Source organism: Dasypus novemcinctus, chromosome 11, assembly GCF_030445035.2.
Source record: "Dasypus novemcinctus isolate mDasNov1 chromosome 11, mDasNov1.1.hap2, whole genome shotgun sequence".
Lineage (NCBI taxonomy): Eukaryota > Metazoa > Chordata > Mammalia > Cingulata > Dasypodidae > Dasypus > Dasypus novemcinctus.
Window position 1 is genome coordinate 35,671,340 of NC_080683.1, and position 144,179 is coordinate 35,815,518.

Genomic DNA, 144,179 nt, shown 5'->3' on the forward strand with positions numbered 1-144,179 from the left:
TTGGGGATGAAAGGTGAAAGCATAATGGAGCATGTAACTTTAGGAAAGTTTTTCTTTTAGAAGAAATTTATCATTTTTATTAAATAATAGAGACAAGAATCCTCTTGGGAAGTAAGACTTATCTCTGATTTAAGACAATTAAGATCGTGGCACTGAGCCATACAACCTTAGTCTTGTAAGGTTGTTTAAAATTACTTCTGGTCACATGAAATACTTTTTAATGAGCAGCCTAGAGGGATGGAAGTACTTAAGGACATAAATACTCCACCATAAACATCATTTTGAATCCCTGTTAAAGTTTATATCACATCAAACTAATCTTACTATTCACTACTTTTTGGACCACAATCATGTAAGATGTTATTATGAAGAGAAAATGTGGGAGGGGAAAAGTTTTTTAAAAAATCAGCTTACATGATGTGCTTTGGGTACAGATCTAGGAATATTCACGAAATGGATTACTAATGACTATATATAAACCTTTTCTATACACCAATGTCTTATCATTTTGGAAAATGATGGGTCTAAGTCTATGAATTTGATATATGCTCAGCTTATTTAGCAAAATAAAAATAAAATGAAATCAACTCAATAAATCAATATACCTAAGATATGTTCAATATTTTAAGTTTTTAAAAACATTTAAGAATATGAAGGTATGTTTTCTTAATCTACTTCATGTGTCATTTACAAAGAACTTACTTTCAGACTAAAAAAAATATATATATATATATTAATATTATATTACTATTACAAACATATAAAATTTATAGTTACACCCTGGAGATATTGTGGGCTCGATTGCTGACCACCACAATAAAGCTATTATCGCAATAAGGTGAGTCACAGATTTTTTGGTTCCCTAGTGCATAGAAAGGTTCTGTTTATCCTATGCTGTTGTCTATTAAATATGCAATAGCATTATGTTAAAAAAAAAAGGTTTCCATATCTTAATTAAAATACTTTTTATGCTAAAAAATTTTTAGTTATCATCTGAGCCTTTGTGAATTTTGCTGGTGAGGGACTTGTCTTGATGTTGATGGCTGCTGACTGGTCAGAGTGGTGGGTGCTGAAGTTGGAATGACTGTGGTAATTAAAAAAAAATAGACACAATGACATTTGCTGCATTGACTAACTCTTCCTTTCATGAATGGATTTCTATAGTTAGGGGTGCAGATAGATAAAATTTACCCCCAGGAGTCAATCCCACAAACCCTTCTATGGCTTTATCAAATAAGTTGATGTAATGTTCTAAATTATTAGTCATCATTTCAACAATGTTCATAGCATCTTCATCAGCAGTAGATTCCATCTCAAGGAACCACTTTCTTTGCTCATCCATAAGAATCAAATCCTCATCCAGTCAAGTTTTATCATGAAACTGCAGCAATTTGGTAAATATACAGGCTCCACTTCTAATTCTAGTTCTCTTGTTATTTCTACCACATCTGCAGTTACTTCCTCCACTGAGGAGGTCTTAAACCCCTCTAAGTAATTCTGTGAGGGTTAGAATCAAGTTTTCCTAAACTCCTGTTAATGTTGATATTTTGATCTCATCTCACGAATCATGAATGTACTGAATGGTATCTAGGAATCCTTTCTAGAAGGTTTTCAATTCACTTTGCCCAGATCCATCAGAAGAATCACTGTCCATGGCAGCTCTAGCCTTACAAAATGTATTTTTTAAATAATAAGATTTGAAAGTCAAAATTACTCCTTGATACGGGTTTTGCAGAATGGATATTGTGTTAGGAGGCAGGAAAACCCCATTAATCTCGTTGTACATCTCCTTCAGAGCTCTTGGGTGATAAAGTGTATTGTCAATGAGCAGTAATATTTTGGAAGGAATCTATTTTTCTGAGCAGTAGATCTCATCAGTGAGCTTAAAATATTTAGTAAACCATGTTATAGATGTGTTGTCATCCAGGTTTTCTTGTTCCATTTATAGAGCACAAGAGAGTTGATCTAGCATAATTCTTAAGGGTCCTAGCATTTTCTGCATGTTAAATGAGCATTGGCTTCAATTTAAAGTCAAAAGCTGTATTAGCCTCTAAGAAGAGAATCAGCCTATCCTTGAAAGCTTCGAAGCCAGGCATTGACTTCTCTTCTTCAGCTATGAAAATCCAAGATGACATCTTCTTCCAATATAAGGCTGTTTTGTTTGCATTGCAAATCTATTGTTTAGTGTTACCACCTTAATCAATTATCGTAGCTAGATCTTTTGGATAACTTTCTGAAGTTTCCACCTCAGCACTAGCTCCTTCCACTTCATCTCGAATTTTTTTTTCAAGGGACATCTCTGTGAAATTTATTACCCTGATGATCAAGACTCTACAGGCTTTCAAGTCACATACAAGCAGATCTGAGAAACAAGAAAACAATAGAGCAAAATCTTCAACATTCTCAAGGAAAATGATCTTCAACCTGGACTTTTATACCTTTAAAGTACCAAGAATTTTAATCTCTGGACTGACAATATGATAGCCAGGCCCTGAGCCTCAACAGACTTCAACTCCTACACTCTGATTCATTGGACTTACCCCACTCAGCTAACATGGAGTTGAAGAACATCAATAACCACACCATGGAGCCTAGAGTGCCTACAACTGAAAGCAGGAGGATTGCATCCAGTATCCATGTGGAATCTAAGCCCTGTCTTGACATAGATGTGCAATGGACACAACCAATCCAAGGTCCACAGAGAAAATGTGGCATTGTTGTGGGAAAAGTGGCCATGGTGGCTGCTGGGTGCAGGAATGGGGGGAAGAGATGAGATGTGGAGGTGTTTTCGGAACTTGGAGTTGTCCTGGGTGCTTCACAGACAATTACAGGACACTGTAGCTCCCCCCAGGGCCCACTGGATGGAACGTGGGAGAGTATGGGCTATGATGTGGACCATTGACCATGAGGTGCAGCGATGCCCAGAGATGTACTTACCAAATGCAATGGATGTGTCATGATGATGGGAGAGAGTGTTGCTGTGGGGGGAGTGGGGGCTGGGGGCGGTGGGGTTGAATGGGACCTCATATTTTTTTAATGTAATATTTTTTAAAAATGAATAAAAAAAATAAAGTACCAAGAATGATAGCCATGCAGGTCTCAAAACTTTTACCTCCATGCACACTGTCTCTACAAGCTGCTGAAGGAAGCTTGTGTTCCACTAGACAAGTTAACTAGTAAACAATAAAATGGAAAACATGGATCAACACAGGAGAGATGTGAACAAAAATCCCATGAAAGTAGATCTGAGCAGCGTAATTCAAGAGTCAGGTTGAAGGCTGCCCTCTTCAGGACTATTGCTTGCACTGTACTATCTTTTCAACCTGAGGAAAAGTATGCTCAAGTAGCCTGGTCCAAACTATCTCTAAGCTTGGCTTTCCATTCCATGCCCAGCTGCCAAGAACACTCATATTACCCACTAACAATAGGTATTGTTTTGACCTATTCCTAAGAGCTGGAGTTAAATTCACTATGATCTTAGAGCCAGAAAATACAAAGCAATTTTCTCTCTCTGATCACTACCTGTCAGATGATCTGACTGTGGTGAATCCTCTATTAGCAGAACTCATGACATTGGCTATGAACTTCCCCAAAAGTGGCTTCTGTAAACTCTAAGGGAAGCTAAAGCCAGACTACAGCAAAGACTCTTATGTTTTCCCAGAAATCTTCATGTAATAGCAATATTGCCTGCTCATACTTGCTAACAGGTTTTTCAAAACTAAGTACATTGTCTAAGAATGTATATGTAGGCAATAAAACCAAAAGAAATGCAAGGATAGCCTACAGACTACATGGCCAAGAGAAGCTGCCTGGAAACCTCCTGAGGGATGCCATAAGATACTGGCTTTGAGAATCTCACTTGGAATGAGAATCCCATTAGGGGTCAAGGGAAAGCCCCAGTTACCCTCAAAAGGTCTCATCATGGCCCCCTGAGAAATGACAGGTGAGACAAACAAAACAGAACAGCAAACAGCAGGAGGCCCTCCCCCAACATTACCAAGGGGGAAGAAAGACTCTAAAAAGCCCTGACCTGGGCCCCTCACACACGTCATACTATAGCATGCCTACGTCTCATCCTACAGCATGCCTGCAGTCATGCTTCGGACCATGTACTTCTCTCTTTTTCTTGTTTCTTAATAAACTCTTTACTCCATAATCTACCCTACAAAATAAATAAATAAGCAAATAAAAGAAATGCAAGGACGTGATTGTCAGGATGCTGCCTACATTCGGGGAACAGGGAAGAACGCAATTGGGGACACACAGAAAGCTTAGATCCTTGTAAATGTTCTATTTCTTAACCTTCTTAGATATTACTAAATGTTCTATGTCTTAACCTGATGGTGGATGCATGAATGTCCATTTTATTATTCTTTAAATCGTATGCTGTTCTGTATATAGGATTTATTTCACCATTTTTAAAACTCTTCCTACCCACTGCCCTAGCTCAGACTGCATGCCCATTGAAGAGCATTCTGGTGATGGTTTGACCTCTGTTGTAGCTTTGCTTTCAGTAAGAGAATGGACATCCGGAAAACTTGGCAACATATTTCTCTTTTTAAAGTTACAAACTGGAAAACTAATTTTATTTTAAAAATTGAATGAAATTAAATTGGTCTCAATATAAATACTCTGAGAAGGAGAATATCCTCTGTGAGTCACCAAATTTATTCTCAGGATCAGGACTTTTCTGTTGCTTTAATTTCATTCCATATTGCAGCTTCAATTTTTGAAGTATCATATTCCCTCATCATATCAAACTCAAGCCATGGCTGAGCCCACTTCTGAGCTTCTTTCATTTGTTCTTCAGATAAATAAAGATCAAACTGGATTCCTTTAACATTAAATTTTGGATGTTCCAAGCATTTGGACCAAGGCTTAGACTTCATTTTTACTTTCAGTTTATTAACAGGAACTTCCTGGGTAAGATCTTGTGCTACTGGCTTCATATTCATATTAAAAGTGCTGTATTCAGGAAAGGCATCTCTTAAGTAGGACAAGCTATCATCCACCCATTTCCCTAATTTAACCACTTGGATCTCCTGAATTGGAGGATTATAAAGTTGAAAGCAAATCTTAACACCTTGTCCTTCAATAGTATTCCTAAGGATAAAAGTAGCTCCAAGTCATTTTCCCGATCTCTGGATGCAAATCCCCAGAAACCGCCTTGTTTTCCCATTGGCATACAGATGGCTGTAGTAACATGGAGTATGCTTCCAGCAGAGAACTCTGGAATGTGAAGTGCTTTTCTCCTTCTAATATATCTTTTCTTTCTATATGAAATTTCAGAGGATCTATTCCTCCCTTTGGAGGAATGAATTCAGGACTGAAGAACCTTCTCTCCTGGCCTGGGGGGCGGTGCTTATCCACAATGATGGGTTTGGGCGGCAGCTAGATCTCACCTGGCCGAGAAGGCCCTGTGCTCTGCAGAAACCCACGCAGGGAGGAGCGCCCTGGAGGCTCGTAAACCAGGGACAGGCCCAAGGCAGCCCCACAGCGCGATGCAGTCTAGGCTGCATGTCGGCTTGTGTGGGTGAGAACTACAACTCCCATCTTGAATTTTTATGTTACAGAAATGGCTGCTTTCCGTAAACCTCATGAACCAATCTTTGCTAGCTTAAAACTTTTATTCTGCAGCTGCCTCACCTCTCTCAGAATACATGGAATTGAATAGAGTTAGGGTCTTAATCTGGATTAGGTTTTGATTTAAAAGAATGTTGTGCATGATTGGATCTTCTACACAGACCCCCAAAATTTTCTCCATATCAGCAATGTCTGTTTCATGTTGTTACCATTCATGTATTCAATGTAATAGCACTTTTTATTTCCTTTAAGAACGTTTCCTCTGCAATCATAACTTGGCTATTTGGTACAAGAGGCTTTGTTTTCAGCCTATCTCAGATTTGGACATGCCTTCCTCACTAAACTTAATATTTTCTAGCTTTTCCTTTAAAATGTGAGATGTATGACTTTTGCTTTTACTTGAACATTAGAGGCCATTGTAGGGTTATTAACTGGCCTAAATTTAATATTGTTGTGTGTCAGGGAATAGAGCAGCCTTAGGAGAGTGAAAAAGACAGTCAATGGAGCAGTCAGATCACACAGAACATTTATTGATTAAATTTGCCATCTTGCATGAACATGATTTGTAGTGCTCCAAAACAATTACAATATTAACATCAAAGATCACTGATTGCATATCACCATAACAGACACAATAAATACAAAATTTGAACTATTGCAAGAAAAAAAATGGCACTGGTAAATTTGCTCGACATAAGACTTCAACAAGCCTTCAATTTGCAAAAAATGCAATATCTGAGAAGGGCAATAAAGTGAAGTGCAATAAAATAAGATATGCCTGTATATTATAACATATATGCCATAAGTTATAGTCAGTAAAATATGCCTTATTAATAAAGTGTCAGATTCTATTATCATTCTATGTAAATTATAATTTGATATAATGAATATCTATTTAATTCTACCAGCAAATACTACATTTTAGTTAAAACCAAAAATGGAGACTCAATAGTTTTTAGATATTCTATCAAATCAATAATTATAAAAAAAGAATTTTTAAAAGCATTTGTAGGTCAAGTACCAGAAAGAAAGAACATTTTATTGTGAATATGATTGTATTGCTAAAATACCAGCATTGGGAGGATGCAGGGATATATTTTATTTTGTATGCATCAATTGCAATCTTCATTCCAGATGAATTTTTAAAATTGTAAACCTCAAATAAATGAAAAACTAAACTTACAAAATTGTGGACAGGTGTACATTATTCATTCACTGGAATGTGTTAATTCAACAATTACAAATGACATAAAATTGTATCAGTTAATGTCCCTTCAAAAAGTTATGTGAACCCACATTAATGGTGGCAATTCTAAAGTTGCATTATGGTTGATGTTGTTTTCTTTCATTGTTTTTTTTCAGTTTTAAAATAATTTTTTTACAATTACCATATACTACCTAACAGAAATAATGTATTACTGAACATGCAGCACAACACAATTGAGTTGTTTTGGGGATCAATAGTACCAATCACTAAATATTTCTTTCTATGTTCTAAACAAAGAAAAAATTGCACTTTGTGGTTCACTTGTGGGTGAGTAGGGCTAATTTGACATGATTTAGGCAATGATTGGTGATTGGAAGTGGTATCTGTAACTTAGAAACCAGAGAATTTGGTTAAGAGAATTTCTCTCTTTGTTTCTCCACATAATGTATCAAATTTCAGATGGTGGCTGCTCAGTCACCTTGGTTCAGGGATAAAGGTAAATATTAATTTCCATAAAGAAAATATGCTATCAAAGGAATCAGTTAGTTCAAACTTAATTGGGTGGTGATTATGTAGGTAAGCACAAATACCAAAACTCCTAAAATTGTGCAAGTAATATCTTTGTGCTTTATTATGTGTTAACAATACAAAAATTTTTTAAAACATAAAACTGAGTGACTTATGAAGGGGCTTTTGTTCTTAAAATATGGAAGGCTCCTCCCCAGGAAAAAAAGAAAAAAGAAAGAATGAGAGCAAAGAAACAAAGACTACTAAGGAAAATGAGAAAAATGCAAATGATTAATATACTTGATTAACATTCATTACTTTTAAGAACCCATTATTACATTCTGATTAATGACATTTTCAGGAGGAAAATATGGATTTTGCAGAAAGGGAGATTTTCATTTACATTCCTTTCTTTGGTATGCAACTGCTTATTACCTTTTTTTTCACAGTTCAATAAAAAATAATTTTAGTAGCAAATCCCATAATCCTAAAATTTACATTTTGCTCTTGTCATAGTCAAGGCCTCCACATGCAACATCGAATGTGAAGCAAACTATGCCTGATAGTTTTCTATGTATTTTTAACGAACAATTTCTCAGTGTGTGTGTGTCTGTATTTTTTTTTCACTTTTAAAAAGTGTTACAATTTCTGGGTTTTTGGATAACAAAGTCACCATATTTTTACACAAATGTCACAGACAACCAAATAAAATACATTCTATTATAAAACAATAGCACATTTAATATAGATTTTGTATTAGAATTCTTTATGAAATAATGACTTGACCTAATACTAATTGATTTTTTTCCTAAATACTTTTTTAAAGAATAAGTTAGTCATTGAATATGTTTCTGCACAGCTCTATGAATAAACCAAGAAATTTTATGCATGGGTTCATAACTCTCTTGACTGCCATGACCCTTAAGAATGTTTTAATATCCGTTCTTAGACTATATCACAGGCTGCATGGGAAGTTTTTTGGGGGTGGAAATTAATCAGGAAATTGATCTTTTCTGACAAAATGTGTGGTGCCTTATAAACTGCTTCATTTCTTCCCCCTTCCCTCCTCCCAACCTAGCTTCAATAAAGTAAGAGAGTTTATTTATTCATTCTTAAAAAAGGTTTTGAATATTTGAATACCACCTATAAGAGAAGCAGAAATTGGGGTCCTGTAACAAATCAGTGAACAAGATAGGTATAAATTACTATCATGGTAAAGCAGATGGAGACATAAACGTTGATAAATGTAAAATATGTAAATTATAAAATATATACATAAACAGATTATATGTTATGAAAAGAAAAGGTAATGAGGGATTAGTGAGGTTTGGAGTGCCAGGGGTAAGAGTAGTTTCCAATTTTGAAATAGGGTGGTTGGTATAGACTCATTGAGAAGATGGGATTTGAGACAAGATTTAGTTGAGGTGAGGAGTAATCGAAGAGGTGAAATGAGGAAAGAGCACTCCAGGCATTGGGTCAGCCAGGCAAAAGCCTTAGGTCTGAAAATTTTGACCTAAAGAGAAGCACCAGGCTGGCTACATGAATGAGTAAGGAGGAATGTAGCAGGAGATGAAGTTGGACAGGAAAGGGGAAAGAGCAGAACATGTAGGCTTTCTAAAAAGGTAAGGTTTTTACTCTGATTTAAATGGGGGTCAATGGACAAGTTTTGATCAAAAGAGATTTAAAGGCACATTCCAGGTGCTATTCCTGATTCTGTTTCATTTCTGGGAAAGGGAACCTAGATAAACTGTCATTGCTCTTTATTAAATGTTTTAATTTCTTTGGTCTGACATAACAAACAACTTAAAATGAATGATTTAAAACAATGTAAACTTTTTGTTGCTCACAGTTCTGGAGCCTAGAGTACCAAAATCATGGCATTGTCAGGGTCATGCTTCCTCTAGAATCTATAGGGAAGAATCTGTTTCATGACTATCTCCCAGCTTCTGGAGTTGATTTGACCACTATCATGATGTTCTCTGCCTCAGTTGTCCAATGGTGTTCTTTCCTCTGTCTGCATCCATATTTCTTCATCTTATAAATACACTAGTCATGTTGGATTAAGGGTACACTATACTCCAGTATGACCTCATTTTAACTTCCCTAATTCCATCTGTGACAACACTATTTTCTAATATGAACATATTTTGAAGTAATGGTAATTATGACTTCACCATATCTTTTTGGGGAACACAATTCAATCCATAACAGTAAAGTGAAATGACATATGGGACAAAGCAATACATTTGGAGTCTGGAAAAGTTGTGTTGCTCTATTACCATGATGAATTTACTTAGCTTTTTTGTTTTGAAGTGCTATTTAAAACTAATGTTATTAAAAAAAAAGTGGATTGACTTTTTTATTACTTAGTTGCAAGAATTCTTTATATAATCTGGATATATAAAGAAGTCTTTATGCATATATGTTTTAAAATATATTGACATAATAATTGTCCACAGTATTTCATACTATGCTTTTAATTTCCTTTTAATAGACTGTGGTTCTGGGTTTGTGGAAAGAAGGCCACAGAGGTAAAGAGCCATTCTCATTACATTGTATTATGTGTATGATAATGACCAACATGCCTTATTACTGTTGATATTGATTTTGATCATCTGGCCTTAGTGTAAAGTTATGTTTTACTCTCCCTCCTTATTGTATTCTTTGAAAAGAAGTCATTATGTACAGTCTACACTTTCCTTGAGGGAAAATGATTTATCTGGAATTCTTTTCCATGGGAGATTTGTCTTTTCTTCCCCATTTACCTCTTTATTCAATAATTTGTATCACTATGGACTCATTGATATTTATTTAATACTGTGTTACAATCTAATACTACTTTATTTTATTGCTTATATTGTTCCATCTTTGACCACTGGATGTTATAGCATTTGGCTCCTCTGTTCCTTTGACACACATTACTCAGAAGTTTTTGTTGTTGTTGTTGTTTATTAGTTTAGCACATCCTTTCTTTCTGGCAGCACAAGTGGCCACAGGTTCCTTGAGGACTTGACCCCTGTTGAGAATTTTTTCCCCTTCAGTAATACAGGAAGGCTAGAAGTGAGTAGCAGTGAAAAATGCCCTTTCCAGAGCTAGATTAAAGCTCTGGCAAAGTCTTTTCCCCTGGAAAATAAATAATTTGGAAGGAGTAGTTGTTGGGTCTGTTTAATAGGGATTACTCTTCCCCTCGATAAAAGCTACAGGAGAAATATTTCTGGACCTTTCCTGTGAGAAGCTGATGGGTTTAATGGAAGTAAAGCTCATGAAAATGCAGGACTTTGTTAATACTCTCACTCTCATACTAGTACACACTTAGCCTTCAGCAATGTGTCAAAAGTACCATTTAAGTGTTACATCAGCTTTAGAGTTTCAGGGGCTTCTGCTTCAGGTAAGCAGATCTCAGCTAGAAGTGCCTGCCTTTCTGGAATTCAAGGGTAGGCTTTCCCTGCAACTTCAGTTCTTTGACAGGTTGAGGAAAGTCATTTCTTTCATAATATCCAGGTTTTTGTTCTTGTAAGGATGGGAATGAGGGCTTCTGCAGCAGTTTGATATTATTGATGAATTCCAAAAAGAAATATCGGATTATGTTTGTAAACTGATCTTTTCCTCTGGGCATATTAGATTATATTGGATTCATAGGTTTACTTGATTAAGTAATTATGTAAACCTGTGTGCCAGTAGGGCATTGAGTCCCCACCCTTTGGTAGGGGCATGGCAAAGGACGGAGTTAAGGATATTTGATGTTGGAGTTTTGATATTGGAGTTTGATGCTGAAACCTTAAGCTGGAGCCCCAGGAAGTAAGCTCACAGAGGAAACAGAAGCAAGCCCCAGGAAGAGAGAAACCCTGAGCCCAGGAATAAGAAGCCTGAGGAAGGGAGGAACCAGGAAGCCTGAGCCCTCACAGACGTTGGCAGTCATCTTGCTCCAACATATGGAAATAGACCTTGATAAGGAAAGTAAAATTATGCTTTATGACCTGGTATCTGTAAGCTCCTACCCCAAATAAATACCTTTTATAGAAACCAACGAATTTCTGGTATTTTGCATGAGCACCTTGTTGGCTGACTAATATAGCTTCCAAAATCTTTATATGCCAGAAAAGAAACTCAAAGTTCTATCCCACTTATTGCTAATGACATTAATACTAATTTTACTCTCTCTTTGGGGTTTTTTTCCCTATGTTTGCATGTCTTTGGACTAATTGAATATTATTTTGTATTTCATTTTATCTTCACAATTGACTTAATAGATATTTTGCTTCACTCTTTTCACAGTTATTCCAAGGTTTATGTTATATATTCTTATCACTGTTGAACATTAATTAATATTAAAAAAAAACTTAACATGTAAGAGTTTTACTATAAGATATATTGAATCCCCCTTCCTGTCCTTTTAGTACTTCTATCAACAACAATTTTAATGAATAAGTGAATTTTAAAAACCTACATGTAACATTATAAATGGTTATAGGATGTGTTCATCTGCCAAAGAAAATATACTTACTCCTTGAGTTATTCTTTTGTGATGAAAATGGATCTAAACTAATTTCCAAATTTTCCACTGAGAAAAATAAAACCATTTAATCTTTCATAAATTAATTAGAACTATAGTTGTGGCTGCTTTCCCTTGGGAACTAAGTGGTAGTCTGTGATAATGTATATACATATTATACATATATTATGTATATATGATTTTATTGTATAACCAAGATCAGAAGAAAGAGATCTAAAACCATAGAACTATAGTCACAGAGACCTCAGTCTGATATTCAGATCCACCACTTTCTAACACAGATTTTGCATAAGTTACTGAATATTTCTCAGAGTTGATTCTCTTATATATAAAATGGGCATAAGCAAAACTTAAAGAAAAGATTTTTTCTAGCATAAAATGAGAGAAACATTAAGTGTATACTACCAATAGTTTTGTTCATTGTTTCCCTGGCTACCATATTAAAACTTTATAAGATAATTTGATAATATCTGTCTAAATTTTTAATTGAGACAACTTTTATACACCAATTTCAATTCCAGTAATTCAGTCTACTATTATAATCACATGTGTATGTAAAACATACATATAATTAACCTCTACAAATGATAGTTTATAGTTGAAAAACATAAAAAATTGTCTAAGGGCTGTCTCAGTTTCCCAGCTACAGGAAAAATAAAATACAAAGGGGTGGGTTAAATAACAGGAATTTATTGACTTGTGGTTTCAGAGACTAAAAGACTTGCTTCCTCCTGAGATTGGTAGTGTTTTCTTTGTCCAGGCATCTTTGAGATCCCTGTCTTTCCCATCATAAGGCAATGTTCTCTCATCTCTCTTCTGGGTCCCATTGACTTTTGATTTCTGACTCTTACCTGTGGCTTTCTTTCCATGTGTGTGAATTTCATTCTGCTTATATAAACATCAGTAATCCATAGTAAAGCTCAATTGCATTCATTTGGACCTGCCTTAAGTAAAATAATATCTTCAAGAGATCCTGTTTACAATAGGTTCACATCCAATGGAATGTGGATCAGTTCCAAAATCATGTCTAAATCAGGATACACAATTCAATCCAATGGAGAAGCCAGTATGTTATATATATAAGTTAAAATATGGTGTAGCTATGCTAAAAGGAACATAAAGATCTACATATACATATATTTTGTCCACAGCTCTGGTTTTTGCAAAAGAAAAATCATCTACCTGTTAAAGGTGGATACTGTGCCATAGATTACTCTTGTCTGAATTAAATTTTTATATGGTTTTACTGTTTCATACTACTTTTATATATAAGCTAAGTTAAACTAAGCTAAATAAATAAATAAAATACCAACAATACACCAAACTTCATAGTTCAATATATTTCACATACATCAATACTGATGTTTTAGTTATTAAATTTAAGACATTTTATTTTCAGTTATTATATCCTTTAGAGCATTTTTAACATATTCTTAAAAGAAGCATATAATGTTCTAATGCATAGTACTTCATATTTTAAGGTATCTAGGACAAATTTACATAAAACCCAATGAGAAAAAAATTCATACAGTCAACAGGTTGCAATACCTTTATGTTTCTGAAAGCCTGATGTGTAGTGTCCCTAAGAAAATCAGATCAAAGCATCTGCACAAATGCCAATTATACAGGCAGCAAAGGAGCCAGATGCTGTTGGCAAAACATGTTGCAGAGTGCAGCATCTGGGTCCTGTAACTGCCATACAGAGCCCCATCTGTAGCTAAAGCTGTTGACTCTGCTTTGGGGGAGAAAAATCAGAAATAAAGAAGGTAGTTAAATTCTAAACCGTGCCAGGAATAGCAGAAGGCAGGTTGCAGAAAGCATTCAAATTACATCTCTAGCCCAATTTGTTTTTTAATGTCTTGAAACTGTGTAAACACTAAACTATGTGAACTCCAGTTGTTTAGAGAGGAGCACTTATAGGTAGATCAGTAGCTTAGGACATGCAGATCACCTAAAGAGATTCAATATTCTAGCAACTGTTAATTACACTAATAATTTTCTTTTCAAGAAATTTAAACATATGGTTAATGAATGGAATTCTCATTTACTCCATTAAAATATATGCTATTTTAAGTATTCATTACAGTACATAAAATGATTTCTTTCAAATAGTACAAAATTTAAGCTGAAAAATACTTATATGTCAGCCTCCTTGAATTTTTTAAATAAGTTCACTTCAGGCTGACTCTTCACAAAATTAAATAAAATAGGCATTGTATTTTTATTAAGACTCTTGAAATTTTGCATAGTGAAATTTTGTAGGAAAGCTTTAGGACACTTTGAACCTTAACTAAACAATTTACTCCTTTATTACAAAGGAATAGTTTAAGTCATATTTTTTTGGAGTACATAAAAATACACAAAAGAGGATGAGTTGAAATGTCTATGATTCCAATAATGCATTATTTACAAGATGACACTACAGCCATATCTACATATATATTTGTGAAGACAAGATAAATGTTGAGAGTAAATTTATCTAGTAATATTTAGAGTTTAATATATATAAATAATGAAGTAAATACTTTGTGGATAACATTTCATGCAATTATTAATATAATTCTATGAGATAGTATTATTTTCACTCTTACAATAAGGTAACTGAATAATAGAAATACAAAGTAAAGTTCCTTAATACAATTTACACTAATTTTTAGTAATATAACCAAACTTTATACTCAGACATTGTGGCTCTAAACCATTATTTCTTCATAATATAAGTAATGTCAAATATAATTTGGTAGAAGCACTTCTGTAATAGTGGAGGAAGAGCCTCTGAAAATCTGCCCCTCCAAAAAGCAACAAGAACATTAAGAAATATAGTCAAAATCAATTTTTTCAGACATCTAGGAATTCACTAAAGGTTTGAAACAATCCCAGGAGTGTTTTTTTTTTTTTCATGAAAAAATACTTGCATCTATTAAGAACATAAGAACTTTGTGATGATTTAACCTGCCCTTTTACCATCCACCTCTTCACAGGCCCACAGTACCCTTGGAGAATAACAGCTTTATAACTACAATAGCTGTGAAAGTCAGCAGCCTAGGAGACCCTGGGGGATCAGAATAGATTTTTGTCGTCACCCAAAAGCCCCACTCCAGGAAATTTTCACTATTTGACCTGTCTGACAACTAACCAAAAAACTTAATTCTCTACCATTTTTTGACCTGACTTGAAACTTACTAACGTTGTCAATTTTTTTTGTAAACAACCAATGGCAAATGTTTAGCATCATGATATTGCTGAAGTTATTATTCCAATTGTTGTAACAAGAAGTGGACCAACATATTTAAAATTAAAAGTAAAAGCAGGAGAATGAGATGCCTCTAAGGGGATTTTAAAAGTTCAGATATATTCCTGGGAAACTAGAAGCCCACACATGTTTAGGGCTATGCACCTGCTCAGGAAAGTCATGAGAAGTCCCTACTCTCTAATCTCTGACTGACCTTGAGCTACTGCACAAGTGGGAAACGACAGCTGAAGCATAATCGTAAACTGACTAGCTCCATGTTGAGGTATGCATGAACACAACCAAGAGTCCCTCATTAAAGTCTGGGAAATTTTATTAGTCCAAGGAATATAAGAAAATCTCTTATCAATCATTACCTGACCACTAAGTAACCAAGGAGAAACTTTGATAACCACACATGACAGAGGATAAAGAATGAGGAATACTACCCCAGTAAAATCACTAAACAAACAAAAAGCAACAACAATAAAGTAAGTACTGGGGAAGAAGCAGGATATAATTTCCAGAGTTGCCACATTATATTATATAAAATAAAAAATTTTCATAAAACATTATGAGACACACAAAGATGGAAAAGTATGGAACATAAATAGTAATAAAATAAATCAATAATATAGTCCTTCAAAAAAACAGATATTTAACTAATAGACAAATACATTAAGTCATTTGTAATAAATATGTTCAAAGGACAATAGGAATCCATTTTTCAATAACACAGGAGCTATAATAGCAATGTATTACCAAATAGAAATATTAAATAAGAAACAGAAATTTTTAAAAATTACCTAACTAAAATTCTGAGTTAAAAAGTACAAATGCAATAATGAAAAATTCAATAGAGGGTCTCAACATAGATTTAAGTTGACAGAAGAAATAATCAGTTAAATTGAAGGTAGCACAGTTGAGAATATACATTTGAGGAGTGGAAAGGAAGAAAACAAAGAAAAATAATAGAGCCTCGAAGACGTGTGGGCCACCATCAATTGTACTAACATTCACACAATAAGAGTTTGTAAAGGCGAAGAGAGAGAGTGAAAAGAATGGAAATGACATTTGAATAGGTAATAACAAAACATTTTCCAAATTTGATGGGAAAAAAACATGGATTTAAACATCCAAGAATCTCAAAGAACTTCAAAAATGATAAACTCAAAGAGTTCTAAACGTAGACATATGATAATCAAACTGATGAAAACAAAAACAGATAGACACTTGAAAATAACAAAAGAAATACTGCCATCACAAAGGAACTTTAAAAACGAATGAAAGCTGATTTCTCATCAGAAACCATGCAGTTGTGCAATATTAGAGCAAAGTTTTCTTATGTGTTCAAATTAAGTTGGTATGGCTATTATCTAGAATGTTTTAAGATGTTCATTGCAATCTAAATGTCAGCCCCTAAGAAATTTTCTTATTACTAAGAAAATAAGTTAAAAAAAAAGTATATGTAAAAAAGGAATTAAAGTGATAGAGAAGAAAATATCTACTCAACTCAAAAGAAGGCAGCACATAAGATATATACAAAATAAACACTGAAATTTCATATGCAAATCCTATCTTATCTGTAATTAAATTAAGCGCAAGTTAATTAAATACCCCCAACTAAAGGCAGAAATTGGCAGAATGGATTAAAAAAATATAGTCCAACTCTATGCTATCTACAAGAAAAATACTTTATAAACAAAGACACAAAAAGGGTAAAAATAAAAGGAAAGGAAAGGATATACCATGCTCTAAACATATGCGGGAGTAGTTACAATAATGTTACAAAAAATCAACTTTAAGGCAAAATATGTTAGGGAGAAAGAAAATAACATAACTATAAGCAGAGTATAAACAGGTCAATCCATCAGGAAGGCATAGTGGCTTAAAATGCACACACACACACACACACACACACACACACGCTCATAACAAGAACCCAAAACACATGAAGCAAAAAGTAACAGAATTGAAGGGAAAAACAGACAATTAAACAATAATAATAGAAATACAGATATGCTAGTTTCAATAATAGCTATAAACTAGACAGTATATTAACCAGGAAATAGAAGACTTGAAAAACATTACAAATCCACTAGATTTAACAGACATCTATAAATCCCTCCACCCCACAGCAGAATATACATTCTTCTCAAGCACACATGGAAAATTTTCCATGAGAAAATATACTCTATGTCCTAAAACAAGTCTCAATAAATTTGAAAGGGTTTAACTTATACAAAATATGTTATCTGACCACGATCGTATGAAACTAAAAATAAATATCAAAGGAAATTTAGGAAATTCACAAATATGTTGAAATCAAATGATACAACTCTAAATAGTCAATTAGTCAAAAAAAGAAATCACAAAGAAAATTAGAAAATAACGTAAGGTGATTGAAATGGAAACACAACATAGGAAAAATGGTAGGATCCTGGTAAAGAAGTGCTTAGACTGAAATTTATACTGAAAATGATGGTATTCAAAAAAAAAAAAAAGATACTACATCAATAGCCTAACTGTCCAGCTTAAAAAACTAGATAAAACTAAACACTAGCTATCTGCAAAGAAGAATATAAAATTAAGATTACTGTGGAAATGAATGAAAGGGGGAATAGAAAAATAATAGAGAGCAACAATGAAAACAAAATTTGTTCTTTGACATGATTAACACGTTGCCAAACTAACCTGACCAAGAAAAATGAGAAGATTCAAATTATGACTATCAGAAATGAAAAAGAACACAGTACTACAACTGTACAAAATGAAGAAGTTCTAAGGGAATACATTGAATGATTATATACCAACAAATTAAATAGCCTAGTTGAAATGGACAAATTCCTAGGGTGACATGAACTACCAAAACTGAGGAAAGAAGAAAAAGAAAATATGAATGACTTAAAACAAGGTTTCTCTATTGGAAATTCAGAAGTAAAACTCTCTTTTCAGTTAATGTGATATCATATATAGAAAATCTTAAGGAATTCAAAAATAATTTATTAATTCTAATAAATAAGTTCATCAGGTTTGTAAGATACATGGTCAATATAAAAAAATCAATTGTTTACCTTTAAAATAGTAATGAAAAACCCAAAAATGACATTAAGGAAAAAAATTCCACATGCAAGAACATAGAGAATGAATCAAATTCTTAGGAAAACATTTAATAAAAGAACTATAAGTTATGTACACTGAATACTACAAAATATGGTTGAAACAAATTAAAAACATAAATAAAGGCAAAAATAGCCTATGAACATGGATTATAAGACCTAGTATTAGTATGGCTATATTTCCCAGAAAGTCTAGAGATTCAGGGCAATCCTTATCAAAATATTAGATGTTTTTGTTTTTGTTTTTGTTTTTGCAGGAATTAACAAATTATCCAAAAATGCATATAGATATACAAGGGATCCAAAATAGTCAAAAATATTTTGAGAAATAAATAGTTGGAAGGCTCACATGTTTCGACTTCAGAATTGGTACAAAGCTATAATAACCAATAATGCTTGGCACTTGAATAAAAGTAGCCATATATGACAGAGACTAGAAACAAACTCTTGTATTTGTAGTCAGTGGATTTTCTAAATGTTGCAAAACAGTTCCTTGTCGTAAGAATAGTCTTTTTCAACAAATGATACCGAAAACCTGGGTATGCACAGGTAAAATTATGAATGTTAACCCTTTAATTCATAGCATGTGTAAAAATTTACTAGAAATGGATCACAGACCTAACTACATGAGATAAAACTACGAAACTCTGAAAGGAAAATTAAGGGATAGATCCTTGTGACCCTGGGTTAGGCAATGATATCTAAAATATGACAGTAAAAGACTTAGTGGCAAAAGAGGTAAGGAGGGTACATTTAAAAAAAATTTTAAAAACCAGAATGGAAGAAAATATTTGCAATTATATCTGATAAGGGACTACTTACATCCCTACTATATTAAAAAAAAATTAAACTAAATAATAAAATGACAAATAACTCAATTAAAATGAGTAAAGGATCTAAAGAGACATTTTTCCAACGATACACATATGGTCAAAAAGCACATGAAAAGATGGCCAACAGCATTCATCCTTAGGGAAATGCAAATCAAAACAACAGTATGGTACAAATTCAAAATCATGAAGATGGCCAAAATATAATGAATGGATGTCAACAAGCAATGGCAAGGATGCAAAGAAATTGGAACCTTCTTGCATTACTAGAGGGATTGTAAAATAGTGCAGCCACTTTGGAAAATAGTTTGGAAGTTCATAAGAGTCAAAAGTAGAAAGAAACGAAAAATCCATCAATTGACCAATAGAGACAAATTGACATATCCATATAGTGCAAAATTATTTGAGCATATAAAGGAATTTGTACTCTCTACAGCATGTGTGAACCTTGAAAATATACTGACTGAAAGAAGAAGTCAACCACAAAACAGCACTTATTGTATGATTCCCTTTTTACGGAATGTCCAGAACAGGTAAAGTCATAGAGACAGAAAGTAGATTAGTGGCTGCTAGGGCCTGGGGTGATGGTGTGATGGGATTGACTACTAACAGACATGATGAAAATGCTCTATAATGTGATAGTGATGATGGTGACACATCTCTGTGAATATATTAAAAACCACTGAACTCTGCATTTTAAAAAGGGTAAATTGTATGATATGTGATTATATATCAGTAAAGCTATTATATATATATATATATATATAAAGGCATATATATATATAGATAGATAGATATTTTTATAAAGACTATTTGGTAAGGAACTTCCAAATAGTAAGTCATCATATTTATTTATAACAGATGAAATATGCAAATTAGGCTCACCGTACAGGTAGAATGCATCTTTAGGTATTTAAGAAATGTTCTCAATGCTTTACCATCTACTAAAGCCAATGTAAATACAACATCCATATTAATATAATATCTTTAATATCACAAAGAAAAGCAAAATCAGAAATCTTACTTTAGTTAGACTTCTATTTTCATATGTAGGAAAAAATTTACTCTTAATATCTTGGGAAAAACTCAGTAATCAATCAAAAATCTCAAGAACGATAAAATGACTAATAGTGTGTTAATTAAAGTAGCAAACCTGACACATTTTTTAATTTATGTCATTGGATTTCACAATTAGTGGTGTCAAGACTAGCAAGAAAGACTGATTATGACTCATGAATATCAAAATAAAATATATTCTAAACGATCCTTATAGAATTTTAAATTTGTTTTGCTTTAGAACTTTAAGTACTCTGTACAAAATAGCAGTATTTTTAATTTAAATATAAGTAGTAACATTTTGGACAATAAATTAATATCTGAGTCCTTTCTTTTTAATATATGCTATGAGAATATCATATTTTAGACAAATAGGTGAACAAACCTAAGAGATGTATTTCGTACACCCACAGGCACAAATTCATTCATATGCTGTATACATGAAACTATAAGTTGCAAAAGAGACAAACAACTCCTAGTACTCAGTTGCTAGCAGGACTATCAGCTAAGTTTTTGTGTTGTTGGTGCTAGCACTTGCAGATAGAATTTGATGCTCTTCAATTGAACTTTGATACTGACATTTCTACCGCTTTCATGGAACATCAACACAAAACAAGTTCTCCTGTAACTATGATGGATCATAACAAGAACTGAACTATGCCATAATCATATCCGAACACAGACAAAAGCACGGATATCACTCAAACCACAGTTATGACCAAGCATTCCATCCTAGCCAGTGTGAGTGACTGTTCCTTTAAAATTATTGACTTTTACCTCTCTCTAGTGTTCTACCCTTCTAGGTAAGATTTATTAAGATTCCCAATCATAGAGTTCATCTCCCTTCCTACAATACCCAATCCAGAGCAAAGAATTACATAAGGAAAATAAATGTTTGTCATTAAAAAGTTTTTTTTTTCCCCTAACCCAACGAAGGTTATCTCATACTATATATAGAGAGAGGTTGTTAATGCTAATTTGCCTTGATATATCAACTTTAATAATCGATAATGCCACAGAATTCACTCTGGGTTTTCATTTTTTTAATATAATTAAACTAATATTGACCATTGGTATTATGAGCTTCTACGTTACCAAATTCTCATGTTTTTCATTCCTGTCATCAAGATATCAATCCAACTATTGCCAGATATTTCAGAGATTTCATGTAATGAAATAAATGCCTACTGCTTGCCAGCCTTGATTGGCCCTTCTGATGCCCAAAAGAAGAAACATTTACAAATGTCTCCACATGAATGAGATGAGTCAGATTTCTCAACTATAAATATAAAGCAAAGGAAAGTGTATGAGTTATTTTTGAGGACACCCTAAATATGATCAAAATCATTTTGATTTATCCTTGGAAAATAATCTTCTAAGTATATTTACATTCAATAAATGTACATTTGTGGAAAACATTACATAGTTACAAAGCATTGGATTTTTCATCTATTTGAGAAATTTAATACGCACTAAACAAAAGTTAAGGAATAAAAACAATTTACCAATATATATTTTAATTTTTTAATTTAAAGATTTATTTTATTTATTTCTTTCTCCTTCCCGCCCCCCAGTTGTCTGCGCTCTGTGTCCATTTGCTGTGTGTTCTTCTGTGACCGCTTCCATCCTCATCAGTGGCGCCGGGTTTTGTGTTTCTTTTTATTACGTCATCTTGTTGTGTCAGCTCTCCGTGTGTGTGGTGCCATTCTTGGACAGGCTGCACTTTCTTTTGTACTGGGCAGCTCTCCTTATGGGGCAAACTCCTTGTGTGTGGGGCTCCCCTACGCAGGGGACACCCCTGCATGGCAGGGCACTCCTTGCGCGCATCAGCACTGCACATGGGCCAGCTACACACTGGTCAAGGAGGCCCGGGGTTTGAACCATGACCTCCTATTTAGTAAGCGGATGCCCTATCCTTTGGGCCAAGTCCACTTCCCTCAATATATATTTTATTATTAAATATTTGAAATAGTAATAACTACAGTCAGCAATAAAATGGAATTATGGAAAATGGGAATAATTTATGTTGTTAAATTTATTAATCGGTAATGTTAAAAAAATATACAAACTCATAATAACTTCTATGTAAAAAAACAAGAGTTTTAGCTCGATAAGAGACACTTCTTTCCTGTCATATTGTGGCACCTCTCATTTTGCACAGTATGGTCCAAAACAATGCTAGAATGAAGAAACCATACTTTGAATAAGTAAATGTATTTCTAATATGTGCCTCATACAGAAATTCCTTTTCAGGTTAAAATTTCTTTCTTTCCTCACTTGACATCTGTACTTCAATCTCACACATTTCAAATGAATATGACACTATCTTGTCAGTAAATGGCTCTTTATCTGTGGGTGTGTTGTTTTAATTTAAGTGATGTAAAGTGAAAATAATGCCTGGATGGCATCCAAGGACATTGGACTGTCCAAGTCATTTCATGAAGAAAAGTAGAAATATATTACTTACTGGTAGTTATTATAAAGGTCAGTACAGGTGGAATTGTTCTTGCAAGGATTTGTTGTACACTCATTGGATTCTTGTTCACAAAAATTCCTTCCCACCCAGAAAGGCAGACACATTGGTAGCTCTAAGGGAATAAGAAAGTTATACAATTTACTATTAAGCCCATAATCCAGATATTGCTCCTACATATTTTGATCTGTGTCAATTTATGCCTTTTTTTTTTAACAGAATGTCAGATATCCCCTAAATGGCTTTTAAAATAGACTAAAAATGGTGCGGAGTGTTCTTTAATATCTAATTCAATAAAATTTTGTAGTATGCCTATAAAATCTACATAGGATATAAAAATATATTTATGTATTATGCTCATAATATAGAACTATTGGCCTTGTTAAATATCTTAAAAGCAATATAGTTTATTTATAATACAATGGCTAGAGGTGTGAGTACATATAAATATTCAACCCAGAAACTAGCTAACAAATTAAAAAATATGACAACAAAATAAATCCTCTGAGAGCTTTCTGATTTTACTAAAATTATTTTTATGTAAATTCAGAGCTGTGGGTTGATTGAAATTGTAAAACTTTTCATAAGATTTTTTTGAAGGATACAGTCAATCTACAAGAATATTATTCATAATAATAGAAGTAAAATTTTGCTTTCCCAAGATTGGACAATTGGACAAACAAAACACCTCAGTGCTATGGAGCTATAATATGCATATGTGCATTTATGTGTGTGTGAGAGAGAGAGAGAGAGATAGAGAGAGGGCAAATAATAGCGCTCTTGACAAAAAGTTAGACTTTGGGTTTTTTTACTGAGAAATTCTAGATTTAAAGTATGGAAAATGCAAAAGCTAACCGCAAGTGTTATCTAGATCTGCACTGTCCAACACAGCAACCATTAGCCACATGTAGCTACAGAGCACTTTGAATGTAACTACTTCAAATTGACATGTGCAGTATATATAAAATCCACACTCTATTGTGAAGAATTAGTATTAAAAAAATGTAAAATATCTCACAAATATTTTAAAATTATTTACATATTTAAATGGTGATAGTTTGGGTATATATATATATATATATATAGAGAGAGAGAGAGTTAAATAAAACATATTAAAAGTATTTCATCTGTGTCCTTTCAGTTTTTTGTTTTTTTTTAATGTGGCTGCTAGCAAATTAAATCTCTAATACACGCACATACATACACACCTCATTGCTATTCTGCTGGACCAGTTTCCCCATTGGTGAAGAGAGTTAAGAAGTCTATATAGTTCTGAGTGCATACATTAGGAGTAGAAGATAGCAGAGCATGTGTCCCAGTTTAATATATCGCAGCACATGGAGCAGATCTGGCATCCAGTATAAGCTTAATAGAGTTGGTCAGAGGAATGAAGAAATAAATATGATAGAAAACTAATGTAATGGTTGAGGTTAATACCCAAATCAGATTTCAAAAGAATTCAGTGCTTTTGCTAGAGGTGGCCAGCAAATTTGTCTCAATCATGACAATCAAGGAAAATTTTAACCGGAGAAGTGAATAAATGTATGTTTCACATATGTGCATTTAAGTAAGAAGAATTCAAATATATGAGGAATCCACTCAGTATCCTGCTTTAAACTGCTTTAATCAGTAGGGCTGATTGATTTTCTATATGTTCTAAGCATCTGAAAGGCAAAGAAATGAGCGCCACCATATTGTTAACAATGGGCTTATATTTCTTTCAAATGTTTGGTTCTCCATTCACTGTATTCTTTAATTGCACTGCTGGTTTACTGGATTTTAACAGTGATTCCCTCAGTCATTGTACCCGCTATAAAGTCTTCAATAAATGTGATAGCATTCACAAGAATTTTCATTGTTTGTTATTATTATGAGAGGACTTACATAAACACTGAGCACTGGTTATTTTTTGTTTTATGGATGTGTTTTAAAATGGAAGTATTTCTATAGTCAAGAACAGTGTCTGCTGTGGTGACTGGAGGAAAATGACTCAATTCAGTGATGGAAATCAGAGAAGATTGTGATGGATTATATATGCATGAAATCTGTGGGACTAGTTGATGACCCTTTAATTATGTTCTGACAATTCACTTTCTAAGTGGTTTGAATTGTTTCTCAAAAGACAAAAGTATGAGTAAACTGCTGGGTTTAGATTTAATGAGTGTGAGTCAAAAAGCTGATCAGATTTATTTCACATTAAATCCATATAGTCTTTAAAAGCTAATAATTACTGGTACTCTTTATGATTTGATAATTAGTAGGAAATTATCATCAATTTAATGGTCTAATTATCCTTAAAGTGTCAGGTACCACATCAGTGTTCTTCTGATTCAATGGGCTTTATATAAAAAAGGAAATAAATGGATGATAATATTAAAATAAAGTTTCCATCACCCATATATTTCCCTTTTATATAAAGTCCTTTACATCAGGAGACCACTGCAATATGCGGTGTTGGTAAAGGGGTGAAAGGAGTGATGTATGGAAATTCTTTACAATATGCATGATTCTTTTAGATTTCAACTTCTCTAAGGCAGAAGTGAAGGTTAACTAGAAATAGTCCAGCATTAAATTATTACTATTACTAGTTGATTCAGAAACAGTTGTCTTATTGTATAAAGCCATTTCCCAGTCAACACTGAAAAGTTATTTCATTCCAGTAATTTTAATTACTAAAGGTAAAATATTTATTTTTATAATCCACACTACCTGGGCATGAAATATTTAAATGATAAAAATTTGAACTAGTTTTAGTGGAGGAGGGATTTGTATTTGAAATTATCAGAATGAGTTAAGGTTTCCATGATATATAAAATTGGACTCACATGATTTTTACCACTCAATACAGACTAGACATTATTCATCCTGTGAAACTGCGATAAAACACTTTTCCTAGTTGACAATATGTAGAAAGAGAAAACATGGAGTACAGAAGATGATAAAATTTGATACTGATCTAGCATGGTGGACACCACAGCCAGTGAGAATGATGTGGGCTTTGGGTGGGAGGCTCTTTGTCTCTTCAGAGATAACCTAGGCTATCTGACTTACGGGTGTGAGACAGGTAAGAGGCTGTAGTCCTGCCCTTGGTGACCATGACAACGACTCCAGTCCCAGGAAACAGTTTAACAATGCAAGGTCTATAAACTTTAAGTATTCAGGGGAAATGCAAACCAAGTATGCTAAAAGCTTATCTAGAATGTATGAAGTCCATGCTAAAAGCTTACCTAAGATGTGGAAGATATATATGCTAATTCAAGCCTATTGAGAACTGAAACAAAGGGACCATTTAACCTTTCCTTTCGGTATAAAAGAAACTCGAAAGTCTTTTTCGGGGCCCGGGATTGAAACAGAAAGCTCTGGAGTCCAGCCGGCCATCAATAAACCATTTTTCCTTCTCAAAATCATTCCTGAGTCCTGGCCTCTCATATGCAAATAATTGAACCTCTCTCAAATTCTACAACAAGAAGACAAAAGACAAAGCAATGAGTTTGATAGCTAAATTTGTATGAACTATACTGTAGCTTTTCAGGTCAACAGCCACATATGGGTTTTCTTGTTGTTGTTTTTTCTAATTTTTTATTTTTATATGAAGTTAAAAGACCAAGTTCATTTATCTAAGATCTTGAAAAAATTTGTATAGTGGTTGACCATCTTTATCAAATTTACCTTTTTATTTAGTAGCTATGGGTATATTACAGGGTATCTGGTTTTAATTTTTCCTTATTTTAAAAATTCATTTATAACCAATTTTATTCATTCTAATAGAGCTCTTGACAAAGGATATTTTTTTACATATGGCCATGGGTTGAATTTTAGGTAAGCTATTTTTATTGATTCTAGACCTCAAATTAAATAAGTATTGTTCCCTAAGGCCCAAGGCAATGTCATAGATTTGTTGCAACTTGGGGTGCTTCTCCTGATGTTGTTGAGACTACCACTGTCTGCCATACCCCTAATTTTTCAGAGGGCATATAGTAACCAAATCAGATGCCTTTTCCCCCCCAGGAGATCCACAGATATTGCATTCAGACTACAAGATAACAGGCACATATTTTATTATAAATCTCTGTGATCACTAACAAATTTACTAAGGTAAGAAAGACAGCATAATACTTGGGCATATGAATTTTGAAGTCAGAAAAGCTAAGTTTGAACACCCAACTTTGCTACTTATTAAATTTCTAGCCAAGTGTAATGTATTAGTGTTCTATTTTTGCATAACAAAATTGCCACACATTTAGCCACTTACCACACCACAGATTTGTTGTCCCACAGTGGCTATGTGTCAAAGTTTAGGTGTGGGTTAACTAGGTTCTCTGCTTAGGATCTCATAAGGATGAAATCCAGAGATTGCCTGGGACAGAGGTTTCATCTGATGCTCAGGGTCCTCTTCCAAGTTCATTGGTTGTCAACAACATTCAAGTCACTGTGGCTGTAGACTGAGGTCTGTTTCCTACCAGCTTGAGCATGGACTACTCTCAACTCACTGAGGCTGTTCTCTGGTCCTTGATGCATGACCTCCTTTGATAGCATGGCGGTTTGCCTCAAGGCCAACAAGAGAGTGTCTCTGCAGCTGCTTCTGGTCACTTTTAAAGGATTACCTAATTAGATCTAGCCCATCCAGGATAATATCCCTTTGAGTAAATCAATACTTGCTGATTAGGGACTTTGATTGCATCGATAAAACCCTTTCCTACATAATGTAACAATTAAAAAGTGAGATCTCATCATATTCATGGTCTCATATCCTCTGGAAGTTTGGAGTTTTTATGGGGCATGCATACCAGCAGGCAAGAATCTTTGGGATCATCATAGAACTATCCACATATAATAAGTGCCCTACTTAATTTTTCTAAGCTTCAGTTTCCTTTTTATGTAAAATGTGAATACAAATAGTGTCTACTTTATAAGTTTATATTGTGCATTGAATGCTGTGATGACTATAACATACTTACTCCAATGACAAACAATTAGCACTAGCCATTACCTCTAGGCATACCAGCATAGATCTGACAAGATCAAGTTGAAACATGCAGAAAAGCACTACATCTGGATCAAAACTATCAATCTGTAAATTATTGGTTTGTATAAACAAATTTATCCACCTACTAAAATTTAAAGATTATCAGCCTAGAAAAAACAAAGAAGGTGAGGAGGAGGAAGAGAATGCAACATTGTGCTACTTATAAGATACAAACAAAGTAAGTAGACAAGTCTTAGAAAATGTAAACAAAATTTATTTATTATAAATAGAAAATCATAATAAGTCAGTATACATTTTAAAAATGAACCAAAGAAAAAGATTAAGAGAAGGCTTAGATAGACTTAAAATTTTTATGTAATTTAATAGTTCATAATTTCTAGATATTTAATAACCTCATTTCCTAACAAGGAATAAGATATATTTTAGAATTCCTTTAAATAATTTTTCTGTTAAAATCAATCAAAATCATTTCTAAAAGTTAATATTGAAAATGTGAATAAAAGAAAAGTTTGGTTGTATTATGAAAAGTGATTGCGTATTGGCATCACTATATTGGACTCACAACCACAATTTTTAAAAAATTCAAATTGCAGTCTTTTCCTGATTCAATATTCACATAATTTTAGATGGAAGAATAGACTTAAAGCTTATTTTTAAAATAAAATGTAAAACATTTGAAGTAAAATGCAAAATGAATTCAATCCATGGAAAAATAAAGGATCTTTCCTTTATTCAAAGCTAATTCATTACCTATTTTCTTTAAATGTTATTTTAAGTACTGATTTTAATATATGGAAAGGTACAGATGACCATAGACACAAAGCTGACCTAATACTGGATATGGTGATATTCAGGTTTAGACATAAATATAATAATCTTTATTCTTTTTTTAAAATATTACTTTAACATGATTTCTTTTAGTGGGAGAACATGATTTATCTTGGTGCTTTAAATCTAAAGTGAAATAATATGTATTATTCTGACAGAAAGTTAATGGAATATTTAAAAACAATTTCTGTATAAAGTTGTAAATGCTGAATTTGATTGAACATATTTTGAAATAAGGCAGTAAAAATACATGTTAAAATGAGTGATGTTTCAAGGTGAAGCTATTCTAGAAAAACCCCTTTTTTTAAAACTTGGGAAAATTTAATATAAATATATGAAGCCTACAAAAAACCATATAGTAGATGTGGATATTTTTAGAATAGAAATCAATCTATACTGGCCTTTTAAAAGTTTTTCTAAGGGAAATATTAACCTATAAGAAACTTGGTATTTTTCCCATGTTAATTAATTTTTAGTTAGTGATAGGAAGAGGAAATTGGTATTTTTTTTACCTAATTACCAAAATGAGGAAGGTAATACTAAGTGCAAATTTACACTAGCTTTATTTTAGGTATTCTAATCAATCTACCAATAAATTTTCAAATAATATTAGTTAAAATAACCTCAGCTATTTGCCACTCACTATGCTATTTTGACCTAGAGATGCTCTACAAGCAAGCCATGCCTTATATACTGTCATTTCATAGTTTGTCCTATTTTCATATACCATTTGTGATTCTTTATGTGTTCCCTCAATTTTACCAGTAGTAAAAAAGAAAAAAAGAAGAAAAAAAAAAAAGCAAATAGAAGAAAACTAGACACTAAAACAAAACAAAATAAAGGCTTTGACTACAAGTGCCAGAACTTTATTCCTAATAAATAATACAGCTGCCACGGGAAAAATAACTCATCCACCATCAATCATTCTATATCTTTTTTTTTTTAAGATTTATTTTATTTATTTCTCTCCCCTTCCCCCCCAACCCAGTTGTCTGTTCTCTGTGTCCATTTGCTGCATGTTCTTTTTGACTGCTTCTGCTGTTGTCAGCGGCACAGGAATCTGTGTCTCTTTTTTGTTGCATCATCTTGCTGTGTCAGGCTGAAATTTCTTTCGAGTTGGGTGGCTCTCCTTAAGGAGCGCACTCTGCGTGTGGGGCTTCCCTACATGGGGGGCACCTCTGAGTGGCACGGCACTCCTTGCGCGCATCAGCATTGGGCATGGGCCAGCTCCACACGGGTCAAGGAGTCCCGGGGTTTGAACTGCCGACCTCCCATGTAGTAGACAGACACCCTATCCACTGGGCCAAGTCCACTTTCCTCATTCTATATCTTGAATAGTATTTTCCACATTGACTTAATTTGGCAATTGTAGATATAGTCTATTACCCAAAGCTTTATCCCCAGGACAGATACTTAAGAATAATTATTTATAATATAGAAATATATTTTCCTGAGAAACTATCACAAACAAAAAGATGCCAGAATATGAATGCAATTCTGATATAGACAGTTTAGATATTTGGGACAGTTAATTTTTGGTTTGAAAGTCAAATGACAATGATAAAAGAAGCACACTGTAGACTAAGAAATCACTTTTTCTTTTCCTCATTGGACATTTTTTTCAAAATTATTCTCAGAAGTATAATATATATATATATATATATATATTTTTTTTTTTTTTTTCCCTCTCAAACTCGGTTTTCTAGAACATTAGAAAGCCCATAGAATGTATCTTTTATTTCTGGAAGCTTTCTTAAATATTAAATCATTTGGCTCAAAGGTGTTAAAGACATTTTTTCTGTTAATTTTAAGTAGTAAAGTTATACAAAGACATTTCCCTAGGATGTGTAACTAAATAAAGCAACATAAAGCATAGCTCTGTAATTGAAGGAAATGGAAGAAAGCTCATTGTCCTGCCCATTTATCTCTCTGGACCTCTCTCCCTCCCAAGTAGCCCCTCCCCCATGCATCTCAAAGCACAGATTGAAAACCACTGATCCATTTAACCCATTTCATTTTATAATGAAGAAGCTAAGCACAAGAAGGTTAATTTAAAATTGCTAAAACTACTCTAACTAGTTGATGGCAAAATTCGAATTAGAACTCAAGTCTTCTGATTCCTCATTCAATCTGGAACAAGGTAGCAATACAAAGTCATTTTTAAAAGGCTTGTAAATTAAATACACTCAGAAATTTATTATCTGAAATGTATCATCTTTAAATCATATGTATTAAATAATCTTCTTAATATATGATGTTTTAGTTTCCTAGCTGCTAAAATAATATCATATAATGGGTTGGTTTAAACAGGACTTTATTGGTTCATGGTTTTATGCTGGGAGAACTCCAAAATCAATGCATCAGCAAGGCTTTGCTTTCTCCCCAAACACCAGGGTGTTCTGGGGCTGATTGTCAGTTATCCTGCACCCCTGAGTTTTCTGTCACATGGCAATGCACATGGTGATATCTTCTTTCTCTTCAGAGTTCCACTGACTTGCAGCTTTTGGTTACTCCCCACTGCTTCTCTTTGTGTCCATGTTCTTTCTCTTCAGGCTTCCATTGGCTTCCATCTTTTGGTTTCTCCCTGACTTCTCTCTGTGTTCAATTTCCTTTACATTTAAGGATTTCAGCCATATTAGAATAGGCCCACCTTCATTCACATCTTAACTAATGACATCTTCAAATGTCTTATTTACAAATGGGTTCATACCCACAGGATCAGGGGTTGGGACCTGAGATATGCCCTTTTGTGCAGGCCATGATTTAATCACCAACACACGAATTATGTATTCATTTTTTCTGCGTATCAGAAATTGCTAAATGGTTTACTTGATGCCAACTTGAGACCCGGCTAATGACAGTAACCAGTAGTCATGACCCTTACCCTCACAATTAAGAGGAAAAAGGAAAAGGAAGCAGACCCTCTTGATTAACTTATGTTTATATAAACATGCAATTTGACTTGTACAAGCATAAAGAGAACTACCCTGATTTTACAGATTATTTTCACATTAAATATGTGCAATGCTTATCCTGAGCTTGATAATGAAAGAGATTGGAGAGAGTTAAATCATTGTATTGATTGAAGGAAGCATCCCTGGAATATTCACAGCCTTAGGATATATGTAAATTGATGTTTGAAAGTTTTCAGACCACAAATAAAGAATGCATTCCTAGCAGGGACACCAAGGAAAATAAGCACATCTAAAAATGGAAAAGTAAGCTAGGTGTTTCAGAGCAATAATAGAGCAGGTACCAGACAAAAATGTGATATTTGCTTATTGTTTTAGTACTTCTCAACACCTCCTTAAAATACCTTATTGTATCACTTGGTAAGGTAAAATAAAGCTAGTGAATATGAGCTAATGTACGGATACCTCGTACATTTTTTCAAACTTATTTAGACTATTTTACATTCTGTTACATGTATGGCTCTTGCTAAAATTGAATATATATTATAATTTTTATTTTAAGTTCTATAAATTATAAATTTTCTTTATGTTTAAACAGAAACTATTTGCATGAAATATCTATATGGCATAGTGTAGTATAATTATTACATTTATATCATATATAATTCTAGAGATACATAGCATACAAAATATATGCATATATAATATATAGATATATAATGTATACTTTATACATATATAATAAAATTTAATGTCATCTGAATCTAAAGCTTATTTTCATTGTTTCAGTGTAAGCAAACTTCAGCAAGTATTGCGTATTTCAATCACATTGAGGACTGTCTTTGTTTTCTTTATGAACCATAATTATTTGCTAAGTATTGTCAAGTAGAATTCCTGGTACATCACAGTTAGAAGAGCACTGAATAAAGGGGGAAACAAACTGTCTTCATCCCCCATGATCACAATAGTTATTGAATGCTTTGCAGGTTCCAGTTCCTTGATTTGAGGAATGTTTGGCTTGTGTCTAGCCACCAAGGTTTTCTTGCAGGTTAATAAGCTAGTTTTGCAGCAGAAATCAGTGGTAAGGAAGAAGGGTGATGGAGGACCTCAGTCAGATATTGTAATCAAGAAGGCGTCGGGCAGGGTGGGAGTAGGACTGTGGAATGATGTTGAAAAAGAGTGAACTACAATTTCTATATTCCTCTCATTTTCAGGGTGTTGGGATTCCAGGACTTGCTAATAATAATTCAGAGAAGTAAATTCGTTTATCTCAAAATGCGCAACGTATGAAAACAAACCCTCCAAGATGGATTTGTCACTTTAGAATTTAATGTTATTTACTTCACTTTATGCTCAGAATAATCAGAAATATAATACTTCTTGCTTTTTTTTTTCTTCTTCCTCTTTTTTTTTTGTGGGGTGTATTAGATAAACAAGGCTTCTATTGTTATCAGTTTATTCACAAGTAAATATTTCTATGTGCATTAAAGCACTTTCATGTTATTGACTAATATGGACAGAGACATGGATCAGGGTATTTGATGCTGATCCAGAGTGCCATTACATATAGGCTATTAAGCAACTCACCTAACTGATCACAACTTGTCTTAATTTTGAAATCAATGAACTTAGACTAGGCCATTTTACTAACTCAGTTCTAAAATTATCTAATTGTTTCTAATTATTTATACATCCTAGAAAAAACAGGTGTTAACAAACACTATCTCTCTATTGTGCCAGGTATTCCTACCACCTGTCAAAAGTATTCCTAATGATTTGTTAATTCGTAATGAACAAAATTACCTTTCAAATTTACATCTGGGAGCACAGTAAGTGGTTTACAAATCATGTGTTTTCTTAAAAGAGCCACAATTTCTCTTTGTTTCCAATCATTTGCACTAGTTTATGAGGCAAAAACTTAAAAAGAAAAACCCAGAGAAATTAGTCTTATCATATGACATGTAAGTAATATTTTTTCACCAAGCACATAAAATACATTAGTCTTAAAGTATCCTGATTCATCTAAAGCAATAGCCATTATTATGTATAGAAAGCAAGTTGAGCCTCTAATTGCTGGCTTTGACTTTTGCTTTGACGATTACAAATAGTTTCCCAGAGATTTTTGTTTTATTCTGTCAGGACAAACATTTATAAGGGAAGATAATTTCTAATTATGAATATATGAAAACATGTTACATTACAATCATATATAAATAGTCATATGTTGGCAAAATAACAATAATTTAAGTATTATCCTAGCATGAAATTTTAAAACAACCATGATTTCAGAAGGAACTTTCATGTACTTTCTTAAATTGCTGTCAGTGCTTTTTTTACTCAATTGGATCTCAGGCACTCTAATTTACAGATTTTCATAAACCGTTCTCTTGTCTCATTAAACTCCCAAAAAATTTGTCTTTTCATCTTTCTCTATTTTCAGGAAAACTAATTTGCAACTAAACTTATTTATAAAAATCTTAGCCTGCTCAAAAAATCTTTTTATATCACAAAATGAATCCATTCCTTCTTACTTTTTTCATTTCTCAATGATTTATTTGGGATGTAAGTCTTTCAAAACACAATGATTACCAAATGAATAATGGGCTGTTGATCAATGGTGTAGAATGTACTTGTTGTTGTAAATTATTAATTATCCACATAAATTTTGCTATAAAAGAGAAATCCTATTGTGGTCATGGGCCATGAGTCAAAGGGATAATACTTGAGGATCAATTACCTGTCCCACATTATATCCTTACAGCTAGCTGTATATAATTTCTGGCTAAAATACTCAATATGTATAAAAGGGATATTGTTCAGCCCTGAGCTATATGCAAGCTAACAATGGTGTAAAAAGAAAAATACATGCCTGCCAAGGGATCCTAAATGGCTGTATTGCATGGGTATTTGGATTTTCAGAGATTATAAAGAGACCCTTCCATTTTTTTCAACAGATATTTAATGAGTCCCTAATATCTGCTAGGCTTTGAAGGAAAATAAAGATCTGTGCTCTACCTTTCATAAGTTTACAATCTAATAAATTATAGAGATGCTCAAACAATTACTATATAAGAGAGTGTACATACTATATAAGATAATTGCCAGTGTATAACATAGCCAGTTGCTGTGGAATCTGGCAAATTTAGGAAATCTTAAAACAAAAAAGTATGCCCAAAGTCTAAAAGGTAGTTTACAACATATCTTCTCATATTCTATTTTTTAATTAATATTTTTTTAATATTACATTATTACCCTCTCCCTTCTTTTAACCTACCAATCCTCCTTTAAATGCTCAGTGGACTTGAATTCCAACCCACCTTTTGTTTTCTGCCCATATGCCTCAGGCATTAATCACCCATATCAATTATAAAACTTGCATAAGAATAGAATTATTTGGAAGTTATATATTCTGAAGGGCTTTTTCATGCATTCATATATTAGGAATTACTTACAATTTAACTATCATAATTATTTCATTGTCATATCATTCACTGAGCACTATAAAACCTAAAATTCAGAGATCCTTATCTTTACTTCCATTAATGCAAAGTTGCAGTTTAGGTTTCATTTCCCCTAGGACATTTTCAACCTCTAAAACAAGTCATGAAGTCCCAATACTTTGGCACCATATCTTCTATTCTCATCTAACCTAAACCTTCTCTTCTATTCATCCTGTTATTTAATATTACCAAAATTTCTCATTTAGTACCCCACTCCCCAATTATATCTGACCTAACAGTTCTTTGATTTCACTTCACATTCTAAACACCATTATATAGTTTCTTTCCCCAGATGTTGTACACATAACACTAGGGGCAAATGAGAATACCTGAGAATTACTGGTTTATTTTCTTGTTTATTTCTTTATTCTCTCTAATATGTACCAGAAAATAGGACAATTGCATTTACAGTATTTAAGATAAGAATAAATGTATTTTAATAAACAATCTGGTTTTGACAAGTGGTGTATAGTAATGGCAAAAACATAGAGTTCTCTAATCTTAATAAGCTGAGTGAGGCTGGAAAACTTTGTTAGCTTTGGTCCTCCTTTTATGCATGTCTCATTTGATTCTCTATTAATGAATTCAAAGTTGTTTGGATGTTAAGTGTAATGTAGTTTAAATTACTGAGAATTGGGTGGTAAAAGCTGTGTGTATGAATGTGTGTGTGTTTGTGTTAATCTGAGTGCCACTATAAAAGCAATAGTTTATCTTTGGCAGAAATTCATTTTCTAGTTGTGGTCGGCTAGTATTTTGATTAGAAAGCCCACATTTCCAAGACACTTAATGAACATTTTTGAGTTCTCTTTATCTCCAAACAACAGTAGATGTTTTTCTAATTAGCACAATATAGGTTAGAAAGAGGAATTTATTAGTGAAATTAGTATTCCAAGATATATGAAATGACTGAAATATTTAAGAGACATCCCTTCATAACCGTGGTGTGATGACTCCTGTAGCCTGTTTCCACAGGAATGGTGATTTGATACTTAAATAGTCCCCTTGTTGAGAGGATTCCAGTTCACTGGACTCTGAAAGATGTTCAGAAGAATCCAAATGATTAGAATATTGTCACTGTTGTGTAGGATGAAATTACCATAGAAGTATTTTCTCAGAACACTAAAAGGTAAAGAACTGGGGCATTACTGATATAAAAATGTCTGCACAATAGCATAATTTGATCTATGGCTTATTTTTATCACATTCTGTAGTTAAGTTGTGTGGAAAGAGATAACTCACAACTGTTTCTAACTATTGGAGATTCTGGAAGACTACTAAATGGAACATAATAACTGGGAGTGTTCAAACATATTTCAGGTTCACTCTCCAAATATTCAAGTACTATTTGTATTCACTGTCACCAGATGATCACAACTGCATTTCTCCTTTTTATAAAAAATATCTTTTAGTAATTAATACTTTGCAAATGAAAATACATGTAACACCATTGACTAACAGAAAAATATATCTTTAAAAAATAAAACATTCCTTTAAATTTAATATAAGACACCTTTACACTATATTATATAATTGTTATATTATGTTCTAATATGTGACATTTTAATCCCCTTTTTATTAATTAAAACATGCATTAATACACTATCTACTTTTGGGAAAAAATGGAGTTAATATTTTCTGTTAGGAGGTTTAGGTAGTTATTGTTATTGATGTGGGCTATGGGTGGAAGGCTCTTTGTCTCTTCAGAGATAACCTAAGCTGAAGGCTGTGGGTGTGGAACTGTAAGAGGCTGCAGTCCTGCCCTTAGGGACAATGGCAACTGGCTCCAGTCCCAAGAAACAGCTTAACAATGCAAGGGCTATAAACTTTAAGTATTTACAGGAAATGCAAAAAGTAAATATGCTAAAAGCTTATCTAGAATATCTGGAGTCCATGCTAAAAGCTTACCTAAGATGTGGAAGATATATATGCTAATTAAAGCCTATTCAGAACTGAAACAAAGGGACCTTTTGGCCTTTCCTCTCTGTATAAAAGACGTTTGAAAATCTTGTTCGGGGCTCGGGATTCAAACAGAAGTTCCCGAGTCCGGCTGGCTGTCAATAAACCATTTTTCCTTCTCAAAATCATTCCTGAGTCCTGGCCTCTCTATACTCAAATAATTGAACTTCTCTCAAATTCTACAACATTTCTGGCAACCCTGGTGGGACAACAAAGGAAGGCCAGAGATGGTAGCATTTTGCTGCCCCTTCCAAATCCCCGAGGAAGCCGGGAGGACTCGGGTGAACCCCAAATCTGGGTGCCCCTGGATTAAATTTAATCCAGAAAAGATGTGGGCTCCACCAGAATCTTCCCGACAAAAATCGAGGGCAATGGAAGGTCTAAAGAGAAAGATTCTGGGAATGAAAAAGAACTCCGAACTTGGAAGAAGGTAAGACTCCCCGGGTGAGCACAGTCTGGAAGGCCCTAGCTTTAATTGCTAGGAAGGGGAGGCTGATCACCTCCCGAGAGAACCCTAGTAGCCCCAGAAGGCTGGGGGGAAGCCGTTCTCTCTAGGCTTGGGAAAAGGAGAAAAACCGGGGAAAAGCCCTGGTGTATTGGGTTTGTCTAACTGCATGTTAGAATCTGGTACTGGTCTTATATCCACTAAAGGAGTGGAGTCTCGATTTTAATAGGAAGGGCTATTTATAGGTTCAAGTCCTAATGTCCTGGAAATTGGTCTAGATTAAGGAAAACAAAACTTGTTTACAGGAAAATGGATCAGCTTTTCTGGTGGAGCTTGGTCTGGGTGTAAAGTTTAAACAGTGGAAAAGTCTAGCTGAAATCTTTTGTTATGGTGCTAAATTGTGAATGAATTCGCTTTATACCAAATGTTAAGTGTTCTGAAGTTTGTGATGGCTGTGGGGGCAGCCATGGTGAAAATAAATATATAAACTTGTGGGTCAGATTAGTGACCTTTGTGCTCTGTCTGTGTCAGCTCAATGCTAGTGTTGTAGTTGTGTCCTTATGTAAAGTGGAATTACAGCTGAGCTGGAGCCCTCCCTTGCCATTGGCAAGGGGGTGAAATGATTCTGGGGCAAAAGCTGAGGAGTCTGGATGTTTGCGGAGTCTAGATGTTTGTGCATGCTCTGCTGTCTTGTCTCTGGTCTGGCCCTTTGCTGGGGCTTGGAGGCCATCTGTGTCCGCGCCAAGCACCCAAGTTTGTTGGGGATGTCCCAGTCTGGATGGCTGGGTCCCCAGGAGAGTTGCCAAATTTGAGTAGGTTCTGTCTACCCATTTTGGCTGAAAGCTGGAGAAGGGGGAGTGGCTTGCCCCTTTCCAGTGAGTCCAACCTTCTATTCATAAGCTGTATTCCTGTTTGTTGTGCACCCGACTGCCTGGAAGCGGGGGAAGTGAAGGGGGTGAAAAGCAGAATCAGAATATATGCAGTAAAGTTCCCTCCTTAGGGTATCAAAGCCAAAATACCTTTGCTTTCTGCCCAGGTTCTTAGAAGGAATTGTAGTAACTTTAAGTAAGAGAATGTAAAATTTGTCTTAAAGGTATAAATAATTATAAAAGTTTTACAAAGCATTGTTTAAAGTATTTAAATGGCTAATTGCAGAAAATCATTATTTAACAAAACTGAATTGATAATAATAATAATAACAGGCAATTTTATAACAAACTTATTCGGCAGCCAATCTCCCCTGCCAACTTGCTTCCAAAAAAACTGTTTCTGGTATTACATGCTACTAAGTATTTAAAGTGAAGAAAAGTTCATTATTTTAACAAGCTTGTTTAGTATTAATGGCAATTATATGTTGTAAAAAGTTTGCCTGGTAACTTAGTATGTGGGATATATAGAGTGTGTTTTTATTGTTAAGGAAACAAAAGATGATTTTGTCCTAAGATAAAATGATTGATTATTGGAAAGAGTAGAGTGTGGGACAGAACCTGAATGAATATTGAAAGTGTAGAAGATTTGTGGAAGGAAAATTTTTATGATTAAATTTGAGTAAGATCAATATACAAAGAAAATCTTTTATCAATAGCTTCTTGTGCTTTAACCTTATCATTTCCTCAGTGTTTAAAGAAGAGTCTTACTTCTTTTAAAAAAACATTTATGTTCTAGAAATCAAATCCTGAAAAGTAGCTTTTTATTTCAAACTAACTGCAAGAGATTTATTCTTTTACTTTAAAGGAAAAATTAAAGTAATGGTTAAGTTCATTTAATATGTTATAAGTCAAATGAAAAGTATTTAAAAGTGTTAAAAAATTAATAGGTTTTTTAAAAAAATTAATAAAAACTGTAACTAAGAGTTAAAATCATTTATAAATGCATTTATATTATAAAACAGTGGAAAGACAATAACTGAAATTATAGCTAGGTGAATTTAGCCTGAAACTATTATTTAAGTGTAAATTCTAAACTAACCTTTCCTTTATTTATGGTTACTTCAAGCCTAACCTCATCCTTTGCCTTTGCCTTTGCCTATGGTTATTTCATAATTGAAAAGAGCTGGGACATCACTGTCTCCTCTCCTGGTATTAGTAACCCTTTCTCTCATGAATTCAAGTGTAACCTAAATAAATAGCTGCCTGATAGAATAAGGTTAAGTGACCACTGGAGTTTTATTATCTCCAAAATCAAAAGGGGAGTTGAGGGGGAGAAGTCTCCTGCCTTGACGGTCAGTGTTCCTAAGAGTGGCAATTCATGAGAGAAAGCAGTCTGTCTCCCTGAGGCTTCAAATAGCCTCAGTAAATATATATAAAATTAATCTTGTTGCTTTTCCAAAATTCTGCTAATTTCAAAATAAAATATAAAGTTCTAAAACAAAATGGTGCTAAGGCATTAAGAACATTTTAGTTATTACAGTCCATTAAGTAAGAAAGAAAATTCTTGTGGTAAACTGCATGGTCATAGTGCAAATTAAGAAGAGTTTCAAAAATCTTTGAAATGTTTGCAGTCACACTTGTTTTGTAAAGATTAGACGTTTAAAGTAATTAAAGTTATGTTTTTGTCTCAAACTATTCATGTCTACCTATTTGCTCAAATTGTTGAGGTTAAATATGCAGTTATATAAGTAATATGTATTTCTGGACCCCTAATTAATTAAGCTAAACAGTATATAAAATAATGCAAATTATAAGTAATATCAATGAGTTGTGTTTGTGTCTAACTCTTTGTGTCTGCCCATTTTAAAAAAATGCTCAATGTATGTCTTCATACATCAGGATAATATCAAATTAACAAATAAAAATTCTTAAAAGAGGTCTATTCAAATTGTTAAAAATTAAATATGCAGTTATATTTATAAATATTCTTAAAGCCCAAATTAAACTAAGCAAAATGAAAAAAGTCATAGAAATCTGATTATAAAAACAATTAGGAAAGGGCCTCCTCTTTGCAAGAGCTTTTAAGGCAAGACTAGGTGTGGCAGATTAAACCTATCTACTAGGCTAGGGAATTAAGAATCAGTTTGCCTGGTAATTTCCCAGTTTAAACCTTTGTCAGCCATAAAATGCAAAAAAAAAAAAAAAAAAAGATTAGGTTAATTTTCACATAAGAAAAATGTTGATGTAACCTGGTGGCCTGCTGCCTCAGTCTCCCACTCCTGGGTTGGACAGCAGTGGAGGAGACCAGTTTAAGCCAGTCCTATGGGCAGTAGAAGGATGCCCAAGAAAGAGCTAACTAAGTTGGTGCCATTTCAGCACTAAATTCTAGTCCTTATTTGACAAAGGGGAGCAGGTAAAAACTAAAATGGTTGGAATGTGAAAGAAGAAGCAGTTAAATCAAACTTTTGCGTGGGAAAGTTAAATCTCAGATAAGCTGTAACTTCTAAAGAATCCAATCTATAGAAAAACAGAGGAAAAGCTTGCATGCTAAGCTTAGGGGTATAAATTGTGTCATTTTTCTTTGTTCGTGGCACCAGCCATACCTGGCTCTGCACCCCTTCTTGCAAGATTGAGAATAAATTATTTTCTTCTCCACAATCTGGTGAGACTTATTTTCTTCCAGAAGATTTCTTTCCAACAAAATTAAGGCAATTAGTAAGTAGCTCTATTAACAAATTTCAGTAAGTAAAGGAAAGTCCATAAAAACTATGGAGAGATCTTTCCTGGGTTATGATTTTTAAAAAATTAAGTAATTGTGTAATGTGTTTTAAAACCTAGTACTCAGTATGCTTTTAAATTAATAATTTTCATAACTTAAAAAAAAGAAGTTTCTAGCTTCCTGTAAAAGAAAAAGAGAACATTCCTTGCATAAACTATTATGTTTCAATTTTATTTAACTTGAGTGTAATCTCCCATAGTTAATTTATAAACTAAATTAACATTACGTATGAAATCTTTAATAAGTGAAATTAAGCTGAAAAAAATTATAGATATGCTCTCTTAAATAAAGAGTAAATTTCTTTCATTGGTAATTATAATTTAGTAAGTTTATTTAAACATAAGGTGGCTAGTCAATGTGGTTATAGTCAATTATAAAAAGTTTGTAAAACATTTTCCAAACTGAAAATGTTTAAATAGTTCTAGTTGTAGAAGTCATTGTTAACTAAAAAAACTTAGATTGGTATTAGTAGCAGAAATAACTTCATGATAATAAACCTGTCTGAAGGCCACTGCAAAGTACACATTTAAGTAAATGGTAATAAAGAGTTGTCTTGATTCTATTGAAAATATTCTGTTTTCATTCTAACAATGAAAAATAATATTTTTCCTCTATTACTAAAGTAAAGTACCTACTGTTATCTTCATAGTAAAATTGCATAAGTAAACAGTCATTTAATATATGTGTTGCATTAAGTTGTTTAAAATATATATAAAAACAAAGAATAAACTTTAACATTGTCAAACTCTTGTGCATTCAAACCAGGCCTTAAATACATTACAGGTAGCCTCTCCATGTGAGTTATTGGCTAGGCTGGTCACTGACCCCTCAATTAAAATATGTGCTATATCAGTCTCTAGTTCTGCTCCTGAAGTCGATGGAAACTATATTGCAGTTTCAAGCTCCTGCAGCAGCCAATAATGACTCGGTACAGCCAAGTGTACAATGGATATCGCCTCCAGACTGGCACTGTTCCATAGTGCCAGAGAGCACTATGCACCAGGCTAGTAGAATACTGGAAAATCTCTCTAAGATGAAAGATGCTGCAACTTGCTCATTGCGTTGAAGAACATGCTAAGTGGAGCCATGATACCAGGATACTGTAAGCAAAACTTAAACACAATTAGCATTATGGCCTGCTATCATGGAGAGATAACATGTAAAGTATTACAAACCTGAAACTCAAAACTAATAATTGCAACTCTGAATCCTTATGCATTAAGTAATACATTAGTTAATATTAAGTGCTGTACTTTTATCCTGTACTAAATATATGCCTAATAATTGTAATGTTATCTTTTCTATTTTAAATCAAGTGCAGAAGTATATTAGACATGTTAAATTCCTGGTAAAATCATTTTCTAAACAGTTAATAGCATGTCTATAAAATAAGGTGGCAGTCTCAGCCAGTCTCAGTCAACTTCTATATTCTGCTGTACTCTGCTGTGTAGCAAAAGTGAAGCTTGATTGCTTGCTGATAGTGAGTCACCTATTAAATAAGTCAAAATTGCTAGAAATTGTACAATGAAAACCAAGGTGTAAAATCTTTATTCTGTAGTTCTGATCACTCCCACAGGTGAAAACTAAGAGTATTTCCAAATTAGTGTTCTAATCCTAAGTGAAGCCAATTGCCCAAAGAGTGCCAGTTCACCAGGAGCATCTGACAGAGCGAATAAGTGTCAATCATTGAACAGCTTGGAATGTGTCTTCAGACAAAGCTAAGTGTCTGTTGCAATTTATCTCTAAAGATAGATAACTTAAAAAAGAATATATATGCTGTTCCCACCAGCTTTTAAGGAATGCCATCTTTATAAGCATCTAACCTTGTCTACCTCTGTAATCCAATGTGTCCTCTTTTAAAAACAGGTATTCCAAATTTTTAATTAAGTTTGTTTCTTTCAGAGTGAACATCTTATTAACCATATGAAAACTTCATCCAACTTCGTACAGAATGCCAGATCCATCTTCCTCCAGTTAGAATAAATTAAGAGCTTTACACCTTATTAGGCAATGACTACAGCCCATGGCCAGCAAGAAGCAGTTACAGAAAAAAAATCGTCTCCCTTCAGCACCCCTTTTAAATTAAAGGTGTAAACTCTTTAAGAGCAAAATAAAAGTAATAGATGGATCTGAAACCTGACTGGAAATCCACGTGAGTGCCAGTGGCAGCAAAATAACTGCAGAAGGCCCCTGCCCAAGATTCTGCTGTCCAGAATAAAAAGTTCTAAACTTCTAAAAACAGTCCTGGATGCTGTACTAAAGACTGATAAATAATCAATCAAAACAACAAACAGCCATCCACCTCATAGCTCCAACAATAATTATGCCGAAGCTTAACAAGTTAAACTTTGGCAAAAAGGGGGGAATGATGTGGGCTATGAGTGGAAGGCTCTTTGTCTCTTCAAAGATAACCTAAGCTGAAGGCTGTGGGTGTGGAACGGTAAGAGGCTGCAGTCCTGCCCTTAAGGACAATGGCAACCGGCTCCAGTCCCAAGAAACAGCTTAACAATGCAAGAGCTATAAACTTTAAGTATTTACGGGAAATGCAAAAAGTAAATATGCTAAAAGCTTATCTAGAATATCTGGAGTCCATGCTAAAAGCTTACCTAAGATGTGGAAGATATATATGCTAATTAAAGCCTATTAAGAACTGAAACAAAGGGACCATTTAGCCTTTCCTCTCTGTATAAAAGACGTTTGAAAATCTTGTTCGGGGTTCGGGATTCAAACAAAAGTTCCTGAGTCCAGCCAGCCGTCAATAAACCATTTTTCCTTCTCAAAATCATTCCTGAGTCCTGGCCTCTCTATACTCAAATAATTGAACTTCTCTCAAATTCTACAACATTATAAATGGGCTTTCATAAAGCCTGACATTTAATAAGTGCTCAACAAAATGCAGCTTTTATTATTGTAAGAACTGTTACATGATTTTCAAAACATAGATACCTTTCAAGCAATTAGAAAACCAGATAAATACGTGCTTTGGTTTTTAAAATTTAAAAGTCCAATTTTCTTTTTCTTAGACTTTTGGTAATAACCTCTAGAAATAAAATGTACTCATATAACTTGAGGATGAATTTTTATTTCTACCATTTCAATTTGGAAATAATTACTATATATAACATTCTTTGACATCCTTTCCCCAAAATACCTTAAAATTATTTTTTAAAATAATTAAATATCTAAGCAGTGAAATCTATTATCTTTGTCAGTTTTATTTTATTGTTAGATATTTTAGAGGTTTGTGCTGTTGTTAACACAATATGCCAAGTTAAAATGAGCTAAGGTCAACCATGATATAGTGACAATTTTCTTTCCCTTCCATCGAAATTATTCACACATGCTGATTTTTATTCAACATTTGTTGACAATTTTTTTTGTTTGATAATGTGTCAAGTGAACATATGGGAAACTTCCTACCACAAGGGCTGGCATTAGCAAACAATTCACCAAAAGATGAGTAGATGCAAAGAAATATAAAATTATTTCTTTTACCCATGAAGCAAATGCAAGAAAAGTTTATATTGATAATATTAATAACAGTTGACCTTAAAGCAGTATAATCTACATAAAACAATTGATTCTCATGCTCCGGTGTAACAAATAAATGTGATTAAACTGTATCATCATAAAATTAACTAACAAAATCACCAGAGAGCCAAAGAAAATGCATAGTCTTGTGTTATTCAACAAATGTTTGCTGACTATGTACTTTGTGGCCAGTCTTCTAGGTGTCTGAGATACTTTCATGAACAAAGCACAAAATATCCCTGCCTGAGAATGAGTCTGTTTATATACGAAGATCATGCATTGGCCAAATGTTAGAACACAATACACTTAATCTCTGGTCAATATATTATTTATGTTACATCCATGTAAGGAAATATATTGATGCATTTGTAAATGAGCTGATTAGGGCAGCAGAAGTTGAACACAATAGTTAAATAAAAGTCATTCAGATTTTGATTCTTGATTTTTAAAAAGCAAATCAAAACAATCCAAAAAAGCATCCCATAAATGGTGAATTATCAAAGTATAAATATTTCATGATGAGTTTCATATTTTCTTTAACTGAAGTTATATTACTAACAGAAGTCCCTTCACATTTATATCATTACCAAATCTCTTAAATAGTGTATTGGTAATTCAATCGGTTTTATATACAATTTAGTTTGTTTTTTAATAATTTTTAACAAGAATATTTTAAGATATAGTTAACAAGAATATTTTAAAGATATATGTAGCTCTTCACATAAAGGGACATTTCTGAAAATAGAACATAATGCATGTTAACTATCAGAAATGTATAGATGGTGAAGCAATTTGTGCCTTGTGATTTGTTGCTTAAAGTTATGACCTCTTTAAAAATCCTGGGACTTCAAGAAACAAAATATATATTTATTTTGGAAAGAATCCATTCAAAATGCTTATCCATGTTGCTAGGTTGAGAAATGGGTTATAAAATGTAAAGAAATTTAATACAAGAGAAAATCACTTTATGTCTTTCACTTGATGAAAATACCATGGATGATTTCTTATTAAGCAGAATTGTTTGTGAGTTGCTGCTTCATTATTTACCTAGATAAACATCCAAGAGATAAGAGAGATGATTCATCTTTCTAATATGCTAATATGATTAATTTTAACTTATGAAACTGGAACCCAAAGTAGTTTGTTAGTTCTGGAAAAATCCAGCAGACAAAAGAACTATGGGGTTTTTTAAGGTTTAGTTAAAGGTTTGACATTCCTGATTGTTTTTGTTTTTGTTTTTGTTTTCAGTAGTGAAATACAGATTATTCTATTATAATTGCTCTGGCTTAAAATCAATACTACTGCTGAGATAAACTGTGGGTTGTGAAGTCAAATGTCCATGCCTCTTCATGTGAGGATGCAAAAGTCATGGGGTCACTGCTAATAAAGGTGGGTGTCTGTAACATCGTGGCTTCCAATGTGTTGTCACCTCTTCAATAGGTAGGCATTTTTTGACTGTATTAGTACTTATGACTGCTCAAACAAATTCACCCAAACTTTCTGACTTCAAAGAGAAAGAATTTTTTCTCTTTCAGTTCTGGAGGGTAGAAGTCCAAAACCAGTCCTGGACTGAAATCAAGGTGCTGAGTAGGGTTGTACCTCTCCCTTCCCTTATCTTTTCCAGCTTTGGAGCTGCATTCCTGGCATTCCTTGCCTCAAGCCTTTTTCCTCCATCTGCAAAGCCAGCAGTAATTTATTTTTTGTTTTTTTTAACCTCTTCTCTTTTTTTTAAAAAAGATACAGAGATCACACAAAATGTTATATTAAAAAATATAAGATGAGGGCTGACTTGGCCCAGTGGTTAGGGCGTCCATCTACCACATGGGAGGTCCACAGTTCAAACCCTGGGCCTCCTTGACCCGTGTGGAGCTGGCCCATGAGCAGTGCTGATGCGCACAAGGAGTGCCATACAGGGGTGTCCCCGCATAGAGGAGCCCCACGTGCAAGGAGTGCGCCCCATAAGGAGAGCCACCCAGCATGAAAGAAAGTGCAGCCTGCCCAGGAATGGGGCCGCACACATGGAGAGCTGACACAACAAGATGACGCAACAAAAAGAAGCACAGATTCCCATGCCGCTGACAACAACAGAAGTGGACAAAGAAGATGCAGTAAATAGACACAGAGAACAGACAACCGGGGTGGGGGTGGGGGGGAGAGAAATAAATAAATCTTTAAAAAAATATGTATATATATAAGAGGTTCCCATACACACCACTCCCTGTACCCCTCACTTCTCCCACATCTTAAGTCTACCTTCATATTGCCTTTTTCTCTCAAGTATCCTTCTACTTTCCTCTTATTAGGACATTTGTGATTACATTTAAGGGCCACCTGGATAATCCAAAGTAGTCTCATCTCAGAACCACACCTGCAAACACCCTGATACCATGTAAGATAACGTCTGTAGCTTTCAGGATTTAGGACCTAGATATCTGTCTTGGCCATTATTCCACCTACCACACTGGCTAACTGACCTTCCTCAAAGGCAGATCTCCAGTCCACATTTCAAAAGAGCTATGTTTTTCCAATTAAATTCCGATAAATTCTTAAATTTAATTCTATTAATCCTATTCAGTTCTTTTAATTTCTACTTAAAAATTTATTTCTAATCAACTGCCATGACCTTACTATGAGGCTACGAGATGTAGCTTCAATTATGGCATCTATTTTCTATATGATCTTCATGTCACTGACCATACTCATTCCTACATCTTAGCTGCCAGTTACCTTTCTAAAACTCAAACACAACCATGTTACTCAGCACCCTTAAAAGGCCCTACTGTGTCCCATCATCAGTGGAACAAAAGCTAAATTCTATACTTTGGAATAAACTGTTCTTCCCCGTCTGAGAACAAACTCCAGTATTTTCCTTACTATTTCACACCAGTTTATCCAGTATATTACACACTTCAATTATACTAATAATTATCAAAATTTTATAATTACTTACCACAGAATTAACTCAAGTGCTCTGTCTGGCAAGGTCCTATTTATCCCTCAATTTTATCAGTTATGGAGCCTCAAAAATGTGATAGAATTTACTTCGGTAACACTTGTGATCCTTGATGCTACTTATCACCTCCAAACTTATTGCAGAAAACATACCTATGAAAAGTTATCTATGTTCATTCATTTAGCAGATATTTATTAAGTATATTCTGAAAAGGGTGGAATTCTCTTTTGTTTTATCTAAACATACATATGCAAAATTAAAATATGTCACAGTAAAATATATATGAAAATAATTCCTCTTTTCGAATCTATAACAAGTTGTAAATAAGTTTTAAAATGTAGAGGAAAAGCATACATTGAGGACAATATAGTAGCAGTAGCATTTAATCTATCATCAAATTACCTATAGGTGCTTTTTAATAATTCAGATTACATAGGCATTAGCAAAATATTTAAGTTCTAAAATATATTTATTTAGATTTTAAAAAATATTCTTATGGAGTAGTCAAAATATCTTGAGAGAGTATATTTACAGCATAAAGCATGAGCTGTAGAAATAAATTTTGATTAAGCTGACAAAAAAAAATTACAGCAGGGGATAGAATTTATTTGAGGACTATTGGGTTAATTTATGTAAAATAAGGGAAAATAAATTTCACAGAACGTAAAATCCAAGGTAACTCTTGGAATTTCAAAAGGCTGTCTTTGGCTGTTTGATTTGAATCACCTGATGTGCTTGACAAAATGCTGTCTTCCTGGGTCCTAGCCCAGAATTATTGAATCAGAATATCTAGAGGTAACCTCCAGAAATCTGCACTTTACTCATGAAAAATATTTATTCCATTTAATAGTTCTTTTTAGAAGCAAATATTCCTAAACTCATGCTATGTATTTCTCCACATAAAAAAAATATCGGAAAGAGAATTGTGGATTTCTTCATCCAACCAGCATAGTCCCTGCACATTTTGTTCTCCCTTGCAACTTTACATTTTTTTTTATTATTTGTGGGGACATGTCTGTTATTTTTCATATAATTTGTAAGCTTATTGAGATTCACATTTTCTTATTAGTCTGTGTGTATCCATAGTACCTGGTAGAAGGACTTTTTATTCATAAGTCCTTAAATAGTTATGAAAATTAATGATTTTTTAAAAATTAACTTACAATACAAGGGTAATATTTTTATGTGTAAGAATATTGTGCCAAATAGACTTTTTGGTATGTTGTGTGTGTGGCTTTGAAGTGGTTAAAATTAATTCTAAAAGTGTTAATCAGTCCATTTCATGTAAGAGGAAATACAGAGCAATTAACTATTAAACTTACTAGAAAACAGAATTTCCCAGAAAATAAAAGCAGAATCATTAATTTTCTCATATATTTTAATATAATATACTAAGTTGCAAAAATGTTTCTTTTCCACTGAAATTTGAAATTGATTAGGTCAGGAGCTACACACAATTTATATATATAGTTGCCCATCTTGATACCTAGCTGAGAATCTCCAAGGCTGATAAAAAAACATACCAATTATTAGATAAGATATAATAATGATAATTTTGTTTCCACCAACACCTACCAGTATCAGTTTGAGATTCAAAAATCAATTTCCTTACAAAATAATACATGGTTATATATAACATATAGTTAAGGTCTCAATGAAAAAAAAATTCTGCCCAAACTATGGAATAGCTTCGGCAGCATCACCCAACATAAAGGCCTATGGCTATTTGCAAACTCTATGTGGTCATTTACTGCAAAAGTGATTTAGCTAAAGTGAATATTACACATAAGTGCATAAAGTCACAGAGACCTCTAGTAAATTTCTCTAAGTATCTTCTTATTGGATGAGCCGAACCTTCCCCAAGTTCCTCCTCTGGATTTTCCTATTTCACAGTTTGTCTTATAATTTGCTACACCAAGCATGATTATTTAGTAATAAATACAATATTTAAAACAGATTATATATGTTAAACAAATTTGACATTTAATTGGAATGAAATGTACTGTAATTTGCTTGTGTGATTATAATTACTTATAAAAATTGATTTTATAAAATGTATTAAACTATACTCTAAGTAATATCTATAGATTAACTGCATTTAAGTTTAAGTAGCATTTTAAAATAAACTATGTAAAATATAATAGTTAATTCTTTTTTATATATTAAATGAATTTATCATAATGATACACAAGCATTTTAATGTAAAAGAAATAAACTAAGAATTCAACCAATTATTACTGAAAAGTAGGTGATGATGAAAGTGTCAAATTTGACATGTTCATGTATGTTGAACTGCCACTTTTTTAGGACATTATTGGCAAGGATTCAATAATCACTGTATGATAAATTTAACTCAAAGCCTTCTCAAAACACATGGCATATACTTTTACAGCGTTGGACTATTTTATAAGGCACAGCCTTATTTTTAGCATTATCTTCTTCATCAGCGAGTTCTTATTTATGTTATGAGATCCATCTCTATTCAAGTAGAGACAAAGGAGAGTTCTGTTTCTGTCACAAATGTATTTCAATAATTATGTGAAATAGACAATGTGTACTTAAAATGGTATGTAAATAAATTTCCCCACACATTTAATGATGCAAATCATATTGATAGGAACATCATGAGACAGGAATATCATTCTAAAGTCTTACCCAGGGTTTCTCAACTTTAGCACTGTTGACATTTGGGGCCAGGTAATTTGTTGTGAAAGAATTTCCTGTTTAGCAGTATCCCAGGCCTCTACTTACTAGCTACAGTTAATACCATCATCCACTCACCCTTTTCCAAAATTGTTTCTCCTTAGAAATATGTTCAGATAGTGCCAAATGCTTACTCAGGGGGTCATCATTGGATAAGAACCATTGCTCTAAACTTTGACCTCAAGAAAAACAACCTCTGGGAATTAAAGTTTTCAGATCAATTGATGTGCCTCTAAAATGGGAAATGAATAAGCAGACTTTAGCCATTATTTCTCTTTCCTACAGGTAGATTATAGTTTTTGCAGAAAGAAGGTATGAAATGCAGAAAGATAGCCACAGAAATAGTAAATAAAACTTGAGATAGTATCAAGAAAGATACCTGTTGTAATTATTTGGTAATGTTATGTTCTTTTGGGGGATAGAGTCATGTTCCCCCACAAAAGGCATGCTCATTTCCCAATTTCTAGTCCTGTAGGTGCGAACACATTTGTATACAGGACCTTTGAAGATATTATGAAAGTGTGCCCAAACTGAATGTGGGTGGGCCTTAAACCATTATGGCTGAAAGTCTAAGAAGGAAAGTAAATTGGACCCATAGAGAAGCCATGGGAAACAACCAGAAGCTGTAAGTCAATGGAACCCTGAAGATAAAGGAGAAGACTCTGCCATGTGCATTGCTATATGCCTGAAAAGCAAGAGACCAAGAACCACCCATTCCAGAATGTCATATGTTTGAGGAGAAAACATGGTCTTGCTGATGGCTCAATTTTAGACTTCCCCTAGCATCCAACCATGCAACCATTATATGGTAATTGTTTTAGCAGCCAGGAAACAAAAATGTTCTATGCTAAATAAGAAAATTTGTCAATGAAAACTCTTAAAAAAAATAAAATAAAATTATGTTAGTTAAAAATCATATAAATCTCAAGATTATGGTAAATTTGACAGAATTAAAGTAGAGTTAGATGTCTATCTTCTATGGAAAAAAGTAACTAAAGTGATTTTCCTAATTACTTTCAATAGAGTATTTCTGATTGGAAGATAAAATTCACTTTGCTTTAATTTTCTTTTTCTTTTTCTTTTTAGGCTATGAGTTTAAAAGGAGATAAGAAGTGGCTCTCTGGGTTTTGACTGGGAAGATTACAATGAAGTCATCTCATTCAGCAGTGTCAATCTAAGGTGCTAAGAAAGCATCTACCTTAAAAGTCATCCCAAAGGGCAGCATTGAATAGTAAAGAGAGTGCAACATGTGGCAGATGGGAATATAGACTTGTCATCCACTGCCTCGTTTAGGATGAGAACATGAATCAGAAGAAGGAAAGCAAAATTTGAATCTCAGCATATGCAAAATGGCACATTAAGGCTAGTGTAGTAGAAGAAAAAAATTAAAAATCCTAGGTGATGCAAACCTTTTTGGCAGTGGTTCTCACACTTTACCATGCATTGGAAACATGTAGAGGTCTTGCTAAAACACAGACTTTGGGGACCCATTGCAGTTTCTGATTCAATAGATCTGAGGTGAGGTCTGAAAATTTGTGTTTCTAACAAATTTCCAAGTGATGTTTATGCTACCGTTTCAGGGGCCACACTTTGCCTTACGAAATCCTATGATCTTATTATTAAAGTGGAAACAAAAAAACTTGGAAAATCAGTGCAACTTTCATAGTTCAGTTAGACATGCTACAAATTAAATATCATCAACTATTGGAGCAGTAGAGCAAAGAAAAGAGATAAAAGTAAGAAACCAGAAATTGGAAGGAGCTTAAGAGCAGTTACTGGCTCCAGCTAGAGCTTTACAAGGTATCCAAAGGCAGGCAGATGAGGGCCTGATGATCTGCTTACCGGGAACCTATGGCTACAGTGATGAAGAAGAAAAAGTTCAGTTGCTGACAGACAGATCCCAGGAACTCAATTCACACCTGTGATGGAGTAGAATGTGTTAAGGAGAGTGAGGAAAAATAAGCCATATTCTGGCAGGACTCATGGAAGAGCTGCCCACAGCTCTGAGACTGATCAGACTGCATTCAGTGCTTATCTGGTTATGAGTAAAAACCCAGAAGAAGACAGTTGTCAGGTCTGTTGACAATGCAACCAATGGAGTTAGTGAGTTTGAAAGATGTAATTATAGACTTCCCCCAGGAAGAGTGAGCCCTCTGGACACATCCCAGAGAAAACTGTTCAGAGATGTGATACTGGAGAAATCAGCCATAGGGTCTCAGTGGGACATCAGGCCTACAAATCAGATGTGTGTTCCTGGTTGGAACAAGGAAAGGAACTGTGGAGAGAAGGAATTAGATTTTTCCAAAACCAGAATTCAGGTTGAGAAAATGTTCTTAGAAAACAAGAGATGCTATCCATGAAGCATATCTTCAGAAAAGACACATCTACCATTATGTCACTGAAGCAGAAATCTCATACTCAAAGAATTGCATTACATGTAATGAATTTCTAGAAGACTTTACTCACTGGTACAGAGTGAATTAACATGTGCTAACTCCCAAGGAAAGGAAACCCTATTTCAGCCATCTATTTAGAAAGTCCTCAAGAGACCAATTTACATTTATTTATTTATTTATTTATTTATTTATTTATTTATTTATTTATTTAAAGTTTTTCTCCCCTTCTCCACTCCCGCCCCCAGTTGTCTGCTCTTTGTGTCCATTTGCTGTTTGTTCTTCTGTGTCCACTTATATTCTTGTCAGTGGCACTGGGAGTCTGTGTCTCATTTTGTTGTGTCATCTTGCTGTGTCAGCACTCCATATATGTGGCGCCATCCCTGGGCAGGCTGCACTTTTTTTGCACTGCACAGCTCTCCTTACAGGGTGCACTCCTTGCGCGTGGGGCTCCCCTATGCGGGGGACACCCTTGCATGGCACGGCACTCCTTACGTGCATCAGCACTGTGCATGGGCCAGCCCATCACATGGGTCAGGAGGTCCTGGGTTTGAACCTTGGACCTCCCATGTGGTAGGTGGATGCCCTATCCATTGGGCAAAATCCGCTTCCTGACCAATTACTTTTAAATCAACAAAGGTAAATCTGCAATAGAAGTAAATCATATGAATGTCACCTAATTAGTAAATTGATTATTCAAAGCTCTGGCTTTACATATTACAGTGGAACTCACAATGGAGAGAAACCATATGGAAAAGCCTTCAGTGGAATTTCTAACCTTGCTCTACAAGACAGATTTCACATTGGAGAGAAACTTTATAAATGTCATCCAGGTGGGAAGCCTTCACCTAATATTCTAGCCTTAGACAACATGAGAGAAATCACTGGAGAGAAACTCTATGGATGTCAACTATGTGGAAAAGTCTTTACTCAATATTCTATCCTGAGACAAAAGGATGAGGATTGTGGTTAATAGTACAAATACAATAATGTTGCTCTATAAACTAGAGGAAATTTACATCACTTTTATAAAGTGGTAAGAATATGGTGATATACATGGGGAAAATATAATTCATGTAATTTATGGACTATAGTTAATAGCAATGTAATATTCCTGCACTGATTTCATTGAAGGTGGTATATCAATGTGAAGGGTCAGTAATAGGGTATTATGGGATTTTTTTCTTTTTAACTAAGGAAAATGAGCAAAAATTTACTGAAGCAATGACGCCACAACTCTGTGATGAAAATGAGAACCACTGAGTATATACTTTGGATGGATTGTATAAGGCATAGGATTGTATAGCACTGTAAACCACGTGTTGGATGACAGACTGTGGGTAACAATACAAATAGTAGAGTGTTCTCTCACAAACTATAACAAATGTACAATACTAACACATGGTGTTAATAATAGGGTATCATGGAAAAAATACACTAAATGTAAGCTATGGACCATAGTAGCAAATATGTTGTTTCTGAGGATTTTTTCTCATAATCTGTAACAAATATTTCACAACAATGCAAGATGTTGTTGGAAGGGTGATGTATGGGAATTCTGCATGTTATGCATAATTGTTTTGTAAGCTCACTACTTCTCTAATAATAATAATAATAAAAAAACTCATAAAACAATGTGATGGTTAGGCTATTGTGTCCACTCAGCCAGGTAATTGTGCTCAGTTGTTTGGTCACACAAGGACATTTATGGACTTTACTGAAATGGTAATCCACTCCAAGCAGGACTAACAATGGCCCAGAATCTTCAGGAATGCAAGTTTGGGTCACCCCACCAGGCAAAGAAGCATGGCCAGCTGAAGTGTTTGCTGAGGGTAATGGAAACATGGAATGAGTACTGGAAGAAGGTAGTGATAAATAAGAACTTTGACCATGTGACTAGTTATAGAAACAAGGGCTATAATGGTCATGAATTGTTTTTCCTTGTTTCATCATGGTAATGATTGTATATGTGCACAAAATGAATTTCTTTGTCTTCCACAAACTTTCCCCTTATTATATAACAAGTTGTATCTGTTTCATGTCATAATATTAGAGGGTGTCAAGCTTGAGAGTGAATATTACCCAAAAACTTGTACCCTATTCTGTATGGAATTAATGCATTTCTGGTTGTAGGCTGGAGAGTTGAACATCGTTAGGTGGAAAAAAAAAAAAAAAAATATATATATATATATATATAAGCATGTCTGTTATTGTCTTTACTTAGAGACTAAATATGGTTTAAAATAATGAGTCTGGCTGCCACATAAACAAGGGGTGGAAGGTGATGGCTAAGCTATTGTGTCAACTCGGCCAAGCAATTGTGCCCAGTTGTTTAGTCAAGCAAGCACTGGGCTAAACTGTCATACAAGGGCATTTATGGACTTAGTCACCATTGACTTTACTGCAGTGGTAAATCATAGATAGCTGGTTATAATTATATCAGTCAGGGAGATTGTCATCACCAATGAGTGACACTTAACCCAATCAGCTGAATCCTTTAAAAGGGGAAGTGATTCCAGCATTGAGAGAGAAATTCCCAGATTGTCCTTGGACAGCTAAGATCTTCCAGAACTCATCAAGAACCTTCACTGCACTTTCATTGCAGCCTCTGGTTGCAGCCTGCCTGTGGAATCTGGACTTGTGCATCCCCACGGCTGCATGAAAGACTCTTATAGAATCACATACTATTTACAGATATATCTTGTTGATTCTGTTTCTCTAGAGAACCCTGACTAATACAAACAGTAACGTGCAAAAAGATCGATTTTACTGTATGTAAATTAAAAAACACTTGGTAACCAAATCAGTTTTTCTAACTATATTGGCCAATGATTTAGCTGATCTAGGAGACAGAATAGTTGAGTGGAATTTCCTTAAGTGTAAAATATGAAAGACAGAGTGTATTGTGGTTGATTTTAGGTCGTACCCACATAAGGCATACAATAACCCTGAATCACATAGAAAAGAAGTTTCTTTTTCCATTTCAGTTCTTTTAAAAATCCGAATTGGATCTCAGAATGCATAAGAATCTTATCTCCCTTTTTATAAAAGAGAGAGCAGGGTTTGGTCTTAGAGCCTTGAATGGGACAGCCTTCAGCTAAAAATTGAGTTAAAAATATTTAATGTGCTTACTTTCAATTTATTAAATATGCAGGAGGGGACTTCAGGCAGGCTTAAAGCTTTGTCTTGCCAAGGGATGATACCTGGGAACTGACCATAGATTCACCCCTTTCCACAGTATACCCCTGGGAATTTACTGGGCTATTTTTGCACCAGTTAATTGTACCAGATGTTCAGGGAGGCTTGTAGTTAGGGTCTCCAGAACAGTCAGTGGATTTGGTCTAACCAGGGCAATAATTTAAAAAATCACAAATATTTAGAGTAGAAAAACTAAGCTTCTCATACTTGGCAGAATGCTTATAAGCAGCTGTCTGCCCCATGGGAAATGTTGGGAGATCAGCAAGTCCATGTATCTCCACTGGCAAATATGTTTGAGTTATCTTCTGTTTTTGATAACACTCTATATAAATTTCCAAATCCTTTTCCAATAAATACAACTTTAGTCTTTAAAAAAATAAATAAATAACCCTTGCAGACCAGGGTCAAAAATTGAGCAAAATAATTGTTTTTGATAAATATAACAAAAAAATATTTCTCTTTTTTGTTGGGGAATATAAATAAGTTTAAGCAATATAGTCATTAAATAATAAAGATGTTTTAAGAATACTGTTACATAGATTATTTTACAAGCATGGATTAACATTTTGAAAATATGAACACATTTGAAAATCACTGAGTTTTCATGCATGAAGCCATAGCAAATTATTGTGAATATATGTTGAAGTCAACAACATTGTTTATATTACTCTAAGATGTTACCATGGCAAGAGCCACGAAGTCCTCAGAGTCACCACATAATCTGTTGTGTTGGATGATTATGTATAATAGAAAATCCTTCAAGCAAAATAAATCACATCTTTTGTTTAGTTTTCCATTGCTGAAAATAAAAAAAGACTTTCATCCTGACATGGACAATAGCAGAAAATATGCTTCAAGCTTTTTCTTCCCTTCTGTATTAAAGACATCAATGATAAATTTTATTGTTATTTCAACATGCCACAATAATGTACATTGATTGTGGAGGAAGGATCTTAGTTTAAATCTTATTCCCACTCCCCTAAGGCAATAAAATATTGTAGGAAAATATCAGAAGAGTCAAGTTAAAGTTAGGTCATGAAAAGAATATATGGCTGTTTTCAAGAAATAGCCCAGAATATGTAATAAGAGCAATCATATTTTAAATTAGTCTGTTTGTTGCCTCAAGATAATTCTCCAGAATGCCACAAATATATCATATATTCTTTTACATGATATTTTTATTCTACATAATTAATGAAACATGAATTATTACATGAATTAGGGGCTGAAGTCATACTATACCATGTCTGATGATAAATAGTATAGTTGCTTTCATGCAGATACTTTAATATACATTTATTTTAATGTGTCTCTGTATTCTTGATATTGAAAAGTGGTGTAGTTCATATGTATTATTACTTTATTAAGTTTTATGGATTAGGCAATATAAGAATATGAAGGGGGAAAATAGATTCAAGGTCTTTAGCAACGTCAACCCAAATGGGAGGAAGCACTTTAAGCTTTATAAAACTAACGATTTCACAACAGGCCTAAGGCTTTAATAGTTTGGAGCTGGTTTTCAGTCTTCAATTTCATTTTAAAAATACCTGTGAAATGGTTCATTCGAGTGAGTTAAAACACAAATTCCTCGGGGCTCACAGTTCCTTTAACTTAGAACTCGAATTTTTTAAAGAGAATGAATTTTACAGGCAGATACAGCTCTCAATAGAAAAATAAGAAAACTGTAGACACAGAGTTTAAAAGATGCCACACTTAGATCATAGAACTCACTCAAAATATGTTAGATGAATGAATCAATAACTATGAAATTGGTATAAGGTACCAAAGCCAATGTGTCTGAGCAAGAAATGCATGCAAATCAACTGAATATCAGAATAGAGCTTTTTCTAATGTATTCAGTTGACTCCTGCAGGTATGAATTTTTCTCCTTTTTCCAATTCATTATTTCAGGAGCATCTATTTTAATCCAGGCAGTATGTGAGGCTCTTAGATTCAAACATGAATAAATAAATTGTCTTGACCTTCGGGAATCTTGTATGGGCAAGAGAGAAAGATAAAACACTGAATTAGAATAAGTGTGGCAGATGGAACAAAGGAGATCTTACTGCTTCTCAGCCCAAAGTCCTTCATTGATACCCAATCTCTTTCAGAGTCAAAAACCAAAGTCCCTTTAATGGTCTATTGGTTTGCCAGCAAATATCTCTCTCCCCACGTTCTCTTGGAACACATTCATTCATGACAAAATTTCTAGGCATTCTGTCCTCCTTTTCTGTTTCTCATTCAGGCCAGATATCATCTTACCTCTAGAATGTGACACATGCTTTTCCCTTTGCCTTGATGACTTTCCCATAGCAACATAGCATATTCCTTCACCCATTTCTTAAAGACCTTTACTTAAAATATCAACTTTTAACAGGCTTTACCTAAGAGCCTCACAACATTAACAGTTCCAACTACTATTATGCCCATGTACAGCTTGAATTGACTAGGAAAGTGAAAGACAGAATTATTAAGTAAGTTGCCCAAGGTTATAGAGCCTATAAGTGTTTTATCTAGGATTTGAATACAGTACTCTGGCTTCAGCTCCAAAATCTTAACTACTCATTGTACTGCCTTACTAATAATTGAATCCAAAGAAATAAAAGAAATACAGGGACCCTCTCAAGGAGATTTCCTCTTTGCTTTGGGCTAGAGGAGAATGACTGAACCCAGGATGGAGGAAGAAGAGGTTGCAAGTAATGGAGGAGAGAGTTTGGCCATGCCAAAACTACTATCAGATATTACTAGTCAAAATGTCACCTAAATAAAAACAAATATTTTAAAAGTATCTTATTATAAAAGGTCCTTTTTAAAGTAGACAAACATAGATTTTGGTAACACCAGACCACAGTTGTATCTGTAGTAGAAGAAAGAAACTGAGAAAAGGACCAAGTCAGCAGCACCTCTCCATTTTCTCTACAGGCTTTGTGCAATTAATGGATATGATTGAAACATAAAAATGATTCAGTAAGCACAATCAATGCTATTCTTCTATTTTTAACTTTCACATACCTTTGTGAACTATTTTTTCCCCTTGGAAAGACTTAAAAACAAATATTTATATAAATTTAAATTAGGATCAAATTCATTGAATACTGAAACTTTATTTTCCAGTTCTTAATAAAAAGTTTATGAATGTATGCTCTTAGTAGTCTCTCACCCTTTCAACAAAAGAACCAACTAATAAAGCTAAATTTTTTTTTATTAGAATCAAACTTACAACTCATTACAGCAAAAAGTCAATTCAAGGATAAAAGAAAATAATAAAATAAGTAAATAAAAAAAATAAAGGCTGAGTAAGGAGCTCCAAGAGTCATCTCCACCATACAGGGCAGTTAGTAATCACCCAGAGCTATCTAAATCACTTGTTTGGGTGAGGCCCAGGAAACCAGAAGAACATGCTGCAACATCTTTGGAAGAATAGAAGGAGGAGACTGCATGTCTGCAATGAAGATTTGTGAGTAGAGCACTACACACTGCAGAGGCTGATGCCCGTCTTCCCTTGGCAGCACAAGCAACCACAGGAGCTATTCCCTGACTAGGGTTGAAAAAAGATCTGTTTCCCAAAAACAAGAAAAGAAGAGATAGTCAGGAATCAATTTCAGCTAGTGATTAGTAAATTTAGTTGGCTGAAGTTTGAACCTGTCCAAGTCAGAAAGAGGCTGGTAACCACCATTTTAACTCCACTCCCAGAATGAGGGGAAGCAGGGCTGATTGAAAATAACAGTGATGGAAGGGATGACTTCTTTCTGTGCAAGATAGGCTGTAGCCCTAGCCTAGGCTCCAGCAACACCTGTGACAGGGAGGAAGCTGGGGTACCTGCAACACCCTCTCTTGACAATTGTAGGCACTTTTGCAATGCATGGACTAGACTGGTGAGCAAATCTGTAGATACATCTCAGCTGACAATAGGATAGAAGGGGGGCAGTGGTTCCATGGCCTCTCAGGGCAATTACAGGCACTTTCAATCTTCATGGACTAGAGTGTTGGACACTCCTATGGATCTATCCCCACTCCTGACAGGGCAGAAGAGACAGTGCCCCCTGAGCTTCTCTGGGCAACTGCGTTCTCTTTTGAGTAATATGAACTAGGTTATTTGGCACATCTGTGACTCCATCCCCACCCCGGACAAAGCAGGAGAGGGACAATACTAACTCACCTCTCCAGACAAATAGAGTAGTTTCACTTACAGTTTGAATGGATTAGATTGTTGGGTATACTGGAGGTTCTTTTTCCAAGCCTGGGAGGGCAGGAGGGTTCCCAGTGCTTCATCAGTCTACCTGAGCAACTGTGGTTAGTTTTGACTCTCACAGCTGTTTGCCACCCACATGTGCAGCTCTATTACCACCCCAGGTGGGGAAGGAAGTGGTGTGGAGTTCATCAATCTCTCCAGGCAACTACAGACCTTCTTGACCTGCATGGCTGTGACTCTGTCCCTACCCTGGGAGGGAAGTAATGTGGGAGAAGCTTCATAAGTTCTTAGAACAACATTTACCATTGCCTATTCCTCAAACAGCAAGGGAGAAAGGGAAAGAGAAAGATGAAAAAGAGCTGAAAAATTTCAGATTGGCTAAACCCAAGCCACTATGAAGCTCCAAATTAAGTTGACTGAATTATTAAAGAAAGGCTGTAGTACAAAGTTAATTAAATAGAAAGCCCTAGACTAAAGAAAGAAAAGGAGCCAAGAATAAATACATCTAGTAAATCACATGCTGAGACTACAGCAAAAACAAAACAAAAAAACACAATCCATACCAAGAAACAGGAATATATGGCCCAGTCAAAGGAACAAACTAAGCAAGCCTCTAGATGACATAAAGGAGTTGAGACAACTAATCACATTTGTTCAAACAAATCTCCTTAATAAATTGAGATGACTAAAGAGATTACAGACTTCAAGAAGACACTGGGAGCACACAGAGGAATTTGAAGGCATACATAGAAAATGAGCAGATCTTATAGGAATGAAATCGCAATAATGAAACTAAAATACACTGGACACATATAACAACAAATTTGAAGAGGCAGAAGAAAGGTTCAGTGAGCTTGAAAATAGGTCTTTTGAAAGCAAACATACAAAATAACAATTAAATGAATGGAAAAATTGAACAGTATCTAAGGGAACTAAATGACAACAGGAGATGTGCAAACATATGTGTCATGGGTGTTCCAGAAGGAGAAGAGAAGGGAAAAGGGACAGAAGGTATATTTGAGAAAAAATGATAGAAAATTTCCCAATCTTATTGAAAAATATATCTATTCATGTCAAAGAAGCCCAACATACTCCCATCTGAATAAATCCAAATAGACCTACTCCAAGATACACATTAATCAGAATGTCAAATGCTAAAGATAAAGAGAGAATACTGAGAGCAGCAAGAGAAAAGAGAGTCATTATATACAAGAGATGTCCAGTAAGAGTAAGAGCTGATTTATTAAAGAAACCATGGAGGCAAGAAGGCAGTGGTATGATATATTTAAGATACTGAAAGAGAAAAGCTGCCAACTAAGAATCTTATATCTGGCAAGATTAGCTTTCAAAAATTAGGGCAAGTTTAGAATATTCACAAATAAACAGAAACTGAGAGATTTTATAACAGAGACCAGCACTGCAGGAAATACTAAAAGGAGTACTATAGCCTGAAAAGAAAAAACAAACAAACAAACAAACAAACAAAAGAGAGAGACTTGGAAGAGTGTCTAGAAATGAAGATTATATCAGTAAAAGTAGCTAAAAGTGTAAAAAAGAGTGGTGAAAACAAGATATGACAGATAAAACCCAAAGATCAATTTGGGTGAAATATGGACTGCTTTATAATAATAACATTGAATGTTAATTGATTAAACTCCCTAGTCAAGAGACATAGACTGGAGGAATATATAATAAAGCATAAGACATCTATATATTGTCTACAAGTGACTAGCTTTAGACTTAAGGATACAAATAGACTGAAAGTGAAAGGCTAGAGAAAGATTTTTCATGTATGCAGTAACCAGAAAAGCTGGAGTAGCTATACTTATATAGGAGTAAATAGACTTTAAATGCAAAGCCATTTATAGAGACAAGGAAGGTCATTATATATTATTAAAAGGTGCAATTCGCCAGGAGGAAAAAGCAATCATAAATGTATATGCACCTAACCAGAATGCCTCCAATTGCATAAAGCAGATATTGGGAAAACTGAGGAGAGGAACAGATGTGTCTACAATAATATGTGAAGGCATGAATACAACAGTCTCATCATTGGATAGGTCATCTTAGCAGAAGATCAATAAAGTAACTGAATAATATGATAAATGACTAAACCTCACAGTCATTTTCAAACAATAAATTCCAAAACAGCAGCATATATATTCTTCTCAAGTGCTCTCTTGAATATTTCTTGAGGATAGACCATATATTGGGTCACAAAGCAGATCTCAATAAAAGCAAATAGATCAAAATTATACAATGCACATTCTCTGATCATAATGGAATAAAGCTGGAAAACAACATCAGGTAGAAAAAGGGAAAATACACAAATATATGGAGATTAAACAACACATTCTTAAACAATCAATGGGTCAAGAAGAAACTGCAAGAGAAATCAATAAATAATTTGAGGCAAAAAAAAAAATTGAGAATGCAACATATCAGAACTTATGGGATGCAGTAAAAAGAAGTACTAAGAGGGAAATTTATAGCCCTCAATGCTTACATTAAAAAAATATGAGAAGCTAAAATTACCAACCTAACTACACAGTTGGAGGAGCTAGAAATGGAAAGGCAAATAATGCCCAAAGCAAGCAGAAGGAATGAAATAACAAAGGTCAGATCAGAAATAAATGAAATGGAGAACAATAGCAACAACAAAATGTAAAGAATTAAAAAAAACAAAAGTTGCTTCTTTGAAAAAATCAGCAAAATTGACAAACTCTTAGCTAGACTAACCAGGAAAAAAAGAGAGAAGATGCGAATAAAGAAAATCAGAAATGAAAATGGGGACATTACTACTGATCCCACAGAAATAAAAGAGATCCTAAAACAATATTAAGAACTGTATGCCAACAAATATGACAATACAGATGAAATGGAAAAATTCCTAGGAACATACAAAGAACCTACAATGACCCTAAAAGTTATAGAAGACCTCAACAAACCAGTCACAAGTAGCAAGATTGAAACAGTCATCAGAAACTCCCCAAAATGAAAAACCCAGGACCAGATGGTTTCACAGGTGAGCTCTACCAAGCATTCAAAGATTTAATACCAATCTTATTTAAAGTCTTCTAAAAAACTGACCAGGAAGGAAAACAACAAACTCATTCCATAATACCATTATCACCCTAATATCAAAGCCAGATAAAGATATTATGAAAAAAAGGAAAATACAGACCCATTTCCCGAATGAATATGGATACAAAAATTCCTCAACAAAATACCTGCTAATCAAATCCCACAAAACATTAGAAGAATTAATAGTCATGATCAAGGGGCTTTATCTGAGATGTGCAAAGGTGGTTCAATACAAGAAAATCAATCAGCATAATACACAATGTAGCAGTTTGATATTGTTTACAAATTTCAAAAATAGATACTAGATTTTATTTTTTAACTGGTCTGGGCTTATTAGATTTTTTGGATTCAGAGATTTCAGTTTTACTTGATTAAATAAGGATTGGGACTTTGATTGGGCCACATCAATAGGGCATTGAGTGTCTGCCCCAGGGTCTGCCCCAGATATTAGACATGGCAGAGGTCCTGGGAAGAGAGAGGAGCCATTCATCTAATAGTCTACAGCTGACCTTGTGAAGAGAACAGAGCAGCTGACCCCAGAAAGAAATGAGCCCCAGGAAGAGAGACAAGACTTATCTCAGCCTACAGCTGATATTGGAATAAACTGGGATCACAGAGTCAAGAGAGGAAGAAGGAGCCTGAACCCCTCAGACACCAGCAGCCACCTTGCTCCAATACATGGCAACAGACTTTGGTGAGGAAAGTAACTTATGCTTTATGGCCTGGTAACTGTAAGATTCTACCCCAAATAAATACCCCTTATATAAGTCAACAGATTTCTGGTACTTTGCATCAGCACTCCTTTGGCTGACTAATATATACCACATTAGTAAATCAAAGAAGAAAAGTCACATAATCATCTCAATTGAAGCAGAAAAGACATTTGACAATATCCAGGATCCTTCCTTAATAAAAATGGTTCAAAAGATAAGAATGAAAGGAAACGTCCTCAACATGATAAAGTGCACATATAAAAAGCCCACAGCTAACTTTAAATTCAATGGGGAAAGACTGAACACTTTCCCATTAAGATCAGAAACAAGACAAGGATGCCCACTGTCACCATTGTTGTTCAATACAGTGCTAGAGGTAGTTGCTAGAGCAATCGGCCAAGAAAAAGAAAAAGGTGTCCAAATTGGAAAGGAAGAAGAAAAACTTTTGCTATTTGCATATGATATGATCCTAACCTAGATCATGAAAAGTCTACAACAAAGCAACTAGAGTTAATAAACAAATTTAGTAGAATGGTAGGGTTAAGATTAGTACACAGAATCAGTAATGTTTCTGTATACTAGCAATGAGCAATATGAAGTTGATGTCAGGAAAAAATTCCGTTTATAATAGTGACAAAAGGAATAAAAAATTTAGGAATAAACTTAACCAAGCACTTACATTCAGAAAAATACAATGCATTCCTAAAAGAAATCAAAGGAGACCTAAATAAATGGAAGAACATTTCATGTTCATGGATGGGAAAACTAAATATTGTTAAGATGTCAATTCTACCCAAATTACTATACAAAGTCAAAGCGATATTGATAAAAATTCCAACAGACTGTTTACAACAAATGGAAAATCCAATTATCAAATTTATTGGAACGGTAAAGGGCCTGAATAGCCAGAAACATTGTAAAATGGAGGAATGAAGTTGGAGGACTTGCACTTCCAGACTTTAAATCATATAACCTAGCTACCATGGTAAAAACAGCATGATATTAGCATAAAAATAGACATATAGACCAATGGAACTGACTTGATGATTCAGAAACACACACTCACATATTTGGTCATGTGATTTTTTACAAGATTGTCAAACACACCCAGCTGGGCCAGAGCAGTCTATTTAACAAATGGTGCTGGGAGAACAGGATAGCCATATCCAAGAGAAAGAAAGAGGACCCCTACCTCAGACCTTATACAAAAATTAAAACAAATGGATCAAAAACCTAAATATAAAAGCAAAACCATAAAACTCCTAGAAGAAAACGTATGGAAATATTTTCAAGACCTTGTGATTTTTTTGGGTTTCTTAAACTTAACACCAAAAGTAAGAGCAATGAAAGAAAAAATGGATAAATGAGACTTCCTCAAACTCAAACACTTTTGTGGTTCCAAGGATTTTGTCAGAAAGGTGGAAAGGCAGCCCGCCGAATGGGAGAAAATATTTGGAAACCACATATCTGATAAGGATTTGATTTCTATGCTATATAAAGAGATAAGACAAGTCAAAAATAAAAGAGTGAGCAGTCCAATTAAAAAATGGATTAAGACTTAAATAAACATTTCTCCAAAGAGAAAATCATATGGCAGAAAAGCACATGAAAAACTATTCACTATCACCACCTCTTAGGGAAATGCAAGCCAAAACTACAATGAGATATCCCTCACACCTCTTAGACTGGCCATTATCAAGAAAAATAGAAAACAATAATTACTGGAGAGAATGTGGAGAAATCGGAACAATCCTCTACTGTTGGTGGGAATGTAGAGTGGTGTAATCTCTATGGAAGACAATTTGGTGGTTCCTCAGAGAGCTTTAGCCATTTAATCTGGCAATTCCTCTATTAGGAATATATTCAGAGAACCTGCAAACAGTGACATGAAAAGACATTTGCACACTGATGTTCATAGCGGCATTATTCACAATTACCAAAAGATGGAAATAACTCAAGTGTCCATCCACCAAAATAAATGGATAAACAAAATGTGATATATACATACAATGAAATACTATGCTACTGTAAGAGGAAATGAAATTGGAACACATATGAGACCATGGATGAAACTTGAGGGCAGTATGCTCAGTGAAATAAGAGAAACAGAAAAAAACAAATATTTCATGGTCCAACTGATATGAACTATATATGAAGAATAAATACGTAGAGTTAAAACATAGACTGTAGGTTACTAGGACATAGGATAGGACTGGGAAGGGGTATCGATGCTGAATGGATGCAGAATTTTCAATTAGCTTGACTGTGGAAATGGACAGAAATGATTGTAAGACTTAGAGTAAGCATAACTAACACAGCTGCTTTATGAATGGGATTGTGGTTAAAAGGGATATTCCAGGGATGTAAATGTCAATTGAAAGAATAATCAATTGAAAGATTATTCTAGAGAATAATCTAGGCCCTGAATAAAATAGTGAACCCAGAGATGGACGAGCATTGTGGTCAATAAAACAAATACAAGAATGTTCTTCTATGAACTAGAACAAATGTACATTAATATTAGAAGGTGATAAGAATATAGTGATGCATGGGAAAATACAATTAATGTAATTTATGAACTATAGTTAATAGCAATATTATAATATTCTTGTATCAATATAAAAGAAGGTACTATATCAACACTAAGGGTCAATAATAGGGGGTTAGGGAACTTTTTCTTTTAGACTAAAGAAAACTTTCAAAGGTTTACTGGGTCAATGACTGCATAACTGTGATAAAAGTGAGAGCCATGAAGTATACACTTTGAATGTGCATGGCATGGGGCTATATAACACACTGAACTATGTGGTAGAAGATGGACTGTGATTAACAGTACAAATATGACCATGTTCTCTCATGAACTATAATATATGTACAATACTAATACATAGTAGTAATAGTGGGGATGGGAAAAAATACCATATATATTTTATGAAACATATAATCTGTAACCAATGTTCCACAGCAAAGTAAGGTTTTGGTGGAGGGTGATGTATGGGAATTCTGCACATTATGCATGCTTGTTTTATAAACTTACTTCTCTAAATAAAATGAGAGAAAACAAAAGGAATAAGAGGGGAAGACAAAGAGCATTTAATTACATTTCACTCAGTAATCATTTAATAACTTTTAAATAAGCAAATATTTTAGACTGCTAATAAACAATAGAACATTTTGAAAATTATTTATTTTGTTTATTATATTTCCTTTTATTTATATTTTTGTATATTTTTAATAATTTCTACTGGTAGAGAAACTCATGCATGATTTATAAATATTACATAATTTAGAGATATATGAACAATTATTTTACTGATAGGGGAATAAAATCAAAGAAATTTTGAAACTGCTAGCAAAAATTAAACTTAATGAAGACATGGATATCCAATGCAATTGATTCTTAATGTTGATTTGTATTATCAGAATTTTTAATATTTATGGGTGTATATTGCTTTTTAAATGAATTTGAATGTTGTTATCTGCTTAATTTTATTAAACGTAAAAAATTTAAAGCTTATCATTTTTTAGAGTTGATGGTAGATATGCCAGAAAATACTGAAAACTTGCTTTATAATTTATTTTTAAAATTATAATCATTTTTGGGTTAATATTACCAATATTTGAGTAAAACCAAAAGATTCAGTTTTGAAAGATTTATAACCATTCGGTAGGTAGATTATACAGAATCTTTATTCTTCAGCTCTGCAGTATTATATCAAGGTCAAGTCTGCATGGCAAATCTTTCCTTAAAAATCCTTAAGATGTTTTCCAGCATTAGAAAAGTGGATATCAAGGATAAATCTATTAAATAAATATATATCAAGAATTAAATGGTTCTTATATTATAATATTATGAATTTTGTGTCAGTTTCTATTATGATCTTACAAAGATCAATTGTTCGCATTACACTTCATCTTTTTATTTACTTAGAGAATACAGCTGACTAGAAATTAGCCTTGAATGAGTTCTTCCATGGGCAAAATGTCAAAAGGATTTTTATGTTGTCTAAATAGAATAATGTACAATATGAAGTAACAGTGACTTAATTAACTGAAACAGTCTCAATAGGGTGCAATTTTCTCTAATGAAAACATTAAAAAATGACAGATAAATGCATTATATCTATTAATCTACTTTTATTACAGTGTGAGCTTAAGAATTTAGGAAGTAGATGAGCTATTTGTTTCAGGATAAATAGGTAAATAATAAGTATATTCACACTCACATGTTTGATTCTATACCAACGCCAATACTCACACACAAAAATTGTACTCAATATCTCTACAATAAAAGGACCACCCCAATGTCCAAAGGAAAAGATGAAAAAAAATGCTGTCCTCAAATTTTAATCCACTATTTAAATATATTCTGATACAATTGTGAAACCTACTTACAGTATATCCCTTTTCTTTTTCCCTAGTAATATCACGTGTTTGAAAGTTCAACATAAAATGGACAAGCTCATTTCCTATAAGGTATAAAACATTTTCTTGATTATGTTTGAGTATGTTTTCTCTACTAAGCTTTGGGCTTGATTTTGGGTAAATTCCCACTGTTTGAGCCTAGTCTTTAAGTGGACAGTTCCTGAAACCCTGAGACTGTGGAAAATCAGTCTGTGGAATCAGTCCTCAGCACTTTGTAGCATTTAAACACAAAAATATTTGACACTTGGCCTTAATATTTCAAAAACTGAGGCAGTGCTATAGACTGTAGGAAAATAAAGTGCTAAAACAGGTAGAAGTACCCAGCTCTAGCTAATTCTGTTTATATTAGAATCTGGACTGGAGTTACCTGATCTCCTAATTATGTAAATGAAGTTGAAAATTTTGATTCTTATACAAAATTTACCTGTTATTTAATAGTGGAAGATAATTCAAACTGAAACCATTATGTACCACCTAATGGAAGCCAAATTTAACACTTTTCAACTAGATTCAACCTTTGGACCTCCAGAGTAACCATCCTTGGTTCTGTTGTCCCAGTCCAGTGACACTAAAATGATTCCATTTAGAATAGATTATTCCACTTAATGACATAATTTCAAAAGGAACAGATAGGGGATCAAATTATCAATTCAAAACTACATTTTGTGAAGCAAGACATACTGGCTATGAAAACCTTGCTGGTGGAATTTGATATGACTTTTTAAAAAAAATTGCTGTTCCTTATTTTTCTAAACTGTCTACATATGAACATGCATCAATTTTTCAATTAGATTTAAAGATGTTATTAAACAGTTATTTACAGAAATTTTTAAAAGGCAACTGAATACTCTGCAGTGTAATCAATTTTGGTATACAAGAAAAACAAGATAATGGAGTGGTTTGAAAATATTAAAAAAATAAGTAACTAGAGATTATTGACAGGAGCATTATTTTGGATTGGAAATAAATATGCTTTCTTATAAACTTATTTACAATGGATTTGTAAGATATTCTATGTATTAAAGAAATCAAAGCAATCTCAAAGTTTTAATTGTGCAGCCCAGGGCCTACTTCACTATTGGGCTTCTCCCTCTGATGCAATGCAGATTTTATCATCATCCAGTCCTCTACCAATTCCTATTACAAGCAAAATTTTCTTATATCTTGTAGAAGAAAGAAATGTTTCTTGCTTGTCTTCTGCATATTTTATACTTGCAATAATTGTGCAGATCTCACCTCACTTTAACAAACAACCTATAAACCCTCTTTTCAAAACTTAGGAATCTAAGAGCTCTAGGTAACAAAATGATTACATATTGGGTTTTTCACTTGACTTCACATATATTAATTTTCTGGCATAAATTTTTGGATATATATAACATAAATCATATCTTGTCTCATGAATATGCAGATGCAGGACTGGCTCTTAGGTAGGTCCAGTAGGTGGCATTTGAACTGATGCAATCACAGGTCATCACTGAGAATAAAAGCAGATGGTCACTGAAGACACCCTTTGTCAAAATATTGCCAGGAGCCTGTGTAAAGTCTTAACCCATACAAATGTTATGACTTTGCTTAGGACTAGAAATTCTCTTCTTCGATCTGTCTGTTAATTGCATGAACATGAACAAGAAATAACAAATTATTTTGGGAATCTCATTAATTAAATCTGTCATTGAGCACCTCAACCATTGACATTTATTAAGAGGCCAGTCTAGACAATGGGGAGAAATGCCCTCTTCATTTCACTGTTCTCATATCATGCTTTTCTGTCTTCCTCCACTATCTAAGCAGTCCTAGAAGAGTTCACCTTGAACAATTTTATCTCCTTTTATTTAAATTAAGTCAAATGTTGTCTCTAAATCAGGAATAAGAAATAAATAACTTTTTTTAGAAGATAGGAATTTCACAGTAGATTGTTGATATATACAGATATTGATTATAATTGATGCACAAATTTCAATTTATGTATTGATATGCAAATTTCTCTAAAATAAGACCTGATGAAATAGTTACCAGATTAGCTATTGGGCACCGAGTTGAATTTGAATTTCAGACAATGAATGTATTTTTAGTCTATGTATATCCTATGAAATAGTTGGGTGTCCTGTACTTTTATTTGCTGTCTGGCAAGCCTAGATTGAATTTACATTCCAAATCAAATGTACAGCAATTTTTTGTAAAAGTGGACTTAGAGACATTATGTAAACAATAAGTGTTGAAGTTTATCCTAACTTACTGAACATATTACTGCTCTGCCCTAATTGTACAATAGCCCATTCTCACTTCTCTTTTCCAGCTTATTACATTTTCTAGAAGTCAGGTATGTTTGATGTCACAGCTCTCCGTATCTATAGCCTTTCCATTTGTACAAAGATGAAGTTTTAATTTATCATTACTGGATGGGAAACCCTATATCAAATAGAATTTTCTAACATGTTTTTTTGTATTTTCCCAAGAATCTGGCAAAAAATGTTTACTGACCCAGACTATCACCCACAATGGAATTAAGGCATATCTTAATTTCCATTATAAGAAAAGCATAACTAGATTAAAACAGAATATAGGGAAACCAGAAAATATCTAGAATCAATAAAGATTCTTCCCAGTCAATCTTTTTCTACAGTACCTTATTACCGTTTTTGTTCACTGTTTCAAACATCCTGGATTCCTGTCATTTCTTTATGCTGTTTTCGCCCTCAAAGTTTTATATATCCTGTTCCTATTCTCTGTAATGCCTCTTCACCTAGACAACACCTGTTCATCTTGCAAGCCTCAAATTAATTTCACATACACTGGGTCCATGAAATAATAATCTCAAACTTTCCATGACTTTTTCCCTGGAAGTAAATATGTTACCTTAAATGTAAAAAGGGGACTTTACATTTGTGATTGATTTAAAGATCTCAAGAAGGGGAGATTAGCCTGGATTATCTGGGTGGGCCCAATGGAACCATAAGGATCCTTATCAGAGGAAGACAGGAGTGTTGGAGTCAGAAAAAGTGATATGATGATGGAAGCACAGAGAGAGAAAAAAAGACTGAAGATGCTCCCAATGGCTTGAAAATGATGGGTGGGGCCATGAGTCAAAGAATTTGGGTGGCCTCTAGAAGATGGAAAAGAAAAGGCAATAGGAAAATGGACTTTGGCCCAGTGGTTAGGGCGTCCGTCTACCACATGGGAGGCCTGCGGTTCAAACCCTGGGCCTCCTTGACCCGTGTGGAGCTGGCCCATGCGCAGTGCTGATGCGCGCAAGGAGTGCTGTGCTACACAGGGGTGTCCCCCGCATAGGGGAGCCCCACGCGCAAGGAGTGCGCCCGTGAGGAAAGCCGCCCAGCGTGAAAGAAAGTGCAACCTGCCCAGGAATGGCGCCGCCCACACTTCCCGTGCCGCTGACGACAACAGAAGCGGACAAAGAAGACGCAGCAAATAGACACCAAGAACAGACAACCAGGGGAGGGGGGGAAATTAAATAAATAAATAAATCTTAAAAAAAAAAAAAAAAGAAAAGGCAATAAATTCACTTCTAGAGTCTCCAGAAGGAATGCAGCTCTGCTGACCCAGTTTAGACTTCTGATCTCCAAAACTGTTAGAGAATAAATCAGTGTTGTTTTAAACCATTAATTGTCTGGTAATTTATTAGAGGAGCAATAGGAAACAAATACTGGGGAAACTTCCTAACTTTCCAATGAGGTTAGATCTCCCTTTCTCTCTTCCTACACTTCTTTTTAAGATATTTATCACACTTGTTATCTGAAGTACTTTTTCCCAACTGAACAGAAGCTCCACAAGAGCCAGAGAGTCAAGTTGATCACATCTCTGTAGCTGAGCAAGAGGGTTTCGTCCTTGCTCAGGCCCAAGAGTCGGGGGGGCTTGCTCCTGCCGAACCACCGGCGGGGGGTGCCCCAAGAGGGAGCACCGGTTCTCCAGGCATGGGGGACGCGCGGTTGGGGAAAAACCACGGAGACCGCTTGAGCGCAAGAACAGGTCTGCTTTATTACGGAAGTACACTTAGCTATATAGGGTTGGGTAGAGGGAGGGGCGTGATGAAGGGAGGGTTGGCTAAGGGGCAGCTGTGGATAGGCTGAAGCTGATGGATAGACCTGAGGTAAGCAGTTACTGGGGAAGAGGGCAGATTGTAGGTTGGCAATATGGGCGGGACTGGCGGGAAGGGCGGCGGGGGCTGAAAGGGAAGGAGGGGTGGAGAGAGGCGGTAACACATCTCCATTGTGCAATTTGCCTAACACATTACACCATCCATAATAATAAGCACTGAATGGTTTTTAATGGGTTTAACCATTGAATGAACTAGAATGAACTAGAACTTACCATCTACTCAAGGCCAAATAAAACTATGTTCTTGAAAGTTCCTAAGCCTTCGACCCGATATTAGGTTGCACAGAGACAGTCTTGGCAAATGTGCTTGTTGGAGCCAAAGATTATTAAATATATTTTAGATGTTTTACAGTGGGTTGACCTGTTCATCTCCTCTCATTTAAATTATTTTCCTGGACTCAATAGGAATTTGAGTTTTTCCCACCAGATCTAGATTCTAAGTTCAATGTTATCAATAAGATGCTAGCTATTATTTTTGTAGCAGTTAATAGAAACTCTAAAAAAATATATTTTATGAATGAATGGAAGACATGCATGTATCTATATTCTACTTGAAAGTCTCATAATTATGTAAGAGGAAGAAGTAGGACAGAAATTAAATCAAAATATTTCAGTCCCATTTTCAGTGCCTGCCAGGACATCAAGGCTTAACCAGCTTCTGCTTCCTTTTAGACAAATGAAAGGAAAAATACTCTCCAAGTCTGGGAACTGCCTTTTCACAGTGCCTGAGCAAACTGAAAAGAGTGATATTGAAATGCCCAGGCAGATTCCTTTCATGAATGGATGTTTGATCACCACAGCTGTACTCTCTTTACTTATACTAAAGTCTACCTCCAGTTCTGGGAAGGTTAAGAATCCAGAAAACCATAAGTTAGCTTGCATTAGTAAGACTGCTTTTGGTTGTATGTCATAGAATCCCAAATGGAAATAGCTCCAGTAAGGGGCTTAAGTTGGTTAGAATAATCAAAGGCAATATTAAAAGCAGAGGCAGAGGAGGAGTGAAAGGAATATCATGAACAGCTGGAATTAAAACATTATGGTGACAGAGCATCTTTTTCCCCATTTTCTCCCACTCATCTTCTCACATTCTTTCCTTTTGGATACTGACTTCCTCCCCAGGAGAGGAAACTTCAGGACCAATGCTAGGGGGACTTTGCACAGGCACAGCCCTTAAATTATACATCTCAGCACCTCACTTGCTTCACATTAATCTGAGCCTGTAAACCATGACTGAGATCTCCCAAGCCTCATCTTCTAAGCTTTTTTTTTTTCACAAGAAGAGATTTCCATTTTCCACACTTCATTCAAGTTTTAAAAGCCCTGAAGAAAAACTTATAATGAATACTCACCCTAGGATAAATCAACCTAACTCTTCCTAGGTGGCATAAATGAAAATATTGCCCAATTAAGTTTGGATTGAGTATGGATTATGCAAAAAAAAAAGACTTCTTCCTTCTATAGTTACATATATGGGGGTGTAAAAGGATATATAGAAAAGGAGGAAAGAGTGCATGACATAAAATAATACTGTTTTTAATCAGGTTGATGTCTTATATTTTGAGTCCATCATTTAGGTCCTTCTAGGGTTCCTATGAACCTGGATTCTGAAATTTAATTTAGAGAAACCTAGTTCTTCTAAGGGATCTTCAGCCCCAGTTTTTCTGTGGATGAAAATGCTATACTTAAATTTCAGACTTTGTGGCTGGGTCCTGTCATCTTGTGGCAGTTTGAGATTATTTTATGAATCCCCAAAACAGAAAGATTATGTTTGTAAACTAATCTATTCCTCTAGGTATGATATCCTTTGATAGCATTAAATTCAACTGAGAGTGCTTTGATTAGATTACTTGATAAGATCACTTTAGGGTTTCTGATAGAACTACATCAGTCAGGCATGACTCAGGTTGAATTCCTGCCATCTTGCTGGGTCTGATAATAAATGGAGACATAAAGAGACAGACAGACATGGGATAAGGGAGATGCTATGTATGATGCTGGCATGTGAGAAAGGTTTCATATACAGCTGAGCTATGGAGGGAAACTCTTAAGAGACTCAGGGAGCTGAGGCCACAAAAGAAAGAAAGAGAGAGAAAGGGCCGGGTAAGAGACAAGGCCTATGCAGGTTTGCTTAAAGCTACAGAAAGGCAGAGACCTTAGCAGAGATCAGCAATCATCTTGCTTTGTCACATGCCCAGAAAATAAGAGCAACTGTTGCTGACCTTGGTGAGAAAGTGTTTCTGATGGTGCTTTAGTTTGGACTTTGCAGGGCCTTGGAACTGTAAGATTTACCCCAAATAAATCCCCTTTGCAAAAGCCAATACGTTTCTGGTATTTTTCATGAGTAGCCCTTTGGCAAACTAAAACACATCTATTGATAGACCTTGCTCTAAACATTTCTGTCTTCCCTGAATCTCTCAGTACAGGTTCTAGTACATATTAGTGTTTTCTGGGTGATTTGTACTTAGCATACCAAATGCTTTTCAACTAACTCCATTTGTATGTCTTCTCCACAAATTACTTAGTTTAGATAACAGAAATCTATTCTCATAAGATTCTGGAAGCTAAAAGTCTGAAATCAAGGTGTTTGCAGGGTCATACTTCCTCTTAAAGAGGATAAACCATTCTAAGCCTCTCCTCTGGCTTCTGGTGAGTTGCTAGAAGTTCATGGCCCCCTTGGTGTAGCAGTTTGGTATTTATTTATGAATTTCAAAAATAGATATTGGATTATGTTTGTAAACTGGTCTGTTCCTCTGGGTGTATTAGATTGTATTAACTTCAATGGTTTTATTTACTTGATTAAATTATGATACTGAATGTGATGGGGCCACATTCAGTAGGACATTGAGTACTTCTCCCCTGATAGGTGAGGACTCAGAGAAAACTACATTGCAGAGGAGTTAGTAGGAGTTTTGGATGCTGGAGTCACAGAATGTAAATACACAAAGAACACAGAGGCATAGAGATACCCCAACAGACATGATAGAGGCCCTGGGAAGAGAGAGAGCCTGATAGTCTATAGCAGACATTGTGAGAGAACAGAGCAGCTGAAGCCAGAGAGCAAAAGCCTCCGGAAGAGAGACCAGACTTATCCCAGCCTACAACTGATACTGGAAGAAGCTGGGATCTCAGAGCCTTAAGAGAAAGAGGAAGCCTGAATGGCTCAGACATAGGCAGCCATCTTGCTTAAACACATGGCAACAGACTTTGGTGAGGAAAGTAACTTAGCTTTATGGCCTGGTAACTGTAAGCTTCTACCCTAAATAAATATCCCTTATAAAAGCCAGAAGATTTCTTGTACTTCACATCAGTACCCCTTTGGCTAATACATTTGGCTTGTGGCCGCCTCATTCAATCTCTGCCTCTGTCACATGGCCTTCTCTCTCTGTCTCTCTCTCTCTGTCCAAATTTTCTCTCCTTATGAGGACATTAGTCTTACTGGAAGAGGGTTCACCCTAATCAGTTTGGCCACATCTTAATTAATAACACATTCAAAGATCCTTTTCACAAATACATTCACAGTTACAAGAGCAAACCTTAGGAATTGAACATGTTTTTGGGGGAGATACAATTCAATCTTTAACACCCAGTGAATGTGAATGGCTCAGAATTTCTGAATTATGACTGTGCATCTCAAATTTCTGTGAAGAGTTTTGTAAACACAGATATTCAGGCCTCACTTCCTATTCACTAAATCAGAATCTCCTGGGGTAAGCCCAAATTATACATACATTTTTAGAAGGAGTGATTTGATGTATTGTGGAGCCTCTGAAACACTGATTGCCCTCAGGATCCTTGTTTCCCTAGTTTTGTGAGTCCTGGTAGCAACTGAACTCAAGTTCTCATTATACTCAAAAGTGTGGCATCTTTTAGGGTAGAAAAAGCTTCTCAATAGAGGCAAGTGACTTGAAGACTAGTCCTAACTCTGCTATATATTACTATGTAACCATGAGCAATCCTCTTCACCTCTGTAAACCTTAATCTTTTCTTCATAAAATAAGTTTCTATGATATAACAGCATGGTGGATTGAATTATGAACCCAATTTAGACATGTGCATAATATCAATCTTCCTTCCTGTGGATATGAATGCATGGTAAATAGAACATCTTGAAGATATTATTTTTAGTTGAGGTATGGCCTAACTGAATGAGAGTCGTTCTTAATTCACATTATTAGCAGCCTTATAAAGAGAAGACAATGGAGCCAGGAATCCATGAAGACCACATAGTGACTAGAAACCAGGAAAGCAGACACAGGAGAGAGACATCACCATGTGACAGGAGGCAAGAAATATAAGAAACCCCAAGGACTGCAGCAAGTAGCCAAAATACTGGTCTTCTAGGTGAAAGCATTGTCTTGCCAGCACCTTGATGTTTGACTTCTTCTAGCCTTAAAATTGTGAACCAATAAATTCCTGTAAATTCCTGATGTTAAGACAAATTATCACCTGGTATTTGTCACAACAGAATAGCAAACTGAGAGAACCAGTGAACAACAGGAGGAGTCCTAGAAAAGGCACTCCATAGACTCAAATAATATCTGTATTTTCTGACAAGCAACAAGCTTTAGATATGTGTGTGTATAGAATACATATATATATATATGTATAATCACAGGATCAATAATAATACTCTTTATATCTGTATATATTTAATTATGCATTTATACTTACACACACTTATAACCACACCTATCATATTGGTCCTTTCTGAATTTTTGTTTCGCACTTTTAAAGTATGGAGGACACATTTTAGCTTTTGTCTTTTACGCACAACTGTTGCTCTGAGAAGGCAGAAAAAGCCAGCAACATAGTGAGGAGAAGTGACCTGGAAAGCTGTGGCGCTCCTAAGCTTTAGGAGGAGTTAGATGGATTAAAAGCTTGATAGTTGAAGGGACAGGTATCAGACAGTGGTTTTGCTTTTGTCTATCAGATGCAGAACATTTGACCAGAAATGTAACAATCTAAACAGCAAGTCTTAAAGGATAGCCCAAGAGCCCCAACAGCCTGAGAGCATGTGAAACAAAAGCTACCAGCAGCTACTAAATCCCTGGAATCCTTGGCAAGAATAAAGCACTCTGTGTTCTTCTCACACGATATAACTCTAAAATCGAGGTATAGGTGAAGACCTGCCAATTCAATTCTTTTTCTTCCTCTCTTTCTCTTTCTTTCTTTCCTTTCCTTTCTTCTCTTTTCTCCCTCCCTCCCTTCTTTCCTCTGCCTCTCTGTCTCTCTCCACTCCCATTACCCTCTCTCTTTCTGACAATCTATTAGGTGTCAAGCACTGTCCTAACTCAGCCTTGAAGTTGCAAAGTTAAAAAGATATAAAGACAAAAAAAGATGGTGAATAAGATACAATCACCTCCTTCAGAGAATTCAAGTTTAGTGGGTATGGTAGATTGAATTATGTATCCCCTAAAAAGAGAGACTTTTATTCTGGGTTCCTGTGGGTGTGAACTTATTTGTTAATATGTTATTTTGAAGATGTTGCTTTTAGTTAAGATGTGGCCAAGTGAATCAGGATGGGCCTTAATGCATTACTGGATGACCTGGCCCGCAGGTCAAACGAACCGGCACCTGAAAGAGGGAGTGGGATTGGGGGACAAGAGGCGAGAGAAATGGAGACTAGACAGGATTCTGATCAAGTCTCCGTTTATTGAGGACAGAGCATCAGAATATATACTAATGGGAGGGTATTAGCAGGGGGTGATAGGCTGATGAAGCAGCTCTTCCATATAAGGCAATAAAATGCTGTTACACCCTTTAATGCTGGTCATGGGTTCAACATCTTGTTGCACAGGCACGACACTTTTTGCCAGGGAAACTGGGGAAAGGGGAAGAAGAAGGCGTAAGCACAGGGGTGGAGTAGGCGTAGTTATGAAAAACGCCATGTTGCTGGAGACCGCAAATGCACGTAGCTCCGGGCGGCTCCCCACAACTGGAGACCTCAGAAACAGAATAATTAAGAAACCCCATCATTCTGTGAGAACACCGCACAGCAATCAGCCAGAAGTCATTGGAAATCGGAAGAGCAGACATAAGCAGAACATCAAGAATGTCGCCATATGCCAGAAGCCCAAGATGCAAGCCTAGGAACCCCAAGAGTTACAGCAAGTCAACACCAGAATCCCAAGGAATTCAGGGAGAAATTAATGCCTTGGCATGGGTCTAGTCTCTAAAACCATGAGAAAATAAATTCCTGTTAAGACATCTGGTGTGAGGACTTTGTCATACCAGTTGGCAGACTAAGACAGTAGGGAAGATGAAAAGTAATTAAACCATCACAAAACATTGTGGCAAGAGTTATTAGTCTTCATAATGGGTATCTTTTATTTTCTTCAAATTTTTATGTGGAACTGATATATTATTTGGTTAAAATATAAATTTATTAATATTGAAATATATGTGTTGGTTAAATAAATTATTTTTAGCAGAAATGTGACAGAATCATAGTTTGTCTATAGCTTGATTATACACACCTGAGGGAAAATTCTGGCTTAGCAATTTAACATAAGAGCTGTAGCTCAACTCAGAAAAATTCTAACTGCAACCATAATTAAATCATCATCACCATCATCTCCAAACATGGTCTATGTTTGTTAATTTTTTATGTGGTAGGCAATATGGTAAGCATTTTTCATAGAGTATCTCATTCAATCTTCATAAGAACTTTACAAAGTAGGTACCATTAATATGCCCATCATTAAAAGGAACTGACAGAAGCTTAGAAAGTTTAAGCGATCTGTCCAAAGTAACACAAATAGTAAGAAACAAAAGTCTACCTCAAAAACCCATCCTCCCTTCTATATACAGCCTTCTTGTGTAAAGGGCATGCTTCAATAATCAAGTTGATGCTGCCAACCATTCTATTATTCCAAATCAGGGTACTTCATTGCTTTATTTTTATCAGAAAGAGGCTATTTATTGTTTAATCTTATAAATATGGATACACTATAACCAAGACAAGTTTATAATGTGAGATACTTGAGAGTTGATTTTCAGAAACTGATTTTAAAAACCTCTCAATTTCTATTTAACTCAGGATAGTTGGCAAAAGGACTAAAGAACAAAGAAACACGTATTCTCTTTTTGTGTGTGTGCACACATGCATGCACACACACTTGTACATTTGTTTGATTTAAGACAAACCTGTATTCTTTGTAATTCAAAATTTCCTAGCCTTTTCACTTTTGCTAAACTCTCCAGAGATGAAATAGGAAGTTAGAATGAAATGGGATGATAAAACACAAGGTAGTTCATTAATGACAAAGATGAAAGTGTTACTATTCTTTGAAAGCTCTTCTTGTGAATTAATAATAGTTGAAAATAACATGTTCTTTTGAAAGAAGATGCTTTTTCCCTTTTATGATCCTCTTAAACACAACATATGAACACAACATAATTTTTAAAATATTGTTTCACATAGACTTGTCCAGTTAAAAGTGACACCTACTAAATGACAAAAGGAATTAATGAGGGCTGTAATGATTAATTGAACTCTCAGAAATAAATTTTGAGGCTCATAAATGAATCCCAGCTCTAGTTTTGTAACTTTAACAAATAATAATATAAAATTACAATGTTTGTATTGAAATAAACTTAAACATTATTTGTGTAATTCTTTGAAAATAAAAAAAAATCCATTTCTTCATGGCTTTGGCTAATATTAACAATAATTTAGTTCAAAATCATTTTTTAAGCTTGGTTTTTTGGGGGAGCTGTACATTCTTATTAGAGAGACTGAAAATGGAAAATTCCTCTCTCCAATCTGTTATGTTCTCACAGCAGTATTTATGAAATTCAGTACTGCTCCATAGATTTCTTAAACTTCAAAATTCAACCATCTGTAAACCTCATCTCTCTGTAATGAATCTTAGAATAAGAAGGGAAAATAAGTCTGGACTTCCAAAATAGATCTCACAAGTGCAAAGCATTAAAGTTCATTTATATCTTTACTCAGATGGTTCAATAAGTCTTCTTTCAGATTCCTTTTATTTTCATATTGCAGTTGTTTCTTAAAAAAAAATGATTATCTGTTTCAGGGCCATATCAGGTTCAAAACAACAGATTAAAAGGGAAAAGATAGGCCTGCTTCATATAGTCATACTAACTATGATCAAAATTGGCAACAGATGGGAATATTTGAAAGAAATATAAAGGTCAGCATATGGATGAACTAAATTCTATATTATTTTTTGATTATACAGGAAAAACAAATCCATACTCTGCTATATTGGAGAAAGAAAATAAACCTGAAACTGATCATAATGAACTATGGTCATAAATATAAGGTTACATTATTCTCAATGTTTTATTTTTAAAATAGGGCTGTGCACGATAAAAAGTAGAGATTTACGTAATAAATATATTTTAGGCAGATGTTATTTTATATTTACAAAAATAGGCTATCTAGAATGGCCATGACCCAATCATCACATTTTGAGTTGCCTAATCACTGCAAAATCTCTTTTAATCAATTATTAGCTAATACAAAGGTTTAGATTAAAATTTGGGTTACCTATTGAAGATTTTGTAACTAACTGATTTAGTCAAGATAGAAAACGGACCCTTAGGATATCATTACTATCAATCAGTCATTGATTGATTTTTAATACTCTTGAAATAAATTGAAAAATTATATCCAGCCTATAAGAAAAGCTAAAATTTCATATATAGATTTTGTTATCACCAAACTCAGGGTGAATGACACCTCACAAAGGTATTACAACAGTGAAGAGAAAACATCTCTCACAAAATAATTGAAATGAATAAGCCAGACTTTTTTCCCTTTGACAAAAGCACAGATGGTAGAATTCAAAAAGAATAGCACTTAGAAAATGAAAACACAATGAAATATGCAGCTTAAACACAAGGGATGTTATTTTAAATGTCTCTATTTTTAAGACCACCCTCTATTTCTCTTTTGAGGTGCCAAATTGTAAGTTACTGGTGTAAATGAAACAGAATTCTCCAAGTTCATCCCTTAATGTAATAGAACTTAAGAGCTAGAAAATGCCATCTAAATATCTAGTCCAGTACTTGCAGTACACATACAAATTACAAGGAATCATAAACAGTTCAGAAGCCTGATCCAACCACTAAATCAGAATTCCAAATATGTATATTTTCAATGGCAACCCTGTGGATAAAAACAATTGAGTCCACCTCTTCCATTTTATTAGTGAGAAAATTCACAACCCAACTAAAAATGTATAACAATAGGTATTTGCTTAAGTATATTTTGCTAATTAAAATGGAATGATATCTGCTCCTTAAAATAATAAAATAGAACCATACATAGTGAAGGTGACTGAATATTCTAACAATCATTTTAGGGTTCAAATAACTCCTGTCTTATAGTAAATCATGGAACAAATCCATGTCTTAGTCAATCTCCAAATGCTTTCTCTACTTTTTTAATTTGCTCAAAGCTTACAAGATGTTTAACCTAGTTGAGTAAAACAAAGTGAGTAATGAAAAATTCACTTTTTAAAGGTCTAACATTTCAGATTTTATTCTATAGAGGCCAGGATTTAAAAGCAGTATGGTGACACAACACAGCAGCAGTAAAGGTAACATTTAAAGCATTTGAGGCTTGACGAATTTTGTCTCAATGCTCAGTAAAAGAAATTATTGAGAAAATAATGGTATCTTGCAGATGTTGCTACAATAGTGGAATTTTTCTTTCCCCAACAAGAATTATATAGAAAGATCTTTGTGTTCAGAAAATTATGGAGACCCAAAGCCCCTAACAGGAAATCTATGTTAACTTTCATAAAATTAGATTAAGTAAATCTTCACAGAGATGGAGGCCATGAAAGAAAGGATGGCTTTCATATTTGGACAGAGAACAATTGAATTGACTTCACAATCATAAAGTTTGTAGAGCTAGAGACAGAGCAGAACCCAGAGTTTCTAGTGGTTATATCTGAGGCTGACAGTTCAAACTTGGCCGGTGCATAATAAGTCCTGGGATCCATATTTGGTATGGAAGGACTGGAAGCATTTGATGGATTGAGCTATCTTTGATGGAAGCATGGAGATGCCACAAATGGCATTTTATTCACAGCCAAGTTGGACTGCAGAGCAGAGCAGAGCATATACTCTTTCATCATCATTCTGAATGGGGCCACTCGCAAAAGTTTACCATCCAAAAAGAGAGGAAAGAGGCAATTCTCAAGTGACTGACATGGATTTTTCAGCCATGTGGTGGGTGAAGGAAAAGCATTTTATTTTTTATTAGAAAAATGCATAAATCAGCATGTTTTTTCACCTTTTTTGGGAGAAAATTTATGTTGGTAGTATACCATTTTGGTGGTTTGAAGCTGTATGTACCACCAGAAAAACATGTTCTTAAACCTAATCCATTCTTGTGGATGGAAGGCTGAACCATTGTATGTAAAACATTTTGATAACATTACTTCAGTTAAGGTATAGCTCTCTTCAATCAGGAAAGGTCTTTATCTTATTATTGGAGTCCTTTATAAGCTGAATGAAAATTCAGACATGCAGAGAAAGAAAGCCACAGGAAGCAAGAAACTGAATTTCATTGGAACCCAAAAGAGAACTGAGAGGCCAAGAGGGGTTGCCATGTGCATTGCCATGTGACAGAGGAGCCATAGACTAAGGATCGCTGGCAGCCAGTTTCAGAGCATCAGTCTTCAAAAAGAAAGCATCACCCAATAATGCCTTGATTAGGCTTTTCTCTTAGCCTCAAAACCATGAACTAATACATTCCCATTGTTTAAGTCATCCCATTGCATGGTGTTTGCATGAGCCTAGCCTAGGAAACTAAAACAACCAGTATATATAGCATGCATAGATTTTTATATAGTTTTATATGAACTAAAATATTATTGTTACCATCTGTTAGTTCTGCAGCACTACCTATTTTTAAATGTAGATTTTAGTTTTCCTGCTGTTATCAAAATTAAGCATTCATTATTCATGTAAGGTACAGAAGAAAATGAAAGTAAAGCAGGAGGAATAATACTATAATAACTTGATCATACATATTTAAATAACCAAAAGAAATAGTTATTCTTAGATATACCTAAGAAAGTTACACGACAGAAGAAATCTTACTTTACCCATTCTTAATGTTTGTGTCTTATTATGTGCTAAGCATACAAAAGTTTCTTTTTTTCTACCATTGTTTTCTTAGTTTTCCTGGACCATAAATAAAGCAAAGGAAGAAACTGGATCATTGTTACAAAATACTTCTCATCCTGGTTTCAAAATCTCTTTATTTCATGTTTCTTATCGTAAATTCAACATCATGATGCTGCAACATAATCACAAGGAAGTGCTGTGAAAGTGAAAATATTGATTTAAAGCTACACCAATGTCAAGTTCAGTGAAAAAGCTCAGCACGTGAAAGTTGCACTGCCTATGTCAGTTTGGAGATTACAGATCTTAGTAGGCTGCTGACTCTTTCTTTTAACCAAATGTAAATGCCTTACAGATTGAATAAAGTCATCTTTCTGTTTTTCAGGCTTATAACATTTTGCAGATTAAATCCCATTCCATGCATTTCTATTTTTCTTTTTCAGTTCAAAGCATTGATCATTTCATGGCTTGTCTTTTATCAATATGTTAGTAAAAAGAAACAACAAAAAGCAAATATGAACCTCAAATTGGGCCATGCTTTATTTAAATTGTTTATGTTGTCTATTTTAAGCAAATTTATTTCAAAATTATAAATGTTTAGTTCTTTCCACTTGACTTAGTATATTTACAATAAATTTCTTGTTTCAATTTTTATTATAGAATGTATTATTTGCCCAATTATGTATTATTTATTACTATACACAAAATGCAATATTTAATATAGAAACACTATATAATGCTTAGAATATTCTTTAGATTTTCTTAGCAATCTGTTTTCTCTATAATGTCTTTTCCTACAAGAGTATCACCAGTCAAGTGAAATTTCTGTTCTTGTAATTGATACATGAATTATGATCAAGAGTTAGAAAACATTAATGACCCACTTATATTTTAAACTAATTATAAAGTATGTATATTAGGTGGTACACTTCTTAGAAGTTTATTTATTCTTCAACTCTGGAGGTTTCTTTTTCTTTATCCTTATCACAATAATCTCTGGAAGTAGAAGTCAAAATTTTAAACTGATACTGGCCTAAAGTTAGTCTTAATAGCCACTTACTGGCAATTTCCAAAACAAACAAATGAGATAATATTGGATTTTGAAGTTCTAATATTTGGAATGATATAACCCTGAAAGTTGAAGTTTCTGAGTTGTCAAATGAGTGGCTCAATGTCACGTAGTTAGTTGTGGCAAAGCAAATTTTGGAAGTAGAATCTTAAGATTAAAAGTTTGAAATTCTTCCTACTATAAAATGCACTCTTGTTATGGCTGAAGTTACAGCTGATACTGCAGTCTAAAACAAAGCTCAATTACATAGGTAATTGGATGATTTATTTGCAAGTAAAAGGAACACGGTCTCAAGTCATATTTAACATTAGGCCATAAGTGATGTCAAATAATGAGGTTGAGTTTGGGCAGGTCTCAGGGAGGTATAGTCAGAGGTTCAACAATTCATCAAGGGCCAGGTTTCTTCTATATCTCAACCCTGCTGCTTTCAAGGTCACCTCTCATCATTAGATTGCATGCTCCTCCCCTAACCTTGGGATCTGAAAATGGCAACTACAATTACCTGCCTAAAATTCAACAATTACTTGCCTAAAAGAGGTAAGGAAATGCCTACCTCTTCTTTTCATGTTTTATGGAGGTGAGGAAACCTTTCCCCAGGAGGAATTCCACTCTGTCCTACATACCAGCATAGGGTCACATACCCATTCCCACAAGAATCTCTGAGAGTGCAATGGGATTATGATAACTGACTGAGACAAACCATCTGTGTGGCATGGGTATTGGAGTCAAACAACAGGATCACTATACATACTTAAATGGTGGCTAGATCACCTTTGTATGGTCCCTGTTTGTGGTATGGATATTCAAGTGCTACTTGTAATTATGCAATGTCTGCTTTCCTTTCCTACATAGTGGGAAAGAATTAATTTGCCACAAATTATCCTTTCATTGAAAAAAAGAACAGTGTTAGTACAAAGAGAGTCAAAATATTGATGAAAACAGGTTTATTTTTCAAAGTTTTTGTTTTCTAATTTCAAAGTTTTTGTTTTCCAATTTCAAAGAGTCCTTTTGTGAAAAATCAGTTCTGTTGCCAAAGAATAAGCAATAAGCCTATACAAGTATTGTAGCATTAACCTGTGTTCTATGTCATTCATTTTCTGAACCATTCAGTGAATCCACGTTGAGTAGATATTTTTGTGTCAGGCTTTCTAAGAAATGAAGAGCCTGAGGGAATCCCGTTGATTTGCCAACTGTGTCACAGTCCGTTTAAGGCAGAATGGCACATGCTTGTTACAAAGAGAATGACAAATGATATGTACTGAAGGGATAGCACCAACACAGATGAATGAAGGAAATGGTGGAAATTTACAACATGAGATGGAAACCAAAATAAAATTGAAGGTTATTAATGACAATGAACTATATTATATGTGTATATAGTACTTTGAGTTAGGTAAAAGTGGATGTCTGTAAGACTAACATTACTTTTTAGAATAATTTCTGAAATTTTACACCTGTTCCATATTTCCAAGAGTTGTAAATAGAAAAAGTAAACATTTATTTTATAATATTTGTAATATAATAATTACAGTATTAATATTATATATATATAACAGACTTCCAGGAAGATGGTAGATTAGAGAGACACAGGAATCTCTCTTCTCCCAGAAAAACAACTAAAGGACAGGCAGAAATGACCTGGGAAAAAATGTTCTAGGGTTTAGGACACCAAGGAAAGGCTGGACACTATCCAGAAGAGAGAGGGGCACAGGAAAATAATCTCAGTGGTAAGACTCTGAGTAGAAGCTAGAGCTGCAGCTGCTAGCACCCTTCCCCCACTCTAGGAGCAGACAATTTTGAATTCTCCAGCCTTGGGCTGGTGATTATGGATAGAGGGGTTCACAGGGATCCACTTAACCTGGGGAATGGGAGAAAGGGGGACTGATTCAGGTTTTGGCCTGCAAATTTGGTCTGCTGTGTCCCATGAACCCTTCCAGACTGGGAGGGGCTGTGCTATTGTTTGTCCTAGGAGACTAGTCCTACAAGGGACTAGAGAGATCCAACCCTCTCAGTCACTTTCCCTAATGACCAGGACTGGTAGTTGAGGATGTAGAAGGGGGTGAAATTATTTCTTACCTGCAAAGAAGCCTCTGAGAAAGTCTGAATTGCAAGGCTCTGAATAGTCTCAAGGCAGGGTCTTTTGTCACATTGATCCAGGCAGTGTTGCAGTAAAGACACTCTGGCCAGTCTTTGAACTGAGAAGGTGACCAAAGAGTGCCATCTGTTAGCAGACCCAGAAAGTGTGTGAAAGGAACCTAAAAGTAAATGAGAGACTTTTTCCAACCTTTACAGGCTCCCTTCCCAAGGCCCTTAGAAGTGGGTCTGCAACTCATTACTGGGTCCATGACCCAGATTTGAGCAACTAATAAGGACAATCCTAAGGATCTTGAACAGGTTGAACCAAGAATCAAAGAATGACAGTAACACACAGCCTCCCATCACTAAATCCCTATAAAAGAGAGATAAATTGAGTATTAGAGTAAACTCACCATCATAATCAGAAAAACTTGCAAGCCATACTAAGAAAATAGAAGAAATGTCCCAAGCAAAAGATTACAGCAAAACCCCAGAGGAGACACAAGATTTAAGACACCTAATCAATGAGATCCATACAAATTTCCAAAATCAAATTAATGAGTTGAGAGACAATATGGCTAAAGAGTAGTGCAACAACATATGTGTTATGGAAGTTCCAGAAGGAGAAGAAAAGAGAAAGGGAGCCAGAATATTTGAGGAAATAATTGCTAAAATTTCCCAACTCTCATGAAAGAAATGAATTTACATGTCCAAGAAGCACAGTATACTGCAATTAGTATAAATATGAATAGACATACTCAAAGACACACACTACTCATAATGTCAAACATCAAAGGTAAAAAGAAAATTCTGAAAGGAGCAGAGGAAAAGCACACCATCACATAACAGGGGATACTCAGTAAGACTAAGTGTGAATTTCTCATCAGAAACAATGGCGATGAGAAGACAGTGAAAGGATATAATTAGGATAATGAAAGAGTAAAACTGACAGCTGAAAAGTCTTTATCTGACAAAATTCCCCTTCAAATATGAAGGAGAGTTTAAAATATTCACAAACAGAAGCTAAGAAAGTTCATAAAAAAGAATCCACCTTTGTAGGAAATATTAAAGAGATACTTAAAGATCCAAAGAAAAAGAAGGAGAGAGAAACTTGGAGGAGAGTTTAGAAGGCAAGAATAGGAGAAAGAATAACCAAAAGAGTAAAAAGACAAATGAAAATATGGTATCACATATTAAATCCAAAGAATAAAATGGTGGAGGTAAATAATTCATTTACAATAATGTCATTGAATATGAATGGATTAAAGCCCCCAGTCCAAAGATACAGGCTGACAGAATAGCTAAAAAAAACCATGAGCCATCCATAAGCTTCCTACAGAAGACTCACCTTAGACCCAGGAACAAAAGCTGGATGAAAGTGAAAATTTGGAAAAAGAACTCCATGCTAACAGTGACCAAAATACATCAGGGGTAGCTATACTAATATCAGAAAAAAACAGACTTTAAATGCAAAAAAGTTATGAGAGATACAGAAGGCAATTATATATTCATAAAAGGGACAATCCACCATGAAAAAATAACAGTCATAAATTTCTATGAACCTAACCAGGGTGCCCCAAAATATATGAGGCAAACTCTGGACAAATGAAGGGAGAAATAAACATCTCTACAACAATAGATGGAGACTTCAACACACTACCCACATAACTATAACAACTAGACAGAAGATCTACAAGGAAACAGAGAAACTGAACAATATCATAAACAAACTAGACCCAACAGACATATTCAGAACATTGCATCCCAAATCAGTGGATTATGCATTCTTCTCAAGGGCCCATCGATCTTTCTCCAGGATAGACCACATGTTGGGTTACAAGGCAGATTTCAATAAATACAAAAATATTGAAATTATACAAAGCACCTTCTCAGATCATAATGGAATGAAACTGGAAATAAGTAATAGCAAATATGTGGAGGCTAAACAACATACTACTAAACAATCAATGGGTCAAAGAAGAAATTATAAGTAAAATGAGTAAAAAGATAGAGATGAGTGAAAATGAGAAGATCACATATCAAAAATTCTGTGACAGAGCAAAGGTAGTGCTAAGTGGGAAATTTATAGCCATAAACACCTATATTTAAAAAGAAAAAGAAGCTAAAATCAAAGATCTAACTGAACACCTGGAGAAACTAGAAAAAGTAGAGCAAAACAATCCCAGAGCAAGCAGAAGGAAAGAAATAATAAAGATTAGAGAAGAAATAAATGAAATTCAGAAAAAAAATAGAGAAAATCAACAAAACCAAAAGCTGGTTCTTTGAGAAAATCAATAAAATTGACAAACCCTTAGCTCAACTAACAAAGAAAAAGAGAAGATGTAAGTAAATAAAACCAAAAATAAAAGGGGAAAAGTTATGACTGACCCCACAGAAATAAAAATGATCATAAGAGGATATTATGAGAAGCTATATGACAACAAACTAAACATCCTAGATGAAAAGGACATATTCCTAACACACAAACTACAATGACTCTATAAGATATACAAAACTCAACAAACCAATCACATTTAAAGAGATTAAAACAGCCATCAAAATTCTCCCAACAAAGAAAAGTCCAGGACCAGATCGCTTCACAGGTGAATTCTACCAAGCATTTTGAGAATAGTTTACAACAATCCTGTTCAAACTCTTCCAAAAAATTGAAGAGGAGGGGGCGTTTCCAAACACATTTTATGAAGTCAACATCATCCTAATAGCAAAGCCAGGTGAAGATACTGCAAGAAAAGAAAATCACAAACCAGTATCTCTAATGAACATGATGCAAAAATTCTCAACAAAATACTTCCAAATAGAATCCAACAGCATATCAAAAGAATTATATTCCATAATCAAGTGGAATATTTATTCCTGGTATACAAGGGTGGTTCAAAATAAGAAAATCAATTAAAGTAATATACTGTGCGGCAGTTTGGTATTATTTATGAATTTCATAAATAGATATAAGATTGTGTTTGTAAACTGGTCTGTTCCTCTGAGCATATTATATTGTATTAAGTTCAGAGGTTTCACTTTTACTTGATTAAATTATGGTTATGGCTTTGATTCGGTCATGTCAGTAGGGCACGGCAGAGGAAGAAAGATAGCTATAGAGACTGCAGAGGCCCTGGGAAGAGAGAAGAGCCTGATTGCCTACAGATGCAGCTGAGCCTGGGAAGAAATGAGCTCTGCGGAGAAAGACCAGCCCTCCAGCCTACAGTTGAGATTGGAAAAAGCTGGAACCATGAAGTCATAGGAGGGAGAGGAAGGCTGACTACTACGAGATTGGCAGCCTTCATGCTCCAACAATAGCCAATGACTTTGGGTGAGAAAGTACTTCTTGTGGTACCTTAGGTTGGACTCTTTAGGACCCTGTGACTATAAGTTTCTACCCAAATAAATATCCTTTATAAAAGCCAACAGAGTTCTTATACCCCTTTGACTGACTAATACACACCACATTAACAAACTGAAGGGAAAAAAGAAAGTATTTGACAAAATTCAGCATCCTTTCTTGATAAAAACACCTCAATAGATAGGAACAGAAGGAAAATCCTTCAGTATGATGAAAAGCATATATGAAAAACCCATAGCCAACATCTCTCAATGGGGAAAGACTGAAAGTTTTCACTCTAAAATTGGGAGCAAGACATGTATGCCCATTGTCACCATTGTTACTCAACATTGTGCTAGAAGTTCTAACTAGAAGAATCAGACAAGAAAAAGAAATAAAAGGCATCCAGTTAGGAAATGAGGAAGTAAAACTCTGTTCATGGATGACATGATCATATGTTTAGAAAAGTCTGAAATGTCTATGGCAAAGCTACTTGAGCTAATAAATGAGTTCAGCAAAGTGGCAGGAAACAAGATCTACACTAAAAAATCTGTAATGTTCTGTACACTAGTACTGAACAATCTGAGGAGGAAATCAGAAAAAAAAATCCATTTATAATAGCAACAAGAAGACTCAAATACCTAGGAATCAATTTAATCAAGGATGTACAGGACTTATATTCAGAAAACCACAAAACAATGCTAAAAGAAATCAAAGAAGACCTTAATAAATTGAAAGATATTCTGTGTTCATATATTGGAAGATTAATATCATGAAAATATCGATTCTACACACACTGATTTATAAATTCAATGCAATACCAATCAAAATTCCAACAGTTACTTTTAAGAAATAAAAAAGCAAATACCAAATTTATTTGGAAGGGAAAGTGCACCAGAATAGCCAAAAGCATTCTAAAAAAGAAGAGTAATGTGGGAGGACTTTCCCTGCATGACCTTGAAACATATGCAAAGCTACAGTAGTCAAAACATCATGGTATTGGCATAAAGATAGACATACTGATCAGTGGAATAGAATTGAGAGTCCAGGAATAAACACTCGCCACTATGACCAACTGTTTTGCTGTTGTTGTTGTTTTGAAGTACTGGGGCCAGAGATTGAATCCAGGATCTTGTATGTGGGAAGCCAGCACTCAACCACTGAGCCCCATTTGCTCCCCTGAGTTGTTTTTTCATTTGTTTGCTTGTTGTTTACTTGTTTGTTTATTTTGTTTTTCGGAGGCACTGGGGATTAAACCTGGGACCTCCCATTTAGAAAGAAGGCAAACAACCACTTGAGCCACATCCACTCCCCTGTTTTTTTCACAAACCTACTAAGTCCACATTACAGGGACAAAACAGTCTCTTCAACAAACACATTTCTAGAAGAACTAGATATCTATACCAAAAGAATGAAAGAGGACCCCTATCTCACTTCCTATATAAGAATCAACACAAAACAGATTAAAGACTTAAATATAAAATCCAGGACCATAAAATCACTAGAAGAAAATGTAGGGAAACATCTTAAGGACTTGTGGTCGGTGGTGGCTTTTTGGACTTTACACCCAAAGCACAAGCAACAAAAGAAAAAAGTAGATAAATGGGACCTCCTTAAAACTGAACACTTTTACACTTCAAAGGACTTTGTCAAATGGGTGAAAAGGCAATCAACTCAATGGGAGAAAATATTTGGAAATCACATATCTGATAAAGATTTAATATCCATGGTATGTAAAGAGATGCTACAGCTCAACAATAAAAAGACAAATGACCCAATTAACAAATGGGCAAAAGACTTAAATAGATATTTGTCCAGAGAAGAAATACAAATGGCAAAAAAAATGACAAAATATTCAGCATCACTAGTGAATATGGAAATGCAAATTGAAGCTACCATTTCATGTCACATTTATTAGAATGATCACTATGAAAAAAGGTAGAAAACTACAAGTGTTGGAGAAGATATGGAGAGATATGAACACTTATTCACTGTTGCAGGAAATGTAGAAACATATCACCACTATTTGGCAGTTCCTAAAGAAGTTGAATATAGATTTGCCACGTGATCCAGCAATATCACTACTAGGTATATACTCAGAAGAACTGAGATTAGTGAAATGAACAGTCATCTGCACACCAGTGTTCATAGCAGCATTATTCACAATTGCCAAAAGACGAAAACCATCCATATGTCCATCAACCAATAAATGGATAAACTGTGGTATACACACATGATGGAATATTATGCAGTGGTAAAAAGAAATGAAGCCATGAAGCATGTGACAACATGGATGGACCTGGAAGACATTATATTGAGTAAAGCAAGCCAGATAGAAAAGGACAAATATGTATGATTACACTATTATGAACTACATGTATTTTTTAATCTCATGGAGTTAAAACTTGGATATGGGTCACCAGAAATTAAAGTAAGGTTAGATAATGGAAAGCTGAGGATTATAATAACTTGTACAGAATTCATAAAATATATGTGTGTTAACCTTTGGAAATAATTAAGAAAGGTGAAAGCCCAACATATTTGTAACTAGCAGTGCTATGTCAGTGGTTGAAAGGGAAAGTTTAAGGTCACGTATATTACCTGGAGGAAAGCTAAAAAATGTAACACAGGACAGTATAGTATAGTAAACCCTCATGGCAAATATGAATATGGTGATATTGCATATATAAGACTGTTTTTCTTTGAATGTGAACAAATGTATGTTAATGTTATGATGTTAATATCAGGCAAAAAAACACACATTATGCTAAGTGAAAGAAACCAGACACAAGTGCTATATATTGTATGATTCAATTTATAAAAAATGTAAATATAAATCAATTTATAAAGATGGGATTAGATTAGTTGTTATGTAGGGCTGGAGAAAGATAGAGGAATTGAGAGATGACTTCTAAGGGGTGTGGAGATTTTCATTTTGGAGTAATGAAATTGTTCTAAAATTTTTTGTGGTGATGAATTCATAACACTGTGATTATACTAAACTCATTGATTGTATCCTCTGGATGGATTGCATCATATGTGAATGTATTGCAATAAAACTGCTTTAAAAAGTAAGAAATCTAGAGAATAATCTAGGGACTGAATGACATAGTGAACCCAGAAGTGGATGATCTTTGCTGTTAATACTACAAATACAAGAATGTTCTTCTATGAACTAGAATAAATGTACATCACTATTACAAGGTGGTAAGAATATGGTGACGCATGGGAAAAATATAATTAATGTAATTTACAGACTATAGTTAACTACAATATTGTAATATTCTTGCATCAATGTCAACGACGGAAAAAATATACAAATGCATACTATAGTTCATAGTTAGTAATAGTCTGATGATGTTCTTTCATAACCCATTATAAATATTCCAGAACAATGTATGGAGTTAGTGGAGGGGTATTGCATGCAAATTCTGCACATTATGCATGATTGCTTTGTTTTTCGTTTTCTGTTTTTTTTTTTTTTCAATTTTATTTATTTCTCTCCCCTTCTTCCCCCCTCCCCCCTCCCCAGTTGTCTGTTCTCTGTGTCCATTTGCTGCGTATTCTTTTTTGGCCACTTCTGTTGTTGTCAGCGGCACGGGAGTCTGTGTCTCTTTTAGTTGCGTCATCTTGCTGCGTCAGTTCTCCGTGTGTGCGGCACCATTCCTGGGCAGGCTGCACTGTCTTTCCCGCTGGGCGGCTCTCATTATGGGGTGCACTCCCTGCGCGGCAGGGCACTCCTTGCGTACATCAGCACTGCGCATGGGCCAGCTCCACACGGGTCAAGGAGGCCCGGGGTTTGAGCCACGGACCTCCCATGTGGTAGAAAGATGCCCTAACCACTGAGACAAGTTCGCTGCCTGCATGATTGCTTTATAAGTTCACAACTTCTCTAATAAAAATATATTTTTTAAACATTATATAACAAATGAGGTGAATAAAGAGAGTGGTGAGTAGGACAATTTTTCTATTATTACATTTTTTTAAAATGTTGCCAGAGTTTCTGTTTTCTAGCCATAAGAAGTGGACATATTACCTGGTATATAAACACATACCAACATATCACAAAGGCAAAAGTTGATGAAGTTGTTACAGGTTAATTTATGCTAGTGTGATTAAGGTTTAATTAGAATATTAATGAACACTGATGAGGTACAGATCTTTCCAGGTGGAATTGTGCTCACAGGCATTCAGGATGTAGCCATCAATGTTCTGTTCACATCTCAGTCCAGCATAGCCCAGGCTGCATAAACAATAGAAGCCATCAACCACAAAAAACGACAGGAAAGAGAAAACCCTTAACTTGTCTTTTAACTATAGTACACGTAATGCTAATTACTCTAAAGGCTATTACATTCATCTAAGTGCATCTCACTTTTTAACCAAAGCAAGTGTGAATTCTTATATTTAATACTCTATTACACAGTTCTCTACAATATTTTCTGAATAACTATTTTGTTCAGGTCTATTTAACTTACAACCTTCAATTATTTGAAATGAGAGCAATCCTGATGTACATTTAGTTACAGTTTGCAAAGCAGCAATGAAAATATCCAATCTTCTTTCCATTTTTGTCAGTAAACAATACCTGCAATAAATCAGTCACTTTTGCCTTCAGTTAAATTTTCAGACCTTTTTAGGCTTAATAAAAAAAAGTTAACTGGTCATTAAAGTTCTGTGTGTGATAAGTTACATTAGAGAGTAAAATGATCTGAAAATTGATAGTGAACTACTTAAGCCTTAGTTTAAAAAGAGCTTTCATAGTTTATTATAATCTTTTAAAAATAATATCCTCTATTTTATCATTAATGATGAAAAAGAAGTGTCTTTGAAGCATCTCAATAAATGGAGACAACAAGAATTGCAGTTGGAGCAGGAACAGATTTATGGCTGCTCCTTATCTGTCCCTGAGTTCTTTGTTATGTCCAAGATTTACCATCTCATCTACACTGCTGCTCTGCCTCTGTGCATGTACCTGCTATCATTCTCATTAAATTTTCAGGTCCTGTGTGGCAATAGCATTTTCAACGCACTGTCAGATATTTAGCTAGCTTCCAGATTTCTGGCCTGATTCAGTGCAATGCTAAAACTGAGACCTCTGAGGAAAACAAAGCAAACCACAGCCATCCAGTAGAGACATGGAGGCACACAAAGATCAGCAGGCTTTAGACAGGATCTTATTTCAGTTTTACCTTACTTTTTTCATCTAGAGTCCTAGTTTTTAAACCTCTATTCTTGAATGCAAATGATTAATAAATATACAGGTATAGTTTTTTCTTAAATAAAATAATGAGATAAAAATGTGTCAATTAGTAGCATGTATGCTAACAAAGTAAAACCAAGTGTCAAAAAATATGTCATTAAGGCACTTTGGAGGTTATGGTCAATCACATTTATATTTTAAAAAACATATTATGATTATAATTCCAGTTGGATACTGATGTAAATGTCAAGTAACAAATATCTAGAGTGAAATTAACTCTCATTATAGATGTAGACATTCTCTATATAAATAAATGATAAATTATTTTTAAAGACACACCACAAATGATAACTTTAAATTAACAAAGGTTGTAAAAGACATGGACTGGTGCTAAAAAAATAAAATAAAACATGTTTTTATTCTCAAGAAATGTACTTTCAGAATGTTAACTATTCTAGGTTAAGGGGCTAAAAAATGAACTATGAGTCAGAGGAAAACTTGAGAAATTATGTTGTATATCACAGGGAAAAGGCTACAAACTTTGGCTCAAATACTTAAAAGAAATAGAGAAATAAAATGGTGTTTCCCCATCTTTAACTTGTTAACAATAGGGCTATATAGTAACTAATCACCATTTTATCGGGAAATTTATTTTAAGCATATTGTCTTATTGTTTTACCAAAAAAAAAATTATCATTGTAGTTTTTCTGTTCATAAATATCCTCTATTGCTTGCCATTTTGAAGTGAAATTTCATGTATATCTTCTATGACTGGAAGTAGTATTCATTTTATACTTAGACATGCACCAAACAACATACTTTAGTTGCACTTAATCAGAGTTTGGTGTGTAATAAAATCTTTGTGGTGATATATAGGGCTGAGTATATAGTAATGTATCATCAAAGTGGTGAACAGTTACACAATGTTCTTTGAGATTTTACAGAGTCACATACATATTTTAAAGATTGCTTATTGTATATATTTCTGTAATAAATACTCTTAAGTTGTATTCAGGAAGTTAAGCTTCCCAAATTATTTTTTAGAGAAAGTATTAAAATACCAAATCCTTAGATTTATGTCATCCATTTACATGTATGGCCTAATTTTTACTAGATACTTTGGTTCTCTAGTAACTGTATTTCCTTGAAGGGTATAAAACATATTATGGGTAATTCTGCTTCTACATATGTTAATATGTCAGATGTTCAAAATTTACATTTGCTATAATATATCTCAGTCTCCAAAAATTTAACAGGCAGCAAGTATATTGCATTATAAATAGAATATTTGTAAATTTTATTTTTTTAATCTTCTAAGGATTTTACACTAAAATATTTATAGAGACTTTATAAAATATGTATCATAACATACATGCCAGAATAGATCAGAAGTATTAAAATTTCCTGTATATAAACGTAATTGTAGGTACTGCCCAAACACTGAAAAAACAAAATCTCTAGCCTCTCTCTCAGGCATGTGTTCTGCCCTCCTTATTTTACAGTGAGCACAGGGAACTAAAGAGTGATGCCCAGTGTTACCAAGCAGCTTTGGATTTGAACATAGCTATAGCATGTTACTTATTTCAAGGCAATATGAGAATTTCATAAATTAAAAAAAAATTCTTTAAAATGCCAAAATCCAGGAAAAAAATCAAAATAATAATATGATGGTTAATTTTATATGTCCATTTGGCTAGATTATAGGACACATTTATTTAAACACTAATCTGTTTTTGTTAAAGTATTTTGTAGATGTGGTTCAAATCTATAATCAGTTGACTTTAAATAAAAGAAATTACCCTCAATAGTGAGGGTGGGCTTAATCCAATCAGTTAAACACCTTGAGAGTAAATCCTGCCTCAAGATTTTAGCATAAAATTCATGCCTGAATTTCCAGCTTCCAGCCTGCCTTATGTATTTTGGACTTGGCAGCACCCACAATCATGTGAGCCAATACCTTAAAATAAATCTCTTTATATGTGTGTGTGTACATGTATATAAAAAATCAGATATACATGCACATATACATATGTCATATATATATAGGAATCATATAAATATTTTACATAATATTTATGCATATTGGTTCTGTTTCTCCAGAGAACCTTGATTGATAGGGATGGTAATAGTGGTTTAAAACAGGAATAGCAAAGAGGTGGCCTACATCCCAAATATTTGTTTTATTTAGCCTGCACAGTGTTAGAAAAATTCATTTGAATATTTTCAATTAGTTCACATATCCTCTTCTGTTTGCTAGAGACCCCATTATTCTCTGTTGTTTTACACATAAGTTGCTTCACTCACTTAAAAAATCTGTTCGGATCCTAAAGGACATGCATTTGCAAACATTAGTTTTAAGTAAAAACTTCTTAATTTTAATTAAATGACATCGTTTTTAAATGAAATTATTAAAATGGCATTCTATTGAAATGTTTTTCCAGGCAGAGTATTATTTTAACTATTTACTCAATTACAGGAGTATCATGCGAAACTATATATTGAAAGAGGCAAGATACGGCAAAATTTTAACACCCTTTCAGCATTTTCCCCCCTCTTCATGCCTCTTAGTTACTTCCAGTTACTAGGGTCCAATATTCCATGTTCTAATATTTAATTTCTCTTCTTTTCCCTCTTTTCCTCTTCCCTTCTTTCTTTCCTCTTTTATTCCAGCCTCTTTCTAATCTTTTACCTCTATAAATTCGCTTTCCTTTAGGGCCACACAATTCTGTAGGAAGAAACGTGTGTGTGTGTGTGTGTGTGTGTGTAATCTTATAGGTGTATACACTAATAATTGGGGGTGAATCTCTTTTAATACCTATTAAATTATTCCAAATACACTGCCTAGGAAACAACACATTTTTCCCAAATGTATATTTTTTGTGAAACATAACAACAATTAACCATCAAAACAAAAGCAATTAAATTAGTAGCCTTTCTAAGAATGAGCTCAGGGCACTTATATTACCAACTGGAGTGTGATCTAATTCAAGTATATTAATCAACCTGTTACGAGCACCAATCCAAATAGCAAATATTTTAGTCATTTAAAAAGAAAAATAGAACAAAACAGTGCTTAAAATATTACTGCATATATACTGCATAACTGTTAAAATGTAATTTTTGTACATTTGACATTTCAAACAACTTCACTTTTTATTTTTAAAAAAGCTTGAGATTACAAAAATGATACACCAAAAATATAGGGGGATTCCTATATGCTCCCTCTTTTCCCTCCCTCAATTTTCCCCATCAACTTCTTTCTTAGTGTGGTACATTTATTACAATTGATGAACATATAATGAAGCATTGCTACTAACTGTGGTCAATAGCTTATATTATACTTTACACTTTGCACTGTTATTTTTATAGATTTCGACAAAATATATAATGGCCTGTATCCATCTTTGCAATGTCATTCAGAACAATTCCAATGTCCCTAAAATGTCCCATCAAACACTTTTTAATAGATAGGCTAAAATAATGAGTTATTTTAAATATTCCTGTAAGCAGTGCTTTTCCATAACTATAAATGGGTATTTAAAAATTACACCATATTAAAAAAAATAGAAAAGATGACATCAGAACAGATGTCACATTCCATTGAATTCTTTCATGTTTTACACATGCCTTCAAAAATATAGATGAACATTTCAGAAGTAGAAGTGTTTTTGTGAAAACATTATTGGCACTGCCTGTTTTATTCAAGGCCAGGTAAATGTCAGTAATAATGGTTACATTCTCAGTTGTTCTGTTAGTACATCAGATGCTACAGCTGGTCTGCCCTACCCTAATTTAGTGGCTGAATGAACTCACTGTCATAGCAATATCCATGCAGGCAAAGGCTAGAGCTGCACTCACTGACATTGATCTTACAGCACAGACCTGCAAAGCCTTTCTCATACTGGCACCAGAACTCAAGGGGAAAGATTTCCAGATCCCTTTCCTCTCTACATGCAGCTTCATTCTCACAAGGATTGCTAGCCTCACAGGGCCCAAATTCACAGGTAGAATCTGGAAAGGAAAGAATTAGAGTGTTAGTGCTTATGTAATAAGCCAATCCTTGCAACTGCTGCCATTTACCTGGCAGACTTTTGCATAAGTGCATTCAATTTACTCTCCAAGCACAGCATAATTCTCTTCCATATTATAATTGCAACACTCTGTTACCATTTAAGAAAAAAAGGAGTTATTTATGATATCTATGCTTCATCTAGCATAGTACCAGCAGGCAGCAATGTTGTGACAACATTTTTTAAAATACCACTTTGTCTCTTCCCACTTCCCACCTCTTGTTCAACAACATTCTCTGAAGACATTGCAATTAAGAAGCGACATTATTAATGATTTGATATTCCCTGTGTTTTCTTCCTGGTACCCTGGAGGATGCTATCACTAAAAGCCTTGCGTGATGAATTTATCTCTATTCTTAAAAATTTAAACAATGAAAAAGAATATTTTAATAACCCCAAATCTTAATATTAAAACCTAAGTCCTGAAATTAAGTTTTATGTTTTACTCAGAAAATGTAACTAGATAAAGTGGTTGCCATGTGATGGAATCTGTACACAGATAAGAAATCTGATGGCTTGACCTAAGGGTATAGAGCCCTCAAAAGAAGAGAAGCCAAACAGCACCTAGTTGTTCATCAAAGCAAAATCATTATTTAGATGTCAGCTTTCCAGGCACAGTAAAAGAAAACTTAATATTACTCAGGAAGTATTTAAATAAAGGCATTAATTCTCTAAAGTGTGTAGCCTATGTGTACAGGCAGGCATTGGTTCCTAAACTGTCTGGCTGTATATCTTACAGAAGAACAAGTCCAGTAACCATTAAGTATTTCAACTGCAGTAATTTGCCAACTAAAACAAGGGTTGAAAAGAAGAATCAAGATAAGGGACGTAGTTTTCAAAATTGAGAAGTACAGTGGCAGTTTGAGAAATTTTAAAACCTCAGGATCTCTACTCTTCTCCATACTCAGATCATAAGAAAAGTAGTTAGGGGATCCACAGCGAAGTTGCTGAAGTTGGCTACAATGTATATAGTGAAGAACCAAAAAATTATGTATTAATAGTGTCCATAAAATAATAGCAATTAAAACTACTGAAGGGGAAAAAACTGTACCAAGTTGAATAGATATGGAGAACTTCAGTTTCTGAGCAGAATTTTAAAAATACTAAAAACCGTTTCCCAAAGACATAGAAATAAAATTTTTCTTCAATTAAAAATATCTACTGCCTGCGGCGGGTGGGGCCGTGGTGGCGCTGGAGTCGGCGGCTGCCTCAGGCCACCGATGAGCTGCCAGCAGCTGCCCAGCGGGCATCAGACCTGTGACCCGCAGTCCTAGCTTCATCTCCCACGCTGAGGCGGCCGGTGCTAGGCGACCGGCAACCTGGTTGTGGCCGAGGAAGTAGCTCAACCTCCGCAGGATTTTCAGTTTTTAAGAACAAATGCACCTAATAGTTCATGGAAGAAAAACACAAATCAAGACATTTTTGGCTTCGAAGCCACCAAAACATGGAACAAAATTCACAAGAAGTACACTGCAGCCAACATCAAGTATACTGCAGCCCAATAACAAACCTGTTTGTTTAGAATTTCCAAGAATAGCAATGTCCAAAGTGACAGCGGAAGAAAAAAAGGAATATAAGAGAAAAAAGAAATAAAACAAACCAAAGTGACATAAAAAATAATGGCTCGGATTGCCCATCATCCTGTTAATTTAATTAGAAAAAGGCAAATAAATATCACCTTGGTTAACAGAGTACTGGAGAGCATAACAATACTCCAAGTACACATATTAAATTAATTGATACCAAAAAATATGCTCCTACTCAAGGAATGTTTGATAAAAATGAGATACAAGGAGGTCTGAAAAATGTTTATTCCCACAAAAGTTATCAAAGCCACCCACCATGTTTGTGCCGTCTACAGAGGAATTAGATCAAAAGTCTTTATCAGCACCATCTCATTTGGATAAATTCACTAAAGATGCATTATTAGGAAGGTTTTCATATTTTTCAGTCAGTGCTCCAAAATCGCAGTTAAATGGAATTTATGGAAACTGATAGGCTGGTAGCATGCAAAGGCCTGGAGCAAATTCCTATATTTTTTTAGAAGCAATTCTGGAGAAAGTTTAGCACAATCCCAAGACAATACTAAATCTATTACTTGTGAAAAAAACGGTAAGGTCACAAAGTTTTTCATATTCCATTCAGAATTCATTCCTTTCACTTTCATCTATAATGGATTATATTCCATCAATAGAGCCATATATCTTACAAAACCTTACCAGAACCAACAGCCACCTGCTAGAGTGCCTCTAAAGTCAGGGGTGTTAACAAGAAATTCCCGACACTCAGAAGTACTCAGTGGAAATGAACGTTTTAGTTATGCCTTATGCTACTGGTGGAAAGAATCTGGCTTTACCAAAAGGCCTAAGTGTAACTTCCATTGGGTTATAGGATGATTCATCTCTCTTTGTTGATATCCAGTAGATCCTCATTTGCTGGGAATATCACAGCTGATGGTAATAATTCACCTGCTGACTAGTCTAGAAGATGGTACAATTTTGGCTAGCAATAGAGCTACTGATAAGGATCAAGAACTAATTGAAACTAATTGAAATAGTTAAAGGACAGAAAACAACCAGTACTTGAAGTTTAATCTAAAATCAGATACCTGAGTGATGATGTAGATGACATTTCCTTGTCTTCTTTGTCATCTTCTGATGAGAATGATTTAAGTGAAGACTTTAGTGATGTTATAGAAGACTCAAAAGAACTTGTCTAACTCCAGAGGAAATTTCTTTTAAAGAAGAAACACAAGAAAATATACCACTAAAGGATATGTTTGATTTTCCGAAGGAAAATGAAAAATCCTTCAGTAAAGCTGATTAATGGATAGATATAAATGTGTCTGACAAGTGTGAATGTACAAAGCTTACTACTGAGAATAAAACTGATTTATTCAGATACAGAACTGTTTCTTAATTTGAACTTTCTCCATCTGATAGCTCTGATAGAGCATACATGTGGAATGAAGAGGGCTTGGAACCCATTGGAAATGTCCATCTGGTTGGGAGCTATGAGTCCTCTGAAATGAACGGCGTAGTAGGTGTAGCAATTTGGCATTGTTTATGAATTCCAAAAATAAATATTGAGTTTTGTTTCTAAACTGGGTGTATTAGATCATATTAACTTCAATGGTTTCATTTTCACTTGATTAAATTATGATTAGGGATTTGATTAGGCCTCATCAGTAAGATGTTGAGTTCTCACCCCCTTGGTGCGTGAGAGAAAACAACAGGGCAGAGGAGAGAGTTGGATTTTTAATACTAGAGCAATGGGAAGTAAATACATAGAGAAACAGATACATTAGGAAAGAGAGAAGGCTCTATTAGACATGGCAGAGGCCCTAGGAAGAGAATGAACCTGATAGTCAACAGCTGACTTTGCAAAGAGAGCAGAGCAGCTAAGCCCAGAAAGAAACAAGCCCCAGAGAGAGAAACAAGCCTTATGCTAACCTACAGCTCAGAAAGGAAGGAGCTGGGACTACGAAGTGTTAGGAGGGAAAAGAAGGCTGAATCCTCATAGAGACAGACAACCATCTTCCTCTAACACATAGAAACAGACATTGGTGAGGGAAATAACTTACACTTTATGGCCTTGTGACCTATATAAACATCTACCCTATATAAACATCTTTTATAAAACTCAACAGATTTCTGATATTTTGCATAATCACCCCTTTGACTGACTAATACAGAATTTGGTACCAAGGAGGTGTAAGTGCTTTTGAAAATACCAAAATGCTGGAATGGTTTTATAAACAGTTACAGAGTATTTTTTGGAGGAATTATGAGATGCTTTGAAGAGACTGTTGGTAGCAATATGGAGCCTAAAGTTTTTTTTATAAGGTCTTAAAAGGAAATAATTGTGAGATGTTTGATAGGAAAGGTCTAGAGTACTTTGAAGAGATTGTTGGTAGGAATATGGACACTAAAGAGAACTTTTATGATGCCTTAGAATTAAATGAACCAACTATTACTGGAAGCTGGAGGAAAGGTGATTCATATCTTAAAGTTGCAGAGAACTTAGCAAGGTTAACTCCTGATGTTTTATATAAGGCATAATTTGAAAATCACAAGCCTGGGCGTTTAGATGAAGAACTTTCCAAACTAATCTCAGAGAATGTGTCTTGGCTTCTTCTTGAAGCTAACAGTAAAATGCTAGATGAGAAAGATAAGCTGAGAACTGAATTATTGGCCAAAAAGAAAACAGAAACTGATTCAAGAAATTCTAAGCATCTAGAAATCAAGCCCCCAGATGATAGCGCCCCATTTGAGGAATTGACTAAACATGGAACATGTAAATGAGAATTGGGAATGCAGCTATCCAGGAAAGATTTGTGGAATGTCTTACTGTCTGATGGCTTGGATCCCTGCTTCTTGCATGCTAAACCAAGAAGTTTTTTTAGAGAACTGTATGACCAAAACCACTATCATCTTGGACTAAAAGGGACGTAAAGGGGAAAGATAGGAGGTAAAAAAAGCTTTAAGAGAAAACCATGGAAGCTGAGATCTGGAATTAAGACATGTCCTTGGGCCACGAGAGGAACCTCATTCATGTGTACAGACAGGGTGAGTTTGCCCCAGTAGTTGAAGAGGGTGGATGTTCCTATCCACTGTTCAAGGAGAGTTTTGCTGCCCCAGGGTACAGTAAAGGTAGAGCACATTCCTCAAGGACCTGGGAGGGTGAGGTTGATATTCCATAAATCTGAGAGGGGCAGGCCTGTCCCCCATGGATTAGGGAAGGCCAGGTCACCAACTCATTACTCTGAGAGGGTTGGGTCTATATGCCAAAGGTTAGGGAGGATTCACTTCACCATACTAGGAGGTTAAGACTCAACACCAGAGTTCAGAGAAATTGTGGCCATTACCCCATTGTACGTGAAGGGTGAGGTGTGGAGCTCAGTCACCACGCAGAAGTTTAATGCAGGTGGAACCAAGAAAAAGGCTTTTGGGCAAGCCTGTGGAAAGGGTGGATCCTCATGAGGCCTAGTGAGAAGAAACCATCGTCTCGAGAATGACTCTCAGACTTGAAAATCTAATGAAGTATGCCTTGCAGTTTTTCAGAATGGTTCTAGAACCGTGACTCATATTTCCCTCCCAATTTCTTCTTATGGTAATGCAAGTGTTTGTCCTTTGTTGGTCCATTCCAATTTATTGAAAGCAGATAAATTGCTTTGTAAATTTCAGAGGTCTACATCCAGATGGGGCTTTGCCACAAGACAAACTTACTTCTTTAAACTGGTTATGATATGATTTAGTACCCAGCATGGCTACTGAAATAAGAATTTTGAAGTTTGCAATACCTTTTTGGAATTCAGAGGGTGCAATAAATGAAACTGAAATATTTCCAAATGATACAATTCATAGTATGATTGTATGCTAATGAAAGTGATTTTCTTTGTAAAATAAGGGAAATGGCATTGAACAAATATCTGCTCAAAAATATAAAAATAAATTCTCCTTAACAGAAAGTCTCATACACATGTTTATTTCTAATTACTGATAGTAAATACTTAGTTGTGAGAATGGGTGTTTCAATTACCCGATGGGAACTTAATTTATCTGACTCTTTGGTAAATAATTTCATGCATTTATCTATTATGTAGCTGAACAATAATTTAAAATATATTTTTTAGTTAGTTCTTACTCATATTTGAAAAAAACACTCATTATGGTTTTTTCTTTTACAAAATATATATAAATCCATAGAATTCTTAATATAATGCAAATTTCTTTATTCATTCTATAAATAGTTACTGAGCTGCTACTATGTGGCAAGCACTGTGCTAGATGCTGGGTTATAGACAACGAAGGACTCAAATAAGCAAGGAAATGTATTGTAATAAGTAGCAAATGTAGTAAATGTCTCATGAAGAGAGTCACTGTGGTAAGTAAAAGTCTAAGATGGGTCCCAAGATACCTGCTCTTTGTATACATCTTGCATAATCCTTTCACCTGGGGTGTGTGTAGAACTTGTGAAATTATAAAACATCACACCTATTGCTAAATTTTATTATATTGAATGACTTTGAGTCTATCAAAAGGGAGATTACCTGGGTGGGCCTGACAAAATCAGATGAGACTTTAAAAGAAGTCAGAGAGATACTCCTTCTGAGGGAGCATTATAGAGGTCTTCTCGTGGAGAGGGCCATATGCAGTGAATGACAGACAACTTCTAGTAACTGAAAACAATCCAGATAGACATCCAGTAAGGAAGCCAGGACCTAAAATTTATAACCATAATGAGCAAATTTCTGCCAACAACCAGTGAACTTGGAAGAGAAAACTGGACCTTAGATGATATCACAACTCTTGGTTTTAGCCTTGTGAAACCCTGAGCAGAGAACCCAGTTATGCGGTGTTTAGAATTCTGACCCACAGAAACTGGGTGATAATAAATGTGAGTCATTTTGTCATTAAAATTCAATTTGCAGCATAGAAAACAGAGTTGGACTCAGTGGTGATTTCCCTAAATATGGCTCTTCTGCCCCTTCTATTTGAACCTACAGTAAGTACTAGAGTTGATAGGTGTATGTCCAAAAATCTTTTGGCTGTTCACATACCAGTTGGACCCCAAATTTCAACAGATTTGCAACACTTACTCTCCAGTTCATTGGACTCACCTAGGACAACTAACAAGGAGAAGATGATTGACAACGGCCTTCTCAAGGGGCCGAGAGAGTCTGGTACCTGCAAGCAAGATAGTCCCATCCAGATGCCCCAAGGAATTAAACCCCTCTCAATTAGAAGCAGAGTGGGCATCACCATCCCAAAATCCTTGGGATGGGAGAATGAATGATTGACTAGAGTGGACTTACTGGTATTCTACTATAAGCTCACTATGATCCTAGCAATGGTAGAACTCTTATCATTGATGTGGAGGCAGTGGCCACTGGAAGTTCTGAGGGGAGGGAGAAAAACAGGTATAATTTCAGGACATTTTCAGGAATTCGGAATTGTCCTAAATGACATTGCAATGGCAGATACAGGCCATTATATATCTTGCCATAACCTACAAAATTGTGCAGGAGAGAGTGTAAACTGCAATGTAAACTATATATAATCTATGCTTAGTGGCAATGCTCCAAGATGTGTTCACCCATTGTGGCAAATGTACCACACTAATAAAGGATGATGTTGATGGAGGAAACCGTGGGAGGGGTAGGAAGCAGGGCATATGGGAATCCCCTATATATTTTATATAACATTTATGTAATCTAAGTTTCTTTTAAAAAAGTATATTTAAAAAATAGCATATAAGGGGTGAAAAAGACATCTTTAAATGTTATTGAGAAACTTTCTGAAAGGGGTGATATTTAAGGTCAATCCTAAAGAATTTTCATGCATTATCCAGCCTAGGCAACTGGAGTATAGAAAGAATGTGAAGGGTAATCGAGACAGAGATGAAGGCCAGAGGAAAGAGAATTCTGGGAACTGAAAGCAAAGCTGTAAAAATGGAAAACAGAATTCAGGAAGGAAGGAGGTACATTACCACAGTTCATTAGTTAAAAGATGCCACTGTTTTTAAAGGACCTTTATATTATGTACCAGTAAGAGGGTATGGTCGGCTGAAAAATGTTACCCCATCCCTACCCACAAAGGATATCCATGTCTTAACTTCTGGAACTTGTGAGTGTTACTTCTTATGGCAAAGTAGGTATTACAGACATGGTTAAGGATTTTGAGATGGGATATTATCCTGTATTATCTAGTTATCCAGATAATCTGGATTATTTGGGCCCTATATGTCATCATAAGAGTGTTCATGGAGGTCAGGAAGGCAAGAAGATCAAAGGAGGCAGTAAGGGATGTAACCACAGAAGGAAGAGGTTAGAGTAATGCAAGGAAGGGGTCATAAACCAAAGCATGCAGGTAGCTTCTAAAAGGTAGAAAAGGAAAGGAAACAGAAGCCATCAGAAGGAATACAGCCTTGCCAACAACTTTAGTTTTTAGACTTCTGACATCCAGAACAGTAATGTAATCAATGTGCATTGCAAGCCAGTACATTTTTGGTACTTTTAATATAGCAGCCATAAGAAACAACTACAGATTTCCAAAAGTTGACAATTAAATTCTGACAAAGTAAGCATCATTATAAAGTGTATCTCAATGTCAAAAATATGAATATGCAATTTTTTTTAAAAAGAAAAGAATGTCTTAAATTTAATGCAATAATTTTCAATAAAGTAACTGTAGGTTGGGGCCGCTTCACTAAACATCTTGAATCCACAGTAATGAGTATGGACTTGGTCTTGTACACACTGAGGAGTTACTGAAAGCTCTTCTACAGAAGTGGTAAAGAAGTATAGTAAGCCTTCTCACCCTGAATATCTATAGCACATGACAAGTTGTATTTTAAGAATTTATCATGTATATTATTTTCACTGAATTTGTATTTTGCTAAACACTTTAATCTTCATGACATAACTTAAAGTGGAAAATTTAATAGACACTTTATCTGCAAATGTATTTAGCAAGAAAAGTTAAAAACCTATTTTCATTAGTTTCCTTTTATACCAGTGTCATCAATTTGGAAAATCACAACTGCTGAGATTCACAATAAAATCGTTTTGGTAGTAGAAATGTGCATTTAGCTAAAGTATCTCTTCTCTAGTTGAAATCGGCATCAATCAAATTAGTATGTTATTTTCAAGTCTATGAGTCACTTCAAATTCTTTATGATATCTCTAAACTTATTAAAGAAAACACTGTTTTAAGCTAAAAGTAGAAATATCTGTATTGATTATTTTGTCAAACTTCTTAAAGAAAAATACTGTTTAAATTTTTTAAGTAATAACAGAATTTAGATAAACATAAAAGCAGGACAATGTTAAAAGTATGTAAAAACTAGATGAAGAAGCTCTATTTCTCTATAAGAGGTATCATTTAATAGTTGTAAATTACAGAAATCAAGGCATAGAGTCACATGAAGATATATGAACTAAAACTCAGGTTGTCCAACTTATCCAATTCACAACAAAAACTTGCAAGGTAAAATTAGATGAGCTTGGGCAGTATGAATTCTTTCTCCCCAGTAAGATCAATGGATATGCAATGGTAAACAGAGTAGTTCTTCATGAAGCATTCCTCAGAATATTAAAGATGTACTCTAAGCATCTGTACATCCTTTTAAAACTTATCATGGATCTATTATCCATATTCTAAAAACAAACAGGTAGCCCTTTTTACCAAAGAGTAGAGTTTGCTGGCACTGTGTATCTAATGGGCATAAAGACGTGTCTTAGTTTTCCATCCTGCTATGACATATACCACACAATTGGTCAGAGTAAACAATGGGAATTTATTGACTTATGGTTTCAGAGACCAGAAGTCCATGTCAAGGTGATACTAGAAGATTGCTTTTTCCCAAGGTTGGTGATGTTCTGGCTGGCTAGCTGATAATCTTTGGGTCCCTTGGTTTCCTTCCCTGTTTCATATCTCCTGGTGATGCCCTTTCCTTTCTCTTCCAGGGCTTTTTTTAACTTCTGGCTTCAAGCTCCTCTCTGTGGCTTTCTATATGACTGAAATTCTTCTGCTTACAAGGGACTCCAGTAATCTGGATGAAGGCCCACCTCATTTAGTTGGGCCACACCTTAACTAAAACAGCATCTTTAAGAAATCCATTCACAATGGGTTCACACCCACAGGAATGTAGACCAAGATTAAGAATATGCCTAAATTGGTGTACATAATTCAACTTACCACAGGTGGTAATTAAATTTCCTTTCTTCACTGCAATAAGCTAGTGAGAGCTGAAGTCATCTCTTATCCAGAAATTTCATATTTCATGTAGAATGAGTAACCCTAAGCAATGATTTTTATGGAGAGACTCTCTCTTTCTCCCCTACCATATCACAATGAAGTTGTACAAATTTAGCATTAGTGCTATCAAGAATCAGTGAGACAGAATTCAATAAATATCCATGTATCCATCCCCAGAATCTTTAGAAGTAATATATGAGTGCTAAATTACATAGATGTCTTTACAAATATTGATAGTAATTTAGAATCTATTAAAATCTTTTTTTTTTTTTTTTTTTAGCTTCCAGGTTATGGGTTGAAACCAGACAGAACCTCATATGTGGGAAATCATGGAGTCACATCAGCTCCCCTGAGTTGTCTCTTTCATTTGTTTAATTGTTGTTTGTTGTTTTGGTTTTAGGAGGTACCAGGAACTGAACTTGGGACTTCCCATGCAAGAATCAGGCACTTAATCATTTGAGCCACATCTGCTCCCATATAAAAAATCCCATTTTAACTCTGAGAAACCAGATTGCAAATTCATGTTGAATTCAAACATATGAAGTCAATTATTTTAATTTTAATTTTATATTTGCCTTTCTTCAGAAAATTTTCATTATTTTAGGAAAAAACATACTTTCAAATAGGAATTAAATTTTAAAATCCTAAATGTTCAAAATATGTTCTTTCTCTACATTATTAAACATGTAATGAATAAATATTTAAATGCCTATGTCTGTTAATAAATATTACATGAGTAAATAAAGTGAGAGAGAACAAAGCAGCTCTTACCTACTGTCAGCTGAGCTGACTTTACATTCTGACCATCTTGTTGAACATAAATAATACCACAGGACATCAATATCAGTGAAGGGCACTCTGCCCATAAAGGATCAAGTCAAAAACAGGAGCACCCTGCACTCATGTCCCAACACAGACCAAAAACTAGAACACTGTTCAAAACACAGATAGCCTGGATTCATACCTTGGCTTGATCCTTAAGTAACACTGTGATTCTTAACTAATTTATGCTCCAGATTTTTCTGACAGAAATTAAGTTAATAATAGTACATAGCTCACAGCTTTGTAGTAGGAAATAAATGAGATACTGTATGTCGAGCATTTAAAATGCACTTACTTTTCCGTCAGTACTACATTAGCGTAAGCTATTGTGTTTTTTGCTTTTTTCATCTCTGACCATTAACTAGTTTGCTAACATTGCTGGTAATGCAGTAGAAACCACCTCAAAATCAGAGTCTACAAATCCAGGTAGGCTGTCAACTCTTAATTGTTTCTATATTCTTCCTCAATTACAGAAATGAACTTTTGTAATTTTTGACTGTCTAGTGTCTATCTCAATGGCATCCAGGTTTTCTGATGTATAATATCTTTTTATTCTTGGGTTTAATAACAGCCAAAAGATCACTCCAAATTTCTGTGTTCCACTGCTTACATACTGCCTCAGTTGAGGAGTAGATGCTTCCTCCATTTGCTTTCTGGTAGAGACAAGGAAGGTTGTGACCTAAGTTCTTCTAATTGAAACCTCTATACTTAATCTTTTAAACTTGACTTTCACAAAGTTAGAAAGGAGCTTTGAAGGCCATGTTTATGACAATATTAGTGAAAATAGCAGTTATATTAGTAGTGATGGTAGGAAGGTTTAAGCCAGGAAAAAAGGGCATCCTTTTATTTTATTAATAAATATTTATTCTATTTTATTCCTTTTTTTAGCTTTTGTATCTTTTGCAAGGCATGCTATGAAAAAGGCGCACCCAGATTGGCTTAAAACACAGTAATTTATTGTCTCATACTTTTGGAGACTGGAAGCCCAACATCAAGTATTGCCAGGACATGTGTTATCCCAAAGTCTGTAGCATTCCAATGATAGCTTGCCAGAAATCTTTGGTATCCCTTGGCTTGTAGATATATCTCCATTACATGGTGACCTCACGCTCGCTCCTTTTCTGGCTTCTCCTAATTGACTGCATATGAATTTCACCAGCAGAAAGACTTCAGCTATACAGGACAGCAATACAGGACAAAGGCCCATTCTGTTTCAATTTGGCCTTGTCCAAACAGGAAATTTGACGAAAGGTCCTATTTACAAATGAGTTCATATGCACAGTTAGTTAGGACTTTAACATGTCTTTGTGGGGGAATATAGTCCAAAATACCACAGCTTTCTCATTTAAAGGCATTCCTAATTTAATCACCCAACCTGCAACAATTCTGTGAATTCAATGTATGCTTGTAATGGGATCAGTTTGATCCCATTCCACATAACTTTTCCTAGCTGATAATTACCACTAGAATCCTTAACAAGAGTATTTAATTATTCTTCAGATGGTATTAAAACCGTCAAAATTTTTTTCAAATCTTGTCTCATTTTCCCATTCTTAGCAAACAACTAGGCCTCCTATTTTAAAAGGAAAAGAAATATATTAGGTTATTTCACTCTTACACCTACAAATATAATTTATAAGTGCCCCAATTACCACTTATAGCCTCCATTTTCAGAGGAAAATTATACCTTTTCTTTTCTTGGGCAATTCTCCCACCTCTTCAAAGACTTTCTTTCATTATGTATTTTTCTGCAATCAGTCTCAGTGTCCACCTCTCTGCGAAACATCATCATAGCTCACAAACAGGCTGAAACTATCTTATCTATTTCATGTGTGAGTAGCTAAAAGATTAACTCTCTTCTTTGTAATTTGAAAAAAGCTTATTGGGAGCTTGAATGTATAAGAAAACCTGGCAGACACAGGTTTTAACATTAAGTTAAATCCATACTTTGTAATTAGCAACCTAATTTTAAAAATAAGAACTGTATTAGATCTTAGAAGAAATCCTCAAATTTAGATGCAAGTTTAGTAATTATTTTAATTTCCCAGCCACTAAAAAATATTATGGGTTGACTTGAACAGGAATTTATTGGCTCACAGTTTCAGATGCTAGAAAGCTTGCTTCCTTCCAGGGTCAGGATCTTCTGGCAGGCCAGCAATCTTTGAGGTTCCTTGACTTTTCCAACACATGGCAATGCACTTGGAGATGTCTTCTCCCTTTTCTTCCATGTTCCATCAACTTCTGAATTCTAGATGCTTCCTGTGACTTCTTACTCTCTGTCTCCAATTTCTTTTATGTATAGGGGCTTCAGTCATATTGGATTAAGGTCTACCCTGTTTCAGTTTGGGCATACCTTAACCAATAATCTTCAAAGGTCCTACCTTAAAATGGGTTCACACCTACAGAATCAAAGGTTGGGACCTGAACATGCCTTTTATGTTTTCATCCCCAACAGTAATAAATGTGGATTTTAGAATATATTTGTTCAAGTTATAGCTTCTGTAGAAGAATTCAGGGCAGCATATATTTATAATGGATTATATAAGATATTTCTCTAAATCCATACATTTATAGATCGCAATTTTCCATGTTTACATTATTGTCGAAAAGAATAATCTCTATTTCTCCTAAATCACAAACTCATTTTTGAGTGTGTATTCAAAAAAATCCATAAATTGCCAAACGTTGCTAATATCAGCAGGCTTTGTAGCCTCTTAACTTGCTCTACTCCCATCTCCCTATCTTAAGGTTCACAATATCCTTGAAAACTAACATCTTAGTAATCACAGTAGCTGTGAAAGCCAGATGCCTTTTATTACCAAAGGGGCAGAACAGGTTTGGAGCTTCTCAAATTGTCCAATTCCCAGAACATCAACACTATTTTGTCTCTGTGGGAAGAACTTTATTCCAGGACATTGGGAATGGGTTGAATTGTGTCACTCCCTACAAAGGTATGTTCAAGTCCTAACTCAACCTTCTATGCTTGTGACCCGACTTGAAAATAAAATCTTTGAAGATGTTCAAAGAATACCAGAACTCTAAAGCCTTTAGAAGAAGCCTGATCTTGCAAAAAACTTGATTTTAGACTTCTAGACTCATATTCTATAGCTGTGTAGCAATAAAAATTTCTGATGTTTTAATCTACCAGTTTGTGGTACTTTGTTATGGCAGCCCTAGGAAACTAAGACAATGTTTGTTAAAAATGACCAGGGACAACTGTTTAACACTGAAATTTCCTGAAGGTACAATACCAATTGGAGAAAACAAGAGCCTGGTCAAAAGTTTAAAGGGAATATCTGGTGAAGAGGCTATCCATAAGAGGCTATGTATGCCTCTCACATAGTCTCTAAACTTCGGAAGGTAATGCACATATGCAGGTCTTCACTCATGTAAAAAATAATAATCTAAGATAACTTCAATCTTCCACCTCTGGCTGACCTTGATTTCATATGTAAAAAGAAAGTAAAGGCTGAGTCAGTGTTCTAAATAGTCAAAAAATAGAAAGCATGTGCAAATGCAAGCACAGATCTTCTCAGAAAATGGCAGAAGACTTATTGGTTTAAGGCACTTAAAGAAATAACTGATAATTAGCTGAGCACTATGCAAACTGAGCAAAGGCTTCAGTGCTTACATACTATAGTGGAATAAAGACTTAACAAAATTAGTCCAAGAAAAGTTACTCAACAACCAAACAATAACAACAAAAACAACACAACAACAACAAAGCAATAACAGAAGCAAATCCTGTAGGCCAAAATGGGATGTGATTTTAAGAATTATTATAATATCTAAAATGCCTAATTTTCAGCAAAAAATATGAAACATGCAAAGTAAAATAAAAATGTGGCCATTATAAAAGGGAAAAATTGGAAACTATTCCCGAACAATCTCAAATGTTGACCTTATTAGACAAAGTCTTTAATATGTTCAAAGAACTAAAGGAAAGCATATCTAGAGAAGTAAAAGAAGGTAAGAGAATTGCATCTTTCTAAGTAGAAAATGACAATAAAGAGAAAATATTAAAAAAAGAACCAAACAGTAATATCAGAAATTTTAAAAACCACTGGAGAAGCTTGACAGCAGATTTAATTTGGTAAAAGAAAGAATCAGTGAACTTGACAACAGGTCAAATGAGTATCCAGTGCTAGGAACAAAAGGAAAACAACGAAGATAAATGAACAGAATCTTAGATACCTATGCGACAGCCTCAAGTGAATTAGCATATGCATAATAGGAATCCCCAACTATGAGGAGATAGAAAAAATGGGCATAAATAGTACTTGAAGAAATAAAAACCAAAAATTTTCCAAATTTGATGAAAAACATTAATTTACAAACTTAAGAAACTCAACAAAATCAAAGTAGTTTAAACACAAAGAGACCCACACTTAAAAATTGAAATAAACTGTCTAATGCCAAAGACAATGTAGCACCTTGAAAGCAGCAAGAAAAAATAAAACAAAACACTCCTCACATGTAAGAGATCCTATTGAAGATTAACAGTTGACTTCTCAGCATAAACCATGGATGCCAGAAGGCAATTAAGTGATATACTTGGAGTGCTGAAAGAAAATTCCTATCAAAAATAATTCTATTTTTGCTTCTCCTATCTGATTTAAAAGATCCCTGCATTCTGTATGAAGCAATAACTATAAAACTGTGTTGAAGGGCTTGCGAAATATAAAGATGTACTTTGTATGAGAATAGTAGCACAAAGTAGGGGGAAGAGAACAGAGATAGATGGAAGAAAAGTTTCTGTATACTGATGAAATTAAGTATATTTATAAGCTATCTGCAATCTCCTGGGGCCATTAAAAATAACTCAAAATCAATATAGTAAAAGAAACCACAGAGGGACTTAAGAGGTATACAAAAATACATCTAACACACACCAAAAAAATGCAGTAATGGAAAATAGACAAAAAAGAGATAAGACATATGGAGAAAAATAGCAAAGTAAGAGACATAAATCCTATATTATCAGAAATGGAAGTAGCCAGTCTTAAAAAATAATATATTATATTACTCTTTTAATATTTAATCCCCAGAATAAGAAAATCTATAGAGAATGAAAGTAGATGTATGGTTGTCTAGAGCTTGGGGGAGGATGACAAGTGACTGCTAAAGGGTGAGGGATTTCTTTTTTTTAATGATGAAAATACTCTCAAATTCTACTCATGATGGTTGCACAAATCTGTGGACAGCCCAAAATCCTCTAAACTGAACATACTGAATTGATTAATTTTATGGTATGGGAATTATATCTCAAAAAGCTGTTAAAATATAGTAAGGTACTATTTTCTTTTTAATATTAACTGATATTTAATAATGTTAACTGATTATAATAATAAAACCTTTGTGTTCCTAGTTATCTGATTCAATAGTTGATTCAAGAATGGAATAGATACTGTCTTCAATGACAAATTCAATTGAATTTCTGAACCATTATTTTTATGCCATTATAGCAGACCAAGAAATCTAAAAGAAATATATATATTTCAATTTCAAGTGTTACGTCTTTAAGAAAAAAAAAAAGATTGAGTTTCGTTATTGTTGTTTTATTATGTTTCTGTTGTTGTCATGGTGGTGGTAGTGGATATCCTGACATTAAAACAGATTTTCTTTGCAGAAGAAAAAAAAAATGAGAGTGAAAAAAAAATTCAGTGTCTACATTTTGCATTACGGAAGACTACTGGAAAATGAAACAGTAGCCCATACATCACAGGTCTGATTTCTTTCTCTAGCTTCCAGCTTGAAATTCAGTTTGGGTAGGAGAGATAGAAAGAGGAACTCACCAGATAAGCTTCTAACAGCAGAAAAGACATAATTTTATTTGCAGCCTGGAATTACAGGAGTCATCAATAGACTGCAGAGACAGGAAGGCAGAAACGGTTCTAGGGCAGGTAAAGCACAAGCAGGTATTGATGTCACCCATGCACCCTACCACCACTGCTGCCACTGTCCTACTTTACTCAGTTCCCTGGCAGCAGAAAGAGGATTTCTACTTTATTTGGAGAGAGTGGGCTGACAGAAATGATTCTTTAGCAGAGGTATGAAGGGTTGAACCCCCAATCTTGGTAGACAAAGGAAGGTGCGTGGCAAATGTAGCAGAAATGAAGCAAACCGGGGCTGAGTAGCTGGGAAAGTTTGCTGGAGGGGATCATGGGGATGATGGTGATGTGAGCTTGAGATAACGAGAGAGTTATTTTTCAGAGGAAAAGAAAAGAAAACAGTGCACAGTTTACATCGATCTTGGCCCCTCTAGAAAGAAGATACTACAATGACAGAAGATGGCAAATAGACCATGCACTATGAGAAACTTTCAATGAAAGCCACATCAACCAAACACAGTTTTATCCAAACCAATATATTACATAAACCACCTCCAAACTCAGATGCTAAACTAGAGGAAGAAGATACTAGAAGAAGGTAGCAGGTACTTCCCAAAATACTGATAATTTACACAAAAAGAGTCATCATACTCCTGGTAAAATCCTTTTGCTAAGTTAATAAGTCTTATATTAATAATGACCAAAGGAAGATTAATTTTATGTCCTTGGCAGTATGGAGGGCCTCCAATGCTATGTTGAAATCAAATATAAAAAGAAGTTGCTTATATGCAAATTTACATAGTACTGTACAGTGCGATCCTCATACACAAACTTCAAGGTACTGAATTCCATTTTCACAAGGAGCTGTCAGACTTGGGACACAAGAACCCCATTAATTTCTATCACTACAATAGATCATACAATTTTGTAAAAAATAAAATAAAATAAAAATAACTTAGTCAAAAATATATAAGATGTTTTGCTGCATGAGTAGAACAGTAAACATTTTGTCAGTGAATAATTTCAGAATTCAAACTAAGTCCTTACCTAGCATTTTCATAAGCCTGTTCCTTAACATAACTGACAGTTTTCAAAAGTTTTGAAAGTTTTTGAAAGTTTGTCCTCAGAAAAAACATTTATCCTAAATAGGAATTTGATTACCCTGAAAGAATTATGGCCTAAGTGGAAATTAAATAACTAAACCAATAATTTATTTCCTTCTTAGAGATTATTATGTTTAATAGTTATAGCTGTAATATAAAAATTAGAATTATTTTATAATTAATTTTTATTATATTAGAATTATTGTTTACATGTATAAATGCTGGTGCTATACTATCTATTTCTTATAATGCATTATATTAAATCTAACCTGACCTTACTCTCCCTTTAAAATTTGTAATTTTTTTCAATCTATTTCTCTATTTTATTTACAATTTTACAATAAAGGTCTTTTTAAGGCTAAAAAAATTGCCATTGATTATACACTACAGATAGATCATATGGTATGTGACTATATCTCAATAAAACTGTTTAATAAACAAATAAATATTTGTGCAAGAGCCAGAAATAGCAACTATGTACAACAGGGGAAACAGGAAAACAGGGAGATTGAGAGGGGAGGAATTTCCATGTTTGTCTGTTTTTTGTTTATTATTACTATTATTGAAATAATGAAAGTGCTTTAGTGATGTTTAAAGTAATAAACACACAACTATATTTTTACACCAAATACCATTGACTGAACATTTTCAATAAATTGTATGCTTTATTAATATATATCAATAAAATTGATTTTTTTTTAAATAGGGAGGGTTGGGGGAAAAATAAACCAAATGTAAGATATGGTTGATAGTAATATTTTGACAATGCTCTTGCATATTTTGTAACAAATACATCAAAACAATGCAAGGTCTTGGTGGAGGGGTGATAGATGAGACCCCTGTATGATATGAATGTTTATTTTGTAAGTTCACAACTTTTGCTATATACTTATTGTTTATGTATGTTTATGTATGAATGATATACTTCAATAATAGTATATAAAAAACATTTAAATTTAAAGTCCAGATTAAACTATAGTTTCCAATAAGTTACAATATTGAGTAAAAAAGATTGGCAGGATGGAAAGGTAAAAATATCAAACACTGCTATTCAAGACAAAGTATCCTGTTTTTATGCCTCTTCTATAAAGCACAAACTTTAGTCTTCCAAGTGACCTTGTTTTTTCATCACATTATAAAGCAAACTTTAACTTTGGAAATTTGTCATAAATTTAAATCTGTAGCTTCTATAAAATTCTATTTGGAGTAAGGAAACATAGTAACAGAATGAAATTAGTTCTGGCGTTTAATAAGCTTAGGAATTTTTGATTCACTAGTAAGGCACATAAAACCAATATGTGAAAAGTTCTGGCGTGATTTAGATCTTAAACCATAAGAATAACAATTACTTCGAAATTAAAACATGATAGGCACTGTTTTAAGTGACTTACATTTGCCAGCTCATTTAATCTTCACAAAGAACCTATACATAGATTCTATTATTATCCCTGTTTTTAGGTGAAGAAATAGAGGCGCAGGGAAATTATGTTATTAGGGAACCCCTGCTTGACCAGGCCATCTGACCCCACAGTCTGAACTCAGTCACATTAGGTATTGTTCCTCAAGCTCATCAGTTTTTCAAAGCCATTTTTCCTTTTAAAAAATAAAAGCAGTTGTAGGTATTGTCATGTAAATAAAATATAAATTAAAAACTCAATTTTGCTTTGTATTTAATCTCTGAGTTCCCCTATAGTTGAAAATAATAGGTTTTGATGGGAAAAAAATCTCTTTAGTTCTTGATATTCTAAGCATCCAGCATGACTTTAAAAAATAACCCCAAATGTAGATGATATAGCCACTGTGGAGGACTGGTGGGCACTTTCTAACAAATTTGAATATAGACTTGACATGGGACTCATCAATACCATTGCTAGCTGAGAGCAGTGACACAAATAGATATCTGCACACCAATGTTCATAGCAGCATTCTTCACAATAGCCAAAAGTTGGAAACAATCCAGGTTTCATCTATCAATGAAATAGATAAACAAATTGTGGAGTATACACATGATGTCATATTATGCAGGAGTAAGAAGAAATGAAGTTGTGAAACATATGACAATATGGATGAACCTGGAGGACATTACGTTGAGTGAAGCAAGCCAGCAAGTATGATGGCTCTATTATGAAGTAAATATATTATGTGAAATATGATGAATATGGGTAGAATTACATAAGACTATTTTCCCTTGAAACTGAACAAATGTAAATTAATACCACACAATGTTAATATTAGATTTAAAAAAAAGTGAAGGAGACAAGATACAGAGTACTACATATTATATGATTCCCTTTATATAAAATGTAAATATAAATTAGTTTATAAAGATGAAAGGAGATTAGTTATTGCATAGGTCTGAGGAAAGAATGCTAAGGGGTTTGGAGTCTTTCTCTTTGGAGTAATGAAATTGTTCTAAAATTGTTGAGATGATGAATGTACAACATTTTGAGAATTCTAAACGTCATTGATTATACATATAGGATAGAATACACAGAAAGAGCAGCTATGTACAGGGTGGTGTGGGGGGTAACACAGAGACTGAGAGGTGAGGATTAATTTTCTTATTTGTTTATTTGTCTGTTTTTTAAATTATTATTATTATTGAAATAATGAAAATGTTCTAATAATGATTATACAAATATGTGATTATAGCAATATCACTTATTGTATACTTGGGATGAATTGCATGCTATATTAATATGTATCAATAAAATGGATTTTTTTTAAAGCCCAAGTATTAAGTTCTAGGAACTAACATTTACTGTAGCACTTTGGCATTTATGAATTCCAAAAATAGATATTAGATTATGTTTATAAACTGTTCTTTTCCTCTGTGCATGTTAAATTATATTGGATTCAGAGGTTTCACTTTAACTTGATTAAGGTTTTGATTGGGCCACATCAGTAAATGGATAGGGACTCAAAGAAAACTACATGCCAGAGCAGAGGAGTTAGTTGAAATTTTGATGCTGGAGTTCTGACCTTGGGCCTGGGAAGTAAGCACACAGAGCAGAAGAGCAGCTGAGCCAGGAGAGAATTGAGCCATGGGGAGAGAGATAGAGTCAGTCACCTGATAGTCTACAGCTAGCCTTGTGGGAAAAGAATGGCAGCTGAGCTGGGGAGAAACAAGCCCTCTGATGAGAGGAATCTGGGAAGCCTGAACTCTTGTTAGCCATCAGCAGCCATCTTGATACAACATAAGGCAACAGACTTTGGTGAGAGAAGTAACTTAAGCTTTAAGGCTTGGTACCTGTAAGCTTCTACCTCAAATAAATACCCTTTATAAAAGCCATCAGATTTCTGGTATTTCGCATCAGTAACCTTTTGGTTGACTAATAAATTTACTAGGGTAAAAAGTGCTAAAAATGTTTTTTTCATAGCCTTGTTTTTCAAGATTAGTTCTATCTAAGCATTTTCATTGAATATTTTTAATCAAATGATTAGTTTCAGCAATTTCATGACAAATATCCTCGTCTAGGCTGATTAAAAGTAGTGATTTTAGGTTGAAGCAGGAAACTGAATAGAAGCAGAGAAACTCCTATATCATATTCTTATATAATATAATAAACTCTTCTAGTATATGAGAAATGTTTCCATATTTTTAGAAATGTCAATTCACATTTAAATTTACATGAAAAATGCCCTTTTGAATATTTTGTAGATTAATTATTCAATAAACCAAACAGTTTATTTGTGCTGATCATAAAATTAAAAATCAATATGTATTACCCATAAAATATATGCTTGCTAAACTACTTAGCCATAGGAAACTTTGAGTTCCAAGTTCCCTTGTATTCATTATATTAAACAAATAAACTATTAAGTGTCAAAGATGAAGAAATCGCATATCACTCATTTAAAACAACATAGCAAAATCTATTACATACCTACTAAAATCTCTGCAATGAAGAAAATACATTAATTTTGAAAAAATTAATTTTGATGAGTATATAAATTAGGATCATTTCCACATTGAGATATATATCTGACTTTAACTTTCTTATCTATTTAATCTATATCTGTAAATTTGGATAACATTATTCAAAGAAGAAATAAATATTTGAAAATAAGAGCATTTATTTGCTAATTCATAATACATAAATGTACATATTACAAGATGTGTTCTCTAGTAAATCAAAGCATTTTAAAGCAGATAAAATGAAAAAAAAATCTGCCGTAATGAAGTTTAAGTTTTAGGGAACAGCAAATGAATAAATTAGTGAATGCAATGTACTTTTTAGTGAGGCTTATAAAGGATACGCCAGGGTACAGTGAATTAGTTTTATAAAATACTACCTGGGGTAGTGACCCTTCAACACAAATCTCTCAAGATTATCGCAGGAAGTCACATCATACATGGGTGCATTTTAAAAATCAGTCTATAAATACAAAATTCCTGATAGTTAAATTGCTCTGAACTTCCCTCTAATTTTCCAAATGCATTTTTTTATGCTACTCTGTATCAGTGTCTTTAATTCCTAAAAAAGTCATTATGTGTCCGGGACCATCAAGTAATTTTTCAATTTCTTTCTTCCAGAGATTGCAAAGATTTCCTTAGTCACTTATTTCATTCACAAAATCATGAAATAATATTTCCAATGTACCTTGCATGTATAGCTTAACCCTCTCCACTGTTGTTTTAATTATCTATGTAATCTACCTTCATAAATTTAGAGGATAGAAGTTATATTGTTAGGCAAATATAGTTAATCTAGCTAAGTTAAATACACATAGACTGGAATTCCACTGTAGACATTCTCCAGGGGTTGCGGAAAGTGTTTGAGTTGATATTAAGGAATAAAAGTAACCAGCAAGAAATGCATTTCCGGCAGATGAGATAATGACACAAGTGAAAAATGTAGGGTAGTATATATGCACCAAAGTATGGGCTATAAATAAGGCAGAGGATGTCATTGGGACCATGTTGCTTCCCTGTATCTGAAGTTCAATCATGAGAGCACAGTCTAAAGATCTGTGTGGCACTTTGAAATACATTTTTAAGAATCCACTCTTAGATCCTAGAAATTAGACCTTTTAGCACTGAACCTCCAGATAATACTGTACTTCCTGAAAACAGTAATTAAGTACCTTTTGCCCTGGGACCAACTTCCCAAACCGATGTATATATATCAATATAAGAATAGCAGAGTCTCCTACATACAGACACTAGACCTCCTGCTAAGTAAGCAAGCCATATACAAATCCAGAGGATACTGCATATACTATTCCCATCCTCCTCACATCAACCAGTGGCTGTCTTTTTTGTTTGTTTTCTTTATTATTCATTGGGCAATAATTTCTTTTACAGAAGACTTGTAAAGATAGTAAGACTGGAACCCAATACCTTTCACCAAATTTCCTTTAATGTTAACATATCACTTTACCATGGCATTTATCAAAACAAGAAATAAATGTTTGTACAATTCTATCAACCAAACTAGCGACTATGTTCAGATTTCCGCCATTTTTCTAATGTTCTCTTTCTGTTGCAGAATGCAGTCCAGGATGCTACATTTCATTTAATTGTTATGTCTCCCTAGTTTCCTCCAATATTTGAAAGTTTCTCAATCTTCCCTTGTTTTTCTTGATATTAATATTTTTGAAAAGTATAGAACAGGTATTTTGTCAAGGGTTCTGGAGTTTGTGTTTGCCTACTATGTTCTATGCTTAGACTGGGGTTATGGACTTTTAGGGAAAATATCACAGAGATGATATTTCTGATCACATCATATCAGTGACATTATTGGTGATGCTAATTTGACTCATTTGGTTAAGGCAGTGTCTGCAAATTTTCTTGAGAAGCTTTACTCTGCAAGTTTTCCCTTTTCATATTCTACTACTCAGAAAAATATGTCTTACCCAAACTCAAAGGGAAGGGAATTAAGCTCCATCTCCCAGAGGCATGAATATCAAAGAATTTGTTGGCATATATTAATAAATATCAAGGTGGAGATACATTGAGGTTATGCGAATTTCCAGTCTCTTGTTAGTTTTGCCCACTAATTTCAGGATTCATCAGTAGATGTTGCCTGCAGTAATTACCCCTATAGTATTCTTTTATTTTAATATATTTTTATTTGTTTTTAAAAGATACAAAGATCACACAAAATGTTATATTAAAAAATATAAGAGGTTCCTATATGCCCCACTACCCACACCCCCACTTTTCCCACATCAACTGTAGTATTCTAACGGTGATTTTCTAGTTCTCTCATTCTGTCTACATGTATTACCTAGAAATCTTTTGTAACAAAAGATATCCCTTATTTTCCATTCATTTACTTATCCAATCATTTACTTATATCAATATAAGCTCAGGGACTTTTATTTTATTCTTTGGGTTATAATTCAATACTAACAATATTTATTTTCTCTGTCAAAATTTTTCCAGTTTTAGCCAATGAGAACTATTTCAGGTTGGCTCCTGTCCTTTTGACATGCCCCATTTCTTTTTTTAAGGCACTTTTTAAAATTTCCTGGTGTTACTAAATGCTCCAAGTGCATTCTGTGTTTTCTTTATCTCAAACCTAGTATCAGTCATTTTCTCCAGGCTGTCTTTGTTCCTCTTATTGGAAGATGACATTTAGAAATAAGATGTGGACACTGTGTGTGTTCATTGCTACTGGGGTGTCATTGTTTCTAGATCCTTTCAGTGACAGGATTAAGAAATATATGTGTGTTTACTAATCCATGTATACACATCTCTACATATCTAGTTACCTGTGTTTATATATTAAAATAAACAAGATTGCACTCAAATATCTCTGACTCCAATCCAGGACCACATTATTCAATGTAGACTTTCCCCCTTGTGATATAAACTAGGGTTTTCACAATTTTGGAAGAAATTCAACAGAAATGGCATGGTGTCCTTTTCAGTGCATCATATCAGGAAACATTTTATGTTAGTTTGTTCCAATACTGGGAATGTTATTCCAATAAAAAATTTATTTTTGACACTTTGAACTTAAACAATTTTTGGAATGCTATTTTGATACCATATACCCATCCTCTTCTTTCATGAATCTTTCACTCACTAGTTTTAGCAACTACTGATGATTTTCTAACTTTTAACCTAACCTTAAATTTTATATTTATTATTTGATTATCTGCTATAAGGCAGCCTTCACAGGGGAAAGCTGCCCTCTACACTGGATCTGGTGCAGAGTACATGCACTGCTGTCTCTGAAAGGAATGGTAGTCGAGGCCTTGGGACCCTTGTCTGGTCATGCATTTTGGCATTCCTAATCCAGGTAAGAGATGAGTTAAAATTAACTCTTCAGTTGTGAAGAAGAATTTATGAAAATACAAATGAGTCAGGATTTTCTATGTTTGAAAATAAAACTTCATCTCAGTATCTACTGAGAATAATACACTTTCAAGTAAAAAAATGACTTCTGGAAAATTTAAATTCCAGGATGAATAAAGGGGAATGATTTTAAGGGTGTCTATGGAAGAGCTTTTAAAAATCTTAAGGGTGTGCTTCTTAGACCCTCCCACTAGACAAGAGGGCCTCTAATATTTTTAAGAGTCATTCCTTGTCCACCTTTTCTACTATAATAAAATATTTAGCTAAGTGAAACAAAATCATAGCTGCAAACACAGGAGATTTCTTAGAGAATGAGTAGGATGATTCAAAAGATAGAACAAATTGCTCTGAAGTAGCCTATCTGTGGAGTTTGACTAGACCATAATCAGAAGACTAGCAATGTGTGCTTTGTTGTATTGAAGAAATGTTATGATTCAGTGATTTTTTATGTGCTTCTTATTTCCCTTCTAAGGGTATAAATGCCTACTGCAGTTATCCTATGACTGCTATTATTTATTGTGTATAGGAAAGGCATATAATTTTTCTCATTAGCTTGGAGTTCTTGAGATTGAGAGGTACCACAACTAAAATGACTTATATCGATCTTGACTGGATTTGGAAGATCTTAACCTGATGCCATGATGGAAGAAGACTTGAGGCTTAGGGCAGATTAAATGTATTTTGCACAGGACAAATTCAAGTAATTTGCACTCACATGGCATATGGCCCTATATTTGACTAATAAAAACCTGAAAAATATTGCTTTGTCAATTTTGGGACTTGGATCTTAAGAAACTGACAATTTAAAACTTCTTTCTCTTGAAATTCTTGCTCTAAGACTGTGTCTTCAACTTTAGCACTATTGACATTTTGACCAAGATAACTAACTCTTCATTGTGGAAGTTGTCCTTTTCACTGTAAGTCATTTTATAGCATCCCTGTCCTTGACTCAGTAGTAGCTGGCCTCTCTCCAGGTGTGACAATCAAAAATTCCTCTAAACTTGCCAAATGTCATCTGCCCCCTGAAGATGCAAAATGGGCGTGAGTTGAGATAAGCTGCTCTAAAATTCTGATTAAATTTAAACTGTCATATTGTGAGGCATCCCTACCTAGCCACAGATAAAGAACAGTGCTCAAGTAGCCTCAGCTGATCCAAAGGACAGTAACTGGCCATTTTTATATATCATCTAACACAGTCCAAGCTCTGGTCACTAAAACTCATATTCCCAGGGGCAAAATATACTCTCTCCAGCCATGAATGTACCATCTTCTTGAGAATGTCTGGGAATTTTGGATCTCATTAACTAAATTAAGTCCAGATATAGGTGAGGCTAGTTAATTATGGTTTCTCTATTGTAGCTTTTGGATATGGTTTCTCTTGATTCTGAGACCTAAAAAGATGAGTACTAATCTCCCCCATGTTCTCAATATCCAAAATACAGAGTCAGGACTACTGCAGGGATACACATAAAAAAAGGAGGGTAGGTAGTATGTGGAAGAAAGCAAAAAGTTAATATTGGTCTACAGTACTTTTGTGGCCTTTACTCTGCAAGTTGTAATACAAGGCCAGTGTTTGCAGCTGAGTAGCTTTCTCAGTCTGCTTCCTGCCAGACCCATAAATCTCTTTGAAAAATGTTCTCTCTTCCTTAGGTTGAAAGTCAGGGTATGCCATTAAGATTTTTAAAATCGTTTTTGTCTGAGGGAGTCTAGGTGCCTCTTCCTTAAATCTATCTGCAGTTGTGATAAAGAATTTAAAAGCTGTACATACTTGATCTTGCCCATGAGACCTACTTTTTCTGGTAATATCCTGGATTTGATCTTTGGCCTGAATCCATTTTTTTTACTTTAAAAATCTTTTGCCAGCTGGAGACTCTGGATATAAAAAATCAGATTTATTTTCCAATATAGCATTCCTGGGTTAAAAATATTTTCTCTAAATTGTGCTTGAAAACAAATCTCATCATTAGCTCATCTCTTTCCTCTCTGATTTTAACATAGGCCACTAAATGAAGCTATTTGGTTATTTCAACATTTTGCCTTGAAATCTTCTTAGCCTTGTCTACAAGGTCATTAGGTACATTTTCTGTTTTCCACATGAACCCAAACAACAGGCTTACCATCTTTTGGCTAATATACAACATGGTTCCCATTTCCAAATAATTTCCTCACTGCTCTTCCAAATCTCTAAAATTTCCTCACTGTCTTTGTAACTCCTTCCCAAAGTAATCCTAGAGCCAATGCCACATATATTAGGTTTTATTTATGCCTGCCTTTCACTTTGAGGTACAAATATGTTATTCAAATATCTTTAGTAACAAATGATTGCAACACATAGAGACTTACAAGAACCACTTATTATTTTTCATGATTCTGTATGTTGACTGAATGGTTCTGCTATTCCACATTTGTTACTTGGAGTCAATGAAGAAGCTGCATTAAACTGGTGTCTATAAATAGAAGTTCCATAAAAATAGAAGTTCTTTCAAGTTTCTCAGGATCTCACTCTTACATGGCATACTTCAGTTCTCCTTCTGATGTGGGCTATGGGTGGGAGGCTCTTTGTTTCTTCAGAGATAACCTAAGCTGTCTGACTTGTGGGTGTCAGATGATAAGAGGCTGCAGTCCTGCCCTTGGTGACCATGGCAACGACTCCAGTCCCAGGAAACAGTTTAACAATGCAAGGTCTATAAACCCTAAGTATTCAGGGGAAATGCAAACAAAATATGCTAAAAGCTGATCTAGAATGTATGAAGTCCATGCTTAAAAGCTTACCTAAAATGTGGAAGATATATATGCTAATTCAAGTTGAGAACTGAAACAAAGGGACCATTTAACCTTTCCTCTCCATATAAAAGAAACTCAAAAGTCTTGTTCAGGGCTCGAGATTGAAACAGAAAGCTCCCGAGTCTGGCCGGCCGTCAATAAACCATTTTTCCTTCTCAAAATTATTCCCAAGTCCTGGCCTCTCTATACGCAAATAATTGAACCTCCCTCAAATTTTACAACACTTCTACATGTATCTCATACTCCAGGGCCTCTTCTCCTGATTTCACTCACATGAAGGGCTACCTAACAGAATACTGGCTGAATTCCAAGAGCATGAAAGTAGAAACATCCAGGCTTGTAAATTACATGTACGAAACTTTCATAGCATCACTTATTCTAAGTTCCATTGGGCAAAGCAAATGGTAATTGACTTCCACTCTTCATCCAAGGAGAGGAATCAGTTTACATAATTGGAAGAAATATCTCTGTCCTTTGATTCCTCATAACAGGAAGATTCCCGTTTTTTGAAATGAAGACTGAAGCTTTCCTTAAACGAAATGCCATATTTTATGGAGTGTAGTTTCTTTCTTTCAAGAAAGACCCCACTCTAATTTCTGGGTGCTTCTGGTCACTCTTCAGTGCCTTCAAATAAATGTTTTTATATATTTTTTCTAAGTTTGTGCTTATCATCTGAGGAATGGCTTTTTCCATATGTGGTTCCTCCATTAACGGAAGCCATCAGGATTAATTTTTGCTCTTTTTAAAATTTTGTGCCCACTTATCTCCTTTCTTCATATCTCTGAAAACTCTGGTCATAGAAAACTGCAATGTTTTCTAGTCTCTACCTTCATTCAGCTTTGTGCTTGTCCCATGAACAACCTCCTATTGCTACTGCTTTCCCAAACCTTGCTACTATGTCCTTTTGACAGTTAACAACTTTCCCTTAATTAGCCATTGAGTGTAACTTTTGCATTTTTGCTTCATTGAAACCAGCTATCTTATATCATATTCTTTTCACCCCTTTTACACAGCACGTTTTCTAATACCACTGAAACCTCAGGGTTAAGAGGTAGAACTTCACTTCCCTTACTATTCACTGGCATACAGAAAGTATTATATAGACATTATGAAATTCTGGATTAATCCAGCTACTTATTATCTCTTCCTCCTTTATGGCTACTGAACACTGATGGATAAAATCACATGAATTTTTAAGACTTATGTCAACCAAATTTACTATCTCTCTCTTTTACTATATATCTTTACTATCTCTCTTTTCCACAGGGTTTCAATACTGCCTAACTTTGTAACTACAGCCTCTTTTGGAGAAAAGAGACAGCAACACAGCACAATCAACATTGGAACAACGAGTAATTTCTTGACTCACATAGCAAACTATGGGCATGGCAAAGTGCTGTTGTCCAGGTACAGTTGGGATTGAAACATTGCCATGTCTGTCTGTCTGTCTGTCTTTCTTTCTCTTTTGCTTGCTCAGTCTCTGTGTTACCTTTCTGCTTCTCTCTCTCCATCAGAAAACTGCTTTTCTCTTTTGAATTTATGACTTTTCTGTCAAGAATTGTGGACTTACATTTCCAATTTCATTGCCAAAAAGGTCTGTGAAATTCTCTGACTCTAGTTTAGGTTATATGCCTTCTCTTTGAAAGTAACATCTCCTGTAGAAAAATATAGGTAGAAAAATAATTTTCAAAGAAAGTTGGTATTATCCTTAACACAAGAAACAATGGGTATTCATTTAAATTTGTAACAATTTATACTATACTGGAATTCTTAATACTGTCACTATCTCTCACAGAAAAGAAACAGACTCCTGAATTTCAGAGAATAGACATAGCTTCGATGATAACTCCTTCAAATTCCTGCTAAAACACTAAAATCTTACCTCCATCTCCATCTGTTCTTTCTATTTGGTCAGTTTCTTATCAAATAATGACAGATGCCCCTGTTTCTATTAAAATACTACTTTTGGGTTTCTGGATCTCAGTCTTTCCATGTGCCATTATTTTCCCTCTATTAACCATCTCTCTGCTTCCTATATATTTAGTCTCTTTTTCTCTATTGATATCATCCCATGAGTACACAAGAACTAGAAGAATAATACGGATCCTGATCAGAATAAGATGGAACTTCCAAACTAGGAAATTTGAGGAAAGCTCAACAAAGGGATACTTACAAAACTGTGGCAGGGTCCACTGAAACCACAAGGAATAGAGTGGAGTCTTTTTTGCCATCCAACCTCATGGGACTGAGTGGAGAGAATGTCCACTAGAACATAAGACAGAGAGGCTGTAGGAACGCTGCTGCCTTATAGAAGTGTGATGTCTGAGGCAAGGATACAACCAACCAGTAGCAAGCACAGGGTAATTGAGGGAATAAACATCTTGATGGACCTCCCCCTCTTCCCTCTTAATCCTTACCAGGACTCTTATTTAGAAATTATTGGCCATATAGTTCAGCCTCCTGGCTACAGTGGATCTGGAAGGGTCAAATGGAAGACATCCATACACCCTAGAAAACCACTTATGATTTAAAAAATAAATAAAAATTTCTTTACCTCACATCCTTTCCCTTTAGCCCTGTATTCCTTGTAACCTTTTCTGTCAAATATCTTCAAGGAGAAATCTAGTTTTGCTATCTTTACTTTCTCGTTTCATCTATACATTCTTCCTTCCCAGCACCCCCTCAAAATAACTCATCTCCCCTGAAACACAAGAACTCTTTAATAATAATTTTATGGGCCATTTTCCACACAAAATCCTACCAGAGAAGTCTAATGTTATTTGATACCTTTTTGCCATTTCTTTCTAATTGGCACCTTTTCTTGTCTTGCCCTCTTCTTCTGTTCCTCATAGTTTGCTCCTCTTTCTCCATGCATGCCTTATATTTTAGTCTTCTTAATTGCTTATCCTAAGCTATCTTTTCTTTGTCATACTACACATGTGTTTCCTATGCTTCAGACAAAAATATTTAGGATTATTTAAGGGAAACTTACACTTTAATAACTTATAGATAAAAAAATTTAGTATGTTTGAAGCTCTGCTGTTCTCTTCTTTATTAAACATGCTTCTTCTGCTCCTGTGGCTGAGAGCAATAACCCATTTATCAACTCCAAGAGTCTTGAGTGTGATTTTTTTTCTTTTCCTTACTTGATACGTCTGAACACTCTCAAAAACCTACCTATTCTGTTTGTCTCCTAAATATCTTCTGAAATCATCAGAACATCTCAAGTCCTTCCTCCATACCTCTAGTTGAGACCATAGCAAGCACTTAGTTTTTCTCTACCTTCAGTATGGTATCCTGTGACTTTGCAGTGTCCCTAGTCTTCCTTAGGATACATTACATTTTAGACTCATTGCTCTCAATGTTGATCAAGCAGACCATCTTTGATTTCTTTGAATTCTAAGGCTTTATTTTGACTCTGCTATTTTATATTATTTTATTTTATTTTTATTTTATTTTGTCTTCTATATGCATAAAAGTTTAGAAATAATCAATACATAGATATTTTAGTTTGAAGAAAAATAACATTCTCCTCATTCTGGGTATGGTAGATTGAATTATGTACCCCTAAAACATATGTTTTCACCTGCATTCCGGTGGGTCATTAGAACCTTTTGAAGATGTTGTTATTTTTACTTAAGGTGTAGCCCAGCTAAATGAGGGGAGGGGTGTTAGTCAGATGACTAGAGTTCTTTATAAGGAGAAGAAATTCAAATACAGTAGTAGTCCCACTGAGGAGTCAGAAACCAGAAATCAATAGTACTTGGAAGAGAAAGCAAGGACATTGCCATGTGAAGAAAAAGCTAAGGTATCAAAGATTGCCAACCTCCCAGAAAACTACTGACAAAGGCAGGAAGCAAGCCTTCCAGTCTCTGAAATCATGAGTTACTTTCTGTTGTTTAAGCCAAAAACCAGTTTGTTGTATTTTCCATAGCAGACAGAAACTACAAAATGGGGGAGTGGTATTTGTCACATCCAGGTAGATTTGATCAACCTCGAAAGCATATACTATGAAGAGGTAAAAAGATTGAGGACAGCTTACTGAATAAAACCAAAATTTAAGAAGGAGCCATGTTTTGAAAACCAAGGATGGGAAGAATTTCAAAAACAATAGCCATGTCATCACATTCAAATTTTGTAAAGAATTGAAATTATTATAAATGCATAAAAAAATGGTACTTCTCTGTAATTTTCAACTACATTATAATTTTCTTTCCTTATTATAGTGTCAAGACTATGCTAGTTCCTTTTGGTAGTATAGTTTGTAGTATCAAATTAAAAGTGACTAGTATAAAATATAGGTTTTAGTTAGGCATTTTTCTGAATCTTACAGACTTTTCATTATATAATTATGCAGATTGACTTCCCCAGATGGGACTAGTTTTACATTGTCTTTTTAATTTAAGCTTTATAACAATTTCAATAAAAAAATTCATAACTAGAGTGACAACATTTGCTGTTTTTACAGAACCAGATATTGTTCTTGTAGAAAATGTAGAGAAATTTATTTACCCATACAAATAGAGTAGTCACTAAGTTATGCAGAAAAAAAGAATCAGAATGATAAATAATAGTCTAATTTCTTAACAAGAAATACTAAAACCATATAATTAAAGAAGATATTTGACCATGATATCAAATACCTCTGAATACTATAAATATATAAATCAAATAAGAAAAGAAGCAAGGAGATTTAATTGACAATAAATTATGGAAAGAAATATCCCCAGCTGTCACACAGGTAATTGCCAAGAAGGTGAACACAATATTGAATGCTAAACAAATATATACCCCAGATTTACTGTATTTTAATTGCTATACAGAGCATATGGGAGAAAAAAATCATCACCACCAACTATTAAAAGAATAACATTTTCCTATTGGATTCTTATTATGAACTCCATACCCTACAGGTCATCCAATTTATTTGACCTGTCCTCCACAATCATATTCACATTGTCATTTTAATTAGGGGAATCAAATAAAATTGATTTTTATTAATAGTTGACTTCAAGCAATTTTTGAAACATTAGAGATGGTTGGTTGTAGTCCAGCCAAAATATTTTGTCCTCCAAGAATATTCAGACTAGTTATAGACTGATTAGACTGGAACATTTAATTATAGCATCTGTAGCTACCCATTGTAGCTCCACACAAGAATAAATGAGATATGACTTCTGAAAAACTAATTGCTCCATTATCTGTACACTAGTCTTTTTCACTTCACAAGCACTTAAAAATATGTACTTAAATCTGCTTTCTAATTACAAGTTCCCATAACAGAGTGTCCTATCCAGAAAACAGCATTATTATTCTGGTTTTATATTCACTTAAGCATTTTTATTTTGCTGAGTTTTCTCCCTTCATTGTTTACTTTCTTTTGCAAACATATTTAATGGCTAATTACCATTTCTGCTTTTTTATCTTAAGTGCTACACATTTAGAGACATGTGTCATTAAAGCTTTAGCAGATAAGACATTTGCTCAAACAATATTTCTATTTTACTTGCACATACACAGTTTTATTAAAGTGGCATTATTATTAGTTTAAGCACTTATTTTCTTGAGAACCAAAAAATAATTTGCATCAAAGCCTTATCTTCTTTGTGTTAGGTATTGGAAACTTTTATATTTTAGAAGAAAATGGCAGCAACTTAATTCTCAGAATGCAAACATGAAAGAAATAAAAAGACTAATGTTGTAAGAGTAATATGTGCAGCATTATTTTCTCACAGGTTTCTATCATTTAATAAAATACAATATGCAAAATTTCCTGAGTTATAAAATCATCAAGAGTTTAGTTAGTTACTATTACAGTAAATGCCTACTTAAACTTTTGAACCTATAAATCATACTTTCCCACAGAGAATAGCATTAACTTTATATACCACACAGTATCATTAATATAATTGCCAATATGAGAATGTAGTCTTCTCTACCCATTAAGAAAACACTCCAACTTCTGGGGTGGACTTTGCCTCTTCAAGTACTTTATTGGTAGAGAGATGGCAGTGGCTAAGTTTTGTTGTGAGCAACAATTTCTCATTTGTTATTTACATTTCACTGGACATTACTTGTGAAATTTAATATTATTGATTAGGTAAGTGTAGGGAGCCATCCGCTGTGAGACCTATTTACAGCCTGCCACAACATGGCGGATCTCACAACATGACGGAATTCAAATCTGCCCTGTCATTTCCTTATTCTTCTTCCTCCCTGCTTCTTTGTTCTCCCCTTCCCGCTGCAACTCAGGTGACCACAGCAATACACATGCGCAAGGCGCGAAACACTGCAGACCTGGCACGAACTTTCAGCCAATCCCCTCCTTGGACGTCTGCCACCCGCAAAACCAGCCTATCACCTATGTACACGTTCCCTTCCCTCTCTATATCCCCATGTTTTACCCCCAATAAACGAGACTTGATCAGAATCCTGTCTTGTGTCCATTCTTCTCGTCCCCTGCCCCCACTTCTTCCCACAGGTCCCTGGAATCCGCCCCCGCCGGTTGGGACAGGTAAGGGCTGCTTTACTGGTTAATTCTATCTTTTAAGCAAAAGGTAATAATCACATTTTAAAGAATGTTTATAAGCACAATTCCATTTAGTTATAGGGGAAAATGAGTAACTGCACTTAATCCCAGATATGTTTCTGTGAGTGTATTTGTGTTTGTGTTTGCTCAATACTTTTCCTTTTCATATGTGTGAAGATAAATTATACATTGAGGCATTTTTTCTTCTCATTTATTCCAAACATGGAAACATAAAAATCCTTACTTAGTACATTTTGCATAGCAAGATATATTAAGATTACTGGATTTTTTTCTTTTTGGAAGTTTTGGGCATACATGACTTTAGAAAAGGGGCCCTGAGTAATTAATGATTGTCCATGACAACTGAATAGTAAATGAGAAAAACAGGGTTTGTTTACTGGAAGTGACTGATTCATATCGTCAGTTTAATTAAAATAAAAAAATCATTGTATCTAAACATCATAGCAAACATGAATGCAGTCCCAGACATGAAAAGCATGAGGTTAAACTGCCCCAAGTCAATGGTGATAAACTTGCTCTAATAGGATTTGTCTTTATAGTATGAGCCTGAGCTGTGCTTTCAAAATAATCTCTTGAATTTATTGTAAGGATTTCAGAGGTATAGACAGGAACAGAAGTACTGTACAATTAAAATATCTTCATGATATTCACAAATTTATAACCTCCAGGTAAATCACAAAAATTATCCATATTAGAGAAAGTGTAAATCCATTTGTATATATTTAAATTTCTGTTCACTGCTGAAGAAAAATTCATTAGTAGTAAACAGAAAACAAGATTGATAACTCCAATAATGAAGGAAATACATTTGATGTTTATTTGCTAGGTTGGGTTCCTAAAACTAGAATTTGGAATTGAGTCTTGGTTAAATCAGAGCTGACCACTTGCTAAGTCCAGTGGAAGAAACTTCATGGAAAGAGAATTGTTGTACTACAAAATTTATTTTGGGTATTTATTTGTTGTTCTGTTAAAGAAAAAAGAAAGAAAAAAGAGTCTACATATTTCAAAAGAGATATATAACATTAATAACATTGTATGTGAAAACTATGCTATTTGTGGAAGATCTTTAATTATAATGCTAGAAACTAACAGCGTAAAAACACTGAATTATTCAGTTCTACAGAAGTAATTATACCATGATTTTCCTAATTATTTTCTATTGTCCCCATAAATGGACTCTATAATCACAATCTAATCCTTGGATAAATTCCTTTCTCTATATATGTTTTAATAAGCTATAACTAGCAATGAATCATAACCTCTATAAATGGCAAAATATCTGAATTCCTAAAATAAACACTCAAAGAACTAAATCTCACATATTTGGTAAAGAGGGACTGTATATTCTCTTTAAATTTTTAAAGTACATGAGTGTATAAATTCATAAATATAGCTATTATTTTCCTGATACAAATTTTACTCAAAGTGGAAGGAGCATAAATTCAATAGTAGAGTATAGTGGAGTTACATATTTCCTAGAAAAAAAAACCTTGCACATTTCTTTATCAAAATATATATTAGTACAAATAAAGATTCAATAAGTAAAACTTGGACTATGCCAACAGAAAGTAGCAACAACTAGCTTATAAACTGAGCTTTATTTTTAGCACTGTCTATACCAGGGGTTGGCAAATATTTTCTGTAAAGGGTCTGAAAATAAATATTTTGGGGCAAATAAAAATAAAAATAATTATGGGCAGATAGGACAAATACACTGTAGTTGTGGCTGAAAGCAGCTATGGATAATACGTTACTGAATGAGTGTGCCCGTGTTTTTAAGTCGTAGAAAGCATGAGCCATAATTTTCTGAACTATGTTCTACACAGTACCACGCAAATGTCCATATCAAATTACTGGGTCAATTAAAAATTTACTGAATTTAGACTTAGAGTTTTAAGGTGTTTTATTGGCATTTCCTTTTCTGTGTATTTTTAAGATTTCTTATGGAAATAAGATTGTGAAATTGGTAAAAGTCACAGAGCAAACTTAATCAGAGAAAAAAGGGTTATTAAATTTTCAAAAAGAAAGTATTTCACATAGAAACTGAATTCCTAACTGGATCACACTTTTTTTTTTCCAAAACCCATATTTTTTCATTGGATTTTTTTTTTTAGTTCCATGAGATTTTTAAATTTTTTTGAAAGGAAATACTGGGGATTAACTGAGGACTTTGTACATGCAAAGCAGGTGCTCAACCTCTGAGCTATATCCTCATGGTCCATGGGATTTTCAAGGAAGTAATTCCTATGAATATTAAAGGGATATTTCCTAGAGTAAATTATGTCCTTTGCTATATAGTACAAATCCCTATAGGACCAAAAGCTTAACAAAATTATAGTGGTGGTGGTGTTGTTGTTACTGTACAATGGGGATGTTTGTGTTCTAAGGATGGTTTTCCACATGATAATTTAGGAATTTGACTGTTCTGGTTTCTGAATCTTCTTTAATTTCTCAGGCATCTCCCTTCCAACAAGGATGGAAAAGAAGAGAGAGTTAAATGCTATGTAGGCCATGTTTTATGGACCAGACCAGATAATAAAATCTGCCATCCATTTTCTATAGGTCAGAGCACACTCATGTAGTCCCACTTACATACAATTTTAAGCTTGTGCCCAGGAGCAAGGGGGAAAGCTGAGTAAGACAAATTGTTACACAAAGCAGATTTTCAAGCTTACAGATGTATCAAACATAAACAGAATTAAACCAAATTAGAAGTTAAATATTGATTTCATACTATATTTTATTATATAACATGATTTCCAGAAAAATTTGTTATTAGGCATATATTTTTATGACAGCTTAACTTTGTTTTTGTAAGTTTATGTTGTTTACATGCAAGCTTGTGGAACATTTTAATGTGTTTACAAATCTAAGGCTCTGCCATCTACTGAAGAACTCTTATCTTCTATTCATTATAATTTGGGGCTGACATATTTAATTATAAAATAGATAAAACATGGTTTTAGTCTGCCAAAGGGGTGCCAATGCAAAGTACTGAAATCTGTTGGCTTTTATAAAGGGTATTTGGGGTAAAAACTTACAGTTCCCTGGGCCATGGAAAGTCCAATTCAAGGCAGCATAACAGGTGCTTTATCACCCAAGTCAGCTGCAAGATGGCAGGCAATCTCTTCCTGTCCCCTCTTTCCTTCCAGGCTTCCTCTTTCATTGAGCTCATTGGCCCAGCTAATTGAGGCTTTGTGCTTAAGTGATCCTGTAGTCCTCTCTCTCCTGGCATAAGGCTTGCTTCTTTCTAGGCCTTCTTTATCAATCTTGGCTATTCTGCTCTCTTCCCAATTCCATTTGTAAGCTATCAGACAAAATGGCTCATCTATCACTGGAGCCTCAAATGTTTGAGCCTTCTTTCTGTCACATGGCAGGATCAAAATGACAGAGCTCTCTCTTCTGTGCGAGTGTCTGTTTACATAAGACCCAGAAAGACGGTTGAAATCAACCTAAGTCTAATACAATCAAAGGGTATTACACCCAGAGAAATAAATTAGTTTACAAACATCTTTCTCTTGGGATTCATAAAATAATCCACCACAAAATATATGATAAAAATGTGGAAATGCTTTGGATATATATAGACTTAGAAGGTGGTTTCAATCATCTAGGAGAGCATTGGAAAGATAAAGAAACCAAAGGAAAACCATGAGTTGTTGGCCCCTGTGGCTGGAAGTGGAACATATAACCCACCCTTTGGGCAAATAGCCTAGATGGAGCCACCGGCTCCCTTTTCTGAGTGGAGTGTAGGGGGAATTTCCTGGGAGAAAGAGAGGTCTGGAGGGGTGTAGGGTGGTTTCTCTGCAGTGAGTTTGGCCAGCTGAGGACCCTTCGAAACTCAGAAGGGACCACGACCAAACTGGGAGAGGGAAGGTGGGATCTCCTCAGGCAGGCTGTCAAGCTTAGCTGCCCCTTTAAAAATAGGAATTCAATTAGAGAGGGCACAGGGACAGACAGGTGCTTAATCAGCAGGACTCTGACAAAGGACTAGGAATCTAACCTGCCCAAGGGAAAGAGGGTGGATAGCTTTCTGAAAAGTTAACCAACCTAAGAAACAGTTTAGCTCACTGGAAGAATTCCCTCCTTGCAAATATGAGGGCCCTGGTTTGATCCCAATTCTTTCTAGAGAAGTGATCCACTGGGTTATCAGGCATCCAGCTGATACTTTATCACAGGGAACATAAACATATTCTTTTTGTACTAGCTTTTCATGATCTATCTTTTTTTTTTTTGGTTTCCTTTTTTTATTTTCCTTATATTACTCACTAAAACCTGGCTCAAAACCTGGCAGAAGGCAGGCTGCAGGCTGACTGATTGATGACCACCAGGAGCCTGAGAGGCTACTTAGAGGTCTGAGAGTGAGTGCTGTTTTTCCTTGTTTTTATTTTTTTTGTTGTTGTTTCTGGTTCTTTTTTTCTCTTTCTTTTTTTTTTTAAATTAATTGCTGCTGTCTTGTTTCTTGTTTGTGTTTCTCCTTACTTTGTTTCCCTTTTTATTTTACATTTAGAGATTTCTTCTACCTACACTATTTTTTTCTTTCCTTCATCTTCCTATCTTCTGTTTTCTATGTTCTTTCATTCTACCTCTTTTTGTGTGGTCTTAAATTTTTCTTTTTTTTTATATTTCTCTAGCCTTGTTTCTCTATTTTCTTAATTTTTTTCTTTTTTCTTTTCCTCTCCTCATCACTCTGGCCTTTTAATTTATTCTATATATTTTTCTGTATTCTGTTTCTCACTTCATTGTTTCTATTCCATTTTTTAATTCTTATTCCTTTGTTGTTCTTACTTGCATAAATTATTCATTTTCCTAAGTCTTACATGGCTCTTTTTCAACCTTTGCCTACATAATCACTAGTATTCTTTTTCTCTTCTTATCTCTTTCCTTTTCTCTGCCCCTATTTTTTTCAAGGAAACATAGAAAACAACAAGATAAACAGAATTAGATGATGAAGTGTTAAAGTGAAAGCTTACCACACACAACAACAACAAAATAAAACCTTAGAGTAGAAAGATAAGTTAATAAACTGAATAAATCCCTCAAGATAATCAGAGGTCTATACAATTTAAAAAATTATAAGTCATACTAAGAAACAGGAAGACGTGGCCCAGTACAATGAAGAAATGAAAAAACAGGAAGAGATGCAGAACATGGAATACTGTAACAAATATCATGAACCAACTTAATGAAGTGACCCAGCCCGCAGGTCAAACGAACCGGCACCTGAAAGAGGGAGTGGGAATTGGGGGACAAGAGGTGAGAGAAACGGAGACAAGACAGGATTCTGATCAAGTCTCTGTTTATTGAGGGTAGAGCATCAGAATATATACTAAGGGGAGGGTATTAGCAGGGGGTGATAGGCTGATGAAGCGGCTCTTCCATACAAGACAATAAAATGCTGTTACACCACTTGCTATAGGTTGCGAGTCTTCAATGCTGGTCATGGCTTCAACATCTTGTTGCGCAGGCATGACACTTTTTGCCCGGGAAACTGGGGAAAGGGGAAGAAGAAGGCGGAAGCACAGGGGTGGAGTAGGCGTACTTATGAAAACCACCATGTTGCTGAAGACCACAAATGCACGTAGCTCCAGGCGGCTCCCCACAGTGAAGTGAGGAAGAGATTAAGTATATTAAGAAGACACTGGGAGAACATACTGAAGAAGTTTTAAACATAAATAAAAAGATAACAGATATGATAGTAATGAATTGCACAATGTAAGGAATAAAAAATACACTGGAAGCACATAATAGGCAGAAGAAAGAATCAGCAATATGGGGGGAAAACAGCTGAAATCAGACAAATAGTAGAATGATTAGATAATAAGATAGAAAAAAGCCAGCAGGGACTTGTGGATTTGAATGACAACATGAAATGAACAAACCTGTGCATTTTAGGCATCCCAGAGGGACAAGAGAAAGGAAAGAGGACTGAAGGTATGTTTGGAGGAAATAATGTCTGAAAATTTCCCAACCCTATTGATTCACATGGACATATATGTCCAGGAAGAGCAGCACACCCCGAACAGTATATATCCTAACAGGCTTCTCCAAGACATATATTCATCAAATTGTCCAATGCTCAAAACAAAGAGAGAATACTGAAAGCAGCAAGAAAAAAGAGATCCATCACATACAAGGTAAGCTAGAAAAGATTCTGTGCTGTTTCTCATCTGAAACCATGGAGTCAAGAAGGAAGTGGTATGACATTGTTAAGGAGCTAAAAGAAAAACACATCCAGCCAATAATTCTCTATCTATCCAGCAAAGCTTACATTCAAAAATGAGGGAGAATTCAAAATATTCACAGATATACAGATATTAAGAGAGTTGGCCAATAAGAAACCTTCCCTTCACAAAATACTAAAGAGAGTTCTGCAGGTCAAAAGGAAAAAAAAAAACAGGAGAGAGCAAATTGGAAGAGAAAGTAAGAACAACTAAAAGGAGAAAAAAAGAGAAAAAAAATGGCATATATAAACCTAAAGAAAATATGGCTAATGTGGGTAATTCCTTTACAGAAATTACATTGAATGTTAATGGAATAAACTCTCCAGTTAAGAGACACAGATTGGCAGAATGGATAAGAAAATATGACCTATCTACATGCTGTCCTCAAGAAACTCACCTTAGACAAATGGACATAAGGAAGCTGAAAGTGAATGGTTGGAAAATATTTTTATATGCAAACAAAAACAAAAAAAAGTACAGAAATAGTGATACTAATATTGGACAAAATAGACTTTAAATTCAAAACTATTGCAAATGAGAAAGAAGGACCCTATATATTAACAAAATGGATAATCTATCAAGAAGAAAGAATAATCATAAGCATTTACGCACCTAACAAGGACTTCTCAAAGTACACGAGGCAAACACTGGATAAACTAAGTGAAGAAATAGAATAAACAAAGTGAAAAAATAGATGCTTCTATAATTATAGTGGAGGACTTTACTACACCATTATCACCAATAGACAGAACATTTCAAAAGAGAATCAATAAAGAAACAAAGACTATGAATAATGCATTACAGGATCTGAACTGAATAGACATATATAAAACATGACACCTAATACAGTGGGATATACATTATTCTAGAGTGCACATGGATCACTCTCCAGGATAAACCATGTGCTAGGCCACAGAACAACTCTCCATGAATTCATAAAGATTGATATTATGCAAAGTAATTTCTGTGACTACAATGGAATGAAGTTGGAAATCAGTAATGGACAGAGAACCAGATTAGGCACAAAGATTTGGAAGTTAAACAACACACTCTTAGACAAACAATGGGTCAATGAGGAAATTGCAAGAAGAAATCACTACCTACCTGGAAATAAGTGAAAATGACAACACAATGTATCAAAACCTATGTGATGCAGCAGAAGCCATACTAAGAGGGAAATTCATGGCCATAAGTTCCTGTATCTAAAAAGTAAAAAGAGCTAAAATTAAAGACATAGATGCACACTTACAGTAATTAGAAAAAGAACAAAAAAACTACAAAACAAGTAGAAAAAGGAAATAAAGGTTAGAAGCAGAGCTAAATGAAACGGAAAATAAGAAAGCACTAAAATATGTAAAGAAAACCAAAAGTTGGTTCTTTGAGAAGGGTAATAAAATTGACAAACCTTTGTTTGCTAGACTACTAAAGAAAAAGAAAGAGAACATGCAAATACATAAAATAAGAAATGAGGAAGGCGATATCACCACTGACACCATGGAAATAAAATCATTAAGAGGATACTTTGGAAAATTTTATACCAACAAGATGGATAATTTAGAGGAAATGGACAAATTCCTAGAAACACACAAGCAGCCTACATTTGCAAAAGAAGAAACTGATGTACTCAACAGACCAATCACATGTCACAAGATAAAATTTGTCATGAAATCCTCCTAACTAAGAAGAGCCCAGGACCAGACAGTTTCACAGGTGAATTCTACCAAACATTCCAGAAAGAACTAACACCAATCCTGCTTGAACTCTTCCAAAAAATAGAAGTGGAGGGAACATTGCCTAACTCATTCTTTGATGCCAGCATGATCCTAATACCAAAGCCAAAATATGACATCACAAGAAAGGAAAACTATAGATCAATCTTTCTAATGAACTTAGATGCTAAACTCCTCAAAAAATTACTTGCTAATCATATTCAACAACATATCAAATGAATTATACACCATGACCAAGTGGGTTTCATCCCTGGTATGCAAGGACGGTTCAACATAAGAAAATCAATGTAATACACCACAAAAATAGATCAAAAGAAAAAATCACATGGTCATCTCTATTGATGCAGAAAAAGCATTTGAAAAATACTGCTTGAAAAATACTTTCCTGATAAAAATACTTCAAAAGATAGGAATAGAAGGAAACTTCCCTCAAATGATAAAGAGTATATATGAAAAACCCACAGCTAATGTAATATTCAATGGTGAAATCCTAAAAATTTTCCCTCAAAGCAAGGATTCCCACTACACTATCACCACTCCTATTTTACATTGTGTTAGATGTCCATTTTCACTGCTATTATTTAACATTGTGTTAGAAGTACTTGCTCAAGCACTTAGATAAGAAAAAGATATAAAAGGCATCCAAATTGGAAAGGAAGAAGTAAAAATTTCATTATTTGCAGATGACATGATCCTATACATAGAAAGCCCTGAGATATCTACAACAAAGCTTCTAGAGCCTATAAATGAGTTCAGCAAAGGGTCAGTTTATACGATAAATGTGCAAAAATCAGTAGCATTTCTGTACACCAATAATGAGCAATCTTAAGAGGAAATGAAGAAAAAATCCCATTTACAACAGCGACTAAAAGAATCAAATACCTAGGAATAAATTTCAAGATGTTAATGACATGCAGAGAACTACACAACAATGTTAAAGGAAAGCAAAGAAGACCTAAATAAATGGAAGTATATTCCCTGTCTATGGATAAGAAAGCTAAACACCATTAAACTGTCTATCCTACACAAACTGATTTATGGATTTAAAGTAATCCCAATAAAAATTACTACAGCACTTTTTTACTGAATTGGAAAAACTAACTATGAAATTTATTTGGGTGGGCAAGGGGCCTCTAATAGCCAAATATATGCTGAAAAAGAAAAATGAAATTGGAGGAATCATGCTAACTGGTATTAAAACATGCTACAAAGCTACAATGGTCAAAACTTCATGGTATTGGCACAAGGATAGACATATTGACCAATGGAACTGAATTGAGATTCTGATATAGATCACCACATATACAGTCAATTCATATTCAAGAAGGCCACCAAACCCACTCAACTGGAAGAGAATGGCCTCTTCAACAAATGGTGCTCAGAGAACTGGATATACATATCCAAAAGAATGAGAGAGGAATACCACCTCACACTCCATACAAAAGTTAACTCTACATGGGTTAAAGATCTAAATATAAGAGCCAAAACCATAAAGATCTTGGAAGATAGAGTATGGAAGCACCTGCAGGATCTTGTATTAAGAAATGGTTTCATGAAGTTTACACTGAAAGCATGAGCAACAAAAGAAAAAATAGATAAATGGGACCTACTAAAAATTAAAAACTTTTGCACCTCAAAGGAGTTGGTCAAAAAAGTAAAAAGGCAGCCTACGCAATGGGAGAAAATATATGGTAACCACATATCTGATAGTGGCCTAATATGCAGCATATATAAAGAAATATCACACCTTGAAAATAAAATGACAAACAACTCATTTCAAAAATGGGCAAGTGATTTGAATAGACACTTCTCCAAAGAAATATGAATGGCTAAAAAGCACAAGAAAAGATGTCCAACATCACTAGTTATCAGGGAAATGCAAATCAAAATGAAAATGAGATCATCTTACAGTTCTCTGTGTACAAGTGTTGGAGAACATATGGAGGAATGGAAACCCTTTTTCCACTGATGGTGGGATTGTAGAGTGGTGCAGCCATTGTTGAGAACAGTTTGGTGGTTCCTCAGGAAGCTAACTATAGAAGTGCCATATGATGCTGCAATCCCACTGCTGGTTATATACCCAAAAGAATTGAAAGCAGGGACACAAACAGATAAGTGCACACCAATGTTCATAGTGGCATTATTCATTGTTGCCAAAGGTGGAAACAACACATATGTCCATCAACAGATGACTGGATAAAGAAATTGTGGTGTATACATACAATGGAATATTATTCAGCTGTAAGAAGGGATGCAGTATTAACACATGGGATAACATGGATGAATCTTGAAGACCTTGTGTTGAGTGAAGCATACCAGGCACTAAAGGACAAATATTACATGAACCTAACTGATATGATTTGAGCAATTTGAGCAGGTTCACAGAGTTAGAGTCTGGAAGATAGGTTTACAGGAGACATAAAGGGAGTGTGAGTCAATGTCCATAAGGACAAAAATCTAAGATCATGTGGAAAGGTGTAGTTGTGCAGTGGATGGGCATAACAGTGGTGCAGTGATGCTATTGGGATGGATGGTACTGGTTTGTGATGATTGTAGAGTGGGGATGGTGGGTTGGAACTGGGGGAGGGTTGGGGGAGGGTCAGGTGAACTGTGTATTTGTGGGTATGTAGTTGAAACTGCAATGCTGGGTATGTTCTTTTTAGCAGATATGTCAGGGGAGGGTTACTGGTTTAAGGTGTTGGATGTGAGGGCATGTGAGATAGGGCACACCTAGGGTAGGTTTCTAGGGAGTGTACAGCATTTATCTTGCCATAGTGTGTTGTTATCAGTGGGTGGAGACTCTCATAATAAGCAGGAAGGTGTTGGATTCACATCCTGGGGAGTCCTGATATGATCTCAAATACAGGGCAGGAATCTCTTGAGAGCATAGGCAGTTCCTAGTAAGGAAGGATAGGCCAGTATGTCAAGCCTCTGATATTGTTGCAAATAACTATAAATCTTGTCCTACAATTAGTTAATCTTGGTGGTCACCATGAACCGTGAAGGGAAGGAGAGGGAGGAATAGAATAGGTGGAATATGGGACATTTTGGGGATGATGGAACTGTTCTACATTATCTGGAATGATGGATACAGACCACATCA

At 34.6% G+C, this 144,179-nt stretch overlaps 2 pseudogenes; one reads left to right on the top strand and one right to left on the bottom strand.

The window, feature by feature from the left end:
• Nucleotides 1–4,652: 4,652 nt before the first annotated feature.
• On the bottom strand, nt 4,653–100,242 carry LOC101422529 (large ribosomal subunit protein bL19m-like; annotated as a pseudogene).
• A 97-nt stretch (nt 100,243–100,339) lies between these two features.
• On the top strand, nt 100,340–102,031 carry LOC101422081 (serine-rich coiled-coil domain-containing protein 2 pseudogene; annotated as a pseudogene).
• The last annotated feature ends 42,148 nt before the right edge of the window (nt 102,032–144,179 follow it).